General features: G+C 40.6%; 4 protein-coding genes and 4 long non-coding RNA genes across 36 annotated transcripts in view; 4 read left to right on the top strand and 4 right to left on the bottom strand.

Moving 5' to 3' along the window:
* Positions 1-27,188, bottom strand: part of LOC102151415 (transport and Golgi organization protein 1 homolog) — a 57,182-nt gene extending 29,994 nt beyond the window's left edge. For 3 of the 15 annotated variants that reach the window (XM_038540179.1, XM_038540181.1, XM_038540186.1), the window contains exons 1-2: positions 27,046-27,187; positions 25,482-25,640 (exon numbers count right to left, since the gene is read on the bottom strand). In XM_038540179.1, the coding sequence (XP_038396107.1) occupies positions 25,482-25,532 (51 nt within the window). In that variant the 5' untranslated portion in view covers positions 25,533-25,640; positions 27,046-27,187. Of the gene's footprint in view, positions 1-580; positions 1,002-5,682; positions 5,757-20,930; positions 20,997-25,441; positions 25,641-25,801; positions 26,043-27,045 lie in introns of those variants that run through there. The other 12 variants (XM_038540172.1, XM_038540177.1, XM_038540178.1 and 9 more) reach the window with 10 other exon arrangements.
* Positions 27,189-27,515: 327 nt separating this feature from the next.
* LOC119872186 lies at positions 27,516-42,885 on the bottom strand. Of its 14 annotated transcripts, XR_005360848.1 has the most exons (12): positions 41,001-42,879; positions 38,529-38,592; positions 34,885-34,984; positions 34,149-34,209; positions 34,005-34,040; positions 33,858-33,925; positions 33,521-33,742; positions 32,948-33,035; positions 32,527-32,597; positions 30,767-32,125; positions 30,121-30,203; positions 27,516-27,691 (listed from the first exon to the last, which is right to left on the bottom strand). It is a non-coding gene; the product is annotated as an uncharacterized LOC119872186 (long non-coding RNA). The 14 variants fall into 14 exon arrangements; XR_005360857.1 differs by lacking the exon at positions 38,529-38,592 and having other exon boundaries at positions 33,694-33,762; positions 41,001-42,885; XR_005360856.1 differs by lacking the exon at positions 38,529-38,592 and having other exon boundaries at positions 33,521-33,762; positions 41,001-42,882.
* On the top strand, positions 36,111-53,447 carry LOC111096497. Its single transcript, XR_005360860.1, has 3 exons — positions 36,111-36,491; positions 52,227-52,331; positions 53,338-53,447. It is a non-coding gene; the product is annotated as an uncharacterized LOC111096497 (long non-coding RNA).
* Positions 53,448-59,287: 5,840 nt separating this feature from the next.
* Positions 59,288-114,563, top strand: LOC479821 (acyl-coenzyme A synthetase ACSM4, mitochondrial). Of its 2 annotated transcripts, XM_038540168.1 has the most exons (16): positions 59,288-59,350; positions 84,334-84,457; positions 87,581-87,765; positions 91,859-92,105; positions 94,013-94,223; positions 98,216-98,423; positions 103,223-103,366; positions 104,172-104,328; positions 106,560-106,639; positions 108,597-108,720; positions 109,478-109,558; positions 109,689-109,790; positions 110,450-110,577; positions 110,675-110,774; positions 112,693-112,812; positions 114,143-114,563. In XM_038540168.1, exons 4-16 carry the CDS (start codon positions 91,908-91,910, stop codon positions 114,227-114,229), a joined length of 1,740 nt encoding a protein of 579 aa, XP_038396096.1. In that variant the 5' UTR covers positions 59,288-59,350; positions 84,334-84,457; positions 87,581-87,765; positions 91,859-91,907; the 3' UTR covers positions 114,230-114,563. The 2 variants fall into 2 exon arrangements, with proteins under 2 accessions (XP_038396096.1, XP_038396097.1); XM_038540169.1 differs by lacking the exons at positions 59,288-59,350; positions 84,334-84,457 and having other exon boundaries at positions 87,545-87,765.
* On the bottom strand, positions 63,659-64,471 carry LOC111096285. The gene is made up of 2 exons (XR_005360844.1): positions 64,208-64,471; positions 63,659-64,042 (listed from the first exon to the last, which is right to left on the bottom strand). It is a non-coding gene; the product is annotated as an uncharacterized LOC111096285 (long non-coding RNA).
* LOC608914 (non-POU domain-containing octamer-binding protein-like) lies at positions 67,553-73,467 on the top strand. Its single transcript, XM_038541719.1, is given in 4 exon segments — positions 67,553-67,580; positions 68,635-68,753; positions 72,230-72,632; positions 72,635-73,467. Coding segments are annotated over 4 exon segments (1,383 nt in total).
* Positions 114,564-115,254: 691 nt separating the features above from the next.
* THUMPD1 (THUMP domain containing 1) lies at positions 115,255-124,145 on the bottom strand. Its single transcript, XM_038540170.1, has 4 exons — positions 123,818-124,145; positions 121,533-121,707; positions 120,108-120,356; positions 115,255-118,931 (listed from the first exon to the last, which is right to left on the bottom strand). Exons 1-4 carry the CDS (start codon positions 124,046-124,048, stop codon positions 118,510-118,512), a joined length of 1,077 nt encoding a protein of 358 aa, XP_038396098.1. The 5' UTR covers positions 124,049-124,145; the 3' UTR covers positions 115,255-118,509.
* On the top strand, positions 123,747-125,981 carry LOC119872187. The gene is made up of 2 exons (XR_005360845.1): positions 123,747-124,296; positions 124,726-125,981. It is a non-coding gene; the product is annotated as an uncharacterized LOC119872187 (long non-coding RNA).
* Positions 125,982-144,179: the final 18,198 nt, after the last annotated feature.

Raw genomic sequence — 144,179 nt, 5'->3', positions numbered from 1 at the left:
TGACCAAGAAACCTGCCTGTGGTTCATGATCTTCAGAAAGAACTGAAGTTTTTCTGAAGTTCCCATCAAGGAGACTGAAAAAGCTATTTAACCACAATGCAAAAGAACCCAATAGGATGGGGCAGCCCGGGTGGCTCAGCGGTTTAGGGCCGCCTTCAGCCCAGGGCCTGATCCTGGAGACCCAGGATCGAGTCCCACATCGGGCTCCCTGCATGGAGCCTGCTTCTCCTATGTCTCTGCCTCTCTCTCTCTGTCTCATGAATAAATAAATAATCTTTAAAAAAAAAAAAAAAAAAAGAACCCAATAGGATGGAAGACACCACCAGCAGCTTCTGGGCACCTGGGCAGCTCAGGCAGCTAAGTCTTGGTTTGGATCAAGTCATGATCCCATGGTTCTGAGACTGAGGCCCTCTTTGTGTTCCCTGCACATTGTGTTTGGGATTCTCTATCTCCTTCCCCCTCTGCCCTTCCACCAGCACCTGTGCCCTTTCTCTCTCTCTCTCTCTCTCTCTCTCTCGCTCATATAAAAAAAATCTTAAAAAAAAAAGGAAGACACCACTGATGTGCCATGTTTACTCACATTTGTGTTTGGGCAACCAGGACACAGGAATAAGAAGAACCAGAAAAGCAGACTCTGCACCTCCATGTCCTAGTGCTTTCAGGGGGCACTGGGACACCAGGGAGGAGGTGGAGATAGGCAGGAGCAGGTTGGGGTGGGATGAGTGTGGAGGAGTGGGAAAGGGGACAAGGTGGTAATTAGGGATGGGGGAGGATGCGAGCAAAGGGTAAGACTGGGGAAGCTGTTTGTCAGGAGAAGAAGGTAGCAGGGACAGTGCCAGGGTTAGATTAAGTCCTGGAGGGGAGGAAGGAGGGTTCAGAAAGGATAGTAGTTCAGCAGGTCAGTAATTCACTAGGTCAGCAGGACACAAGGAGCAGGTTAAATGGACTCTCAGGAGCAGCTGAAGTGGAAGAGGATCCCTCTTCCTCCAAGCCTTCTCCTGAGTGAATGTTGCCATAGCAACCCAGAACTTTATAATCTCTCCACCAATCAGCTGCCGTTGCCCCCAGTAGATCAACATGGATACCACAGGTGAACCAATTTTTAAAAAGCCCCTTCCTACCTGCTGCTCCACAACAAAGTACAGTTACCTCCCTAGTTTCTCTAATGGAACACAGACTTGAATGGTGAAGTAAGTTGTCCAATGTCACAAACTACCCTTGGTTTCAGCCTCACCATTGAACCTGTTTCATTCTAACAGGTTGTTTTCTGGCACATGGAAAGTCAATGAGATGTTCATAGGATTCTTTTCTGATCGAAGTTGAAGACCACCTCCTCCATGTCCTATTGTATGAGTGCCTCACCTTATAAGTTTTCTGGTTAATTACTACAACTCACTCTAATGTGTTATACGTTTAAACAAGATCACATTTCTCATATTTTGAAATACTTTTTAAAATGTCAAATTGGAGATACTCTGAACTAGAAATTGCAATATCTAGTTTCCAAGAGTGCTAAGAACAGCTGAAAGAATGTGAAAAATGGCCTCTGCTTCCCTATATCCAGATTTCTGAATCACTCACTCACTCCACAAATACTGACGGAAAGCCCAGACTCTTCTAAGCAAAGTACATCATAGTTAGTGATCCAGAACACACAGCCCAGCCTCATGGGGGTTAGGAATAACGGAGCAAAAATATTTAGTCTAATAGCAATACAGCAAAAATATAGCCACAAACTGAAATAAGTGCTATGAAGGGAGGGACCTGGCTAAGATTGTGAAGATATATTGTAGAAGGAAATTGCCTATTTGAGGGGATTAAGGATATCTTCCCTAAAAAATCCCTACTTGCCCTGATGTCTGAAGGATGAATGGGACATCAGCAGGTGAGGGGGGCATCGATGTCACACAAAAGGAACACTCAGAAGGTCATGCATACACTGCAGAGAGTCCAGGGCTAGGATGCCAGGAGTCATTAGACAGGTGGGCTTGGTCCACACCTTCCAGGTTATTTAGAGCCAATATGATAATTGTCACCCAACATCCATTCTCCCTTCTCTGTCACAGATAAAAATCTGACTCTAGGAGAAGCTGCACAACTTGCCATGATCACAGATTCATTCTGAGTTGGATTTTTTAACTGAGATATTTGCACACCCTGGGATAATTCATTGAGCACTTTTATGTAGATATGTTATACCTCAATTAAAAATTTCTTAGAAAAGACAGAACGTAAAGACTGCTAACTCTGGGAAACGAACTAGGGGTGGTAGAAGGGGAGGAGGGCGGGGGGTGGGAGTGAATGGGTGACGGGCACTGGGGGTTATTCTGTATGTTAGTAAATTGAACACCAATAAAAAATAAATTAAAAAAAAAGAAAAAAAGAGACATGTGCCCACAGTGAAATATACCATTTTAGGTGTGTAATAGGAGGATTATATTCATAAGGGTGCACAACCAACATTGCTGGAAACATTTACTTTTAGCACCATGTTGGCCTATCCTCATTTTTAGAGAAATTATGTAAAAATCATATTTTTAATTGAGTTTATAAAATACACAATTTAAATGCATACATATTTTAAAACAGCTCAATGAGATATTAACATGGGCATTTGTCTGTGGGAATGACTTACCACCTCAAGATGCTAAGGACATCTCCAGGTGCCTAGCTGGCTTCCCTCTGCTATTTGGTATGCCCCCCAGAATATCCATTAACCATTCTTAAAGCTCCTTAGTAGGAAACAGAAAGGCAATAACTTAGAATGTCCAGATGCTGATCCCACAGGTTATACAGCAAAGAGGGCTGACCAGAACCTCCCTTGTTCCCTAGAACAGGTTTTCTCCTCAAAGGTGAGCAGAAAAGTCCTAAGAGGCCTCATCCATCTTGGAAGTGATGGCAGCAGCACGTGTCATGGCCCCAGTGGTGTGGGGGCTAGAAGACTTCATCATGGGCCTAAAGAACTCAGCTGGTTCAGACTGAACTGTGGGGAAGGGATCTTCGAGATTCTCATTACCCCTGGCCTCCATGGGTAGGATGACACTGAGGGTACTCCTACCAGACAATAGCACAATGATGTTTCTAATGAACTTGCCACTTGTATCACTGATCACTGTGATGGCTTTGTCATGTGTCAGCACAGCATCAGACACATTTCCTAATCTACATGTAACCTCCACATAAAGGCAATGACCAAGTCTTGCTTCCCCCGGGATCCAACTGTCCCTTGTACAACTGAAAACATACTAGAAAGGTTTGTCCTTGGGTGATGTTTTAAGTATCCTCCCTGCTTCACTCAGGTGGCTATTCCTCATGCTCTTTGCAACAGTCTCGATGCTGGCCTCTGCTGTCGATGCTCTATGAGACACATGATTTCAAGATGTTAAAAAAGCTGATGCTGGAAAGCATTACAATCACTCATAAAATGACAAAGGAGGACATCAGATAGTTAGACGAGGAACATTTGAGGAAGGGAAAATGAACAGGAGGCGTGAAGTGACAGACCCTTCAAGAAAGAAGGATAATGACAAGAATCAGCATCTTGGGAACATTGTTGAAGCCCTCAAATATTTTTCTTTAAAAGAGAACCATTTTTATGACAGTGCTGTGCACTTAGGAATGGATTTTAAAACATGACCATATTTGACATATAATTTTCTCGGGGAGTTTACATCCAAACTCCCCTCCACCAACTCTTGACTCAGTTTGTGTTTCTGCCAGGAATAAGCACAGAGTTGCAACTACAGCCTCAATGTTATTAAACACAAGGTAAGCATAAGTACATCAGATGATTACAAGGCAAATTCTCAAAGGAGTTTTGCTTTCCTCTTTCAAATCACAGTATTAAGTTTTGGACTCCAATGTTTCAAATCAAACATTAAAAGCAAAAACAAACAAGAAATCATCTTCATCCCAAGAATGAAAAGAGAAGCCACAGACTTGGAGAAAATCTTTGTAAAGGACACACCTGTAAAGGTCTGCATGAAGGAACCTGGGAAGATGACAGAGTAGCAGGGTCCTAAGCTCACCTACCTCTCATGGATGCACATGGAAAACAGTCACTTCAGTGCAACCCCAGACTGGTAGGGCAGACTTTCCACACTTAATCCTTCAGAGGAGGCTACAGTGAAAAGTGTCGAGGGGAGAGATGCAGTCTGGTTCCGAACTCCCAGGGAGACCAAACACAAACAAGAAGGACACCACAAACACAGAGAAGAGAAAGAAACAGATCCCACTCCAGGCACCCCAGACGCTGGGAACCTGCACCAGGAAGATGACTCCCTGTAATACTGGGTGTTGAAACCATGGGTCTAGGGCCTAAATTCATGAGTTGAGGCAGCCCAGGTGGCTCGGTGGTTTGGCACCACCTTCGGCCCGGGGCGTGATCCTGGAGACCTGGGATCGAGTCCCTCTTTGGGCTCCCTGCATGGAGCCTGCTTCTCCCTCTGCCTGTGTCTCTGCCTCTCTCTCTCTCTCTCTCTCTCATGAATAAATAAATAAAATATTTTTTAAATTCCATGAGTTGATATAATCAGCAGGCCTTAACTCCAAGTACTTTAAAAATCAGAGGGCTTAGCTCTTGGAGAGCTAGAGAGCCACAGGAAACTAGGTCTCCTCCCTTAAGGAGCCGCATAACAAACATACAGGCCTCGATACAGCATAGAAGTAGCACTTTGGAAATCACCTGGGGGATACTGGAAGAAGATTTACATATTAATCTCAGAACATGCCCAGCAGGAGCAAGAGTCTCTTGCAGACTTCTCCAAAAATAGAAGAACTGGTGGGTGCTGTTTCTCTGCCCTCCCAAGCCCAGATATCCAGGCACTTGCTGGAACCACCATGAACACTCTTCATCTACCTTCCTACCACCCCAAGCTCTGCCCTACATTCTCCTGGGGACTGCAGCTTCCAATCCCACCCCACTCAGCAAAAGTCCCTTCAAAGCTGCTCCCATCATGTCTCTTTCTGCAAGTAGTTCTGATAGCCTGTCCTACCATGGGGAGAGGGAGAGATAACCACATATGCCAGCAGTAGGATAGGGGCAGACATCTAATCTGAATGCCAGCCTTGTCCACTAACAAAAATCTCACAGGGCCTACACAAGGAGAAAGCCCTGTATTTGGGCTGCAACCACAGCACCAGACTAGTGGCAGACATCTGGTCTGATTTCAGGCCCTGCTGACTAATGAAAGCCTCTCAGGGTGGTGAGGGATACTCTGCAGTTAAGGGTGGCCATAGTCCCAGAAATGGACTTAGAGCAAGCATCTGGTCAACCCAACTACAAGCCCAAGGCAGTGCCAGACTGGCCCTTTCACAGTACAGGGACCAAACCCTGTAGCTGGCTGGCCAGGAAAGCCAATGACGCTCAGTCACAACCACACATTGCATGCACGACATACAGGAAACACCCTGGAAGTGCATAGTTTAGGTGAAAAAGGGACATTACAGTATAGTGCACTATAGGACCTCTTATTCATAAACCCACTGCTTTCAAGGTCAAGAGATATCACTGACTGTCATAATACACAGAAAGAAACACAGAGAATTAGGCAAAATGAGGAGACAGGATTATAGGTCCCAAATGAAAGAATAGGACACAATCAAAGCAACAGAGCTAAATGTAACAGAGATAAGCATTATGCCTTGCACAGAACTCAAACTCATGGTCATAAAGATACTCACCAGCCTTGAGAAGAGAGTGGAGGATCTCAACAACACCTTCAACAATGAGACAGTCAACAAAACTAAAAGACAACCTACAGAATGGAAGAAGATATTTGTAAATGACATATCAGATAAAGGGTTAGTATCCAAGATCTATAAAGAACTTATTAAACTCAACAGCAAAGAAACAAACAATCCAATCATGAAATGGGCAAAAGACATGAACAGAAATTTCACCAAAGAAGACATACACATGCCCAACAAGCACATGAGAAAATGCTCCGCATAATTGGCCATCAGGGAAATACAAAACAAAACCACAATGAGATACCTCCTCACAGCAGAGAGAATGGCTAAAATTAACAAGACAGGAAACAACAAATGTTGGAAAGGATGTGGAGAAAGGGGATCCCTGTTGCACTGTTGTTGGGAATGTGAACTGGTGCAGCCACTCTGGAAAACTGTGTGGAGGCACCTCAAAGAGTTAAAAATAGAGCTACCCTATGACCCAGCAATTTCACTGTTGGGGATTTACCCCAAAGATAAAATGCAGTGAAAAGCCAAAACACCTGCAACCCAATGTTTATAACAGCAATGTCCACAATAGCCAAACTCTGGAAGGAGCATTGGTGTCCATCAAAATATATATAGATATGTATATTTATATTCACCACATCTTCCTTATCTATATATGTATGTGTATGTGTACGTGTGTGTGTGTGTGTGTATATATATATATAATGGAATACTACTCAGCTATTAGAAATGATGAATACTCACCATTTGCTTCAAAGTGGAGGGAACTGGAGGGTATTATGCTGAGTGAAGTAAGTCAGTCAGAGAAGGACAATCATTATATGGTTTCACCCATACTGGGAATATAAAAAATAGTGAACAGAATTATAGGGGAAAGGAAAGAAAATGAGTGGGAAAAGTTAGAGAGTGTGACAAAACACGAGAGACTCCTAAGTCTGGGATACGAACAAGGCGTAATGGAAGGGGAGGTGGGCGGGGGGATGGGGTGACTGGATAATGGGCACTGAGGGAGACACTTGACAGAATCAACACTGGGTGTTATTCTATATGTTGGCAAATCGAACTCCTATTTATTTACTTATTTATTTATTTAATTGGAAAATAAAATGGTGGAGAGTAGATCAGCTACCTAATCTCTACAAATGGTCAAGTTGGGTCCAGGAAGGCCTCCTGTAAAGGTGGAGAATATGATCAATGAGTTAGCAGTCATCAGTGACTGGGAGAAGAAGAGTTCATTGAGAAGTTTTGAAGGGGGGGATCCCTGGGTGGTGCAGCGGTTTAGTGCGTGCCTTTGGCCCAGGCCGCGTCCTGGAGACCCGGGATCGAATCCCATGTCGGGCTCCCGGTGCAAGGAGCCTGCTTCTCCCTCTGCCTATGTCTGCCTCGCTCTCTCTCTCTGTGTGTGTGACTATCATAAATAAATAAAAATTTTTAAAAAAGTTTTGAAGAAGAGCTGATTCAGCATAAAGTGAGTTCAGTTTAAGAAATAGAGTAAAATAAAAATAAAGTTATTTTTGGCTTGAAAAAAACGAGACAGAAAACTTAAAAAAGGACCAATTCGAGATGAAAAACTCAGTAACTGAAATTAAAAATATAAATGAGGGAATCAGCAATTCATTGTAGGAAGCAGAAGAACAGATCAGTGAGCTAGAAGACAGAGAAATGTAAAGCAACCAAGCTGAACAACAAAAAGAAAGAGAAAAATCCAAAATCAGAATAGGTTAAGGGAACTCAGCAACATTATCAATCATAAAGACATTCACATTATAAGGATCCCAGAAGGAAAAGAGACAGAGAAAAGGGGCAAAAAATTTATTTGAAAAAAATAACACCTGAATTTCCTCCTATTTGGGGGAGGAAACAAATATCCAGATTAAGGAGGCAAAGAAAGGCCTTCCCAAAATCAAGCCAAGGAGGTCCATACTAAGACACGGAATAATTAAAATGACCAAAAGTAGTAATAAAGAGAGAACCGTGTGTTGTACTATGTGTTGACAAATCGAACTCCAATAAAAAAATATACAAAAAACATAAAAATTAAAAATAAAAGCAATAAGACGTAAGAAAACAGTTACACACAAGAAAACCCCATAAAGCTATCAACTGTATTCTGGAGGCCTAAAGGGAGTGGCATGATCTTTCAAAGTTCTGAAAGAAAAAACCTCCAGTCATGAATTTCCTACCCAGCAAGACTATCTCTTAGAATATAGGAGAGATGGTTTCTAGACAAACAAAACTTAAGGATTTCAGCACCTCTAAAACAGCCTTTCAACAGATGATAAAGGAAACTCTCTGAGTGGAAAGAAAAGACCATAATCAGGAATAAGAACATTAGGAAGAGAAAAAACTTCACAGGGAAATAGAAACATAATAAAAGTAGTAGATTAATCACTTATAAAACCAGTATGAAGGTTAAAACAGAAAAATAGTAAAATCATGCTTCTCCCTCTACCTATGTTTCTGCCTCTCTCTGTGTCTCTCATGAATAAATAAAATATTTTTTAAAAATGGGGGGGGTATGCCTGAGTGTCTCAGCAGTTGAGTGTCTGCCTTTGACTCAAGGCATGGTCCCAGAGTCCCAGGATGGAGTCTTATATCAGGCTGCCTCGAGGAGCTTGCTTCTCCCTCTGCCTCTCTATGTGTCTCTCATTAATAAATAAAATCTTTTTTAAAAAATAAAAGAAAAATAGTAAAATCAACTATATCTATAAACATTGATCTTCGGATTCACAAAATGAAAGGATGTAAAGTACAACATTATATACAGATGTAGTAAAAATTAGTGCTTTTACAATGTGCTGAAAGATAATGAACCATCAACTAACTATATACAGCTTTAGGTATAGATGTTATATATCAATCTAAGGGCAACCACAAATCAAAAACCTTCTATAAATATGCAAATAATAGAGAAGAGAATTCAAACATCACTAAAAAAGGCCTCAAAACACAAGAAGCAAGAGAAGAAAGGAACAGAGAACTACAAAAATAATGGCAAAACAAGTAACAGAATGGCAATAAGTACACACTTACAAATAATTACCTTGAAAGTTAACTGAATAAATGACCCAGTCAAAAGACATGGGTGATGGAATGAATAAGAAAGTAAGATTCACCTATATATTGCCTACAAGAGTGTCATTTCAGACCTAAAGTCACAGGCAGATTGAAAGTGATGGAATGGAAACACCTTCCTCATGCAAATAGAAGTGAAAAGAAAGCTGGGGTAGCAATACTTAGACAAAACAGACTTTAAAACAAAGACTGCATAGAGAGACAAAGAATGACATTAAATAATGAAGAAGGGACAATCCCACAAGAAGACAGAACAACTGTAAATATTTATGCACCCGAAAGGGGGCATCCAAATACAGAAAGCAACTATCAACAGACATAAAGGAAGAAATCAATAGTAATACAATAATAGTAGAGAATTTTCACACCCCACATGCATCAATGAATAAATCATCCAGACAGAAAATCAACAAGGAAACTGTGGCTTTGAATGACGCATTGGAAGAGATGGATCTAACAAATATATTCAGAATATTCTATCTGAAAAAAAACAGAATACACAAATTTTTTTCAAGTGCACATGGAATTTTCCCCAGAGGAGATCATGTTAGGATAGAAAATACGTCTCAATGAATTTAACAAGGCTGAAATCATATCATGCATCTTTTCTGATCACAATGGTATGAAACCAGAAATCAATCACAAAAAAAGAATCAGGAAAAAAGAAAGAATCAGGAAAAGAAGCTTAAAAAAAATAGGCTCTTAAACAATGAACGGATCAACCAATCCAACAAAGAGAAAATAAAAGGAAACATGGAGACCAAGTAAAATGGAAATGCAAGAGTCCAAAGTCTTTGGAATGCAGCAAAAGCTAAGAAGGAAGATAACAGCAATCCTGGCCTACCTCAAGAATTAAGAAAAATTGCAGATACAGAACGTGACCTGAAGTCTAAAGGAGTTATAAAAGGAAGAATTAAGCCCAAAAACAGTGGAAGGAAGGAAATAATGAAAATTAGAACATAAAGAAAGGAAATAGAAACCAAAGCAAAAAAATAGAACAGATCATGAAACAGAGCTGCTGGTTTGAAAAGATAAACAAATTGGATAAACCTTTAGCCAGAGTCATCAAAAAGAGAGAGGATAAAAAGAAATAAAATCACAAATGTAAGAGGTGAAATAACAACCAACGCCATAAGAACACAAAGGATTATGAGAGAATATTATGAAAAATGATCTTCCAACAAAGTGGGCAATCTACAAGATATGATCTATTCTTAAAAACATATAAACTTCTACAATGAAATGAAGAAGAAATAGAAAATTTGAACAGACCAACTACTAGCAATGAAATGGAATCAGTAATCATAAACCTCTCATCCAAAAGATGAGAACAAGATGGTTTCACAAATGGATTCCACCAAACAATTAAGGAACATTTAATACCTATTCTTCTCAAACTATTCCAAAATACAGAAGAGGAAGAAAAGCTTCCAAATTCATTCTACAAGGCCAGCATGACCCTGATGCTCAAATCAGATAAACATATGACAAAATAAGAAAACCACAGGCCATGTCTGTGATGCAAAAATTCTCAACAACAACAACAAAATTCTCAACAAGATTTTAGCAAGCTGAATCCAATGAGACATTAAAAAAAAAAAAAACATTCACTCCCATCAAGTAGGATTTCTTCCAGCGATGCAAGTGTGGTTCAATATATACAAATCAATGTGACAGATCACAGTAACAAGAGAAAGTGTAACCACCATGCCAATAAATGGAGAAAAAGCATTAACAAGGACAACATTCATTCATTATAAAAACACTCAACAAAGTATGAATAGAGAAATATACCTCAACATAATACCTCAAAGTTCACATATGAAAAAGCCACAGCTAACGTCACACTTGGTGAAAAACTGAGAGCTTTCACTCGAAGTTCAGGAGCAAGACAAGGATGTTCACTCTAACCACTTTTATTCAACGTAATACTATGAGTCCTAGTCATAATGATCACACAAGAAGAAGAAATAAAAAGCATGCATGTTGGTAATGAAAAAAAAAACTTTCACCATTTGCAGCTGACATGAGACTATACAGAAAAATACATAAATATTCTACCAAAAAAACTACTAGAACTAATCAATAAATTCAGTAAAGTTTCAGGATATAAAATTAAAGTACAATAATTTGTTGCATTTGAACATGCTCCTAAAGAAGTTGTAGAAGAAAATTAAGAAAAAATCTTAATGTGAGACAAGATCCCATCAAAATCCTAGAGGATAACACAGGCAACATCCTTTTTGAACTCGGCCATGGTAACTTCTTGCAAGATTCATCCATGAAGGCAAAAGAAACAAAAGCAAAAATGAACTATTGGGACTTCATCAAGATAAGAAGTTTTGCAAAGCAAAAGATACCATCAACAAAACTCAAAGACAACCTACAGAATGGGAGAAGATATTTGCAAATGACCTATCAGATAAAGGGCTAGTTTCCAAGATCTATAAGGAACTTATAAACTCAACAGCAAAGAAACAAACAATCCAGTCATGAAATGGGCAAAAGACATGAACAGAAATCTCACAGCAGAAGACATAGACATGGCCAACAAGCACATGAGAAAATATTCTGCATCACTTGCCATCAGGGAAATACAAATCAAAACCACAATGAGATACCACCGCACACCAGTGAGAATGGGGAAAATTTACAAAGCAGGAAACCACAAATGTTGGAGAGGATGTGGAGAAAGGGGAACCTTCTTGCACTATTAGTGGCAATGTGAGCTGGTGCAGCTACTCTGGGAAGCTGTGTGGAGGTTCCTCAAAGAGTTAAAAATAGAGGAGGGGCAAGATGGTGGGAGAGGAGGGTCCCCAAGTCACCTGTCCCTGCCAAATTACCTAGATAACCTTCAAGTCATCCTGAAAATCTACGAATTTGGCCTGAGATTTAAAGAGAGAAGAGCTGGAATGCTACAGTGAGGAGAGTTCATGTTTCTATCAAGGTGGGAAGACGGGGGGGAAAAAGAAATGAAACAAAAGGCCTCCAAGGGGGAGGGGCCCTGCGAGGAGCCGGGCTGAGGCCGGGGCGAGTGTCCCCAGGACAGGAGAGCCCCGTCCCGGAGACGCAGGAGCTGCACCCATCTTCCCGGGGAGAAAGGCCTCGCAGGGATTTAGAGCAGGACCCCAGGAGGGCGGGGATGCCCTCAGGCTCCCTGGGACACTAACAGACACCTGCGCCCTGGGGAGAGGGCGCCGAGCTCCCTAAGGGCTGCAGCGCGCAGGGCTGGACCCAGGAGCAGCTCGGAGGGGCTCGGGCGGAGGCTCTGCGCAGAGGGGGCTGCGCGGCCACGGGAGGAGCTCGGAGGCGGCTCCGACAGAGGAAGAGGCTCCCTGCGGAGGGGGCTGCTCGGCTCCGGGAGCAGCTCGGAGGGGCTCAGGCGGCGGCTCCGCAGAGAGGGGGCTGCCCGGCTGGGAGCGTGAATCCAACAGCACAGGCCTGGGAGCACAGGGCACCGGGACACAGCCGAGGATCCGGCTTCCCCCGGGACAGGCAGAGGCCGGGAGGGCCCAGGACCGCAGGGACAGGACTCTCCTGCCCCAAGCTGAGCAGATCAGCGGCCCCGACCCTGGAGCATCCAGGCCCCTGCAGACAGAGAGCTCCGTATTTACTGCGGGAGCTGAATTCAGGGCTCTAGAGCTGGCCGCTGCCACTGTGATTGTTCCTCCTGGGGCCTCACAGGGTAAACAACCCCCACTGAGCCTCACAAGGACCTCACCGGATAAACAGGATAAATATCACTCACTGGGCCCTGCACCAGGCAGGGAGCAGAGCAGCTCCCCCAAGTGCTAACACCTAAAAATCAGCACAACAGGCCCCTCCCCAAGAAGACCATCTAGACAGACAGGGGAAAAACAAATTATTGACCAAGCAGCACTGGAAACTTCCAGGGAAAATCAAGGGACTTACAGTATTACAGTATACAGAATCAGAGGATACCCCCCCCTTGTTTTTGTTTTTGTTTTCTTTTTTATTTCTGTTTGCTTCCCCCAACCCCTTTTTTTTCTTTCTTTTTTTTCTCTTTTGCTTCTCATTTTTTTTCTTTTTTCTTTTTTCTCTTTTCATACCTTCTTTATTTCCTCTCTTTTTCTCCTTTTCCCAATACAACTTGTTTTTGGCCACTCTGCACTGAGCAAAGTGACTAGAAGAAAAACCTCACCTCAAAAGAAAGAATCACAAACAGTGCTCTCTCCCACACAGTCACAAAATTTGGATTACAATTCAGTGTCAGCAAGCCAATTCAGAAGCACTATTATAAAGCTACTGGTGACTCTAGAAAAAAGCATAAAGGACTCAAGAGACTTCATGACTGCAGAATTTAGATCTAATCAGGCAGAAATTAAAAATCAATTGAATGAGATGCAAGCCAAATTAGAAGTCCTAACGACGAGGGTTAACGAGGTAGAAGAACGAGTGAGTGACATAGAAGACAAGTTGATGGCAAAGAGGGAAACTGAGGAAAAAGAGACAAATAATTAAAAGACCATGAGGATAGATTAAGGGAAATAAATGACAGCCTAGGGAAGAAAAACCTACGTTGAATTGGGGTTCCCGAGAGTGCTGAAAGGGACAGAGGTCCAGAATATGTATTTGAACAAATCATAGCTGAAAACTTTCCTAATCTGGGAAGGGAAACAGCTATTCAGATCCAGGAAATAGAGAGATCTCCCCTAAAATCAATAAAAAACATTCAAAACCTCGATATTTACTGGTTAAGCTTGCAAATTCCAAAGATAAAGAGAAGATCCTTAAAGCAGCAAGAGACAAGAAATCCCTGACTTTTATGGGGAGGAGTATTAGGATAACAGCAGACCTCTCCACAGAGACCTGGCAGGCCAGAAAGGGCTGGCAGGATAAATCAAGGTCTTAAATGAGAAAAACATGCAACCAAGAATACTTTATCCAGCAAGGCTCTCATTCAGAATGGAAGGAGAGATAAAGAGCTTCCAGGACAGGCAGGAACTGAAAAAATATGTGAACTCCAAACCAGCTCTGCAAGAAATTTTAAGGAGGACTCTTAAAACTCCCCTTTAAGAAGAAGTCCAATGGAACAATCCACAAAACCAGGGACTGAATAGATATCATGATGACACTAAACTCATATCTTTCAATAGTAACTCTGAACGTGAATGGGCTTAATGACCCCATCAAAAGGCACAGGGTTTCAGACTGGATAAAAGAGCAGGACCCATCTATTTGCTGTCCACAAGAGACTCATTTTAGACAGAAGGACACCTACAGCATGAAAATAAAAGGTTGGAGAACCATTTACCATTCAAAAGGTCCTCAAAAGAAAGCAGGGATAGACATCCTTATCTCAGATAAACTAAAATTTACCCTGAAGACCGTAGTGAGAGATGAAGAGAGACACTATATCATACTTAAAGGATCTATCCAACAAGAGGACTTAACAATCATCAATATATAGCCCTGAATGTGGGAGCTGCCAAATATATCAATCAATTAATAACCAAAATTAAGACATACTTAGATAATAATACACTTATACTTGGTGACTTCAATCTAGCACTTTCTACACTCGATAGATCTTCTAAACAGAACATCTCCAAAGAAACGAGAGCTTTAAATGATACACTGGACCAGATGGATTTCACAGATATCTACAGAACTTTACATCCAAACTCAACTGAATACACATTTTTCTCAAGGGCACGTGGAACTTTCTCCGGAATAGACCACATACTGGGCCACAAATCAGGTCTGAACCAAAACCAAAAGATTGGGATCATCCCCTGTGTATTCTCAGACCATAATGCCTTGAAATTAGAACTAAATCACAACAAGAAGTTTGGAAGGACTTCAAGCACGTGAAGGTTAAGGACCATCCTGCTAAAAGATGAAAGGGTCAACCAGGAAATTAAGGAAGAATTAAAAACATTCATGGAAACTAATGAGAATGAAGATACAACCATTCAAAATCTTTGGGATACAGCAAAAGCAGTCCTGAGGGGGAAATACATTGCAATACAAGCATCCATCCAAAAACTGGAAATAACTCAAATACAAAAGCTAACCTTACACCTAAAGGAGCTAGAGTAAAAACAGCAAATAGATCCTACACACAGCAGAAGAAGAGAGTTAATAAAGATTCGAACAGAACTCAATGAAATCGAGACCAGAAGAACTGTGGAACAGATCAACAAAACCAGGAGTTGGTTGTTTGAAAGAATTAATAAGATACGTAAACCATTAGCCAGCCTTATTAAAAAGAAGAGAGAGAAGACTCAAATTAATAAAATCATGAATGAGAAAGGAGAGATCACTACCAACCCCAAGGAAATACAAACGATTTTAAAAACATATTATGAACAGCTATACGCCAATAAATTAGGCAATTAGAAGAAATGGACACATTTCCGGAAAGCCACAAATTACCAAAACTGGAACAGGAAGAAATAGAAAACCATAACAGGCCAATAACCAGGGAGGAAATTGAAGCAGTCATCAAAAACCTCCCAAGATACAAAAGTCCAGGGCCAGATGGCTTCCCAGGGGAATTCTATCAAACGTTTAAAGAAGAAGCCATACCTATTCTACTAAAGCTGTTTGGAAAGATAGAAAGAGATGGAGTACTTCCAAATTCATTCTATGAGGCCAGCATCACGTTAATTCCAAAACCAGACAAAGACCCCACCAAAAAGGAGAATTATAGACCAATATCCCTGATGAACATGGATGCAAAAAGTCTCAACAAGATACTAGCCAATAGGAATCAACAATACATTAAGAAAATTATTCACCATGACCAAGTAGGATTTATTCCCGGGACTCAAGGCTGGTTCAACACTCATAAAACAATCAATGTGATTCATAATATCAGCAAGAGAAAAACCAAGAACCATATGATCCTCTCAATAGATGCAGAGAAAGCATTTGACAAAATACAGCATCCATTCCTGACCAAAACTCTTCAGAGTATAGGGATACAGGGAACATTCCTCAACATCTTAAAAGCCATCTACGAAAAACCCACAGCAAATATAATTCTCAATGGGGAAAGACTGGGAGCCTTTCCCCTAAGATCAGGAACACGACAGGGATGTCCACTCTAACCACTACTATTCAACATAGTACTAGAAGTCCAAGTCTCAGCAATTAGACAACAAAAAGACATTAAAGACATTCGAATTGGGAAAGAAGTCAAACTCTCCCACTTCACCGATGACCTGATACTCTACATAGAAAACCCAAAAGACTCCACCCCAAGATTGCTAGAACTCATACAGCAATTTGGCAGTGTGGCAGGATACAACATCAATGCCCAGAAGTCAGTGGCATTTCTATACACTAACAATGAGACTGGAGAAATAGAAATTAAGGAGTCAATCCCATTTACAATTGCACCCAAAAGCATAAGATATCTAGGAATAAACCTAACCAAAGAGGTAAAGGATCTATACCCTAAAAACTATAGAACACTTCTGAAAGAAATGAGGAAGACACAAAGAGATGGAAAAATATTCCATGCTCATGGATTGGCAGAATTAATATTGTAAAAATGTCAATGTTACCCAGGGCAATTTACACATTTAATGCAATCCCTATCAAAATACCATGGACTTTCTTTTTTTTTTTTTTTTTTTTTTTTTTTACCATGGACTTTCTTCAGAGAGTTAGAACAAATTATTTTAAGATTTGTGTGGAATCAGAAAAGACCCCGAATAGCCAGGGGAATTTTTAAAAAGAAAACCATATCTGGGGGCATCACAATGCCAAATTTCAGGTTGTACTACAAAGCTGTGGTCATCAAGGCAGTGTGGTACTGGCACAAAAACAGAACATACATCAATGGAACACAATACAGAATCCAGAAGTGGATCCTCAACTTTATGGTCAACTAATATTCGATATAGGAGGAAAGACTATCCACTGGAAGAAAGTCTCTTCAATAAATGGTGCTGGAAAATTGGACATCCACATGCAGAAGAATGAAACTAGACCACTCTCTTTCACCATACACAAAGGTAAACTCAAAATGGATGAAAGATCTAAATGTGAGACAAGATTCCATCAAAATCCTGGAGGAGAACACAGGCAACACCCTTTTTGAACCTGGCCACAGTAACTTCTTGCAAGATACATCCACGAAGGCAAAACAAACAAAAACAAAAATGAACTATTGGGACTTCATCAAGATAAGAAGCTTTTGCACAGCAAAGGATACAGTCAACAAAACTAAAAGACAACCTATAGAATGGGAGAAGATATTTGCAAATGACGTATCAGAAAAAGGGCTACTTTCCAAGATCTATAAAGAACTTATTAAACTCAACACCAAAGACACAAACAATCCTCCATGAAATGGGCAAAAGACTTGAACAGAAATCTCACAGAGGAAGACATAGACATGGCCAACATGCACATGAGAAAATGCTCTGCATCACTTGCCAGCAGGGAAATACAAATCAAAACCACAATGAGATACCACCTCACACCAGTGAGAATGGGGAAAATTAACAAGGCAGGAAACCACAGATTTTGGAGAGGATGTGGAGAAAAGGGAACCCTCTTACACCGTTGGTGGGAATGTGAACTGGTGCAGCCACTCTGGAAAACTGTGGAGGTTCCTCAAAGAGTTAAAAATAGACCTGCCCTACGACCCAGCAATTGCTCTGCTGGGGATTTACCCCAATGATACAGATGCAATGAGATGCCGGGACACCTTCACCCCGATGTTTCTAGCAGCAATGTCCACAATAGCCAAACTGTGGAAGGAGCCTCGGTATCCATCGAAAGATGAATGGATAAAGAAGATGTGGTTTATGTATACAATGGAATATTACTCAGCCATTAGAAATGACAAATACCCACCATTTCCTTAGACATGGATGGAACTGGAGGGTATTATGCTGAGTGAAATAAGTCAATCGGAGAAGGTCAAACATTATATGGTCTCATTCATTTGGGGAATATAAAAAATAGTGAAAGGGAATAAAGGGGAAAGGAGAAAAAAATGAGTGGGAAATATCAGAAAGGGAGACAGAACAAGAGAGACTCCTAACTCTGGGAAATGAAACTCTGGGAAATGGGTGGTGGAAGGGGAGGAAATGAACTAGGGGTGGTGGAAGGGGTGGAAATGAACAGAGGTGGGGGTGAATGGGCGACGGGCACTGAGGTGGGCACTGACGGGATGAGCACTGGGTGTTTTTCTATATGTTGGCAAATTGAACACCAATATAACATAAATTTATAATAAAAAAATAAAACTAAAAAAAAGAAAACAGTCCTGTTTACAGTTGCACCAAAAGGTTTAAAATACCTACCAATAAACTTAACCAAAGAGGTGAAACACCTGTACTCTGCAAGATATCAAACAATTATTGAATACTACATCTAAAACTAATGATGAACTACTATCTGTTGACTAACTGAATTTATTTTATTTTTTTTAATTTATTTTTTATTGGTGTTCAATTTACTAACATACAGAGAATAACCCCCAGTGCCCGTCACCCATTCACTCCCACCCCCCACCCTTCTCCCCTTCTACCACCCCTAGTTCGTTTCCCAGAGTTAGCAGTCTTTACGTTCTGTCTCCCTTTCTGATATTTCCCACACATTTCTTCTCCCTTCCCTTATATTCCCTTTCACTATTATTTATATTCCCCAAATGAATGAGAACATATAATGTTTGTCCTTCTCCGACTGACTTACTTCACTCAGCATAATACCCTCCAGTTCCATCCACGTTGAAGCAAATGGTGGGTATTTGTCATTTCTAATAGCTGAATTTTAAATAAAAAAAAAACCTAACCTGCTGATGAAAGAAATTGAAGATGGTAAACACATCCATGAGCAAATTCCACTGGGAGAACCAATATTAAAAAGTCCATACAACCTAAAGGAACCTACAGACTTAGTGCAATTCCTATTGAAGTACCAATAGCAGTTTTTCACTCAACTAGAACAAAGAATCCTAAAATTTGTATGGAACACAGAAGAGCTTGAATAGCCAAAGCAACCTTGAAAAAGAATAAAACTAGAGGTATCACAATTCCAAATTTCAAGATATACTACAAAGCTGTAGTAATCAAAACAATATGGTCTGGTCCAAAAATGAACACAAAGATCAATGAAACAGAATATAGAGTCCAGAAATAACTCCATTCTTGTATGGTCAATTCATCCATGACAACGGAAACAAGAATATACAATGGGGAAAAGACTTGTCTCTTCAACAAATGGTGATGGAAAAATTGGGAAGTCACACACAAAACAATGAAACTGGACCACTGCCTTAAACCATGCACAAAAATAGACTCAAAATGGATGAAAAGCCTAAATGTGAGACCTGAAACCATAAAATTCCTAAAAGAATACAGGCAATAATTTTTTTGACATCAGCCATGGAAATATTTTTCTAGATGGGCTCCTCTGGAAAGGGACACACAAGCAAAATTAATACACTGAGATTACAATTAAATATAAACTCTTGTTCAGTGAAGGAAACTATCAACAAAATAAAAAGACCACATACTAAATGAGAGGAGATGTTAGCAAATGATGTGTCTGAAAAGAAGTTAATATTCAAAATATAAAAAGAATTTACACAATGGCACAACCAAAAAAATTCCAAGTGATCCAACTGAAAAATAAGCAGAGGACATGAATAGATATTTCTCTAAAAAAGAAATACAGGGGCACCTGGGTGGCTCAGTGGTGAGCGTCTGCTTTCAGCTCAGGTTGTAATCCTGGGGTCCTGGGATCAAGTCCCACATCTGGCTCCCAGTGGGAGCTTGCTTCTCCCTCTGCCTATGTCTCTGCCTTTCTCTGTGTGTCTCTCATGAATAAATAAAATATTTTTTAAAAAATAAATAAAAATTTAAAAATACAGATGAGCAGCAGTTACATGAAAAAATACTATCACTATCATGGGAGAAATTCAAATCAAAATAATGAGATATCATGTCATAAGGGGTAGAAGAAGAAACACAAGAAATAAGTGTTGTTGAGGTTTGGAGGAAAAGGTACCCTCATGCACTGTTGGTGGGAATGCAAACTGGTGCAGCCACTGTAGAAAATGGGATGTGAGTTCCTCACAAAAGTTATAAATACCATAGGATCCAGTAATTCCATGACTGGGCATGTACCCAAAGTAAGTGAAAACATTAATTTGAGAAGAGAGCTGTACCCCTACGTCAACTTCAGCATTATTTACCACAGCCAAGATATAGAAGCAACTCAAATGTCCATCCATACATTAATGGACAAAGAAGATGTAGTATATATTCCGTAGAATATTAATCAGACATTTAAAAAAGAACAAGATCTTGCCATTTGCAACAATGTGAATGGATCTAGAAGATATGTGGCTAAGTGAAAGAAGTTAGTTACAGAAAGACAAATACCATATGATTTCACCCATATCTGGAATTTAATAAAGAAAAAAATGAATCAAGACAGACTCAAATATAAAGAACAAACTGGTTGTTGACAGAGGAGAGGTGGGGGTAGAGGAATGGATAAAAAAAGGTGAAGAGGATTAAGAGAACTCTTATGGTGATGAGCACAGAGTCACATATACAATGGTTAAATCATTATATTCACACCTGACACTAACACTGTTACTTACACACAAATAAAAAATTTAAAGAAGAATAGCAGTAAGACAACAGATTTACTGATTTTGTTATCTTGGAATGAAAAAGTGATACATTAAGTTTCTGAAAACATTAATAAATTGGGAAAATGGGTATATTATCATAAAATTGCTTATATCTAGATATATAATTGAGTAACGCTGGCAAGTCTGTGCAGTATAAGCCAATTATTTCTACCCCCAGAATTATAAAGCCCCCTCGTATCTTCTTCAGCAAATTACCTTAATTCCATACATAAAAATTCTCCAATTATGAATTCAAATGTGTAAACCTTAAAATTGTATATAAAGGAAATATACCTCTTTTCAAATTCAATTAACTAGGGGCATAGTCTCATATCTAAAATATACCTATATTCAAAAAATATATATATATATACCTATATTTACTACATACATACAAATAAAATACCAAATGAAATACACTATGATGAAATGAAATCATACTGATACAGATGCATTTCTTTTTTATATGACTTGTTAATGTGGGAAGATATTTTCAACTGTATGGGAAAAGTTAATAATAACCTACCACAACAAATCCTGAAGTTATAGAAAGCTGCACCCTCCTTAGAAAGCCAATCTTCTTTGTTACAACCTGTCACAGAAAGGAGCCTTCACAGTATGTGTGATGAACGTATATTTTAGGAATTTATATGAATATAATACGTGAATTAGAGAATAAGCAAAAGAGAAAAGTGAAGAATTTGGAAATATATGAATTGGTAAATGCAAGTATCATTTTAACATATTAAAAAATACCATTATATGTTTTTCTTCTGAAACAGATTAAAAACTCTACTTAGTACAATATTATCCATATTAGAAGTTGTCTTGATAGTTTCTTTTTTTAAGATTTAATTTCTTATTTTAGAGAGAGATACAGAGAGAGCCCAACCCAGGACAGAGGCAGAAGGACGGGGTGGGAAGACAGAGAAGCAGACTCCCCACTGAGTGGGGAGCCTGATGTGGGGCTCAATCCTACAACCCTGAGATCATGCTATGAGCTGAAATCAAGAGTTGGATGCTTAACTCACTGAGCATCCCAGGTAGCCTCCTACCCAGGATTTTGAGGACAAGTTTTCTCCTAGATTTCAAGCTCCACACCCTGTGTCTGAGTTCTCCAAGCTTTACTTGGGATCTATTGAAGGTCTTTTTTTTTTTAATCACCTCTAAGTGTGGTCCATTAGCCTTCAGGTCTGATTTGCATTCTTCCTGAAGGAACTTTGTTAGCCTTTGATCTAATTCCTGTTTGAAATGAGACTGCTCCTAATGGAACAGGGCTAGCCTTTATTTAGTCTGAGATTTTTAAATTAATTAAATTATTAATTATTAAATTAATAATAAATTAAATTAATAAAATAAAAATAAATAAAATAATTATTAATTATTAAATTATAATAAATTAAATTAAATAAATAAAATAATTAAATTATTTAGTCTGAGACTTTTAAAAGCAGACCTTCCCAGTTGGGACCGTGCCAGTTGGAATTCTGTAGGCTTTGGCCCTATTCCCTTTTGCACCTGCACTCTTCCCATTGGAACTGTGCCTGTTGGAACTGCCCTAACCTCCAGTCTCTGATCTGTTTGGGACTGGAATGTTCTCTCTGAAACTGAGCTGGCTTTTGGTCAGATACTTTTGGAAACAGGCTGTCCCTGAAACACTTCTAAGAAATGAGATCACGGTCTTCAAAATGCTCTGAGGCAACTTGCCCCTGGGACTCTGGATGGTTTTATGCTTAAAAACACTGGTATGTATATACAATGGAATATTACTCAGCCATCAAAAAATGAAATCTTACCATTTGCAATGACATGGATGGAACTAGGATGTATTATGCTAAGTTAAATAAGGTAATCATAGAATTACCCTGTGATTTCACTCATATGTGGAATTTAAGAAAACAAAACATAGGATCATAGGGGAAGGGAGGGAAAAATAAAATAAGATGAAATCAGAGAGATAGAAATCATAAGAGACTCTTAAGTGTAAGAGACAAACTGAGGGTTGCTGGATGAGGCGGGTGAGGGGATGGGGTAACTGGGTGATGGGCAATAAGGAGGGCACGTGATATAATGAGCACTGGGTGTTATATGCAAGTGATGAATCAATGAACTCTACCTCTGAAACTAATAGTACACTACATGTTCATGAATTGAACTGAAATAAAGTAAAATTACACTGAAAAATAGAAAATTAAATGAAAAAATTAAATAAATAATTAATTAATTAATAAATAAATGCAAACTATGGTCCATCTGCATGCACATTTATAAATAAGTGGACTGACTTAAACAGAAATCATTTTAGAACTTCAATGGCCATGATGGGGAACTTCCTATCATTCCAACCTTAATTTTCTCAAAGCTGAATTGGGCAAGCATGGTTTTAAAATTGACAAACCTAAACGCGGTACCTACTTCAATTAGTATTTTGAAGCTTCCAAATGCTATCAAGAATTAAAAACTGCATTTCTCCAAATACAATTTATAAACTAAATGAGGCAAGCTTATAATTAAAAGGACAAAAAAGGGTTCCGAGTCTTCTTTCCCACCTTCTTTGTCTACAGAAGGAAGGCAACTACCTAGTGCTCAGGACACACCTCTGGCACCACCCGCCCCTGCTCTTTCTGTGCCCTCTCACCTCCTCTGCTCTCTCCCTCTCATCCTTTTACCAAACCTTCCTTTTCCTCTGAAGCTCCCTTGCTCCCTCCTCTCCTAAACCTAAGCCTTTGAAATTAAGGCTTCTGTGGATCTAAACAGACCCCATATTTCTGAGTTATTTTCTCTTTCCTTTTTTTTCTTAAGTACAGTTGACACACGATATTATGTTAGTTTCAGGTGTACAACTGATTTTGCAAGTTTATACATTATGCTCTGTTCACCACAAGTATAGCTACCGGTAGTCTATCCCTTTACATCACTATTACAACATCATTGACTGTATTCCTTACACTTTGCTTTTTATTCCTGTGACATACTCCATAACTGGAGGCCTGTTCTCTCTATCTCCCCTTTACCCATGTTGCCCACACATGACAGAAAATGCTCCGTGGGCTCTCCTTTGTTACAAAATGCAGATGATTGGCATCTCTGCTCCCCTCCTCATACCTCTTCACAGGAAGACTGCATCCATGTGTGAAATCTTCTGGCCTTACAAGAGACATAAAGTCTCCAAAGAAAAACTCTAGTTTGCTCAAATTCAGGTTAGATACATAGGTCACCTGATCTCAGAACAAGGGCGACGTCTGGATCCAGGGAGACTCGAGGCATCCTCAATTTCCCACAACCTAAAACTAAGGACCAATGACCAGGCTTTCTTGGATTCCAGTTGGCTACTTTCAGACCTAGGGACCTGGTTTAGAGCCAACATATGCTTAGGGATTGTCATCTTGCTTTTGATTCTGTACTTGCTATCTCTGAATCCTTTGTAGAAAGGCTGTCCCTGATGAGGTGATGCTGGCTCACCGGCCTCAATCATAAGCAGATACAGATCTCATATGGGACACACGTGGGAATTTCTGCCTTCTAACCCTCCCTGTTCCTCAACTGTCACTTAAGTGGTTTACATCTTCTGTGCACATTGCCTCCAACATGAGACATGCCAGCCAGAAAAAGGCCTTGCTGGCACTGAAATACAATCCAACCAAATGCAAAGAACTTGACTGATGATCACAAATCCTTCCAAGGAAAGTTTTCTAAAGTTTTTAAATCAGGGCAGCCCCAGTGGCGCAGCGGTTTAGTGCTGCCTGCAGCCCAGGGCGTGATCCTGGAGACCTGGGATCGAGTCCCACATCAGGCTCCTGCATGGAGCCTGCTTCTCCCTCCTCCTGTGTCTCTGTCTCTCTATGTCTATCATAAATAAATAAATCTTTAAAAAAAATAAATAAAGTTTTTAAATCACAATTAGTTTACATACACTGGTATATTCCATTCAGGTTTACAATATAGTGATTCAAGGCTTTCATGCAACACCTGGGGCCCATCACAAGTGCAGGACTTAATCCCCATCACCTGTTGCACCTGTTTCCCTGCCCCCCCACCTCCTCTCTGATAACCATCATTTTGTTCTCTAGAGTTAAGTCTGTTTCTTGGTTGGCCTCTTTTTTTCTCTTTGCTGATTTGTTCTATTTCATAAATTCCACATATGACTGAAATCACATAGTAGCTGTCTTTCTCTGACTTAATTTGCTTATCAAGGAAAATCTTGCTCAGAAGGTGAAAAGTCTTAATGGGAAATGTCACAAAACAGAGTCAGGAGATTTTGGCAGGGGAAGCTCTCACATACAACCACTCCAAATAATCGGGGGACCCAACAGGAAGACATGGACTTGACCTGCACATTGATACTTCACTAATCCAACTAGAGGAACTCGTTTTCTCTTAAAAAAAAAAAAAAAAAAAAAGAGAGAGAGAGAGAGAGGGATTCCTGGGTGGCGCAGCGGTTTGGCACCTGCCTTTGGCCCAGGGCGCAATCCTAGAGACCCGGGATCGAATCCCACGTTGGGCTCCCGGTGCATGGAGCCTGCTTCTCCCTCTGCCTGTGTCTCTGCCCCTCTGTGTGTGTGTGTGACTATCATAAATAAATAAAAAATTTAAAAAAAGATTTTATTTATTTATTCATGAAAGACACATACAGAGAGAGAGCGAGAGGCAGAGACACAGAGGAGAAGCAGGCTCCATGCAGGGAGCCTGATGTGGGACTCGATCCTGGGACTCCAGGATCATGCCCTGGGCCAAAGGCAGATGCCAAACCATTGAGCCACCCAGGGATCCCCAGAAACTCGTTTTCTCATGTCTCTATCACCACCTCACCTCCTCCAACAAGACTCACCCGCTTTCCACAACACTCTGAACTACCAGATGCTCCAAGGACTTTCTGTTCACAACAGCCCCCAAATTAGGCCCCTTTTCTCCTGAAAACAGTGAGACTCTCCAATTCTCCCTAAAGTGCCTAAGGTTTAGTCACAGCTTCTTTGTCACGCATTCATTCTTACTTCCAAAAAATCCAATTTTTGCTGATAAATCCCTGAGAGTTTCTACCTTTTAAGGTTACAAACAGGAGGGCAGTTTGTGCTTTCACCTCAGGCTCCGGTTCCAGGAGGACACAGAAAGTGGGACCCCAGCTCCCCATTCTCGGAGGAGCTGAGAGTCAGCAGTTCCTGTATTTACGTCGCCGCTGAGTGTGGCTCCAGTTCCTCTGATTTGGGGTCAGGATTTCTCCCCAGAAACAAGCCTGCATCTGTAATAAACCAACCACAGCATCTCTGACGTGGCGTCGAGGGGCCCCCCAATCCACGGATCCCTGAGTAAAATACTTCTTGTTCAAACACCCTCAGGGAAAATGAGGACCAAACGACGGGAACAGCCCAGAAAACACAAGGGATTGTGCTGCTCACTCACTGACCAGCGTGTCCCGGGGGAAGCCCCCCAGAGGCCCCTCCTCAGCACTCGGCCCGGCAAGGCAGCCTCTGTCCCGCTCGTCCCTCAGGAGACGCCAAGTAGCTGCAAAGGCCCCAGGGTCTCCCCGGCGCGGGCGGCAGAACCTGCTGGAAACGCAGCTCTGGCTCTCTGTCCTGAGGCACCTGCAGCGCACTGGGCTGGATCCTCCTGTGGCTGCACAGGCCCTTCCCGCCCTGAGGCGCCCTGGGTCAGCGCAGCCGATGCGCGCCCTCTGCTGGCCGTGGCTGCGCACGCAGAGACCCTGCCCCTCCCTGGGGGTGGCGCGCGCGCGCCCTCTGCTGGCCGTCCTGGGAATCCCGGCAATGCTCAAGGTCCTGGCCCCTCAGCTGGAGGCAGAGAGGGCGCTCTGCTCCAGCCAAGCCATCTCTCTCTATGACAGATCCTGAGGCTGGGCCCCACAAATCCATGCAAAGGAGGTGCTCCCATCTTCCCAAGTGAAATGACCTCTGCAAAGCTCAGCCCCAGGAAGGTGGGGGCAGTGGGCTCAGGGAATCTGATGCCCAGAATTCCTGCCTCCACTGGTCCCAACACTCAGATCCCCTTCATAGACCCCTCCATCCTCGTCCATGGTTCCCCCTCTACACCCCTGGACCAGGAGCCTCCATTCCTCCTTGTAATTCCTCTTTTCTCTGCTTCTCCCTACCCTGTCTTCCTCTCTTTCTTCCTCTCACTTTCTAGGACTTGCCCCCACCACCACCTCCCCATTCACTTACTGTCTCTCTCCCTGACAGTCTCTGTCTCTCCTCAGGCCCTCAGATCTTCTGCTCTGTGTAGCCCTGTCTAGGACAACAGGGAACCACATCTCCTCTCTTTCCTGGTCTCCTGCCATGTTTCAGTCCACAGCCTGCTCCCAGGCTGCTTAGGCTGACCTTGGCTGCAGCAGTGAGGTCACCAGTCACCCCTGGACAGCATGTGGACAGACAGACCTTAACACCTTTGTGGCCCAACCATCACCCCAAAGCTGCTGGAGGATGGCTGCCTCCACAGCCTGGAAAGGAGGGCTCCGCAGGATCATGGAGCTCTGGTGCAGAATGGATTGGCCTGGAGGACCTAAAAAGATCCAGAAGCACACACCCAACTTCCCCATCTTCTCCTGCATGGTGGGGGAACAATGGGTCTCCCATCATTGACCTGTTCCCTGCCCATTACTTCATAGGAAACTGTGGGAAGATTGTGGGTCTTACCAGGAAAACTGCCACTGTCAGCTCCCTCAGAGCTCACCTAGATTTGTTCTGTTGGGCGCAGCTGGTATGGGGAAGCCAGTGCACAAAACTTGCCTTAATGCAGGGCCTCCTCACCGGGTTTCCAGGGCCACTCCTGACCCTTTGTTCAATTCTCACCATCACAATAGACCACTTGCTTGGGGACAGACACTTGTCCTGCTGATCACTTCATACCCACTAAACCAGCAGGAGACATGTGCTCAAGAGCATCTACCAACAGTAAATAAAACAACCAACAGATCTAAATACTAGATGAGTCCACCTCCCCCGAAGTTTTCCTGGGCCTTTTTCAGTAAAGATCCCACAAAGGGTAATCTTGTGGCCATCCCCCATCACCACCATTTCTGCCAGTTTGTTTACTGTGTATGCAGGATTCACATTATGCCCTCAAGGGGAGGGATGGTAGGTCCTGGTGAAAGCAGACGCTGACATGGAGAAGGAACCATGAAAGGTTTATTAGGAGGATAACAGGAGTGACAAAGCACAGGGGACAGGATTGGAAGGGGAAACACTCTGACCCTTAGGCAGATCTGACATCTTTTCTAAATATGCTCTCTGCACAGCCAGGTTGTTACTGTTCCAGGAAGTCTTCAAATCTGAAACAATCCTGTAAGGCAAAGAGGTTTGGGGTTATTTCAATGGGATCTTCTGTTTTGCTATATGCATTTTGCCTTTACAGTATATGTGAGGCCTTAAATGAACAATTGAGGGTATGGCTGCCTCTGTGAATCTATATTATAGAAAATAACTTTCATCACAGCTCTGATATAAATCTCTGAATGTACGTATTCTCATGAATACCCTTTACTACCTTCTTGGCTAGGACCTGTAAGTTAATAGAAAAAAAGAGGGTTTTTGCCTTATCTTTGAAATGAGGATTGCCAATCTCTGGGCTGAGGTGTTATACCCTTAGTGGTAGTTTCAGGGACTTAATGAACATTTTTTGATGATTATCTGCATGGATCTATTTTCATGTAAACAGTGAGAAGGGATGGTGGCCAACAGCCCAATTATTTTGCATAATCTTTTTTCTTTTTTTTTTTTTTAATAGAGAGAGGAAGGGCAAACTTGTGAGCAAACACGGGCAGAGGAAAGAGAGAGAATCCCAAGCAAGCTCCACACTCAGTGCCGAGCCCAATACGGGACTTGATCTCAGAACCTTGAGATAATGACCTGAGCAGAAATCAAGAGTTAGATGCTTGCTTAGCTGACCGACCCACCCAAGTGCAGATTCTTTATGTACCTCAACTCCTATTCCTCTAATGACCTCAGAAACCAATATGGTCTCCATTTCATAGATAACAATGCTGTGGCTCTGAGTAAGCCCCACTGAGAGCTAGTACTAGGGCCAAGACAGAGGCAGAGCCACAGGATATTGTGATGGAAATTCAGGGAGATGCAAAGCTGCAGACAGGGTGGTGACAGCCGATGCAGAGGTGCGGTGACAGGGCTCAAGCTAGTGTGGCTCCTGGTCAACCCTGAATCCCCCACTAAGGGTCTGGCTCAAGCTGAAGGCCAATCAGTCACTCAGCTGATCTAGGTCCGATCCTCACATTTTCTCCCTAGGACACACAAATTAGGGCAGATAAGACTCCCAAAAGAACCAATTCAACTTCCCAAATCTCCATGACATTCCTTCACACAGTTCATAACCTTCAGAAATCTGAGCAAACAGCAATCTTTATCAATTATAAATTAACTATGGCGACAATGACATTTTGATACAAATAATAGCATTATCCACTCTGTGTGATGGAACAGACTGGGTATGTATCTCATGATGCCTTCACACTCACTTCTCAAGATGCTGGCCTGCCAGAAAGGGCTGCTCCTCTAGCTGAAGGTGGCCAATCCACACCCCTGAGCACCTCCAATCTTCTTCTCATCCACAACCTCCTGTTTCTGTGGGATCCAGGGCGCCCTCACTTGTCCTTCAGATATGTTGCTGGTGCTTCCCTCATGTGTAACACAACATCTCTGATGTTTAATTAATGTGTACCTCCCTTCTATCAGACTCCTTAAATTCCTAAAGTTGAGAGTGGGCCTTGTCCCTCCCAGAGTACAGAATATTGTCTCTGTACAATGTGCACACCCTGACCTGCTGTGCCCAACACTCGGTAAAGAGCAGCTCTCCTTCCCCACAAAGGCACCTGCCAACCATCTCAGTGTGACTAAAAGACAAAGTCTATCACATGTATCTCCTGAGCAATTGAAAAAAGTTAGTCTTTAGCAACATTCCTATAACTCCCATAATACGTGAGGCCTGCATGGGTCCTGCTATTCCTTACAGATGATGCACCTGCATCTATATCTGAAGAACACCATAGAAAAGTCAGAAAGTCCATCCCATTGGAAGTGACTGTGCCCTCCACACCTGCCTCCTGTATGTGCCACTGTTTCTCTCTCTCACCTCTCTTGTGGGACAAGAGAGCTTTTCCACAAGTACTAACTGACTGCTGAGGAGTAGGGGGAGACCCCTACCCTAATGATTAATAAAGGGACCACAGCTCTGCTTTCAGGGGTTTATAATTAATCAAATGACAGATTAAACTCAACATGCTGAAAATGAAGTGAGAGGTGTGTTTCATCCATTCTAGAACAACAAATGTGGAGTCTGGACATGACTGTAATGAATATGTGTCTGCCATTCTGCAAGAGAGGTGGCCCATAGCCACTTCTTCCTAACAATGGCCCCACCGCACTGCTCAGTGTGTGGAAATAGCCAAGTACAACCCATGAATATCCTGAGAACTTCAGAATGTTACAATGTCCCTAACCAGGGGTCCCTTTACAGTGTGAGGCCCTCAGTACAAACTCTGCCTTTGCTCCACCAACACAACCCTAAGGTGGTGACCTGGAAACAGAGAAGCCTATAGGCTCCCACATGAGGAGTTTGCATTTGGAAAGGTAAATGACACCACACACACACACACATCCCAGCATATACCCCACAGACGCAGGGCCAGGACAGGGTGCTGCCCAGAGAGAAACAGGATTCCAGAAATGGTTACAACTGAAAACACTCCTAGTACTTACCTGATCTTTCTCTGGGACCTTCTTGGGCACGGTGTTACTCTCATCCCCTTGAGCAGCACAGGCTTCTGAATGGGACCTAAGCCCTAGAAGGGATGGAGGTGTATTCAGACTGGCATTGACCATGCAGTGTTGAAGCCAGCCCTCTACACCTGCCCCACTCTGTTCTACCCTCTCCCACTCTCAGGTCCTCTTCCAGAGGCAGGAAATTCTCACAGGTCACTGCTGACCCCTAACACAAAAGGGAGAGCCATCCCTTACCCTTCAGGAAGGGACCACCAGTCCCCCCTTGCTTCAAGCTTTTACAGATCTAAGAAAACAATGGTGATATGCTTGGGCTCAACCAGCTGACAAGTAAGTGACAAATGTGTCCCAACACTCCCAGAGCCTGAAACTTGGTCTCTGAATACTTCCTATCTACAAGACCAGAATATTGGCTGTTCCACACAATGAACATCACCTTCTCCAAAAAAGCACCTGCTCCCCCAGATAAGTATGGGGGAAAAAAACAAGCCCAACCTATACATCTGCTGACAAATTTCAAGAATGTTACAGTATCCCCAATTGGGATTCCTCTTGCAAATCCAAGCCCTCAGCACAAACTCTGCCTTTGCTCCACTGACCCAATAAGAAAGAAGAGATGGATAACCTTTGCAAGGCAGCTCATTCAGTTCACATCACCCTACCCTGTGGTGTAGGTCGGGGTGCAGGGTGAGAACCCCAAGGCCACTGGGTGGGTAGAAGGAGATGTACCCTGGGGCCCCAGCATGGTGATGAAGGGGTATCTGTGGAATATGGTAGACAGAGTGGGCCCAGGACAGGAGCTGTTCCTCTTGAATCCACAGGGTTCTTCAGAACAAAAATCAAAGGTATGTTGCTATGAAAGACAGAAGCAGAATGCCCACCAACCTGAAACCCAAAGAAGCAGGTGTCAGCACCTAGCCCTTTATTCACCCTCAGCTTCCAGGAGAGCAGAGCACCAGGGCCAAGAACCCTAGGCCTCCCGTTTGATGCAACTACATAGTTCAGGGGCAGGGAAAAAATGCCAAAGGAAAGAATTTAATATTACCACACATCACCAACCATCTCTCAGAAGGCAGGATGTCAAGGTATCTTGTCCTACCAGTTGAACAGAGGCCATGACATTCAACCCAAAAGGAGCATATTCCAGACAGACAGGAATTTGTGGCCAGGCCCACTCTGTTCCCCACATCCAGCGTGGCCACGGAGGGTTATGTATACTCAGTAAGAACAAACACAGTGAAAGGCAATGGGAAGCCCAGTGTCCACAAATAGAATCACAGCCACTCATGGGTTAAACTGCTGCTGCCAGCCCCCTCCTGACCCCACCCTGCTTCCCTCCCTGACAAGGGATCCTCTACTGCCCACAGTGCTATTCATGGCCACAGACACCTCTGAAGAGATGCAAATTTTTGGAGTCCTACAGGGGACCTGGAAAAGTGTTTTCGGAGAGGAGCACGATCCCTAAGTTACAAAGAACTACTTCTGTGGATCTGAATCACCGTCAGCCAGAATGCTCCTTAGCTTAGGCATGGAGCAAATGTAGAGTCCTTTGGTGCCGTGGACTGCTGAGGAGCTGATTCTACATCACTGGATGCAAACAAATGTGTCTGGAGAGTAGGTGTGAAACTCCAGTGGTGGGTCAGGGGAGACCCTGTCAGCCGGCACAGCCACCCAAACCACAGGAGAACCCGTTCATAGGCACACAACAGAAACCATGGGTTAGGGGTTGGCCCTGCAGGTGGTTACTGGTATTCCTTCTTCATGGCTGCTGGTCCCGTGGACATTTGCTACTACACCTGTGTCACCTGGCAGATCATCTCACCCAGGACTCACCTGAAGGTATTGTAGGTCGTGTCCTTACCCAGTGGATGGAATGCACATGAGGTAGCAAACCTTCTCTACCAACACTCAAATTTGTCCAAAGTACATAGCACAGAGTACCAGGCAGCGCATGGTTTTTCTCATTTTCCATCTGTGATGATTACTGCAGACATACCCCCAGGTTAGTCTCCTGACCCAAAACCCAACAACTCTACCACTTCCACATGAAAGCAAACAGCAAAGAGGCAGCTAGACAGGCAGACTTTAGTGCAGAGAGAGGAGTCACCATCCTCAAGTTATTACACACACACACACACACACGGTGTGTGTCCTGCCATCATTCATCTCTAAGCATCTGTGACTTTGGGAGTCAACACCTAAGGTGAGGATCTCTAATGGAGAAGCCTGTAGGCTCCTGGGTAAACAGCTTTCATTTTAAAAGGCAAACATGCCTCAGACAGATCACAAGACACACCGAACAGTCACTAGGCCAGAACAGGGTGCTTCCCAAACTGGAATAATCTTCCAGAAATGGCTACAACTGAAAACACCAACAGCATTTACCTCAGCCATCTCCAGGTCCTTCTTAGGGACGGTAGTGTTGTTCATCTCAGGAACTGGTCTAGATTCTGAATCTGACAAAAGATGGAGGCTGATTGTGGTTTGTGTACCCTCTATGCCTTCCTCCCCGATCTTGCACTCTTTCCCACACTAAGTCTCTTATCAGAATAGACGGTTTTCCACATGACTCAAGTGGCTCCTTTGCTAAGAGAGATGCCAGTCATGTGATATGAGGGAGACATTACAGGGCCCTGGGTTCCAGTGTTTCTTTAAGGAATTAGCCAGTGGTGGACAGGGCAGGGTAGAACTGGCTGGAAATCAACACTGAAATTGGGGTGCTCAGTGTATATCACAGAAAACCCCTTTCTCTTCATAGATTAAAAGTCAACGTGAGAATAGCGTTTGGCGAGTGATATCAATGTACCTTCCACACAAATGGCATGCATTCTTTCCTCGGGCCACAGGTTGATGGTTCAATCTTTCACTTTACAGATGAGATCTAGAATATGTGACTGGCCATATGTAAATATTTAAGAAAAGAAATGTACTTAGTCAATGGCATAAATGTGAGCAAAGAAAAAATAGGTGGACTGAGCAGTAAAGCTATGGCATTATACTGATAATATTACATGTTATTCATAAAAATACATGTAATTAATGTAATTACATTACATGAAATTCATACAATTACATGAATTTCAATGATGAATGTAGTACTGTAGATTTCAAATAAAAATAAAGGAATCTCCATAAAGAGTAAATAAATGCCTTTTTATTAAGTCTTTTTTTAAGTCTTCACCACTGAGTGGGTGAAGGAAGGAAGCTCAGGCCCACGACCCCTCCACGCTCATCAATTCCAGAGAGGGGTGGAAAGAATGAGGGGGTGGGAGGGTCTGCAGTCAGAGGAGGGGCAGGAACTCCAACTGTCATGGGGACAGGTGCCCTGCTGCCTGGGGGCACCTGAGGAATACACCCTCCTGTCACCCTTTCAGACAACCTGCTGTCCTTAGGTAGCTCTTGTGATTCTCTCCAGGATACACAGTGATCACCCACAGGAACTGGAAGGATGCTGTGTAGTTTCATAGCAGCAATTGGGCTGCTGCACTTCACAACGTGCCCCCTACTTCTCCCTGGAGGGTTCTGCATCTCAGGTCTTCCCGGCATCAGTACCTGCCTCCTGTGTCTCTCAGGCAGCATCTTTCCTTCCAGTATGCCCAGTCTTGAACAGATAATGGATATCTATAAGAATCACAACACCACCAACTCTCCTGACACTAAACAACATAGACGTCCTCCCACAAACACCCGTGACAACACCCATCAACCTTCCATACCTGTGTTTCAAGTAGGCTTTCTCCCTGCTTTACTGCGCTATCTCCCTCTCCCAAATCCGAGCCTTGACCTGGGGGAGAAAAACACCTCCACCTTCAGTTGTGCCAGACTGTGCACCAAACAAAGAGGATGAAAAAGCAACCACTTACCCAGTTGTCTTGAGCATTCTTCTCATGAACTGTGATCTGAAAAAGCCAGCACACCAAAAGCCCATGGTTAAGGACTCAATGAGCCACTGCTGTCCCCTGCAGGAGGTGCCAAGGGTTCAGCACAGTGGGTAGAGCTCAGGTTACCTGGTGTCTGAAGGTCAGCTCTGCCTCCAACAACTGTTCTTGCATTTGTTGGATTTATTTCCTGTGAGTTACAATAGCTTTCGTCAGATAAAGCCCATTATTGGGTAGGATTTTAAATAAGTGGCCCATGTGGCTATCCTCCTCTTATCTGTCCCCCTCATCCAATTTATCCTGACACAGGAAACACTTGTCACATGATTACAAATGTACAGTTGGATCAAAGCTATTGTTACATCCTTCCCTTACTCACTTTCCCACACCTGCAGGGTTCAGAGTTGATATAATTTCCTTACCTGTCTTCAATCATTCCCTTATTTATCCTGTGACAAGTGTCTTTTGTCATAAATCTCTTCTCTCCTTTAAGTTCTATCCTTACCATGTTTCCCAGGGTGGCAAAGACCAGGGCCATCGGATGGCACTACTGTGTTTTGGGTATGATTCAACCTACAACAAATGCTTTCCTAAAATGAGGACAATTTACACCACCCTCAGGGACACTGGTGTGGATGAATTTTCCACAGAATCAGGTCAGCACTATGGATCAGGACATTTAGTAATGTATTGTGCTATTCATTCCAAAACTTCTATTTTTTTTTTGTCTGTTAATTCTCTCTGGATAAATCTATGAATTTTTGTTTCCATTACTTGTTAACTGAGCCTAAACATTGTACAAAGGTTAAAAATAAAAAGTGGACAGGGGTTTCAGGAGCTGGTAGTATATAATAACTGAACTCACTTGTGCTTTTCTCTTTCTTCTGTGGCTACTTTTAAAAATTCCTTTGCAGCTGACAGCTGATTCTTCTTTGCCACCAATTCAGAGTGTCTTTTCCAGTTTCCTAAGATGGGAAAGGTATTTACATAGTCCAGTAGCCAAGACCCACAAGTTCTGCAGTTTTCCCTCTCAGCACTCTTGATGGCCTAGATTTGAATGTCCCTTCTTCCCTCCCCCATAAAGACACAGACTGACAACACAATCAGAGAAATTAATTGAAAGCCCCATTTAGGGTTAAAGAAAACCAAACTCTGGCTGCTGCCAAGTCCCCTGCAATCAGAGCTGTCTTTATATTCTCTACTTCAATTTATTCATCATCAAGTCTTCAAATAACATTACACTTTGTGCTCTCTTAGAGTTGGTTCTTTTGTTTGAGACGGTAAAGGCTCATTTCAGTTCAAAGTGAAAAGCCATGTCTGACCAACTATACCCTTTAGGATGAAGTGGGGGATCATCGTTAGTCCTACAACTTGGGGAGCCCTGATTCTCAGGCCAAGGATGTGCCTGGACAGACAATCAGCCCAAAAGAAAGCCTTTCAGAATATGGCTTCATCAGTATTGCAACTCACTCCCAGACATCTCTAGGGTTTAGAAGTACAATCCCTGCTTTCCTCCACTGAAGATCCCAGAAGAAAAGGCCAATCTTTGTGCCAGAAATATGTACTGATACATAAAATATGTACTGATACATATGTACTGATACATACATCATAATGATGTGAACTGTCACATAGTTAAGGTGTTAACTCCTAGAAATAGATTTCAGGTAGAAAACTATCAACTGCATGGAGTCAACCTACTTTCAGAAGACGAATTCATTGATAGTGAAGGTAGCAAAGGGCAATGCTTCTGTTAGAAAGGCTGTTTGGCTGTGTCGCCCTTACATTCTTTTGTTCATCATGTTGATTTTTAAAGAATTTCAACCTGACACTTGATTTACTCAAGAATCACATGCAAAAAGAAACTTAGAAACTGAGGCAAAACTCTAGACAGAGAAATACACATGCATTTGCGTCTGGTCCTTCAGTAGAAGTTTTCTGGAATGGCTGTAATGTAGTTACTTGGTTTAAGGTGTTGAAGAAAGGTAGTCCGAATACTGTACTTTACCCCAAAAAGAACTTACCGATAAACAAACAAACAAAAATGCCAGTGAGACAGAGCAACCCGTACCCCTGCTGTGTGAAGGAATAACACAAAGCTGAGTCTCCAGGGAAGAGAATGAATAATTTTACTTTTTAATATGAATGAAGGACTCTAAGGTCCTGATCTCCTCTGAGAAAAAAATAAAAGGAAATACTGGGCAAAAGAGGAAACTTGGGAGTGAATGCACCAAATTTCTAACTAGCACATGAAGAATAGGAGAACAAGATGAAGAAGAAGGCAGTCTTAGAGATGCCAGCCTGATAGTTGGAGCGACTCTCCGCATGGTAAGGTGTGACTGCTACCCTCATCAGTAGTTCTGTACTCATCACTGAATTCCGGAATAGGCAAGTGAACTGCAAAGAAACTGAACAACTTTATGGGCACAAGCTTAGGAGGAAACAAGTGAAGTTCAGGGTCAGCCAACAAAGGTGAGCCCTTTTTTTTTTTTTTTTTCCTTTTCTCTGGGTGAATTGTGGGGCCCTGAAGTTTGCTCTTTCTATCAAGTTGGACCCGGTGGGAGGGGGTGGGGGCAGGCATCCAACCGCCGGCGGCCCCTGCCCCGCCCTCGCATCCTTCCCAGTCTGCGGAGCCCCGGACCCTCCCTGAGCCCGGCCGCCAGGCTGGCCCCGGGTTGGAGCTGGGGATTCTCACCCACAGGGCGGGCGGCGAGGGCGGGGGGTGGGCTGTCCAGTGTCACTGGCAGGAGTTGGCGTCTACGCAGTCAGATCTGTGCCCTGTCCTGTCCTCCAGTGGCTGAGCCAGGCCCACGTTTTATACAGTGTGAGGGACAAGTCATGATGGGGGCGGTGGGCTTCAGGTCTCACAAGTGCACTCTGCCTGAGATTCACTGGGATTTGGAGTCTTCCCAGGGGGCGGGGTGGGCGGAGGGTGGGCAGCAACTTCCTTTCGGTTCTAACGAAGTACTTGGAATTACACTCAGCTCTTTGGTTACACTGCACACTTTGGTTGGGACCCAAGAGAGTGACACCTAAAAAATCAGGCGGACAGGAAATACCACAGCCTTTTTAGGGATTGAGCCTGCAATGAATGATCTCAACTGCACACTGAATGAAGGGATCCAGTACTGCGGGTGCCCCAACCTACTTTTCAGAAACAAACTCCAACAGTTTCTGCAGCAAGAGAATTCCATTTTTCTCTACACATTCTTGATCCAAGTCTTATACTGAACAACAAATTCAGGGCTGATAAGAACTTGTAATGAGACTAAAACCTAAAGGACAATGTAGACAGGCCTAGAGGGGCTCCAAGTATCAAAGGGATTAATGCCAGTACATTCCTACTCCTATCCCAAATAAATCACATAACAACATTTGACAAGCAGTTAGAAGAGAAAGGAAAAGGCAGGTTCCAGAAATCAAGGTAGGAAGGGAAGACACAATTCTACTGAATACATTTGGCAAAAATACTCTAGATCCTATTCTAAAAGGAAGACAGTTTTCTATACTGGCCACCACATAAATTCACACAACAGTATTTGTGGAAAACTGTTTGGAGATTCCTCAAAGAGTTAAAAATAGATCTGCCCTACAACCCAGCAATTGCACTGCTGGGGATTTACCCCAAAGATACAGATGCAGTGAAACGCCAAGACACCTGCACCCCGATGTTTATAGCGGCAATGTCCACAATAGCCAAACTGTGGAAGGAGCCTCAGTGTCCATCGAAAGATGAATGGATAAAGAAGATGTGGTCTATGTATACAATGGAATATTACTCAGGCATTAGAAGCAACAAATACCCACCATTTGCTTTGACGTGGATGGAACTGGAGGGTGTTATGCTGAGTGAAATAAGTCATTCGGAGAAGGACAAGCATTATATGGTCTCATTCATTTGGGGAATATAAAAAATAGTGAAAGGGAATAAAGGGGAAAGGAGAAAAAATGAGTGGGAAATATCAGAAAGGGAGACAGAACATGAGAGACTCCTAACTCTGGGAAACAAACTAGGGGTAGTAGAAAGGGAGGTGGGTGGGGGGTGGGGGGTGACTGGGTGACGGGCACTGAGGGGGGCACTTGATGGGATGAGCACTGGGTGTTATTCTATATGTTGGCAAATTGAACAGCAATAAAAAATAAATTTATTTTTTAAAAAATAGTATTTGTGACAATTAACACAGGAATATCTTACTTTTCTGCAGCCACTTTTCTCTGTTCATAGAATTCAACCAAGGTATCCACTTTCTTCCTCAGCTGTTTCAATTCTGCTTCCTTTGTTGTTTTCACAGAACTCAATGTATTGTACTTGTCTTCTAGGAAGGACCTTTTTATTGTCTGCAAAGGATGCTTTTCTTCTGTGTGTGTGTGCACATGACTTGAGAACTTGCTTGTGTTGGGGAAAGGGGAAGGGTGAGGACCTTGAGGGCAGGAAGGCATTCTTACTCTTCCTAATGCAAACTCATTAATCCCCACCACATGGGGATTTCTTCCCACAAAACAACATACCTTCCTGGTCACATTTCGTGGACCTCAAGTCTCTCAGCTCTGGTTCCTCGAATTTATCTTGCGACTTTAAGAGATATGAAAAAAGACATTCAAGCAATCGTGATCACAAAACAATGTGAGTGCACCTAATAGGACAGGATTATTCAGTACAAGAAAGAAAGACCTTGAGCCATAAATGGAACGAGGAGAAAGTAAGGAAGGTGGAAAATAGTTCAAGTCAAAGAACTCATAAATGTCTTTCATAGTGAAAGATATATATATATAAATATGTATATAAGTATGTACATATATGTAAGTATATACATATTTATATATATACATACATATGTATATGCATATTTATCTTCCCCTATTCACATTGAAAATTCTGTGTTCATCATTAAGAGAGGAAGGGTCTGTATAATTTGGCTAGCTATCGCCCTTTATCTCTCAAATATCTTGTGGGATTTTCTATATATCTTGGAGGGTAGGGCTGAATGATGTGATAATTGCCTAGCTGTGAAAATAAACCATACTTCCTAGTCCTTGAAATAGCAAAACTCATCATGGTGGTCCTAAGTGAAATTCCAGTTCAGTGTTCAGTAGGAGTTTCAGTTCCCAGATGCTCACTCTCTACAGTAGTAAACAGCTAGCAAATATGCTGTACTCACATCACCCAATGAACAAAAAGCCTCCCAAGCCACATTATGGTAAACTCAATAGTCAACTCATTTTTTAAAAAATTATTTTATTTAAATTCAATTAATTAATATATAGTGTATTATTAGTTTCAGAGGTAGAATTCAGTGATTCATTAGTTCCATATCATACCCAGTGCTCATTTACATCAGGTGCCCTCCTTAATGACCATCACATAATTACCCCAACACCCAATCCAACTCCCCTCCAGCAAGACTCAATTTGTTTCCTAGAGTTAAGAGTCTCTTATGGTTTGTTTCCCTCTCTGAGTTCATCTTTTTTTATTTTTCCCCCCCTCCCCCTTTGATCTTCTATTTTGTTCCTAAATTCCACATATTACTGAAATCATATGATAATCTAGAGCAGAGTTTGGGAGTAGGTGGTGGAAAGGTGAGAGGGTAGCAGTCACACCTTACCCAAGAGGAACAAGCATAAGGACTACATTCCACCTCTTTTCATAAACCATGCATCAAGAATGATGATATGTTTAGTGTTAAAAGAAACATCAAACTAGAAACCTGTGGCAGTGAAATAATCCTTCAAAACACACTACAGAGTAAGGAAAACTGTCAGGGATAATGACGGGCATCACTTCAATGGTAAAAGGGTCAATTCTCCAAAAAGACATAATAATTTCTAATGTGCATGCATTAACAACAGCATCAAAATACATGAGGCAGGGATCCCTGGATGGCGCAGCGGTTTGGCGCCTGCCTTTGGCCCAGGGCGCGATCCTGGAGACCCGGGATCGACTCCCACGTCGGGCTCCCAGTGCATGGAGCCTGCTTCTCCCTCTGCCTGTGTCTCTGCCTCTCTCTCTCTCTCTGTGACTATCACAAATAAATAAAAATGTAAAAAAAAAAAAAATACATGAGGCAGAAACTGAAAGAATTGCTGATGAAAATAGACAAATCTATTATTATGGCTGGAAAACTCAAAATCCTCTCTCAGTCATTGACAGATCCAGCAGATACAGCAATTCCATAAGAACACAGGTGAACTGAACAGCATCATCAATCAACTGGATCCATTAACATCTATAGAACATTTCATCCAACAACAGAATATACATTCTTCTCAAGCTAACACGGAACTTTCACTGATACAGGCTATATTCAGGGCCCTAAAATACATCTGAACAACCAAAGAAACAGAAATCACAGGAAGTATGTTCTCAGACCACAAATGACTCAAACTGGACATCGAGAACAGAAGGAGGGATGACTGGGTGGCTCAGAGGTTTGGCACCTGCCTTCGGCCCAGGGAGTGATCCTGGAGACCTAGGATCAAGTCCCACATAGGGCTCCCTGCACGGAGTCTGCTCTCTGTCTGTGTCTCAGCCTCTCTCTCTGTATCTCTCATGAATAAATAAATAAAATCCTTTTTAAAAAAAAAAGGACAAAAGTACAGGTGCAGAACAACAAAAAAGTGAATATTAAACAATACACTTCTAAAGAACACATGGGTTAGAGGGGAGATAGGTGGAGGGATGGGTGAAAGAGGTGAAGGGGATTAAGAGTACACTTATTGTAATGAGCACATGCTGAGTCACCATGTCCACCTGAAACTAATATTATACCATTTATCAATTATACTTGAACTTTAAAAACTGAATCACAGAAGGCACTTCAACAGAACTTTTTAAATATTTCAATTTAAATGATAGTGGAAAATGAACATATTAGAGGGAAGTTGGTAGTATTGAATGCATATTAAAGGTCCAGTGACTATAAAATTTTCTGCTTACTTATTATTACAAATATGTCTATCTATAAGGTATGTTATTATACTTACAGCAAGAATGGTTCTCCAGAGGTAAATTAGAAATGCACAAATTCCCAAGGAGGCAATTATAATGGTAAGGGTCCACAGAATCCGAACACCATCAGAGCCAAGAGGGAAATGGCCAGGCAAAATATGGACAAGCTGAAATAATATTTGAAATAATGAGGAATCTCAAAGACATTTACAATGTATCTGTCACAAAGAATCAACTTTACAAACCCTCAACCAGCCTCCAGAATGTAAGCATACCTCTCAAATGCCTCCTTATGGAGGAGAAGGAGCACAGATGGATTATAAAGGAACAAGGGGAAATTGTTGGGAGTGAGGAGTATGTTTGCTTTCTTACTGTGGTGATGGCTTCATTGCTGCTTACCCATGTCAAATATCAACTAATTGTATTCCTGAAAAAGATGTTGTTATCATACATAAATTATATCACACTGAAGCTGTGGAAAACATCTAATAGGCAAATCTTAAGAGATTTTATTTTGCCTACAAACACATTGCAAATATTTTTTCTATAGTGAACAGAACTTAAGAATTTATAAGCCAACTTCAAATAGACAAAATAGTAAATGCAAACTTATAGTAGATAAGAAGTCAATGACTTCTATTGTACCTTCATGAAATATCTGGATAAACTCTGTTTGAACATTTCCAAAATGACACCCAAAATTTATGGAAGAGTGAGAGAAAGCAAGAAGATGAAATGTACTAAAGATACAAATGAGAATGTTATATAGACAGATGTTTATACATAAGGACATAAATGAGAGAGATGGAAGGCTACTGTTATAACAATTTGGGATTTTTATTCCAACAAAAAATCATAATTATTATGTAATTTCTGAAAACATTGATGTTTCCTTTCAATGCTCACTTTGCTTCTGAATCACAACCCAAAAGATCAGATTTCTGAAGTACATGATAATTTGCATCATCAGGTGATCCTCTATATTTTGATGACACCTGTGAGATTTTAAGTTATTTGAACACCTATCTCCAAACAGCGAATGAAAGGAATTCATGTTCCTATTTCTTAGTATGGTACTTAAATCAGTCAATAGCAACTATGAAATTTAATTTCTAAAAGAATACAAAATTCCTAAATATGGTCACCAAAACAAAGAACACATCTCCTTTAACAAAAACTAGAGTTAAAAGTATTTGAGGAGAAAAGACACTCACAATGCAAATCATCCTAATTCACATCAAGTTTGAATTTTGTGCAGACACACCTTTCTAGAAAGTAGCCTATGAAATCTATAACATTTTCATCTTCAGCTCTCACAGCTAAGGTCACCAGAATGTATGCTGGTGGGAAACACACACTGTCTTGGAATAGCCATGGACTGAAAGAGAGCAGGAGCTGTCAGCACAATGGTTGATCATGGGAATCAAGTGCACAAAACAGAGTCCACCTTGTCACAAATGTAAAACATCCCCAGTCATAGGCACTCTTGTACATCTGGCAGCTCTCTGGATGCTGATATCAGTAGCTTACTCTTAATTAGATTACCTCCAATAGGGCCAATAACACTAGGCTCTCAGAGACCATGGCCATGAACAAGTGGAGGTGGGAAACACAAGATGAGTTAGTTTATGCAAGAGCTCAGAGATGAGGGGGAAGGGAGAACTGAACTGATCTATGAGATGCAGCCCAGGGAGACGGGAATAATTCCAATAATGCCTACCAAGGAGTTTCCTCCTTTGAAGATTCAAAAGAAACAGAATAGAGTCTGTTTTGACTGGAGGTATTCATGTGGGATGATTCTGCCTCAATACAAGGGTTGTTCCTGACTACTGGGACTTTCCAGATCCCTCTCTAAGAATCTGGTGGATGCCAATCTAAAGAATTCTACTTATTTCTATGGGTGTTCCCTATCTGGCTCTTTCTCTCTCTCCTGGAGGTACAGGTTTTGCTTTTTTTTTTAATTAAGATTTAATTTATTTATTTGATAGAGAGCGAGCAAGAAAGAGTGAGAGAGCAAAAGCAGGGCAGGGGACAGAGGAAGAGGGAGAAGCAGGCTCCCACTGAGCAGTGAGCCGGATGCTGGACTCAATTCCCAGGCCCTGAGCCAAAGGCAGACACTTAAGTGATGAGCCACTCGGGTGCTCCCAGGTTTTCCTTTTTAATGATAGAGTAAAATATTCACACTGGGAATCAGATATTTCATCATATTTGGACACTCCTAAGAACATTCAGGCCCTTTTTGCTTGGGTAAATCAACAGTCTGCACTTATGGCCAAGGGAAGGACAACAATTCATTCACTTCCTGATCATGTCAAATGATTTTCCTATGGCAAATGTCCCAGCAGGATGTGGCCACTTAGTGTCTGCTGGCTTCTCAGGGCTCTCATTGACCTGGCAGGACACAAAGTCCCTGGGGGCAGCCTCCAAGAACAGAAGGAAAGGGCTGACCCAGAAGTTGTTTGAAGTCAACAACCCAGGAAACATAGAGTACAAAGGACTTTTCACTTTTTAACACTCTAGTACCAACACCGATGCTTAAGATACCACTGTTCTCAGAGCTGCCATACTTAAGACAACATTTAAGATGATCTCTAAATCTACAAGACTTGAAGCAGGATTCTGACAGGACTTCCAGAAGTCTGTCTAATACAGTTCCTGTTACAGAAGAGTTTCTGGCAGTTTTTAAAACAATTTTAATGAGAGTGGCTTAGTCAGTTAAGCGTCTGACTCTTGATTTCAGCTCAGGTCATGATCTCAGGTTCATGAGATCGAGCCCCTGGTCAGGCTTTGCACTGAGCTGGAGTCTGCTTAAGATTCTGTCTGCTGCGTATCAGATAAAGGGCTAGTTTCCAAGATCTATAAAGAACTTATTAAACTCAACACCAAAGAAACAAACAATCCAATCATCCAAACAATCCAAATGGGCAAAAGACATGAACAGAAATCTCACAGAGGAAGACATAGACATGGCCAACACGCACATGAGAAAATACTCCGCATCACTTGCCATCAGGGAAATACAAATCAAAACCACAATGAGATACCACCTCACACCAGTGAGAAAGGGGAAAATTAACAAGGCAGGAAACCACAAATGTTGGAGAGGATGCGGAGAAAAGGGAACCCTCTTACACTGTTGGTGGAAATGTGAACTGGTGCAACCACTCTGGAAAAGTGTGTGGAGGTTCCTCAAAGAGTTAAAAATAGATCTGCCCTACAACCCAGCAATTGCACTGTTGGGGATTTACCCCAAAGATGCAGATGCAATGAGATGCCGGGACACCTGCACCCTGACATAGCAGCAATGTCCACAATAGCCAAACTGTGGAAGGAGCCTCGGTGTCCATGGAAAGATGAATGGATAAAGAAGATGTGGTTTATGTATACAATGGAATATTACTCAGCCATTAGAAATGACAAATATCCACCATTTGCTTCAACGTGGATGGAACTGGAGGGTATTATGCTGAGTGAAATAAGTCAATCGGAGAAGGACAAACATATGTTCTCATTTATTTGGGGAATATAAATAATAGTGAAAGGGAATAGAAGGGAAGGGAGAAGAAATGGGTAGGAAATATCAGAAAGAGAGACAGAACATAAAGACTCCTAACTCCGGGAAGTGAACTAGGGGTGGTGGAAGGGGAGGAGGGCGGGGGGTGGGGGTGACTGGGTGACGGGCACTGAGCGGGGCACTTGACGGGATGAGCACTGGGTGTTATTCTGTATGTTGGCAAATTGAACACCAATAAAAAATAAATTTATTATTTTAAAAAAAGGCATAGAAGGCAGTTGGAGAATCTCTTACTGCAGAGATAAAATAACTAAAATCTAGTCAAGTCAAAATTAAAAATGCTATAACCAAGATGCAGTCCCAAGTCGAAGTCATAAAAACAAGAATAGATGAAGCAGAGGAGTGAATCAGTGATACAGAAGATAAAATTACAGAAAAAGAGGGAAACAAAGGTGATGGACCACTAAGGTAGATTTAGTAGATTTAGGAAACTAAATGACTTAATAAAACGTGTAACATTTGTAACATCGGAGTCCCAGAAGATGAAAAGAGAAATAAAGGAGGAGGTTTATTCAAACAAATTAGAGCTGAAAAATTCCCTAATCTGGGGAAGGACACAGACATTAAAATCCAAGAAGCACAAAGAATTCCCAATCAATTCAACAAAAGCTGACCATCACAAAGGCACAACATAGCCAAATTCACAAAATATACAGACAAGGAAAAAATTCTGAAAGCAGCAAGGGAAAAAAGTCCTCAACCTACAAGAGAAGACAGATAAGACTCACACTGGATCTGTCCACAGAGATTCGGCAGGCCAGAAAGAAATGGGAGAAAATATTTAACTTGGGAATATTTTGGGAAAAATATATTGGGAAAAATATATTGGGGAAAAAAAGTCAGCCAAGAATTCTTTATCCAACAAGGCTGTCATCCAGAATAGAAGGAGAGATAAAGAGTTTCCTCAATAAACAAAAACTAACGGAGTGCATGACCATTAAATCAACCCTGCAAAAAATCTTAAGGGAGACTCTTTGAGGAGAGAAAAAATACCACAAGCAACAAAGACTAGAAAGGACCAGAGAACATCACCAGAAACACCACCTCTACAAATAACACAATGACACTAAATTCTTATTGTTTAATAATCACTCTGAATGTAAATGGACTAAATGCACCAATCAAAAGACATAGGTAATCAAACTGGGGAAAAGTGGGGGGAATTCCTGGGTGGCTCAGTTGTTAAGCATCTTCCTTCAGCTCAGGTCATGATCCTGGAGTCCTGAGTGTGAGCTTTGTGTCAGTCTCCCTGCTCAGCCAAGAGTCGGCTTCACCACCTGCCTCTGATCCTCCTTCCCTGCTCACACCCTCACTCTCTCCCTCTCAAAGAATAAATAACATATCTTAAAAAAAAAAAGGATGGAGGGGATCCCTGGGTGGCTCAGCGGTTTGGCGCCTGCCTTTGGCCCAGGGTGTGATCCTGGAGTCACGGGATCGAGTCCCGCATCGGGCTCCCGGCATGGAGCCTGCTTCTCCCTCCTCCTGTGTCTCTGCCTCTCTCTCTCTATGTCTATCATAAATAAATAAATCTTTAAAAAAAGGATGGATTAAAAGAAAAACAAGATCCATCTATATTCTGCCTACAAGAGACTTGTTTTAGACGAAACCTACAAACCACCAAAACTGAAACAGGAAAAAAACAAAAATTTCACAGATCCATAACCAGTAAAGAAATTGAATTAGTAATTCAAAATCTCCCAATAAATAAAAGTCCTGGGCTGGATGGCTTCCCTGGAGAATTCTAGCAGACATTTAAAGAAGATCTAATACCTATTCTCAAATTGTCCCAAAAAATAGAGATGGAAAAAAAAACTTCCAAACTCATTCTATGAAGCCAGCATTACCTTGATTTCAAAATCAGACTAAGACCCCACTAAAATAAAGAGAATTACAGGCCAATATCACCAATGAAAATGGACGCAAAAATTATCAATAAAATACTAGCAAATCGAATTAAGAGGACATTAAAAGCATTATTCACTACCATCAAGTGGCATTTATTCCTCGGTTGGTTCAATATTCACAAATCAATCAACATGATACATCATATTAATAAAAGAAAGGATAAGAAGAAGCACGTGATCCTCTCAAGAGATGCAGAAAAAGCATCTGACCAAATACAGCATCCTTTCCCCATAAAAACCCTCAATAAAGTAGGGATAGGTGAAATATACCTCAACATCATAAAGGCCATAATTGAAAGACTGACAACTAATATCATGCTTAATGGGGAAAAACTGAGATCATTTCCCTTCAGTCAGGAATAAGACAAGGATGTCCACCCTCACCATTACTATTTAACATAGTACTGAAAGTCTTATCCTCAATAATCAGACAACAAAAATAAATAGAAAGCATCCTAATTGGCAAGGAAGAAGTCACACTTTCACCATTTGCAGATGACATGATACTCTATCAGAAAACATGAAAGATTCCACCAAAAAGTTGCTAGAACTCATACATGAATTCAGCAAAGTCACAGGATATAAAATCAATGTGCAGAAATGTGTTACATTTCTATATGCCAATAACAAAGCAGCAAAACAAAAAGAGAAATCAAAGAATAGATCCCACTTGCAAATGCACAAAAACACAATGATTCCTAGGAATAAATCTAACTTAAGAGATAAAATATCTGAAAAAAAAAGAAATAAAATATCTGCACTCTGGAGAACTATTGAACATTTATGAAAGAAATTGAAGAAGACATAAAGAGATAGAAAAACATTCCACACTTATGGATTGGGAGAACAAATATTATTAAAATATATCTATACTACCCAAGGCAATCTACACGTTTAATGCTGTCCCTATCAAAATACCCAGCTTCTTTCATAGAGCTAGAACAAACAACCCTAAAATTTCTGTGCAACCACAAAACATCCCAAATAGCCAAACAACCCTGAAAAAGAAAACTAGAGGTATCACATTTCCAGATTTTAAGCTATATTAGAAAGCTGTAGTCATCAGGACAGTGTGGTACTGGCACAAAAACAGACACATAGATCAAGGGAACAGGGAACCAGAGATAGACCCACACTATATGGTAAACTAATCTTGGACAAAGCAGGAAAGAATATCCAATGGAAAATGACAGTTTGTTCAACAAATGGTGTAGGAAAACTGGACAGCAACACGCAGAAGAATGAAACCGGACTACTTCCTTACACTAGACACAAAAATAAATTCAAAATGAAGAAAGACTTCAATGTGAGACAGGAAACAATCATCCTAGAGGAAAACCAAGCAGAAATGTCTTTGACCTCAGCCACAGCAACTTCTAATTAGACATATCATCAAAAGAAGCGACACAGAAGCAAAAATGAATTACCGGGACTTCATCAAGATAAAAAGTTCATGCACAGCAAAGGAAACAATCCACAAAACTAAAAGCCAGTCAAATACCTGACAAAGGATTAGTATCTAAAATCTATAAAGAACTAATCAAACTCAACACCAGAAAAACAAATAATCCAGTTAAGAATTGGGCAGAAGATATGAATAGACACTTTCCCAAAGAAGACATCTGCATAGCTAACCCACACATGAAAAGATGCTCAAAAAAAAAAAAAAGACAAGAGTCATATGATCCTCTTAATAGATGCAGAGAAAGCACTTGACAAAATACAGCATCCATTCCTGATTAAAACTCTTCAAAGTGTAGAGATAGAGGGAACATTTCTCAATATCTTAAAAGCCATTTATGAAAAGCCCATAGTGAATATCATTCTCAATGGGGAAAAATTGAGAGCCCTTCCCCTAAGATCAGGAACACGACAGGGATGTCCACTCTCACCATTGTTATTCAACACAGTATTAGAGTCCTAGCCTCAGCAATCAGACAACAAAAAGAAAGAAAAAGTGCTCAAATTGGCAAAGAAGTCAAACTCTCCCTCTTCGCAGATGACACGATACTGTGTATAGAAAACCCAAAAGATTCCACCCCAAGATTGCTAGAACAGCGATTCAGCAATGTGGCAGGATACAAATCAATGCACAGAAATGAGTAGCATTTCTATACAGTAACAGTGAGACTGAAGAAAGAGAAAATAAAGAATCAATCTCACTTACAATTGCACCCAAAAGCATAAGATACCTAGGAATAAACCTAACTAAAGAGATAAAGGATCTATACCCTAAAAACTACAGAACAATTCTGATAAATTGAGGAAGACACAAAGAGATGGAAAAACATTCCAGGCTCATGGATTGGAAGAATAAATATTGTGAAAATTTCCATGCTACCCAGGGCAACTTACATGTTCAGTGCAATCCCTATCAAAATACCATGGACTTTGTTCAGAGAGTTAGAACAAGTAATCTTAAGATTTGTATGCAATCAGAAAAGACCCCAAATAGCCAGAGGAATATTGAAGAAGAAAACTAATGCTAGGGGCATCACTAATGCTAGGGGCATCCAAAATGTTGGATTTCAAACTGTATTATAAAGCTGTGATTATCAAGACTGTGGTACTGGCACAAAAACAGACACATAGACCAATGAAGAGAATAGAGAACTCAGATATGGGCACTCGACTCTATGGTCAACTAATATAATATTCGACAGAGCAGGAAAGACTATCCACTGGAAAAACTACAGTCTCTTCATTAAATGGTGCTGGGAAAATTGGACAGCCACGTGCAGAAGAATGAAACTAGACCATTCTCTTACACCATACATAAAGATAAACTCAAGATGGTTGAAAGATCTAAATGTGAGACAAGAATCCATCAAAATCCTAGAGGAGAACACAGGCAACAACCTTTTCAAACTTGGCCACAGTAACTTCTTGCAAGATATATCTATGAATGCAAGGGAAACAAAAGCAAAAATGAACTATTGGGACTTAATCAGGATAAAAAGTTTCTGCGCAGCAAAAGAAACAGTCAACTAAACTAAGAGACAACCTATAGAATGGGAGAAAATATTTGCAAATGACATATCAGATAAAGCTAGTATGCAAGATGTATAAAGAACTTATCAAGCTCAACATCTAATAAACAAACAATCCAATCATGAAATGGGCAGCAGACATGAACAGAATTTTCTCCAAAGAAGACATACACCTGGCAACAAGCATATGAGATAATGTTCCACATCACCTGCCATCAGGGAAATACAAATAAAAACCACAATGAAATACCAACTCATACCACTGAGTTTGGCAAAAATTAACAAGACAGGAAACAACAAATTTGAAGAAGATGTGGAGAAGGGGGAACACTCTTGCACTGTTGGTAGGAATGCAAACTGGTGCAGCCACTCTGGAAAACAGTGCAGAGGTTTCTCAAGAAGTTAAAAATAGAGCCACCCTACGACCCAGCAATTGCACTACTGGGTATTTACCCCAAAGATACTGATGTAATGAAATGACAAGACACCTGCACCCCAATGTTCATAGCAGCAATGTCGACAATAGCCAAACTGTGGAAGGAGCCTTGATGTCCTTTGACAGATGAATGGATAAAGAAGATGTGATATATGTATACAATGGAATATCACTCAGCCATTAGAAGGGAAGAATACCCACCATTTGCTTCAACATGGATGGAGGATATTATGCTGAGTGAAGTAAGTCCATCTGAGAAGACAATCATCATATGGTTTCACTCATACGTGGAATATAAGAAATAGTGAAAGGGATTATGAAGGAAAGGAGGGGAACTGAGTGGGAAAAATTAGAGAAGGAGACAAACCATGAGAGGCTTCTAACTCTAGGAAACAAAGGGTTGCAGAAGGGGAGGCGGACGGGGGGTGGTGGGATAACTGGGTGACAGGCACTGAGGAAGGTACTTAATGGGATGAGCACTGGATGCTATACTATATGTTGGCAAATTGAATTTAAATTTAAAAAGTTAAAAAAATTAATTTAAAAAGTTATAAATACTAAAAAAAAAAGAAAAGATGCTCAACATCACTCATCATCAGGGAATACAAATCAAAACTGCAATGAGATACCACTTCTCACACCTGTCAGAATAGCTAAAATTAGCAACACAAGAAAGAACAGGAATTGGCAAAGACGAGCAGAAAGGAGAACCCTCTTGCCCTGTGGTGGGAAAGCAAAAGGGTACAGCCATGTGCAAACAATATGAAAGTTCCTCAAAAAGTTAAAACTAGAATGACCCTATGAAACAGCATTTCCACTACCAGATATTTACCCAAAGGATACAAAAATACAGATTCCAAGGGATACATGCACCTCAATGTTTATATCAGCATTATCAATATAACCAAACTATAGAGAGGGCCCAGAAGTCTATCAAATGAGGAATGGATAGGGGATCCCTAGGTGGCACAGCGGTTTGGCGCCTGCCTTTGGCCCAGGGCGCGATCCTGGAGACCCCGGATCGAATCCCACGTCGAGCTCCCGGTGCATGGAGCCTGCTTCTCCCTCTACCTATGTCTCTGCCTCTCTCTCTCTCTCTCTCTCCCTCTGTGTGTGACTATCATAAGTAAATAAAAAAATGAGGAATAGATAAAGAAGATATGGTATAATTTACAATAGAAGGATGCCTGGGTGGCTCAATGGTTGAGTGTCTGCCTTCAGCCCAGGGTGTGATCCTGGGATCCTGGGATTGAGTCCTGCATTGGGCTCCCTGCATGGAGCCTGCTTCTTTCTCTGCCATGTCTCTGCCTCTCTCTGTGTGTGTCTCTCATGAATAAATGACTAATATATTTTTAAAAATACAATGTAATATTATTCAGCCATCAAAAAGAATTAAATCTCGCCATTTGGAGCAACATGGATGGAGCTAGAGTGTATTTGGCTAAGTGAAATAAGCCAGTCAGAAAAACATAAATACCATATGATCACATGCATACATGGAATTTAAGAAGGAAAGAAAACAAACATATGGAAAGTGGGAAAAGGAAAAAAGGACTGGGGGATATGAGCCATAAGGGACTCTTAATGATAGAGAAAAACTGAGGGTTGATGGAGGGAAGTGAGTGGGTGATGGGCTACATGGGTGATGGGTGTTAAAGAGGGGGCTTGTTGTGATGACCACTGGATGAATCACTGGAGCCTATTCCAGCAATCAATATCGCACTATATGTTAACCAACAAAATTTAAATTTAAAAAGGACAAACACCTCAATGGATTTTCATATCTTCACACAACCTTCCTTCTTGACATTATAAACCTAATATTTTCAGGTTTCCATCCTTGTCAATTCTACTCCATCCAGACCAGGCAGCACAGACAGGACCCAGAACTTGATGTGGACAACTGTGGCCACAAACCCGTTCAGGCTAACTGAGAAACCTGCTCTGTGGTCCTCAGTCTTCAGGAAGAATTGAAATTCTTATGAAGTTCCCATCAAGAACCCCATGAAAAAGCTATTATTTAACCACAATGTGAAAGAACTCCGTAAGAAGGGAGACACCATTGATGTGCCATGTTTACTCACATTCGGGTTTGGGTAACCAGGACATAAAAATAAGAGGAGCCAGAAGAGCAGACTCTGTACCTCCATGTCCTAGTCTCTATAAGACTAATACATTTCCCCAACTCATTCAAGCCCAAGACAGCTGAAAATCATTGCTCTAAAACTGATCACTTTTATTATTATGTAAATTTCTTATAAACAGGAATCATTCTAGCACTGCTAAATAAGAAAAAGCAATCTCTTTAACATAAACTTCAAAAATAAGGATAACAACAAGTGTTCAATTCTGTCTAGATGCTATTGCCTGCCTCAAGAGCCCCTGAGTGTGGCTGTCCTGATTATAGGAGACAACAGGGATGCCTGGGTGGCTCAGTGGTTGAGCATCTGCCTTCAGCTCAGGTATGATCCTGGGTCCTGGGACTGAGTTCTGCATCGGGTTCCCCGTGGGGAGCCTGCTTCTCCCTCTGCCTATGTCTCTGCCTCTCTTTCTGTGTCTCTCATGAATAAATAAATAAAATATTGAAAAAGGAAGAAGAGGAAGAAGAAGAAGAAGAAGAAGAAGAAGAAGAAGAAGAAGAAGAAGAAGAAGAAGAAGAAGACAACACCAGCTACAGAAGGGGTGGAGTCTAGCCCAAAAGTGAATGGGAGAGAGGCCCAGTCTATAAGGGGAACTAGGGCATTCCAGGAAGGATGTCCAGGGTCACCCTAATTATAACTGGAGCAGGGACAGGGAAAGAAATAGCAGTGAACAGAGTTTGGGGCCCCCAAACAGGTGAGATTGCTCATGGGTGTGAGAAGTGTCCCCAAAGCCAGAGTCAGCCTCCTCTCTAGGGAACACCTCATGGCCCCTGGAGACAGGACCAGGAGCCTAGTGTTTGAGATCCAGCTGTGCTGCTTACAGCTGTGTGACCCTGGGCTGGTTTCCTTCTGTAAAATGGGAGTGTCCATACCTATGTCATAGGCAACTGTGCTGAGGACAAGAGGAAGCCACATGCTGAGCACCTATGGACAATAGCATCATCATCTCCATGGCACAAGTGTCTTCCCAGATCCGGTGCCTTAAAAGTGTCACAGCTGTTAATGACAACACTGGTGACAAGCCAGGTCACTCCTGTTTCAGGCCTATGCTAAGCGCTGCCCTTTGTAGAAATCATCTCTTAGGCTCCAGATGGCAGGAGGAGGTCATAAGGTGTGGGGAGGGCTCTGGGCCCCTGGCAAGGCTGAGGCATTCCTGGGCCCAGGGAAGGGTGAGTGAGTGAAGGCCCCTAGGGAGTGCTGGGGAATGGAGCTCCTGGGCTCCTTGGAAGGAATGGGGGATTGGGCATCCCTGGAAAGGGATGGAGAAGTCTTGCAGGATTCCTGGGTCCCCAAAGGGCAGATCCCTCCCACACCTATGCTGGTGCAGGCTGGGACCTGGAAGCAGCAGCAGCAGTAGCAGCAACAGCAGCATTCAGAGGCAGCAGAGGCAGCAAATCCGTGGGGCAGTGGATGGAGCAGTGAAGAATGCTCTGGCAGGCAAGTGGTATCACCAGGCTGGGCTGCCCTTGGCCCCTTCCCCCTTCCCCAGCCACCTCACTAGCTCTGGCCCTGACCTCACCCTCCAGCAGGGCATGAGAAAGCCAGGCAGAGGTGGACCCCTGGGGCCAAGGAAGGGTCCCTCCCCAGACCTCTGTGTCCTGGTGGTTGAATGGGCCCCTGGAATCAGGAGACAGACTCTGGACCCAGAGTCCTATCTGATGGGGCTTAGGGAGAATCATGGAGGGACAGCACATAGCACCAGTTCATTCACAGAATAAAAGCACAACACAAGGTCCCCTTGGATGCTGATGTCAGTTTGTTACCCCAGCCACATTCTGAGCACTCCTCAGGGACATGGAAGCAGGAGTGTAGCTGACATTAATTTGAAAAAACAAAGATGCTGGAATATGGGCACTCCTGATGCTCTTACAAATCAACGTCCAACACTGCCCTCCTCACCCTTCTCAGAGTGGGGAAATTGAGGCAGTCAGGGATTTGGCCAGGATGACACAGTGGTTTCTGAGGGTTTTGCTGATTACATCTGACCATATCCCTTTTTTCTGAAGTTTACTTCTTTTAATCTTGCAGCTCTGGGACAAATTCCACCTGGTGAGGATAAAGCAAACCCTTCCTGACTTAGTCCTACTGTCATTTCCTACCGATGCCCCATGCCCCTCCTCTGCCCCTGTGCAGTTCCACAGATGGGCTGGAACCATGTGGTAGCCTCAGTAGGCTCCACCAAGCATGTCAGGGTGTCCTCTGACGAGGGAAGTTGGATGCAGCCCTATGATGCGCTCTGACCGGTGAAATGTGAGTGCGAGTGAGGTGTGCCACCTGGAACAGAACAATGGAGTCTGGCCACCTCCTTTGGCCATCTCTCCCAGCTCCTGGAAGTTACCTATGGTGGGTTCTCTTTTATCCTGGTCCCGGGAAGACCATGTAGACATGTGGCAGGACAAGAAAGATACCTCCCTTATTAGAAGCTCCTAGGACGTGGGACTACTGGGTACTCACTGTAACATCTAGTCCATCCTAACTGGTATGCATCCTCTGTTCTGCTCTCTATGAGGCAGCACAGCCTAACATTTGAGCGTGAACTCTGTTGTCAGATACACATGGGTTTGAGTTCTAGCCCTGCCCTTTGATTCGCTCTAACTTCAGGCAATTTGGTTTGAGTCTTTGAGCCTCCATTTCCACTCTGTAAAATAGATGGTTGTACGATCTCAGGTTGGGAGGGGATTAAATGAAACAACAATACATGAAAATCTTTGAGTCCAGAGCCTGGAACACACACTAAATGTTCAATAAATATTAGCTGTATACCTTTATGTCTGGACTGTAAGCATTCAGAAAATGCAACAATGTATTATTACAAAAGAAGGACATGTTACTTTTTGGCCTGTGTATCTCCTCAAATTTTGTTTTCAATAAATAGGATAATATATGTATATTCATTCATAGCCTTTTTTCTTAATAAGATACTGTGCTATTTTTATGTTACAAATAAAGATTTGCATATCTTTTTAAATTATACAGTATCAAATACCATGAATAATTTAATCATTTCTCTATTGTTGGTCATTTTCATAGGTTGCATATGGTATTGAAAATAAGTGAAGTAGAATAAAAACTATACTAATGCATTGTAGGTTAGAATAAATGTTTTTTTAAAGATCGTATTTATTTGTTCATGAGACACAGAAAGAGAGAGGCAGACATAGGCAGAGGGAGAAGCAGGCTCCATGCAGGGAACCCAATGTGGAACTTGATTCCAGGGATCAAGCCCTGAGCCAAAGGCAGACCTTCAACCTGTCAGCGACTCAAATGTCCCTAGGCTAGAATAAATACTATTTTGTTGACTTTCGTTGATTATGTATATATATATATATATATATATATATATATTGGGTTGCAATTTAGAATGTATTCCTTACTAGGGCTAATGTTTGAAAAACCTGTGGTAATTGTTGACTTGAATTTTTTTTTTCAAATTTTGAAAGAAGACAAATAGCCTTCAGGGGCACCTAGAAGTTTATAGAGTCTTGAGTAGAAGGGAAGGCTCTGCCTTGGTTAGAATCTTAGCTCCTTCACTCATTAGCTGTGTGCCTGTCTCTGAGCCTCAACATGCTCAACTCCAAAATGGGGATGGTGATGAGATTTTGTACTGTGGGGCACTATTGCCTGAGGACAGAATGATTGATAAAGATCTCTGAAGCACACCTGACATAAAGCACTCCATAAACAAGATATCCTATCTTTTCTGACATTTTTTAGTTACTGCCTTTACATCTGGAATATCTTTCAGGGCAAAGCCTAACCGTCGACTGTGTCTCCTGATCTCCACCCTCCCCAAAAATATGCTGGTGCTCTTTCCAGTGCCGGCAAAAGCCTGGAGTTCATAATGTGTTGAGTTCAATTACTTCTTTGTTATAGATCAATATCCAGGCAATCCAGGACTCCAGAGTAGGGCGTATTACCTCTTGCAGTCCCAGGACTTAAATCAAAGCACAGAAGGACCTTCATTCATCCTCATATCCCCTCCTACTAATCAGAGGGGATCAGGAGAGATGGAGGACCCAAGGAACCCCTGACACCAGAAGGGTGAGAGTCTGGAGTCAAGACAGATCTTGGGGAATCCCGGGGAGCAGAAAAGGAGGAAGAGACACAGAAAGTGGGAACAGGGGAATGGGGGTTGGATGAGGGTGAGACTAGGACTGGAGATGAAGGACTGGTGGGCATATAGTCAAGAATAAAACAGGAGTCAAAGAAAAACTTTCAAAGGATAGGACATGATATTTGAGCTCAATAATAGTGCTACTGATAATGATCCTACAACAAATGTCTCCTTCCAGAATGAGCATCCCATTTTGTGGGACAAGCTTGTAGAATCTCACTATTATCTATGTCACTCTACTACTTTGTATGCGTAGTTTTTAAATTTTGCACACAAATGGTGGGGGGGAAGTAACTTGATGCTCATGACTAATCTTGGGATCTCCCAAGAATGTGTGTATTTTAAAAGGTAGATTCTCTCCTGGGGCACAGAGGGACAACACCCATAACTCTTAGGAGTGGTGGGAGTTATGAGCGGTTGGATCCCTCAGAAAGTGACTCTGGACAAGGATGTGAGTATAAGTAGTGTCTCTGGAAGGGTCTTCAGGAAGCAATTATAAGAGCTAAGGATGTGAAGAAGGAAGGAGCCAACAAACAATACAGGATGTTAGTGAAGAGGTTACTGCTGTGGGCAATTCTGTCTCCATCCACTGGGAACATCCAGAAGACTGTGCAGAACAGCCTTGCATCATCATACTCAAGTGTGCAAAGACCTGCATGGGATGAGTGCTTCCTTCATGGACATTAGTTACCTGGCAGAAGTGCTCACTCTCATGGCCAAAGAAGCCAAGGACAATCAACCCTCAGGCAAAGAGCAGCAGGCAATTGCAGGAGGCAGCCACTGTGTGTACAAGATGGGGAGTGCCAGGGAAGACAGCAGGGCACTAACCCTTTCATCACATGTTTGTATTCAATATTATGACCCATGAGATCTGAAACACTAAGAAATTAGTGTAGGACCCCACATCATAAGTAAAATGATTATCATGGTTCCTTAAATTTATTATCATTTATACTTTCAACACTGACACCTCTTTAACAAATAACTTCTGTCCCATGAATAACCCCAACCCCACCATTTCAGTCTTAGAAGTCTCAAGTCAAGCACACTTTCTTATAAGCACTCTTCAAAACTTGCCAAAGACAAAAGCATAGTTCAAGGGATAGAGTGCTACCTAGGGTGTATACTTTGCACGTAGAACAGTGAACACTTTATTCCTCCACGAAAAATTTTCCCATTCCTTGGCATTTCAGAAGGCATGGGATCTGAAGTTTAGACTGCTCCCTATCCTTGAAATCAGTGTTACAGAGTATAGTTTTCCAAGCTTAACAGCAACTGATAATATGCTGCACTAGTGACAAAATAAATATCTACTCACATTCTCTTCCTATAAATATTAACAATTAACTGTGTGTCTTTAAATCAAATATATATATTATATATAAGTATATATATATTTATATGTGTGTGTTTATATCATATACACATAAAAACATATATATATATTGAGAGCAAGAGACAGGAGGGTGTCAGTTGTGGGGAGGGCCAGAGAGAGAGGGAGACTCTTAAGCAGGCTCCATGCTAAGTGTGGAGCCCGATTGGGGGCTCAATCTCATGACCCTGAAATCATGACCTGAGCCAAATGAATAGTCAGATGCTTAGTTGATCAATCCACCCAGGCACCCTCAAATCAAGTATCTTTTAGTTCCTCTAATAATCTCTGTATAGCATTTGTTGGTGTTATTCTATTATGATAATCATGATTTTTCTCTCCATGAATATTAATTAGCCACTAGAATGGTAGGCAACAACTTTATAGAACACCAAATGATAACACATCCATCGTAGTTCAGAAAACTACATTATCATATAATACATAATGTTATATATGTGTGTGTGTGTTATCTTAATGTAAACTATGTAAAACAGATCTTTCTGTGATTTCTATATAATTGTGTATTATTCAATTACTGTAACACAAATGCTATTATTTAAATAAAACAACAGAACAGAGTATGTGTCAATGACTACTAGGACTAATTATGCAGCAATATGTGTTCACAAATAAAACAATGGCTACTAATAAATTTTCCATTTTATAATAGGTTTAGTTACCAATAGATCAAATAGGAAAAACAGTACAGAGCATTTCCATGTACCTAATGCTCAGTTTGCCAACTGTTTTTCTTTTATTTTAATTCCAGTATAGTTATTAACATAGAGCATTACATTAGTTTTAGGTATACAATATAGTGATTCAACATTTCCATGCACTATCCAGTGCTCATCACCCATGCTCCCAACCATGGTTTCCCTCTGGAAATCATCACTTTGTTCTCTATGGCTAAGAGTCTGTTTCTCTGTTTGTCTCTCTCTTTCTCTTCTTCCCTTTACAACAGCCACATTATGGAAGTCCCCAAGTGTCCATCAATAGATGAATGGATAAGAAAATGTGGTATACACTATACAATGGAATATTACCCAACCATAAAAAGGAATGAAATCTTGCCATTTAGAATGACATGGACAGAGCTAGAGAGTAGAATGCTAAGCAAAATAGGTCAGATAAAGACAAATACCAGATTATTTCATTCATGTGGAATTTAAGGAACAAAACAAATGAGCAGTCTGCCGAATATTCACATTGTATCAATCGGTGCATCTTCATAACTAATACCCAAAATTGATAGAGTATTATTAACTAAAATCAATAGTTTTACTCAGATTTGATTAGGTAGTAACTTTTCTGTTCTAGGCTTATCCCAGCTGGCACACTACATTCAGTCATGTTATCTCCTTAGGCTCCCATTGGCCATGACAATTCTCAGACTTTCCATATTTTTCACCACCTGGAAAATTTTGAGGCGTACGCTTCATGTAATTTGTGGAATGATCCTCAGTTTGTGTCTAATGTTTTTTCTCAAATGATTAGACTGCATTTCTTGTTTGGGAGTAGGAGGGAGATCACAGTGACGAAACATCCTTATCACTTCACATCAAGTATATTTACTCTCAAGATGATGTTTATCTTTGATCACCTGGCCAAGGCTGTGTTGCCAGATTTCTTCTCTGTCCAAAAGATATAAGGTATGTTTCCTTTCTTTTTTTTTAAGATTTTTTACTTATTTATTCATGAGAGACACGGAGAGAGAGGAAGAGACAGGCAGAAGGAGAATCAGACTCACTGTGGGGAGTCTGATGCAGGGCTCGACCCCTGGACCCTGGGATCACAACCTGAGCCAAAGGCAGATGCTCAACCACTGAACCATCCAGGTGGTCCTTTCAGGTACGTTTCCTCTGGAGAAATCACTATACACACATCTCAAAGAGTGGGAAGTTATGTATCGCCTCTTTAAGACCTACGTATCTAAATAATGCAAATACTTTCTGCATAGAAAATATTGCTTGATTTACCAAAAAAAAATGCTCATTTTTTCGGTAAATCTAAGCCTATTTTGAATTAAAAGTGTATTAACAATAACTATTTTATTTTTTCTAACACATAATTGCATAATTAGTTCTACTAGGATTACTAATAATTGACCATTATTGTTCTACAATTGTTTTATTTAAATAATAACATGCATGTCAGAGAAAACTGAATACACCATAATATATAAATCACAGAGATCTGTACCACATATTTTATGTTAAGACAATAACACATATATAACATTATGTAAACACGTAGTTTTGTCATCATGAAGGAGTGTCATTGATTAGCTCTGTATAAGGCCGGTCATCTTAGATAATGGGAAATATTTGGATTTACAGCATGTGATATTTCACACCATGGCTGAACCTGTTAAAAAAAATGTACAAATGGGGCAGCCCTGGTGGCCCAGTGGTTTGGTGCCACCTTCGGCCTGGGGTGTGATCCTGGAGACCCGGGATTGAGTCCCACGTCGGGCTCCCTGCACGGAGCCTGCTTCTCCTTCTGCCTGTGTCTCTGCCTCTCTCTCTCTCTCTCTCTCTCTCTCTCTTTCTCTCTCTCTCATAACTAATTTTTTTAAAATCTTTTTTAAAAATGTACAAATGGCCAGGTGATTCATTGTGGCTGGCTCACTTGTTCTAGGGAATCTTGTTTTTATCTTCTTCCCATTCATCATTTTTAGCAATAATAGAACAAGCAAATTCACAAATTTAAAAAGACATTCAAAGACTGACAGAATGTATAGTAAGTTCAATGAGTTTCAAGGTAAAGGAAAAAGATGTGACCATGGAGTGGCAATAACATGCAACAACCACTTTCTTTGGGCCACTGACAGGTTTCCAAGAGGGGAAGTCCATCACCGTATTAATTTTTCCAATACTGGGGACATTGAATTTTTCTAATACTGGGGCTGCTTATGTGTCTGAGTGATGTCTTTCTGTAGCCTGGTTGGGGATTCTCTGGATCAGAGACTTAGAAGGCCAGCAGTAGTTTAGGGTCTTTTAGAGCTGAAGAGTTGATCTTGATTGATTGATTGATTGATCTTACTTATGATTAGGAAATGTTTCACAGGATGTGAATATAAGGCAGGCAGTTAATGCCTAAAAAAATCTACTCTTCAGGAGTATGTTTTTAAAAATTTGATGTGTAAACACTAATTCTGAGTTTGGCACCAGCAGCAAACTTGTGAGCTAATGGTACCAGCCTACCGATACACAGGGGCCATCTTTGGCTCATTGATATTACAGAATGGAAACAGAATTGGTTACAATGAAGATATAATATTTCATCATGATGTTCTTTAAAACAAAGGGGTTCAAAAATTACTCAAACTCATAATTTATTGCAGTACACTTTGCAGCAAGTGAGAAAAAGATTTAAAAATGAAAGAATATTTTGGGAATGATTTAGATGTTAAGCTTTGTGCAATAAACCATTTACATCTTAGAGGATCACAAGGAAATATTGAAAGCCCAAACATGAGAAAGATTCTGAATTTATTTTATTTTTTTTAAAGATTTTATTTATTTATTCATGAGAGACACAGAGAGAGAGAGAGGAATAGACACAGGCAGAGGGAGAAGCAGGCTCCATGCAGGGACCCTGACGTGGTATTTGATCCCAGGTGTCCAGGACCACACCCTCAGCTGAAAGCAGCACTAAACCGCTGAGCTACCTGGGCTGCCCCAGATTCTGAATTTAGAGTATTACAGACTATTATAATGTCTATACACCTAATCATATAGGTATTAATAGATGAGATCTGGTCTCATTTATGTAATAAAATTCAAAAAGAATTTGTCATACTACTACAAAATTATGTTAGACCCGAAACACTATTGTGAATATTCAAAGAAAAATGCTTCCCCTTGGTTATTGATGGTAAAACAGATGTAGGGATGCCTGGGTGACTCAGTGGTTACGCATCTGTCTGCCTTCCGCTCAGGGAGTGATCCCGGAATCCCGAGATCGAGTCTCACATCAGGCTCCCTGCCTGGAGCCTGCTTCTCCCTCTGCCTAAGTCTCTGCCTCTCTCTCTCTGTTTCTCATGAATAAATAAATAAAATATTTTAAATAAATAAATAAATAAATAAATAAATAAATAAATAAATAAATAAATAAAACCTTTAAAAAGAAAGAACTGTGTCATAAGAACAAATGATAGGCTTCTTGATTTTCTTATGGAGAAGAAAAAGTGATGTTTAGTTCATGAAATTAATAAATTGGAGGGCAGCTCGGGTGGCTTGGCAGTTTAGCACCTGCCTTCAGCCCAGGGCGTCCTGGGATCGAGTCCCACATCGGGCTCCCTGCATGGAGCCTGCTTCTCCCTCTGCCTGTGTCTCTGCCTCTCTCTCTCTCTCTGTCTCTCGTGAATCAATAAATAAAATCTTTAAAAATAAATAAATAAATAAAGATAAATTGGAAAAACAAGATACTGTCATAAGTGTGGTCATATCCACACACTGCATGTAAACTAAGTAGAATTTTTTTTAAGATTTTATTTATTTATTCATGAGAATACACAGAGAGGAGAGAGAGAGGCAGAGACACAGGCAGAGGGAGAAGCAGGCTCCATGCAGGGAGCCTGACGTGGGACTCTATCTTGGGTCTCCAGGATCACACCCTGAGCTGTAGGTGGCGCTAAACCGCTGAGCCACCGGGGCTGCCCCAAACTAAGTAGAATTTAAATAAAAATTTGAAAAGAAAAAATAATTGCTAATATCCAGATATATAATAATGGAGCAACTGTAGCATGTTTGTAAAAGAATAGAAAACATTGGGGATCCCTGAGTGGCGCAGTGGTTTAGCGCCTGCCTTTGGCCCAGGGCAGGATCCTGGAGACCCCGGATCGAATCCCACGTCGGGCTCCTGGTGCATGGAGCCTGCTTCTCCCTCTGCCTATGTCTTTGCCTCTCTCTCTCTCTGTGTATGTGACTATCATAAATAAATTTTAAAAAATTAAAAAAAAGAATAGAAAACATTATTTCATCCCCCAAAATGATTATGTCCACGTGCATCTTTCTCAGCAAATATCCTTAAAAGGCAAATAATCTCCATTTCTGAATTCAAATATGCTAACCTTTAAAATTTCATACTTAGGGTGTGGGTGTGTCGGGTGGCTCAGTCAGTTAAGCATCTCCCTTCACCTCAGGTCATGATCCTAGGGTATGGGTATCAAATCCCATGTCCAGGGCTCCCTGCTCAGTGGGGAATCTGCTTCTCCCTCTGCTATTTCCCCTGCTAGTGCTCTCTCATTCTCATGCTCTCTCTCAAGTAAGTAAATAACTAAAATCTAAAAGAATTCATACTTAGGATATATGCTTTTTTTCAAAATCAATGAACTTTGGAGATATTTTCATGTTTTAAAACATGTTTCATGTTTTAGATATATACATAAAATATCAAATGAAATACACTGTCATGAAATGAAATCATATTGATGCAATACATTACATGGTTTATAACTTGTCCAAGTGGGGTGATATTTTTGAATGGGTGTGAAAAAGTTAATAAAGAGCTACAACAACAAGTCCTGAAGTTATACAAAGCTGCATGCTCATCATAAGGTCTGTCTTCTTTCTTACAAGTGACAGAAAGGAATCTAGAAAGTACACTGATGAATGTAAACTCAGGAAGATATATGAATATATCTGAATTAGAAATAAGCAACCAAGGAAAAGTTTTTAAAAGTTGGCAGTGCATGAATCAGTGGACATAAGCATGAATTCTAATATATTTTAAAATGCTGCTTTTTCTTCAAACAGGGATTCACAAATCATGCTTAGTACAATCTCCTACAAATTTATAAGTACTCTTGCACAGAAGGAGTCACAGCAAGATTCTGGGAATGAACTTTTTGTAAACTGCAACCAATTTAAAACTATTAAAGACTGTCAAGAGTCCATGAGAAATTATAAAACATGGCAAATCTCAATTGGAAAGGAGATAACCTGGGGCACCTAGGGTGGCTCAGTCGGTTAAGCACCTGCCTCAGGTCATGATCTCGGGGTCTTGGAATGGAGACCCTTGAGGGGTGTCCTTGCTCAGCAGGGAGGCTGCCCTCCTGTCCCTCTGACCCTCCCCCCTTCTCATGCTCACTCTGTTTCTCAAATAATTAAATAAAATCTTTTTTAAAAAAAGAAAGAGGAGATAAGGTGAAGATTACATTTTAAAGATATTATTGATGAGTGTATGATGAAGACACAAAAGGGTAATTATAACAAATTCTCTTTCAGGTGTAAATATTTAACTGTTAAATAATGCAAGGTTTATGACACCAGGTACCTGTCAGGTTTTCAGTTGTTCCGAGTACTACAACATTGAAAAAAACAAACAATGAAAAAGTAATACAAGCATGTTTAAGTGGACAGCAGTTTGTGCTTTCACCTCAGGCTCCGGTTCCAGGAGGACACAGAAAGTGGGACCCCAGCTCCCCATTCTCGGAGGAGCTGAGAGTCAGCAGTTCCTGTATTTACGTCGCCGCTGAGTGTGGCTCCAGTTCCTCTGATTTGGGGTCAGGATTTCTCCCCAGAAACAAGCCTGCATCTGTAATAAACCAACCACAGCATCTCTGACGTGGCGTCGAGGGGCCCCCCAATCCACGGATCCCTGAGTAAAATACTTCTTGTTCAAACACCCTCAGGGAAAATGAGGACCAAACGACGGGAACAGCCCAGAAAACACAAGGGATTGTGCTGCTCACTCACTGACCAGCGTGTCCCGGGGGAAGCCCCCCAGAGGCCCCTCCTCAGCACTCGGCCCGGCAAGGCAGCCTCTGTCCCGCTCGTCCCTCAGGAGACGCCAAGTAGCTGCAAAGGCCCCAGGGTCTCCCCGGCGCGGGCGGCAGAACCTGCTGGAAACGCAGCTCTGGCTCTCTGTCCTGAGGCACCTGCAGCGCACTGGGCTGGATCCTCCTGTGGCTGCACAGGCCCTTCCCGCCCTGAGGCGCCCTGGGTCAGCGCAGCCGATGCGCGCCCTCTGCTGGCCGTGGCTGCGCACGCAGAGACCCTGCCCCTCCCTGGGGGTGGCGCGCGCGCGCCCTCTGCTGGCCGTCCTGGGAATCCCGGCAATGCTCAAGGTCCTGGCCCCTCAGCTGGAGGCAGAGAGGGCGCTCTGCTCCAGCCAAGCCATCTCTCTCTATGACAGATCCTGAGGCTGGGCCCCACAAATCCATGCAAAGGAGGTGCTCCCATCTTCCCAAGTGAAATGACCTCTGCAAAGCTCAGCCCCAGGAAGGTGGGGGCAGTGGGCTCAGGGAATCTGATGCCCAGAATTCCTGCCTCCACTGGTCCCAACACTCAGATCCCCTTCATAGACCCCTCCATCCTCGTCCATGGTTCCCCCTCTACACCCCTGGACCAGGAGCCTCCATTCCTCCTTGTAATTCCTCCTTACCTCTTCTTCTCCCTACCCCATCTCCTTCTCTTTCTTCCTCCCACTTTCTAGAATTTGCCCCATCCCCCCACCACTCTCTCAGTGTCTCTCTCCCTGACAGTCTCTTTCTATGTCTCTCCCCACGCCCTCAGGCTTTCTGCTCTGTGCAGCCCTGTCCAAGACCATAGAGTCCCAAATGAGTGTGCATCTGTATGTGAGCTCATTTAGAGCAGATTTTCTTTTCCTAAAGCCCTCTGGTTCTTCAGGGAGTAAGCCCTACTTTTTATAAAGCCAGATGCTTCAGAGGCTCTTCTTTCTAGAATATATTCCAAGATTTGGGGTACCTGATGTGGTTCATAAACCCCTCATTCTTCAGGGACATCCTCTGTATTGAGATCCTCCTGACTGTAGCTCACCACATCCATGGTAGAGTTTCTTGTGAGACCATGTCCCTGCTTATCTGACCTATCTCCATGTGATTCTTTTATCCTTTGTTGTGAAGACACTGTTCAGCTAGTTTTCAGGTTCTTTTCAGAGGAACGATGTATGGAACATACATTGTATGGAACATATATTGTTCCATTTGTAGCTATAGAATTATTGTAGCTGTGTGAGGAGGTAAGTTCAGGACCCTTCCATGCTGCCATCTTAACCCCAGCTCCATAGTTCATAGTCTTAACCACATGTAAAATAATACATTTTAAAAATATTTTATTTATTTATTTGAGAGAGAGCGAGAGAGCACACATGAACGAGTGGAAGGGAGGGGCAGAGAGAGAGGCAGACCCTCCACTGAGTAGGGAGTGTGACTTGAAGCTCAATCTCATGTGCTGAGCTGATGGCAGACGTTTAACTGACTGAGGCACCCAGGTGCCCCGTAAAATAATACATTTTTTAAACCACTATTTGGGCAAATAGCAATGATATGTTGTTTGGGAGGTTTTTTTAGAGAGAGAGAGAGAGAGCAAGTGAGAGAGTATGAGTCATAGGGGAGGGGGCAGATGAAGAAGGAGAGAGAGAATCTTAAGCAGGCTCCATGCCCCAACACAGAGCTCAATCTCACAACCCTGAGATCATGACTTGAGTCAAAATTGAGTTGGGCACATAACTGACTGAGCCACCCAGGCACCCCTGATATGTTTCTTCTTAACATTTATTCAGAAATGTCATCAAAAGTCTAGAGAATGAAAATCACTGACCTAGATGCTGGTGTTATAAAGGTGAATGAAACAATATTCTTACCCTCAGAGAGGCTGAAACACGCCTAAGGGAGATGAGATCAATGAAAGAGCAATTTAATGCAATCAGGAAAGTCCTAGATAAATTGCTAAGGAGTTCAGAAGGAAAAGAAACTCCTTTCGCCTAGAGAATCAGGAAAGAATTCTATAAGAAGGTAGGTCAACATTTACACTTCCACTGCAAATAAGCCATCCTGAGGGACTATAGCTTTGTTTTAACAGTATTGTCTCTGCTTAAAAATATTTTAGGATAATTCTTTAGGAAAGGGTCACCAAAAAAAGCAGCCTCGTTCCTTTAAAGCTTATTTTTGTATTCAAAAATATATTCCCCCATTGGAGATTTCTATGTCCCACTTTTAATCATCAATAGAATTCCTAGACAAAAGATAAACAAGGAAATAGATAAACTATGTTGACATAAAACATATGAAAAGTTGACAATTTATTTTATCAACTAGAATGAAGAGACCTATAGAACACTCTATCCCACAACAGCAGAACACGCATTTTCCACAAGTGCACAAAAAAAAAAAAAAAAAAAAAAAAAAACCACTCTCCAAGACAGACCATATGTTAGGCTAGGAAGCAACTCTCAATAAATTTGAAAAGATTGAAATAATAAAAAGCATATTCTCTAATCACAATGGAATAAAACTAGAAATCCACAGCATAAAGAAATTTGAAAAATTTACAAATATGGAAAATCATCATGAACACACACTACTAAATGGTCAATGGGTTGAAGAAGAAATTACAAGAGAAATTTGAAAATACCTTGAGATGAATGAAAACAAAATACAATATGCCAAAACTTATGGTACAACACGAAAGCAGTGCTGAGAGAGAAAATCATGGTTGTAAATGCCTCCATTCAAAAAACCATGAAAGATCTCATATCAATAGCCTAAACTTTCATTTTTTAAAAAATGGGGAGAAAAGAACAAACTAAACCCAAAGCAAGCATAAGGAAGGAAATTATAAAATTCACAGTAGGAAATAAATGTAATAGAAAATGAAAAAAATAAGGAATATCAACTAGAGTACAAAGGGAGAAAAAAGGGACATCTGGGTGGCTCAGCAGTTGAGTGTCTGCCTTCAGCCCAGGGCGTGATCCTGGAATCGAGTCCTGGGATCGAGTCCTGCATTGGACTCCCTACAGGGAGCCTGCTTCTCTCTCTGCCTATGTCTCTGCCTCTCTCTCTCTCTCTCTCTGTGACTCTCTCATGAATAAATGAGTAAAACCTTCAAAAAAAAAAAAAAGCAGGGGAGAGGAGAATAAAAGAAAAAAAATCAACTGAACAAAAGTTATTTCCTGAAAAGATTAACAAAGTTGACTAAATTTTAAATAGGATGACTCAAATTATTAGAGTCAGGAATAAAATGCAGGTCATTACTGACCACATAGAGAAACAAAACAGATTATAGGGAAATACCATGAACAACCATGTATCAAAACTGTATCAAAAAGTTAGGTAACCTAGATGAAATAGACAAATTCTTAGTAAAACACAACTTCCAACAGAGACTCAAGATGTAATTAAAAATCTGAGACTGACATCCAATAAAGAGATATACTGGAAATCAGAAAACCTACCACAAAGAAAAGCCCAAGCCTAGAAGGCTTCTCTGGCAAATTCTACCCACTGTTTAAAGAAGAATTAACATCAGACTTTCACAAACTCTTCCAGAACACCTGAGACAAGGATTTTTGAGGACTGGCCTCAAAATAAAGCCATAGAATGAAGTCATCGTCTGAGGCAAGATTAACCTGATACCAACAACCAAAGACATCACAAGAGAAGAAAACGACAAACTGTATAAAAAGATGTCAGAAGTCTCAACAAAATACTAGCAAACCTAACCAGCAACATGTAAGTGGATTGTACACTGTGACCAAATGAAATTATTCTGCCAATACAAGGTTGGTTCAACATATGAAAATTAATCACAATAATATACCTTCTAGTAGAATAAAGGGAGAAAAAAAATCACATGATTATCTCAGTAGACACAGAAGAAGCATTTGATAAAATCCAACACTTGATGGGAAAAACCATTAACAACCTTGGAATATAAGGGAACGTCCCCAACCTGATAAAAGGCATCTACCAAAAACCCACGGCTGACATCACACTTCATAATGGAAGACTGAAAGTTTCCCCCTAAGATCAGCACTCAGAAAGATGTTTGCTCTTGCCATTTTTATTTAACACAGAGGTTTTATCTAGTAATTTAGTGAAAAAAATACATCAAAAGCATCCAAATTAGAAAGGAAGGAGGAAAACTATGTCTATGCACAGATGACATGATCTTGTATATAGAACCCACCCCCCCACACACACACCTTTAGAACTAATAAATCAATTCACCAAAATCTATATACAATCTATTTCTATATATTAGCAATGAACAATCCAAAAATGAAACAGACAGATACGTTCGTTAGATTACTCCTTTCTGCCCCTGGACGCCGCCGAGTAAGCATCGTTAAAGTCTCCCCTCCCACCGCCGTCATGTCTAAGTCAGAGTCTCCCAAAGAGCCCGAGCAGCTGCGGAAGCTCTTCATCGGAGGTTTGAGCTTCGAAACGACCGATGAGAGTCTGAGGAGCCATTTTGAGCAATGGGGGACGCTTACGGACTGTGTGGTAATGAGAGACCCCAACACCAAGCGCTCCAGAGGCTTTGGGTTGGTCACGTAGGCCCCCGTGGAGGAGGTGGACGCGGCCACGAACGCCCGGCCGCACAAGGTGGACGGAAGAGTCGTGGAACCAGAGGGCTGTCTCCCGAGAAGATTCTCAAAGACCCGGTGCCCACTTAACTGTGAAAAAGATTTTTGTCGGTGGCATTAAAGAAGACACTGAAGAACATCATCTAAGAGATTATTTTGAACAGTATGGGAAAATCGAAGTGATTGAGATCATGACTGACCGAGGCAGTGGCAAAAAGAGAGGTTTCGCTTTTGTGACCTTTGATGACCACGACTCTGTAGACAAGATTGTCATTCAAAAATCCCATCCTGTGAATGGCCACAACTGGGAAGTAAGGAAAGCCCTATCGAAGCAAGAGATGGCTAGTGCTTCGTCCAGCCAAAGAGGCCGAAGTGGTTCTGGAAACTTTGGTGGTGGTCGTGGAGGTGGTTTTGGTGGGAATGACAACTTTGGTCGTGGAGGGAACTTCAGTGGTCGAGGTGGCTTCGGTGGCAGTCGAGGTGGTGGTGGATATGGTGGCAGTGGGGATGGCTATAACGGATTTGGTAATGACGGAAGCAACTTTGGAGGTGGCGGAAGCTATAACGATTTTGGCAATTACAACAATCAATCCTCAAATTTTGGACCCATGAAAGGAGGAAATTTTGGAGGCAGAAGCTCTGGCCCCTATGGTGGTGGAGGCCAATACTTTGCCAAACCACGAAACCAAGGTGGCTATGGCGGTTCCAGCAGCAGCAGCAGCTATGGCAGTGGCAGAAGGTTTTAATTACTGCCAGGAAACAAAGCTTAGCAGGAGAGGAGAGCCAGAGAAGTGACAGGGAAGCTACAGGTTACAACAGATTTGTGAACTCAGCCAAGCACAGTGGTGGCAGGGCCTAGCTGCTACAAAGAAGACATGTTTTAGACAATACTCATGTGTATGGGCAAAAAACTCGAGGACTGTATTTGTGACTAATTGTATAACAGGTTATTTTAGTTTCTGTTCTGTGGAAAGTGTAAAGCATTCCAACAAAGGGTTTTAATGTAGATTTTTTTTTTTGCACCCATGCTGTTGATTGCTAAATGTAATAGTCTGATCATGACGCTGAATAAATGTGTCTTTTTAAAAAAAAACAAAACAAAACAAAACAAAACAAAAAAACAAAACAAAAAATGAAACAGAAAATAATTCCACTTACAATAGAATCTTATTTAAAAAATATATTCTCTATTCATCTAATTTATTAGATTTGCCTCCTTTTTTTTCCTCCAAAAATAAAAGTTTGCTTTCAAGGGATGAAGATTTACTACTTGTGAAGGAAGACTTTCTGGCCATTAGGGCTGGTGGTTCCTACAAAAAAAAATTCCAAAATACACTACAAGGATAATAAATCTAGAATAAGTATGAAGACAGCTTTCCAAGGTAATAACTTGGAATTGGTTGTGTCTCTAACCATTTATTCTAAAATGTAACCAAAACATGAGAGAGCCAAGACTCAGCGTACTTTTTAACTTCTGTCACATTGCTTCATGGTCATGCCTTTGTTTAGGTCAATAATGAAGCCACTCAGCTTAAAAGCAAACAAATAAACAAAAAAAACTCTGTTTTCATTCCATTTCTATTCTAGTTCTATTTACTCCTAACATGCCCTCTAATCCTTACTAGGAAAATACACCACTACCTCCCACACTGCCAAAAACTGCCAAATCTCTGCTGTAAAGCTTTCTTTACATTCTTTTGTAATACATTGGATGGATAATTAGGTATCCTGGTTTGAAAGGCTTTCCCTGGAAGCCCTCGATTTCTTATGCTTTGGACTAGCAGGCATATCTCATCCTCATTTCATCCTCCAAACAAAGCTATGTAGTAGGCACTTTTACAACCAGGTCTTAAGGTCTGAAAATGGCACAGAATGAAGATTCAAACCCAGGTCCTTCCAACTGTGGCACCCTCTCACTGACCACTGCACCACGAGGCCTCTTAGACTATTCAGGCTCTAGGTACACCAACCAAGCAGTTTCCTGAAACCATGAATGGGAGTAATAAGCCTTGAGTTTACATCTTGTGGTGTTTTCAGAGCAGCACAAATTGTTTATAGGAAAAATTTCCTTAATATTTATCCAATTTTAGATTGTAAATGAAATCTCAAATATCCTGCCTCTAGGGGGAGAAGGAAATACTGCAATCTGTATAAAATTCAACCAACCTGCCTCTGCCTACTGTCCACACATGGTAAGGGAAATTTCCCCTATTTTTAAAGAACTTTCATTGTTACTATTTTTAAGTTAATTTATTTATTCATGAGAGACACACAGAGAGAGGTAGAGACATAGGCAGAGAGAGAAGCAGGCTTCCTAGGGTGAGCCTGATGCAGGACTCAATCCCAGGACCCTGGGATCATGACCTGAGCCAAAGGCAAGTTGCTCAGCCACCCAGGTGCCCCTAAAGAATTTTCATTGTTACTATTAATAATGATGTCATAATTATACCCTATGACTTTCCTAGTACTTTTGTCTCAACTTTTAATTTTGTAAAATCAAATCTAAAAAAAGGCTAAAATACACAATAAACCTGCATACCTTCCACCTATATTAACTTAATATCAACACCTTGGCTCATTTACTTTGTACTTGTACATTTGTGATGAGTCATTTGTGATTTGTACATTTCTGATGAGACACTTTCTCCTTAAATATTTCAGCACATCACCCCTAAGAATAAGGACTCTTTAATCATCAGTGTCATTACATTACAAATAAAATTAAAAATAATTCTTTAGGGGGTAACTGAGTGGCTCAGTCAGTTAATCATCTGGCTTTGGCTCAGGTCATTATCTCAGGGTCCTGGGATCACGCCCGTCACTGGGGATCTCTGCTCAGCAGAGAGTCTGCTTTCTCCCTCCCCCCAACTTGGGCTTTCTCTCTTATTCTCTCTCTCAAATAAATAAATAAAATATTTAAATAATAATAATTCTTTAATATTATCTAATATCTAGTCCATATTTGTATTTTTCTCTTTCTACTCAAAATGTGTTAGCTTATCGGGGCACCTGGGTGGCTCAGTAGTTAAGTGTCTGCCTTGGCTCAGGTTGTGATCCCAGGGTCCTGGGACTAAGTCCTGCATCAGGCTCCCTGATGGGAGCCTGCTTTTTCCTCTGCCTGTGTCTCTGCCTCTCTCTCTCTGTATGTCTCATGAATAAATAAATATTTTTAAAAATTTTTGTTAGCTTTTCTAAATCCAAAATTCAATCAAGATTTGCGCATTTAGGGGACGGTAGAGGCCGTGTAGCGTCGCCGTTACTCTGAGGAAAGAATAGTAGGTAGCAGGGTGCAAAAATGCAGAGCAATTAAACCTTTAACTTGAGAAGCAAAACCATACTCCAAGGAAGCATCATCAGCATCACCACCAGCAGCACCACCAGCAGCAACAGTAGCAGCCACCACCGCCACCAATACCTGCAAATGGGCAACAAGCCAGCAGCCAAAATGAAGGCTTGACTATTGACCTGAAGAATTTTAGGAAACCAGGAGAGAAGACCTTCACCCAATGTAGCCGGCTCTTTGTGGGCAATCTTCCTCCTGATATCACTGAAGAGGAGATGAAGAAACTATTTGAGAAATACGGGAAACCAGGTGAAGTCTTCATTCATAAGGATAAGGGCTTTGGCTTTATCCTCTTGGAAACACGAACCTTAGCGGAGATTGCCAAAGTAGAATTGGACAACATGCCACTTCGTGGAAAGCAGCTGCGTGTGCGTTTTGCCTGCCATAGTACATCCCTTAAAGTCCGAAACCTTCCTCAGTATGTTTCCAATGAACTGCTGGAGGAAGCTTTTCCGTGTTTGGCCAGGTGGAGAGGGCTGTAGTCATCGTGGATGATCGAGGAAGGCCCTCAGGAAAAGGCATTGTTGAATTCTCAGGGAAGCCAGCTGCTCGGAAAGCTCTGGACAGGTGCAGTGAAGGCTCTTTCCTGCTAACCACATTTCCTCAGCCTGTGACTGTGGAGCCCATGGACCAGTTGGATGATGAAGAGGGACTTCCAGAGAAACTGGTTATAAAGAATCAGCAATTTCACAAGGAGCGAGAGCAGCCACCCAGATTTGCACAGCCTGGCTCCTTTGAGTATGAGTATGCCATGCGCTGGAAGGCACTGATTGAGATGGAGAAGCAGCAGCAGGACCAAGTGGACGGCAACATCAAGGAAGCTCGTGAGAAGCTGGAGATGGAGATGGAGGCTGCTCGCCATGAGCACCAGGTCATGCTAATGAGACAGGATTTGATGAGGAGTCAAGAAGAACTTAGGAAGATGGAAGAGCTGCATAACCAAGAAGTGCAAAAACGAAAGCAACTGGAGCTCAGGCAAGAGGAGGAGCGCAGGCGCCGAGAGGAAGAGATGCGGCGGCAACAGGAAGAAATGATGCGGCGACAGCAGGAATGATTCAAGGGAACATTCCCTGATGCGAGAGAACAGGAGATACGGATGGGGCAGATGGCTATGGGAGGTGCTATGGGCATAAACAATAGAGGTGCCATGCCCCCTGCTCCAGTGCCAGCTGGTACCCCAGCTCCTCCAGGACCTGCCACTATGATGCCAGATGGAACCTTGGGATTGACCCCACCAACAACTGAACGCTTTGGCCAGGCTGCTACAATGGAAGGAATTGGGGCTTAATCTTACAATAAAGACTTCCTTCAACTTGTATATCAATACAGAGAAAGTCTGATCTGCCTAGAAATGTCTGTCTCAGGAAAGTCAGTAACTCTTAACTGCAATTGAAATGTGGGAGCAGGTGACTTTTTCCTTTGATTTCACAACCTCTCGAGGTAAATAGATTATTATTTCCTTCTCTTCTGTAAGCTAAAGGATCTGGAACTCTATGGTGTCTTCTACCTCTACTTCCTTCAACACCAACTAATCCAAGAGAAAACTGTGCAATGAGAGAGCATGAACAGCTTCCTAAAACATGAAAATAAAATGCATACATTTTATACAATATTTTAGAAGAGTAGGATGGTTCAGTAGAAGAGATCAGAATTTAGCTTCAGAAGACTGAAGACTTCACCAGTGTGATACTAATTTAGTAGTGTGGCCTTGGACAGCTTATACCTTAACTTCTAAGTTATAATAAGTTATAACTAAGGCTATATAAGGTTAGATAACTTCTAAATGGCCAGGCTAAGAGTGGACAAACTTACTCCTCACTCGAAACACAATTTCCACCCTCAGAAGCAAAGGGCAAGATCTAAGACAGCTGAATGTTCTCTTTAGTAAACAGGTATCTATAACCACCTAGGTAATGTGGCAGGTACAAAGGGAAAGAAGGAGGTGACTACCAGGCTCTGAAACTATAAGGATGTTTTCACAAAGGTTTCAGGTATATTTTGTTACTCACTCTGCACAACTCCTATGTGCATTGTGATTAGCCTTATTTTAGAGATAAGAAAGTTGAGCCTGAGTGAGATGAAGTAGAAGGCAAAGAGTATCTGCACTTGCTTGACTAAGAGGGAGATTCTTACAGAACTACCTGTATAAAAGCAGTGACATTATTTCATTATTTCATCAGAATCCCAACCATTCATTTATTCAGGTGATTTGTCTCAAAAAGCCTCAGTCATTTCTAAGTCAGTGCAGTGATCATATACTGGGAACCATGAGGAAGCAAGAATGACACTTTAAGGGAATTGAGAAACAGAGGAGTCTGGTAATGGCAGGCAAAGGAGCTACCAGTTTCCCAAGAAGGGCAGAAATACAATGAACATGGTTGCCCCAGTAAGAGGCTTGGCTAGAGTATGTTTATGGCCCAGAGGAGGGAAGGATGGACGTAGGGAGACTGAGAAGGAGGTCCCTTCTCCCATTCTTATACAATAGCAAGAAGAACAGAAAGAAAATGGCAAATCTAAGTGGCATTTGAGTGGTAAATACTTTTTAAATGTATTTGCTCAATTGCCACAAAATACAAGGTAATTTTACCTACAGCTTCTCATTTTTAAAAAGATTTTATCTATTTTTTTAAGATTTTATTTATTCATTTGAGAGAGAAAGAGAACACACGCATAAGCAGGGAGGAGAAGCAGAGGGAGAGGGAGAAGTAGACTCCCCACACTCAGCAGGAAGCCTGACATGGGGCTCCATCCCAGGACTCGGAGATCATGACCTGAGCCAAAGGCAGATGCTTAACCATCTGAACCACCCAGGCGCCCCTAGATCTTATCTATTTATTTGAGAGAGAGAGAGAGCAGGAGCAGGGGGAGGGGCAGAGGAAAAGGGAGAAGCAGATTCCCTGCTAAGCAGGGAGCCCAACACTGGGCTCAATCCCAGAACCCTGAGATCATGAGCCAAAAAAAGACACTTAACCCGCTGAGCCAACCAGGTACCCCTCTCAATTTATTTTTACAGGGTTTTGTTTTTTTTTTTTTTTAAGATATGAGCTATTAGTGTCCTGACTTCATTAATAGGCTCAAGGAGGTTAAGTGGTTTTCCCTGATGAGCTGCTGAGACAGAATTCAAACTCAAATCTCCGACTTCAAATCCCATACATTTTCTTCTTCTTAATTATCACCAGAGAGAGGAGTTTAAGGAGAAGAAACCTCAATGCTTTCCAGCCCAAGAAACCTTCAGAATAATGGTAACCCATAAGAGAAAAGAAGTAGAGGCAAAGGGAAACTAGATAGGGCAAAGGCCATAGTGTATGATGATCACAGTAACAATGGTTATTTATCCAGTGGTTCTTCTCCTTTCTCCCTATAACAAATTGTTAAACAATATGAATTGTGTAAAGAGACATGAGACATACAGAAGCTGCAAGTCTTGCTTATAAGGAAATGACTGTTTTTGTGAATATATCATAAGAAATGATTGTTAAAATGATGTCATACAATGATGTCAGTGAATGGCAGACAATAATAATTTATTCAACAAATCTTTAGGTAAGTACCGTAGAACAAATACTGTTCTAAGCCCTGAGTATATAATAGTGAATAAATTAGATAAAGGCTCTACCTTTGTAGATCTCATATAATAGTGAGGAAATAGGCATTGAACAAGCAAATAAATTAGCAATAGCTCAGGCAGCCTGGGTGGCTCAGCAGTTTAGAGCCGCCTTTGGTCCAGGGTGTGACCCTGGAGACCTGGGATCAAGTCCCACGTCGGGCATAGGGAGAAGCATGGAGTCTGCTTCTCCCTATGCCTCTTTCTCTGTGTCTTTCATGAATTAATAAATAAAATCTTTTTAAAAAATTAGCAAAAGCTCAAATTCCAGGAAGGAAAATAAAGGCATGTGACACTCTGAAAATGTGACATGTGAGTTGATCCCTGATGAACAAGAATTGGTTATATGAAAATTTGAGTTGCTGCATTCCAAGTTAAGGGAACAGTGAATGCAAAGGCCCTGAGTAGAACAACTTTATACGTTCAGTGAACAAAACGGACGGCTGGAGCATGGTGGGCAAGGGAGAGAAAAGTGGTAGTAGGTGAGGCTGGAGAGGTGGGCAAGAGCAAGGATATGAGGAGCAGTGGTTCTCAATCCTCTCTGCTCATTAGACTCACTAGAGATCCTTTCTAAAAACATAAATGACTGGGTCCACTCTCTCAAAGAAACCGATTTAATTGGTCTGAGGTGGAACTCAGACATAGGTGCTTTGAAAAAAACACCCTGGAGATTCTGATAGATATCCAAAGTTCAGACTTTAAAATATTAAGACTTTCAGAGAGTCTGAAATAAGGATAATATGTGTCAAACAGTGTGGGTGAACAAAGAAAATTAGTGATATTTAAACAGAAAGCTGGAGAATCATTTCAAAGAACATTCTCCACAGAGAAATGTGAGCAATCTTAATTGCCTGACCTCTTGAGAACATAAAAGCATTGTCTGCCAAGAAAACTTAGCCCAAGAGGCACCAAGTCATAAAATATCAAGACATTCCAGGGGTGCCCCTGGCTGGTTCAGATGGTTAAGCATCTGCCTTGGACTCAGGTCATGCTCCAGGGTCCTGGGATTGAGCCCCTCATTGGACTCCCTGCTCAGTGGGGAGCTTGCCTCTCTCTCTCTCTCTGCCATCCCTCCCCTGCTCATGCTCCCTCTCACTCTCTATTTCAAATAGATAAATAAATAAAATCTTTAATAAAAAGTATCAAGACATTCCATCTTTCAAGCTAGCTAACATGTACTGAATCTGAAGATGTGTCAGACATTGTGTGCTCAGCACTTCTGTACAGAATTTCATTTTATCTTCAGAATAATTTCATCATATCTATTAAGTATTTTTGAGATGATAATACTAATTTGGAGAGATTTAGTGTTTTACATAACACCACACAGCCACTAAGTGGCAGAGCTGAAATCTGAACTCAGTTCTCTCTGATTCCAAAAAGTCTATGATTGTTACCACTCTTCTGTATGTGAATTCCAGTTTGCTAAGGTTACAAAATGATCAGTCTTCTTTTTTTAATTAGAGTACTGCTCCTCTAGGAAAGTTCTCTTGAATTATATTATGAAAGACTTCCAGAAATAGAATGAATCTAACATATTCTGGTAAAAGGACAACTATGTTAGTCATTATCCAGCTACCCACCCCCCAAGTAATGAGAGAATATGCACTCTGGCCAAGTGACAAGTTCTGGCCAATGAATGGGAATGATGTCTATCATTTCTTAACTAGAACAAATAATTGCTCGTTTTCCACACCTACTGGCAACCCTTCAAATAATGGTTGTTCCATCAGCCAGGTCACAAAAGACCCATGATAGGCAAGTAGCAAGAGCAAAAAATTAGCAAACCTTTGTTCTATACACCACTGAGATCTGGGTGATTATTTGATATACAGCATAGCATAGTTTTGGTCTCAACTCGATCCTCTCTGAGTTTTACTAGAGAGGATAAATTACTAGTTTTACTAGGGAGGACAATTCATTTGTTCTTCTTATGTAAGATACATGCCTACAAAGAGCATATGTATGTGTGTATACATGTGTGTATATGTGTATGTATGTGCATGTTGCTAATAAGTATATTGAAAATTAAAAACTCGGGATCCCTGGGTGGCGCAGCGGTTTAGCGTTTGCCTTTGGCCTAGGGCGTGATTCTGGAGACCCGGGCCCACATCGGGTTCCCGGTGCATGGAGCCTGCTTCTCCCTCTGCCTATGTCTCTGCCTCTCTCTCTCTCTCTCTCTCTCTGTGTGTGTGTGACTATCATAAATAAATAAATAAAATTATTTAAAAAAAAGAAAATTAAAAACTCCAAGTCCATTAGTGGAAAACATTCTTCAAATATGTTTTCAGTATAATCAGTTATTCAAACTGACAAAGCAGTTGGTAAATGGAAGATCAAAAAACAGCCACATTCAGACCACAAACACTCTCTTGGAAGGAAAATGTGTATGTGAGCCAAGCAAGGACAAAAAGAAAGTCTCCCCCCCCCCCAGAAAAAAAAAGTCTCCCAAAAAAGAGCCTACCCACATTAATGTTTCTGTGGTAGAAATATATGAATTCAGTCAACAAATACTGGGAAAGCTACTGTGTGCCAAGCATTATACAAGTGCTAGAGATAGAATAGTGAACAGAACAGCCCCAAATCCCTTCTTTCATGAAGCTTATATTCCAATGGGGTAAGGGGGAATAATGGCATGGCTCCAAAGGCACTTACTTAATTGTGCTGGTATTCTCTTCTTATTTCTCATGATCTGAGCATCCATCTGAATAAAGGGGAAAAACAGCAAGCCAAAAATCTCCCTATTGCTTCAACATTTAGGGTAAAGTGTGAAGCAATATGTGTAATAATGTAACCTACACTGTCTGAGGCCCTGAAATGCAGGTCATTAATTTGGCTTAACTCTTAAATACTGGTTTTCATTTCCCTTCATAGGAAACAATAGCTCTTTCTTCTTCTGGCTGCACCTGGTGCCCAGCCCTCTGGACTAGAGAAAGAAACGAAAAAAAAAAAAAAAAAAAAAAGAGAAAGAAACGGAGTCAATATTTTGATCATTACATCTGGCATCTAAGGTTCCTTTCATCCCCTTAGGAACCCCTGAAGAAATTACTCTCCCTAGGGCAATTATCCACTCAGGCCAGAAGGCTCCAGAGTTTAAAGTAAATGGTAACACCATTTTTTACTTTAACTGGTATCTTTGCATAGAAAATACTGCAGCTCAAGATCAGCTATGGTTTAATGTATGTGCCATCTCATCCAAGGGTGACAAAGGCAATAACAATCCCAATTCATTTCTTTTATTCTAATAATTAGGAGCTGTGTGAATCTGTAAGTTGTGTATGCCCAAGACCCTGCACAGAGTCTGGTACAAAATATATTAATGAGTAAATATTTGAGGAATAAATGTGTCCTAAATAATCATAAGGGTGTGTATGTGTGTGTGTGTATAAATATATATAATTATATATTTCAGTTTATAATCTTACATTAAAAATTTATTAGTCAAAAAATTCATTAGTCATCATTACAGGTTATAAGAGCACCAACTCATTGTGCTGACAATTGATGACAATAACAAAGAAAAAGAATCAAGCATTAAAATACATGGCCTGAGGCAACTCAGAGTTTTGGTTTCCTCATTTATAAAGTAGTACTAGTAGAGCCTACTTCATGGGATTTTTGTGAGGATTACCTGAAATAATAGCATATGAGATCCCAGGAAAATTATAAAGTGCTGTAAACATATAAAGGATAGCTGTTATTACCATGTGAACAGTTTCCATGCAAAACAGATCTCTGAGGATTTTTAGACTCCTAACGTGTGGATTGTTGTGCTTCTACAACCGTAAGGAGTGATTCAACATTCCCAGCCTCTGTTCCAAGCAGTTTACCAAAAGGGTTAAGTGTAGATTATCTATTCTGATATAATTTGCAATTTCCCCCTTAAAACCTATCCTGGATTATAATTACCATCTCACTTGCCCTGGATGAAGTACGTTCCCTAAAGGCACAGCTAATGGTCCAAACTGTGTGTCCATAGAGTCCCTGAGGTCTTTTGCATAACAAGGTCCCTGGCGATTGTCATCACTGGAAGAAATTTTAGCCTTTCTAAAGGAACCATTAGACAGCTAGTGGCAATTTAACTGTGGTGGGTTGTTATCTTGCCTTCCTAGCTTAAGTTAAAGGCCCTGGTAGGACACTTGTGTAACCAAGTAAGAAAGCATAAAATACCCCCTTGTGGAGGGGAGAATCCCAAGTACTATGGCTGGATGACTGTGCCTCAAATTTTGGATGAAAGCACTAAGGAGAGAGAAAATATCTGCAAAGTGGAATTCAGGAGTTTATTGTCCGAGAATTAGTGGTTGTTTTTCTTTTTTTATATAAATTTATTTTTTATTGGTGTTCAATTTGCCAACATATGACATAACACCCAGTGCTCATCCCGTCAAGTGCCCCCCTCAGTGCCCGTCACCCAGTCACCCCCCACCCCCCCCGCATTTCACTCAGCATAATACCCTCCAGTTCCATCCATGTCGAAGCAAATGGTGGGTATTTGTCGTTTCTAATGGCTGAGTAATATTCCATTGTATACATAGACCACATCTTTTTGTTGTTGTTGTTCATAATTTTTTTTAATAATAAATGTATTTTTTATTGGTGTTCAATTTGCCAACATACAGAATAACACCCAGTGCTCATCCCGTCAAGTGCCCCCCTCAGTGCCCGTCACCCAGTCACCCCCACCCCCCGCCCTCCTCCCCTTCCACCACCCCTAGTTCGTTTCCCAGAGTTAGGAGTCTTCATGTTCTGTCTCCCTTTCTGATATTTCCTACCCATTTCTTCTCCCTTCCCTTCTATTCCCTTTCACTATTATTTATATTCCCCAAATGAATGAGACCATATAATGTTTGTCCTTCTCCGATTGACTTATTTCACTCAGCATAATACCCTCCGGTTCCATCCACTTCGAAGCAAATGGTGGGTATTTGTCATTTCTAATGGCTGAGTAATATTCCATTGTATACATAAACCACATCTTCTTTATCCATTCATCTTTCGATGGACACCGAGGCTCCTTCCACAGTTTGGCTATAGTGAACATTGCTGCTAGAAACATCGGGGTGCAGGTATCCCGGCATTTCATTGCATCTGTATCTTTGGGGTAAATCCCCAGCAGTGCAATTGTTGGGTCGTAGGGCAGATCTATTTTTAACTCTTTGAGGAACCTCCACACAGTTTTCCAGAGTGGCTGTACCAGTTCACATTCCCACCAACAGTGCAGGAGTGTTAGCCTTTTTCCACATCTTCTCCAACATTTGTGGTTTCCTGCCTTGTTAATTTTCCCCATTCTCACTGGTGTGAGGTGGTTTTGATTTGTATTTCCCTGTGTTTTTCATGACATCCTTGGGAGAGAATATTGAGTACTGTCTCACATCCCCAGATCCTGCTTGTATAACAATTGGTTGTATAGCAACCAATTTCTGGGAATAGCCTATCTCCTCAACTATAAGACTATCATGACAGTGCTCATATGTAGAAACCTGGAAAACACTACCTCAGCCAGGTGATCAAGGTTAACATTATCAGTGGTAAGTGAAGTTAATAGCATGCACCCTTGGGGATCCCTGGGTGGCTCAGTGGTTTAGCACTTGCCTTTGGCCCAGGGCATGGTCCTGGAGTCCCGGGATCGAGTCCTGCGTCAGGCTCCCTGCATGGAGCCTGCTTCTCCTTCTGCCTATGTTTCTGCCTCTCTTTCTGTGTCTCTCATGAGTAAATAAATAAAATCTTAAAAAAAAAATAGCATGCACCCTTGATAAGGTGCAATGAGAATGACACTTCACTGTTGTGACCTTCTTCCACAACACCAGTAACCCCAATCTAACCATGGGAAAAAATATTCCCCCTGGAACTCTCTGTACTGCCTTGCATTTGCAAATTTTCTGTAAATTAAAACTATTTTAAAGTAAAAATTATTATTAAAATTTTACTCAGGGGAATAAAGAGTGGATTCAATCTCTTTTTTTTTTTAATAGATTTTATTTATTTATTCATGAGAAACGGAGAGACAGAGGGAGAAGCATGCAGGGAGCCTGATGTGGGACTCGACCCCAGGTCTCCAGGATCATGTCCTGGGCCAAAGACAGCGCTAAACCGCTGAGCCACCCAGGCTGCCCTCAATCTCTTTTTTAAAAAACTGTATGAAGGGCAGTCTGGGTGGTTCAGCGGTTTAGCTCCGCCTTCAGCCCAGGGCGTGATCCTGGAAACCTGGGATCGAGTCCCACATCAGGCTCCCTGCATGGACCCTGCTTCTCCCTCTGCCTGTGTCTCTGCCTCACTCTCTCTCTGTGTCTCTCATGAATAAATAAATAAAATATTTTTTTAAATTGTATTAAAATCATTGTGGAAAGGGAAATGATGGTGGCTATTGCCAAAATGATTGATGCCAAGATTTGAGGAAGTTGTGCATTGCCTAAAAGGTAGATATTCCAAAAAAAAAAAAAAAAGGTAGATACTCCCATCAGGAAATAATTGTGGTTATTGAAATATGGAATAAAATATTTTTCTTTAAAAAAGAAGCTGAGGAAATGAAGATAAATACAAAGTTAGGGTAGAAAAGCATGATCAAAACTAGAGTAAGATGAGGACATAAAACACATGCCACAAAGACCTTTCCATTTGCTAGAAGTGTGCCAGAAATTTGCTAGAGCTTTCCTCCATTTGGCTAAAAGAAGGAAGCATGATTGATAACATGTAGTGTCCACAAAACAAATACATACCAGTACTGTGGAAGGAGCCTCGGTTTCCATAGAAAGATGAATGGATAAAGAAGATGTGGTTTATGTATACAATGGAATATTATTCAGCCATTAGAAATGACAAATACCCACCATTTGCTTCAACGTGGATGGAACTGGAGGGTATTATGCTGAGTGAAATAAGTCAATCGGAGAAGGACAAACATTATATGGTCTCATTCATTTGGGGAATATAAATAATAGTGAAAGGGAATAGAAGGGAAGGGAGAAGAAATGGGTAGGAAATATCAGAAAGGGAGACAGAACATGAAGACTCCTAACTCTGGGAAACGAACTAGGGGTGGTGGAAGGGGAGGAGGGCAGGGGGTGGGGGTGACTGGGTGACGGGCACTGAGGGGGGCACTTGACGGGATGAGCACTGGGTGTTATTCTGTATGTTGGCAAATTGAACACCAATAAAAAATACATTTATTATTAAAAAAATACATACCAGTTGTCTAGATATTTAGGCTAAAGAGAAAGTTTTCTCCTCTATCTTACTGTGAATATCATCTTCAATGTCATTCCCACGCTAAATTCAGCAATGAATTTATCTTTGGTTCATTTCTATACTCAAGGCAATTCAGCATTTCAGCAATATAGAATTTAAAAAAAAAGAAAATTCTATGAAGGTTTAGGAGCAGAGATATAATTGGACCATAACCATGAAGTCCAGATAGTCTGCTGAGGTGGAAGTTGGATTGACATCCTCTTCAGAAAGTCAAGGAGACTGATAAGGACCATATCAACTCTACACAGAGACAGGCTAAGGGGCACAAATAATCACTGGACACTACAATATTTCAGGCTATGCACTAGGAACAGAAGTGTCACAGATGAATAAGACATGGTGTCTGTCCTGGAGGGCATTACAGTCTAAGGAAGAGATAGGTAAAAAAGTTAGTCTCCAAAGTTTTGCATGTGGCATGTGAATGGGCATAAAGAGGGAGTAGTTGATTACAGCCTGGCGGTGGTAAGGAAGGCAATGTGTGAACCAGGAAATGTTTTTTCAAAGAAGAGGTATTTAGGATGGTTACTCTGGTAATGTAGTAGATACATAGGAAGTGAAGATTCCAGGACACACAGAAGTTGGGAGGTGTTCCAGAAGTGAAATAAAAAGATTGGTTGGCTTCTATTTCTAGCCCACATGAAACTGAAAGGAATCTATATTTTACTGGTCAATTACTTTTTGGTTCCAAGTAGCAAAATCCCAATCTATACAGCTTGAGGGGAGAAAAGGATTTACTGGCTTGGTGAATCAAGAATGTATTGCTAGAGGAGTACCTGGGTGGCATAGTCAGTTAACATCTAACGCTTAGTTTTGGCTCCGGTCTTGATCTCAGAGTCATGGAATTGAGCCCCTCATCCGGCTCACATTCAGCACGAAGTCTACTTGAGCTTCTCTCTCCCTCTCCCTTTGCCCTCCCCCCTTGTGCTCTCTCTCTCTCAATAAATAAATCTTTTTTAAAAAAGAATATATTGTTATAACTCATACATGAATTCAGCAAAGTCACAGGATATAAAATCAATGTGGAGAAATCTTTTGCATTTCCATATACCAATAATGAAGCAGCAGAAAAAGAAATCAAGGAATTTATCCCATTTGCAATTGCACCAAAAACAATAAGATACCTAGGAATAAACCTAACTAAAGAGGTAAAAGATCTGTACTCTGAGAACTATGGAACACTTATGAAATAAATTGAAGAGGACACAAAGAAATGGAAAAGCATTCTATGCTCATGGGTTGGAAGAACAAAAATTGTTAAAATGTCTATACTACCCAAAGCAATCTACACATTTAATGTTATTCCAGTATTTTCACAGGGCTGGAACAAATGATCCTAAAATTTGTATGTAACCACCAGAGACCCCAAATAGCCAAAGCAATCCTGAAAAAGAAAAACAAAACTGGAGGCATCACAATTCCAGATTTCAAGGTATGTTACAAAACTATAATCATTAAGACAGTATGGCACTGGTATAAAAACAGACACATAGATCAAGAGAACATAGTAGAGAACCCAAAAATGGGTCCATAATTAATGGGGGTCAATTATGGTCAATTAATCTTCAGCAAAGCAGGAAAGAATATCCAATAGAAAAAAAAAACAGTCTCTTCAACAAATGGTGTTGGGAAAACTAGACAACATCATATAGGAAATGAAACTGGACTACTTTCTTACACCATACACAAAAATAAATTAAAAATGGATGAGGCAGCCCCGGTGGCTTAGCGGTTTAGCGCTGTCTTCAGCCCAGGGTGTGATCCTGGAGACCCGGGATCGAGTCCCACATCGGGCTCCCTGCATGGAGCCTGCTTCTCCCTCTGCCTGTGTCTCTGCCTCTCTCTCTCTCTCTCTCTCTCTCTCTCTCTCACTCTCTCTCTGTATGTGTGTGTCTCATGAATAAATATATAAAATCTTAAAAATAAAAAAATAAAAATGGATGAAAGACCTCAACGTGAGACAGGAAACCATCAAAATCCTAGAGGAAAACAGGTGGAAAAATCCTTTACCTTGGCCGCAGCAACTTCTAATTAGACACATTGCCGGAAGCAAGGGAAACAAAAGCAAAAAAGAACTATTGAGACTTCATCAAGAGAAAAATCTTCTGCACAGTGAAGGAAAGAGTCAACAGAACTAAAAGGCAACCTATGGAATGGGAGAAGATATTTGTAAATGACATATCCGATAAAGGATTAGTATTGAAAATTTGTAAAGAACTTACCAAACTCAACACCCAAAACACAATCCAGTTTAAAAATGAGCAGAAAACATGGATAATTTTCCAAGGAAGACATCCAGATGGCTGACAGACACATGAAAAGATGTGCAACATCACTCATCATCAGGAAAATACAAATCAAAACCAGGATGAGATACCACCTCATACCTGTCAGAATGGGTAAAATTAACAACACATGGAACAACAGGTGTTAGCAAGGATTTGGAGAAAGGGGAACCCTCTTGCACTCTTGGTGGGAATGCAAACTCCAGTGTGGCCGCTCCAGAGAACATTTTGGAGCTTCCTCAAGAAGTTAAAAATAGAAGAACCTTACGATCCAGCAGTTGCACTACTAGGTATTTACCCAAAGGATATAAAGATACAGAATTGAAGGGGTACATGCAATTGAAGGGGTACATGCACTTACTTAGATGCTTAGAGCAGCATTATCCACAATAGCCAAACTATGGAGAGAGCCTAACTGTTCACCAACTGATGAATGAATAAAGAAAATGCAGATAAAGAAGATGAAATACTACTCAGCCATGAAAAAATGAAACCTTGCCATTTGCAAAGACATGGATGAAGCTAGAGTGTATTATGCTAGGTGAAATAAGTCAGTCAGAAAAAGATAAATACAATAGATCTCATTCATACGTGGAATCTAAGAAAGAAAACAGATGAACTATAGGAAGAGGGGAAAAGAAAAGAAGGAGAGAAGAAACAAGCCATAAAAGACTGTAAACAGGAATGCCTGGGTGGCTCAGCGGTTGAGCATCTGCCTTCAGCTCAGGGCATGATCCTGGAGTCCTGGGATCAAGTCCCACATCAGGCTCCCTGCATGGAGCCTGCTTTTCTCTCTGCTTATATCACTGCCTCTCTCTCTCTCTCTCTCTCTCTCTCTCTGTTTGTGTGTGTGTGTGATGAATAAATAAATGGAATCTTTAAAAAAAAAGACTCTAAACAATAAGAATAAACTGAGGGTTGATGGAGGGAGTTGGGGGGGTAGGTGGGCTAGATGAATGATGGGTATTAGAGACGGCACTTGTGATGAGCACTGGGTGTTGTAAGTAAGGGATGAAATACGGAATTCTGCTCCAGAAACCAATATTGCACTCTATATTAACTAAAATTTAAATTTAAAAAAAGAGGGAAAAAAAGAATATATTGATCAGCCAAATCATAGGAAGATCCATATGTAGCTGTGCCTTCTCCATGTTGTGGTCCCTATCTGAGATGCCTATTAGCTCTCCTTTCCAACTACTCATAGTCTTGCCATCTTCTAAAGCCCAATTCAAATTGCATCTCCTCCAGGAACCTCTCTGCACCCAATCCCCCCCACCCCACACACACACCAGCTAAGCCTGTGTTAAGTTCTATGGTTTCCTAAAGAAATAGGGGAATGGAATGCACAAGGGAGCAGGATGCCACCTTCTAATGAACACTATTATTAGTTGAGCCTGTGCTATTGGCCAGGTGCTATCTTCCTCTTATGATTACATCAGACCCACCCAGATAATCTCAAGGTCCTTAACTTAATCATGTATGCAAAGTCCTTTTTTGCTGTATAAGGTAACATTCACAGTTTCTGGAGGTTAGGACATGGATATTTTTGGAGAGCCTTTTTTCAGTCAACCACACTGGGCTTAGCCTTGGAACTTCATTCATTAGAGGACCAAGGAGACCTATTGATGTCTGAGCCCATGAGAGATACTCTCTTCTGCATATCACGTGGGGTACCAATGAACTCTGAAGGTGAAAAATGTCACTGGTCTGATCTCTGTCATCAATAAGCAGCAAGCAACATGTAAGCACAGACTTCACTAAACCCAATTCCTGTTGCCAGCAACTGCCATTCACAAAGACACAAACTGGCAAAGTTTGTGTTCAAACCAGTCAGCAACATCATCTCAAAATTATTTCCAAATGAGTTCATGTCAAGACAGACACCTTGTAGTGACTAGCACATAGTCAATGCTCAGTAAAAGCCATGAGTTTGAAGGATTTCTCATAATTTAATCAACGAGTTGAAACTTCAGATACGATTCCCTTAGCTGTCCTTGCTAGGATGCCAAGCTATATCCAGCTATGATGCCATAAGAGTCCAGCTATGCCATAAGAGTCAAGCATGCCAATATCCCAGGCTCCTTGAAAGTCATGAGAGGTCTGATAATGGGCTATGGAGCAGTATGGATCTTGATATCATCAGCTCCATGGACAAGAAGAGTCCACTAATGTGCTGGGGCTTAGCACTGAACCATAAGAGGAAGTTGCTCCTGCATTTCTTCTTTCCCCTCCCAGCTTTGTCTTATAGGTTGCTGTCGCTTTAACCACAGGGTGTCCAGAGAAACGACTCTCCTCCCAAGGGACTATGATCCTTCCAACTGTGCACCAGAGACTTGGGACTATAATAGCATAGATCCCACCACAAGAAAAGAAGGAAGGAACCAATTTTTTGGCAGATACGGAGCTGAATCTTGTGAAGGAGTGGAAGGACTTTCTGGATTAATACCATTTTCTGGTAAGGAAAAAAATGCATGCAGTAACATGGTAGTGACTCCAGTAATTGAGAAATTCTGAAAGTGTATTATTTAAATGTAGAGAACAGCAGTAAGAGTCATGTCACCTTGCCATAATTGGGTAACTGCTGATCCAACTCTAGATAAATGTCCCTTTGACAGGAAAATGGACTGTTCTACTTTATGAAAGTTGTTAGAAATATAGCAGAAATCTGTGATAGCATTTTCTTGCATTGGCTTTGGAATTTGTGCTGCTTGCTCCATGAATGGCTTTTGTTAATTACTCACAATTCAGGGCCTCAGTCACTTCATATGTAAAACAAAATGCTTAGGGAACTTTGGTGGCTCAGTCTGTTAAGCGTCTGGACTTTTGATTTCCACTCAGGCCATGATTGCAGGGTTAAGATCTCAGGATCAGGAGATCAATGTCCGTGCCTAGTCTGGAGCCTGCTTAGAATTCTCTATTCCTTCTGCTCCCCACTCGAGTCCACTTGCACTCTTTCTCTATTTTAGTATATGTGCTGCCGAAGTGAGCACGCACTCTTTCTCTAAAAAAAATTAAAAAATAAAAATTAGACAAAAGTCCTTCTCTGAAGGGTGTTGAGAGAATTAAGCAAGATATTACATAAAAAAAAACAAACAAACAGTGCTGAGTACACACCAACTGCTCAAACATCTTTCCACTGGCAAAGTTTCCCTCAACACACTGGAAATCACTAAGACTTTAGAAATCACCTACTTAAATTCTCTTACTTTTATAGATACCTTCCGGAAATGTTTTGCTAAACACATGTATATACAATTTCTACCTAAAAGAGTCAGTGATTCTCAGATTTGATCCTGGAATCATGTGAACTTCCCGCAGGATCCAAAGTCAGGAAATGGCTGTGCTGAATGCAAAATGACGGCTCTTCAGTTTCATGATCTTCCTAACGGCCTATCCCTACAAATCTACCCAGAAAATCAATAGCAGACCGAAGAGATAGAAAGAAGAAATGTTACTGGCAAAAAAATTTTTACAGTTTAAATGAAAAATCCTCCTCTGAGATATCTTGATTTGCATTTTATTAGTAATGATTGTGTGTATATGCAAGACCTATTTCACTGATGATGCACATAATGCAGGTAATGCTGAAGTGTATATTCAGATCAGATCTATTTTATGATATTTAGTTTTAGACTTGTTGGTATGTTAATTTGATGATATGGCAAATTTATCTATGGAGGTATGGGTAATCAGAACAATTCATCAAATTGATTAAAAAAAATTCATCATTTCTTAATTTGGAGAAGAGAAAGATTTGCATTAAAAACTATGTGCTCTGTTATCTGCACTATTCTCCTTAGGAAGCAAGAATTTTTCAGGTGTCCCATGTCTTGATAATCTTTCCAATTCATCATTAAACTGGGTCAAAATGATGGAAGTGAAGACTAGAATGCCTCAGACTGATGGGGCTGAGTTCAGCCTGGAGCACAGTAACAGGGCATTTTTTAAGGCAAAAATAAGCTACCAAAATGTTGGTGGCTCCAATCCAATAGCTTTTCTAGTTCTTTTCTGGTTTTTTTTATCGTTGTTGTTGTTGTTGTTGTTGTTGTTTATATCAAACAGTGAAAGCCTTCTGCAATAAACAGTTTTGAAGTTTGATTTTTAACATGCAGGGTTTACTGAGTCCTAGCTACCCACCAGGCACAGTGCGAAGGCACACTTAAAACCCACAACTACCAATGAAGAAGGTACTACCATTATTTTCATTGCACAGATGAAATGAAACTTGAAGATATTAAGAATCTTGTCGAAAGGCATCCAGAGAGACAAGTGTGGCTGCAAGTATGTATGTGGTCTATGTGCTTGCGTGTGTGTGTGGATGTGTATACGTGTGTGTGTGTGTGTGTTTAGGAGAGAAGTGGGGTCTCACTTTCAGCAAAATGATAAATCATAAGCATAGCCCCACTACTTTCCTTTTCCCCACCCTTCTCTATTCTTGCTACATCCACCACACTTGCCCAGGTGGTTCTTTTTCTTTCTTCCTTGTGGATTCTTGACATAATGGAGATTAATGATGTTGCCAGAAATAGCTCTTCCTATGCTATAGTAAGTTGCATTTGCACCAAATGGGGCTCTTGCTTCTCCAGACATCACCCTGAGCAGCAAAGAAGGCTTGACAACAACAATGAGGGGATGGTACACTTTACATCCTTTGTTCTGAGGCAGACTCAGACACCCTTTGCACCTGAAGATTTTTCCATTCCATACAAGGCAACTAAGTTGGAGGACCAAAAGGCAAAAAGATAAGGGTATTCATTTGCAGCAAGAAACCTTTATTAAAGAAGGCAACACAAGGAGGCTAAATAGCAGAGAGGTTTAGTACACAAGCTCTGAAGTCAGATCATACAGGTTGAAACCTGGTGTCTGCCACTATGAGATGAATGACCTTAGGCAAGTTACTTAAGCCTACATAGGTCTCAGGTTCCCCATCTGTAAAATAGAGATAATAATGGCACCAACTTCACAATATTGTCATGAATACTAAATAATATCAGAAATGCAAAATGCCTGGTCTACAGCAAGCACTTAATAAATAAATACTGGCTTCTATTATTGAAGACAGCCCTGTAAATCATGTGAAGTGCTAAGGATAAAATACATAGTCTCTACCCACACCATCTAGGTAGGTTAGGGAGACAAGGTATATATATTGAAAACAACAATTAATAATTTTAGGCAAAAAACTGTCACGTGAGGAACATTTTTAAAAAATATTTTACTTGTTTATTCATAAGAGACACAGAGAGAGAGGCAGAAACATAGGCAGAGGGAGAAGCAGGCTCCTTGCAGGGAGCCTGATGCTGGACTGGATCCCCAGACCTGGGATCACGCCATGAGCTGAAGGCAGACGCTCAACTGCTGAGCCACCCAGGCAGGCATCCCTCATGCGGGGAATATTGATGCATATTATGGAAATTCAAAGGAAGAAATAACAGTATTATGAAAATAATGTTAAATTACAGATGGCAGTAGGAAGGTGACTTACCAAGGTCACATAAAGCTAGTTTTGAAAGAGTCCAGAGTAAAGTCCAGGTATCCTGATGTATAAAGTAAAACTATTTCATGAACTTATGCCACCATAGTACTAATGAAAATAATCTCTTTTTTTTAAGATTAAAAAAAATTTATTCATGAGAGACACAGAGAGAGAGGCAGAGACATGGGCAAAGGGAGAAATAGGCTCCCTGCAGAGAGGCCTGATGTGGGACTGGATCCCAGGACCTTGGATCATGACCTGAGCCAAAGACAGATGCTCAACCACTGAGCCACCCAGGCACCCTGAAAATAATCTTAACAAAAGCATTAGTTAAAACTTTGAATGTACTGTCTACATGCTGGGCATTTTTACACACATTATCTGATTAAATCTTCATTATAACCCTAGGAGAGAGGTATTATATTCCTCCCCTCCCCCATATTACAGGTGAGAAAATTGAGGTGCAGGAAAGGTAAGTGATTTCCCCAAGGTCCTACCTTCAGAAAGTTGCTGAGCCAGGACTTAAATCAAGGTTTGTAACCAATTGTAATGAAGGACTGAGGGGAAAGGAAGGCAGGAAAGCCAAAAGGAAGCAGAATGACAAACTAAATCTTAGGGCTAGAAATGGACATTCATGAAAAGTGAATGGACTTCTTTTACTGGAAGAGGAAATTCAAGGAGAGGAGTTAGAGAATAGTTAGAATCGAGTATGAGACAGAAGCAGGGTTTGAATGTCCACTGTGGCAACAAATATTCTGTTTGTTTATTGTTTGGTTGGAGAAGAGGATAGGGACAGAAGGTGGGAGCTTGACAAATCTATAGTCATCAATTTTGTTTTGTTTTGTTTTTAAGAATAATCTGATCATAGACAGAATGAAGAGAGAGAGGCCAGTGGTGGGGAGACTGAGCAGCGGCTGACTGCCACAACTCTGAAGACGTATGGGTCTTTTTCAGGTGTTCTCCAGCTTCCAGCGGGTGTGGGAGGGGTGGCACACAGCTACAATCCACTCCCCAATTTCACCACAGAGCATTTGGAGAGAGACTAACCCTCTCCACTTATCTCTCCCCACAGGCTGCTGAATTTCCATATTCACATCAGTTGACAAAGCCCTTTGGGAATCATGCTGTTTTTCCGCTACCAGTCATTCAGATTCATCTGGCTTGCCAAGCCAACAGGCCGGTACCTTCACAAAGATCACCAGCTCTGTGCCTCTCTGACTCTTGCTGACTTTGAAGCCATAAATCGCTGTGAGAAGTCATTGCCTAAGAAATTTAACTTTGCTAGGGATGTGCTGGACCAGTGGTCCCAAAAAGAGAAGGTATGACATGACAGGCTTCCTTTAGATGCTTGGTATTCACATACGTCTTAGGCTCCCATTTCCTTGTTCTGTGGTCCATTTCCACCCAGTTCTTTCAACCTTTTTGCTTTCCTTTGTTTTCCCCTTACCCTTCTCTCTCCCAAGGGAAGATCTCCCCCCCCCCCCCCCACCCAAGGGAAGATCTTTGAAACGAAACTCCACATGCTGTCTTTCTCTGGAGCCTCCTCAGTCCAGCTCATGGTGGTCACTTATAGAGTCCTGCCTCTTTTTCCTTCATTTTCTTCAAGTCCCATGCAGCAGCTCTTTGCTCTGTATTCATTTGTTTGAGCTGGCCATAGGCTTATCCAAAAAGCAGTCATTTGAACTTTGATTTTCTAATGACAGTCATTTGAACTTTGATTTTATAATGACAGTGATTAGGAGAAAATCAGATGTTGAAAAGAATAAAGCAAAAAGCCTTGAATGTTTGCAGTGTAGCCTCAGGTCAAGTCCCTGCTTCCTGACCCCACCCCACCCCAGGCCCTGAGCTAGACACTTACCCACCAGTGATTACCAAAATTCACTGCAAGGAGTTGTGCCTCAGCAAATGCAGGCACAAGATATACAAGACATCAAATAATGTTGAATCAATCTTTCTTATTAAATTGAGGGGAAAATCTTCCTTTAAATCCATTTACATCTTTAACAGCCTCTCTTATTCTTGCTAAACTCTTTTTTGAACAGAAAGAGCAGGTAGTAGTTGAAAATCTCTGGACAAAATTTAAGGGCATACTTTGTTTTTAATGTACTTATTTTTCAGTAACCTATTTTTCACAAGTAGTAGCTGGTTCTCCAGTTATGGTGATGAATAAAAGCATTTTCCTTCTTAAGTAAATGTACATAAGAAAAATGAGCAGATGTAAAGAAAAATACAAAGAACAATAGCACAGGTGTGGACAGATCTGGCAAAAAATAGTGATACTCCAATGACTAAAGATTGAGAAATACCGGCCTATATTATTTCATCTAATCCCCATTACCACCCTGGGGGGTTGCAGATAAAGAAATTAACCTCATAGAAGTTAAGCTTCTTATCCAAGGTCACCAGTCTCAAAGGTACAGGAACCAACTCCTGATTTTAGGGAGCTTATACCCATAGGGCAGGGCCTATATCATAGTGTCATGGAGTCATCTAGCATTTGAGCAAAATGTTGCAGGAATACAGCACAGCTGAAAGAAGAAGAGGAGGTTAAGAAAAGCTTCACAGAGGAAATAAAATGGAAATTGAGTTTTGAAATGTTTTCCAACCGGGGACAGTAAAAGCAACGTTCCAGATATTCCAGATAGGGGAAGAAAGGAGGAATAATTTTTTTTCCAGGTAACACATAAAACAAAGAGGTATTGCAGCATGGACAGTGTACTTTGTAGAATCATATGAAAAGTTTCCTCCAGGAATCAATCTCTTGGTGAGCCTCCCCCGAAAAGCCCACCATCTTATTCCTTGTTACCTATGAAATCCATACTTTAGCCTTTTGGGTTAAAAAAAAAAAAAGATGTTAAGTTCCTAATCAACCTTAGTACAAGTGGGGTTATTTGGATGGAACAGACTGTTAACTTGAGCAAGAAAAAAATTTATTGGACATGGGAGTGCTCACAAAACTGGGTTGCAAGCCATACAGTCTCAGCAAGACCAGGAACCAGGACAGCTCCCTGGGGATATGTAAGCACCAAAAGCCCAATGAATAATTACCCTGACGGGTTGTCTCATCTAGGCTGTATTCAATAGGAGAGTTCCCCCAAAGACAAACTGGGGTGCTGTGACTGGAATCTACCAGCACAAATGCTGAGGGGAAGTAATGGCAGATGTCCCATCTATTTGGTAGACCAGTCATGTAAGCCTTCTTTCTTTCCCATGTGCCCCTTGCCAGACAGGAGAGAGACCAAGCAACCCAGCCCTGTGGTGGGTGAATGGCAAAGGGGATGAAGTCAAATGGAGCTTTGAAGAACTAGGCTCCTTTTCCCGAAAGGCTGCCAACGTGCTCACCAAGCCCTGTGGCCTAAAGAGAGGAGACCGAGTGGCCGTGATTCTGCCCCGTATCCCAGAGTGGTGGCTTGTAAACGTGGCTTGTATGCGAACAGGTCAGTGCCAATATTTAACATTTATTTTTATTTTCTTAAGATTTTATTTATTCATGAGAGACACACAGAGAGGTAGAGACATAGGCAGAGGGCGAAGCAGGCTTCCTGGAGGGAGCCCGATGTGGGTCTCGATCCCAGGACCCAGGATCCTGACCCAAGCTAAAGGCAGATGCTCAGCCACAAGCCACCCAGGTGCCCCAACATTTCTTTTTTCAAAAAGAGAGAGAGAGAATGAGAGTGCACAAGCAAGGCAGGAGGGAAGGGCAGAGGGAGAGAATCTCAAGGCGATGTGGCACTGAGCACAAGCCAGACATAGGGCTCCACCTCATGACCCTGAGATCATGACCCAAGTAGAAACCAAGAGTCAGATGCTCAACTGACTATGCCACCCAGGTGGCCCGATATTTAACATTTTTAAATTATGCAGAAACAGAAAGAAAATGAAATTTGAGTTTTTTCTGAATTGTTCTGACTGAAGCTATGCTTAAAAAGAACAAAAAAATAAGAGTTGAGATGAAGAGCAACCATGATGGAATAATAAGAACAACTATTATTATTAATAGGTGGGTATTGCAAAAAGAAAAAAAAAAAGAAGTTTGCAAGGAGGAAATTGAGGTTCAGAGATATTAAGAAGTTTATCCAAAGTTGCACAGCTAGAAAGTTTTGAAATTGGGATTTATTTATTTGTTTATTTTTAGAGATTTTATGTATTTGTTTTTTAAGAGTGAGACAGGACTAGATGGGGCAGAGGAAGAGAGAATTTCAAGCAGATTCCACACTGAACATGGAGCCCAGTGGGGAGCTCAGTTGCACAACCATGAGATCATGATCTGAGTTGAAATGAAGAGTCAGATACTTAACCAACTGAGCTACCCAGGCACTCTGCATTTGGGATTTAAACAGAGAATTCTATCAAAGCAAATGTGGATAATAATGCCTCTTGGCATAGCTGGTTATGATACATTTATCTAGATTATCAAGAATTTACTTTCTTAAATATATTTGGATTCTCCCTGATAAGAAAATACTAATGAAATAAAAAGCATTTTAGAATGTAAGGACATTTAAGAATATGACTGTGGATCCCAGTTGGAAAACCTCGGCCTCTTTTCAGGCAAAAAGATTAATGTATACATTTTCTACCAAAGTAGTAATTTTAATGTACCCCAAATAAAAATTATATAGTATTGTTTTCCCCTCTAGGACAGAAGTTGACAAAAACCATGGCCTACTATTTTCATAAACAAAGTTTTAAAGTTTTAATGGAATACAGCCATGCTTGCACATTTACATATTGTCTATATAGTTCTTTTTGCTCTGCAACAGCAGAATTCCTAATTGAGACAGAGCTGGAATGGCCCACAAAACCTAAGATATTTACTATCTGATATTTACTATCTTTACTCAAAAAGTTTGCCAATCCCTACTCCAAAGCATGGTATGTTTATAAATCAAAAATAAATAAGAATACCAAAGGAAAAACTACTGTAGAGAACACAAAAATGTTTCTTACAATATCATTAATAAGATAAAAAATTCAAAACAACTATATAGAAATGATTAAATAAATTATGACTTAGCTAACAAAGATTTAAAGAGGTATGTTCATTGTTAGATGAAATTATGATACCTCAAGTTGACATGATATCATTAAAAAGACAATTATAAGGATTTCATAATAGGGTTGAAAAATGCTCTTATTGACAATATTAATTTTTTAAAAAAAGCAATAGATAAAATTCTTTTTGCATTCAAGATAAAAAGGAACTTGGAAATGTGAAACCAATTGTGGGTTGGAAGGAGATTAAAGGTGGTTTGTCATTAAAAATGTAATCAATATTACTTAACATAATTTAAGCAATTTGCGAAATGCCAAGATTAAAAACAAACCCACAAGCTGAATAGTCAAAACATTCAGTTACTTAAATATTAAGCAAGCAGCTGAGGATTGTTTTCTAATTCAGAATTATTAAATCTCTTGAGTAAATATTGAGATGCTTGTATTGTACATGGCAAAATATTTTGCTTTTACTATAAAGTGTGTACAGCCTGAAATCCACCAGAAGAGAACTTTTCCTTAATCCTCACACTATCCACTGAACACATTGATGTCACAAATCTACCAAGAATATTAATAATTTCCAAGCCTTTAAGAACAAGTGTTTGCAAAATAAATAATCTTATATTTTTATATAGAGTGTACTATCTGAGATCCTATAAGGTATTTTCTTAATTAACTTCCTTAATGTCATATATTTATTCATTTTCTCAAGAGGTGATGACATATGAGAGTTTTAAAATATATTCAATTAGGGTGCCCCAGTCGGTTTGTTAAGTGTCTGCCTTTGGCTCAGGTCATGATCTCAGGGTCCTGGGATGGAGCCCTGGATTGGGCTCCCCACTCAGCAGGGAGTCTGCTTCTCCCTCTCTCTCTGCTGCTCCTCCTACTTGTTCTTTCTCTCTCTCTTGTCAAATAAACAAATAGATAAAATCTTTAAAATATATTTTTTATTGAATATATATGCATTCAATGTATATTGTCTCCTTTCTAGGAATTCAAATCCACATCTCCCATTTCACCAGGAAATTCTCCAAGAAATAAGTAGTCTGCTATATAGCACAGGTCTTGGGAGCCTAGGAAAGGTGTCTTTGAAACCTGGTTCTACCTCTTACTGACTTTGGGACCCTTGGGCCAGTTGTCATGTCTCTGTCCTGGGATTGATTTTACATGAGATAGCAGACACATAATAAGTGCTTAATAAATGGTAGTGGCTATTCGTAACACTTTATATACATTTCACTTTTCCTTGCTGATTCACGTTAAAAAGTGCAAACCACCTTCTCTCTGTCTTTCATCTAATTCTCCCATATGATTTTCTCATAAGGAACAGGTATTTTAAAAGCAGGGCCATCTCAGGCCAGTGTTTAGAATGGAGTGAAAAGTGAGATATACTAAGCATTGAGAAAGGAGTATAGGTAAACTTTGACAACTCCAGACCACTGGGAAGACCCAGGTTTGAAAGTTGACTCTGCCACTCACTGGCTGTGACTCAATATCATATCCCAACTGCATGGACCAACATGGCTGCTTGTAACAGTGGCCTCTAGGCTCTTCTGATTGCAAAATCTATCAAGAAAATATTTGGGATACACATCATCCCATCTGGATATAATTATTTTTATTGTTCTGTACAATATAGCATGCATGCTATAAAATATACACAAGATGAGATAAAAATATAAAGAATACTAATATCTCAATAAAAGTTTTTTTAATTCTAATTTCTTGGGACACCTGGGTGGCTCAGCGGTTGAGCATCTGCCTCTGGCTCAGGGCGTGATCCCAGGATCCAGGATCAAATCCCACATCGGGCTCCCAGCGAGGAGCCTGCTCCTCCCACAGCCTGTCTCGGCCTCTCTCTCTGTGTGTCTCTCATGAACAAATAAATAAATCATAAAAAAAAATAAATTTATTATAATTTTTCTTCTCATCTTCAGTGGATTACCTTGCAGAACTCACTTTGAGGACCATTGGTTCAGAAGATTGAATAATGTTCCTGAAAATGTGTTATGAGCTATAAAGTGCTATTTAAGTATGACATAATAATGATTCAAATATTCCACAAAAATGTTACATAATGATAGCGCACCATTATAATGCCTATTATATGCCAGACACTTACTATTATGTTCCCCATTTTACAGATAAGGAAAGGAAGGCACAGAGAGATCAAGTAACATGTTCAAGGTCACAAAGCTAGTAAGTCACAAGGACAGAATTAGACTCATAGACTGTCAAACTCTGAAGCCACTGCTCTAAGAGATCTCCCTCTCTAAGGCCCTGTAGAATATCCCTGGGGACCAAGACAGGAGTAACCAAAGGCTGTATTTCATAGCTCCTCCCCACCCAAGCACAAAGCCCATTTCCATAGTCCACAATGTTACCTAATGGACAAGATTGCTATCTCAGCTCAGGGCTCTCTCTTTCCCAGGGCTGGTCTTCATGCCAGGAACAACCCAGCTGACAGCTAAAGACATTCTCTATCGGCTGCAAGCATCCAAGGCCAAATGTGTTGTGGTCAGTGAGGACGTGGTCCCAGCTGTGGAGTCCATCATGTCAGAGTGTCCCAACTTGAAGACCAAACTCCTGGTGTCCTCACACAGCCAGGATGGGTGGCTCAACTTCCAGGAATTATTTCAGTGAGTATTTTCCCCACCTCATCTGCAGTACCAGCAATAACACCAATCACAACTGTATCTCAGTGTCACCTAGCCTCCAAGGACTTAACAATAGTGTCAGTTGATTTAGACTCCTTCCCATAAAAGAATCACCTAATAGGAGATTTTTAAGGACAGAGGAAAGGATGTAGCTCTGCCTCCATTTCCCTACCTCCTACCATGGCTTGTGATGAATATCCTGCATGGTTTGGCCCTAGCCTAATTCTAGACCACATCTCCCACTACACTCACAGCCTTGACTCCCTCTGGCTACCTTTTTATTCCTCAAACATGCCCCACCCCAGGGGCTTTGCACCTGTTGTTTCTTCTGCCTGGAATGCTTTTCCCTAGTCCTCTTCAAGGACTAGGTAAAGTTGATTCCTTCCAACAGACTCTAGCTCAAATGTTTTATTCTCAGTGAAGCTGTCTCTGACCATCCTATCTACAGTAGAATTCCAAGCCACTCTATCATATCACCCTGTTTTTTTTCTTTTTTTTTTACCTTGTTTTCTTCATGCACTCATCACTATCTGAATATCACATCCAGTCATCTGTTCCCTTATTTACTGTGTTTTTCTCCTCTATAATAAAGGTTGCCAAAATAGAGCCCATGGGCCAATTCAGGCTCAGCACCTGTTTTTGTAAATAGGGTTTTATTGGAACATAGCCACACCCATGTGGCTGCTTCCATCTTATAAGAATAGAGTAGTTGCAGCAGGGACCATATAGCCCACAAAGTCTAAGACATTTGTTATATGGCTCTTTATAGAAGAGCCAACGTCTGATCCAAACTGTAAGCTCCAAGAAGGAAGAGGCACTGTTTATCTGTTTAGTTGATCACTCTACCATATAGTTGGTATATTTGGTACTTAAGAAATATTGCTGAATAATTGAATGAACAAAACAGATCACTTAACCTTAAGTTTCCTCATATGTAAAATAGGGATAATTATGCTGCACATATCTCAAGTGTTGTTTTAAGGATAAAATAAGCTAAAATAAGCTATGTGGGAAAGTGCTCCTAAACTGTAAAAAAAAGGGGGGGGGGAACTAAAATGTCAATGAATGTTATTATCTTTCAATAGTTTCTTTTTAATAAACTATTTCAGATAAGTTTAAAGAAAGAGGGCTCCCTGTGAGGAGCCTGTTTCTCCCTCTGCCTGTGTCTCTGACTCTCTCTGTGTGTCTCTCATGAATAAATAAATAAATCTTAAAAAAAAAAAAGTTTAAAGAAAGAGATCGTGAATGTAATAGGGCAGGCAGGGTTTTTTGTTTCTTTCTTTCTTTCTTTTTTTTTTTTTTTTTTTGGTTTTGTGCTGAAATGAAATGTTATACTACTAATTAATATAAACCAAATTCTAATGGTCAGTCCCAAAATTCTCTCCCAGAGAATGGTTATGACAGATAATCCTATTACTGTCTTTTATAAGCTGTTAGATAGATAGATAGATAGATAGATAGATAGATAGATAGATAGATAGATGTGTAACTTTGGATAAGCCAAGTATCATCTCTGAAACTGTATCTTATCCACAGAATGGGGATAAAAATAGTATATACTTCACTGGGTTGTAGAAGAATTAAATGTGATGATGCATGTGAAGTGCTTAGCATGACACCTGGCACAGAGTAATCACTCCATAAATACTACAGTAATTATAATTACTCTTATTATTTTCAAGTTAATAAAGTCATTCAGAAGTGCAGTGATTCCCTAAGGTAATGGTATCCAGATTATTTGAATATGGATCTCCAATAATAAAATATTTTTAACACACTTCCCCAATACATGTATTATAAGTTATATACGTATACTTTTGTGGATGAATAGAATACATATCATTTGAAGTCCTAGTTTCTTTCTCATCCTAGGTGTCTTATATACCCCTGGGCAGCAAGCACCCCTACTTTAGAGGCCCCTGCCCTCAACAACTCTATAACATGCCATCGCGTGCCTATGAAACCTTAAAGGTGCCACAAAACTCAGAGGAAAAAAGACTTCTAACTCACATGAATTTCAAATTGAAATTTGTACGTTTGAGGGACAGTTTTCAAGATGAAGGGAATCCCTATTTCAAGCAACTTTGGAACATCATAACTCCAAAAATGCTATAGATGGTTTCTCAAAAACTAGGGAAAAGAGAGCTATTATTGCCAATATTTAGTCTTTCAGAAAACACCATGCAGCAAAACTAGGCAAATATCATCATTGTTAGTCGGTTTTCTACTCAAAGGGTCATTTGTTCTCCTTCTAGCTCCCAAGGATAGAAGTCCATGAACATTTCCTAAAATGTTCACATTAGGATAAAGAAAAGGTCAAAATTATGGGCCAGACTGATGTTTCTCTTTTCCTATCCTAGTAAAAAGAGCCTCCCTGTGGGTCTAAGACCCTGGATTCTGGTCCTGAGGGGACTGAAACAGTGTTTCAGGCAAGGGAACAATGAACAAAGATATGGAGGCAAAAATAATCCTGAGGTGTTCAGTTTAGGCTGGAGGACAAAATATGAAGTCAGAAGGGAATCCAGAAGGACAAGCAGAAGCCAGATTATGGCCTCTCCTATAAAGATCTCATATGCCATGCTAAAATCTTTAACGTGACCTACAAACAAGGGAAGCCAGCCTGACAAGTTTTAAGAAATGAAGTAGGGTCAGTTTAGGGTTTTAATGCAATTTCTCTGGCAGCTGTAGAGAGGATGAATTTGAGAAGAATCGAATTGGAATTAGAGAGGCCACTCTGGGACAAATCTAGTGGGGGAGAAGATGTGGGTCTGAATCCGTGCTCTGGTGAATGGGATAAGGGAAGAAGGCAAAGTAAAGAAGTAGCAGGACTTGAAGATTGATTGGACTTAGAGAATAAAGGAAAGAACCAAGGTTGATCTGCTTTTTAAGGTAGGTGACTAGATGGTTAGGTAGTATCAGCTGGAGAAAGAGTTGAAAGTTGGACATACGAATATTGAGGGGTCCGTGAACACCCAAATGTCCAGCAGGAGGTAGATACAGGAGTCTTAGACTCAAGGAGCTTAAAATACAAATGTGGAAGTCATCAACATATAATCAGTTCTGGAAAATCCAGAAAAATAAAACTCAGGTGTCCAACGAGAGTCAGACAATGAAATCACTAATTGAAAATCTCCTTGTCAGAGGTAGAATTCAGTGATTTATCAGTCTTTTTAAAAAATTTTACTTACTTATTCATGAGAGACACACAGATAGAGGCAGAGACATAGGCAGAGGGAGAAGCAGGCTCCCTGTGGGGAGCTGGATGTAGGGCTCAATGCCAGGACCCCTGAGCTGAAGGCAGATGCTCAACCACTAAGCCACCCAGGTGTCCCAGTGATTCATCAGTCTTATATAATATCTAGAGCTCATTACATCACCCAGTTACCCCATCCCGAGAACCCCCTCCCCTCCAGTAACTCAGTTTGTTTCCTATGATTAAGGGTCTCTTATGGTTTGTCTCCCTTTCTGATTTCATCTTATTTTATTTTTCCCTCCCTTCCCCCATGATCCTATATTGTTTCTTAAATTCTACATATGAGTGAGATCATATGATAATTGTCTTTCTCTGATTGACTTATTTCACTTAGCATAACACCCTCTAGTTCCATTCATGTCATTGCAAATGGCAAGATTTCATTTTTTGATGGCTGAGTACTATTCCATTGCATATATATACCACATCTTCTCTACCCATTCATCTGTTGGTGGATTTCTGGGCTCTTACCATAGTTTGGCTATCTTGGACATTACTGCTATAACATTGGGATGCAGATGGCCCTTAAGATCACTACATTTGTATCTTTGGGGTAAATACCTAGTAGTGCAATTGCTGGGCCATAGGGTAGCTCTATTTTCAACTTTTTGAGAAAACTTCATACTGTTTTCCAGAGTGGCAGAACCAACTTGCATTCCCATCAGCAATGTAAGAGGATTCCCCTTTCTCCCCATCCTCACCACAGTTTTCTGATTTGTTAATGTTATCCATTCTGACAGGTGTGAGCTGGTATTTCATTGTGGTTTTGATTTGTATTAAGGAAACTTTTTCCATAAAGCCTTTAAATTTCATTGACCATAACTGTACCATGTGCCCATTCCTAAATCAGTCTCTGGTATAAGAATTACCACAATTGGCTTAGGATAATCAAGATTCACTCCCTGGAGCTATATAAGGAACAGTCTCCCCTGAAGCATATGACTGCCTGATACCAGAACAAAATGAGAGTTTTATCAGTGCAAGGAAGAAGAATGGGATGCTATATGGTAGCACATGACTGTGTCTGCCAGTGATGTTGAAGATGCTGAATAATAAGTATTAAAAAGTTTGATTCAAATCCTCTTTTAGAGAAGATCTAAAAGATCTTCCTTTAAGTATAAAAACTCCTGAAATGTTAATAAACAATTCATAAAGATTCATTATTGATTTTTTAAAATGTAGATTAAAAAAACCTTAGAAAAAATGCTTAAGTAAATAAAAAACACATCCTTTTGTCATTGATATTGAAAGTCATCTTGGCTGTCAACGTGGCCTATACAGAGGTGGTGCTTAAAAAGAGAGAGCAATGAATTATTAAAGCTTAGCAAAGATCTACAAAATCCCTTTAGGATTTATTGAGAAATTCCTATCAAGGAGGTTTTGGATTAAGTTTTGTTCTATTAACTGCTTTCTGGTATCAAAGGGGCATAAGTAGCAGAGAGAAAAAAAATATATATGTATATTTATAATCTCAGAGTTAAACTTGTCTGCCATCTTTAGCTATCATATTGGGACCCATATTTTACAGATCCGCCTCTTCAGAGCACAATTGTGTGGAGACAGGAAGTCAAGAACCAATGGCCATTTATTTCACGAGTGGGACCACAGGCTCTCCCAAGATGGCCCTACACTCTCAGAGCAGCCTCGGAATTGGGTACACCATCTGTGGAAGGTAGGGAGGGAAACTGTTTTTGCTAAACTCTCCCCTGAGCTGCCAATATGTATATCCAACTGCCTAGCTGACACTTCCACTTGGATGACTATTAGATTTCTCCAGTGTAACATCTACAAAACAGAACCCTTTATGCCCCTGCCCAGCCTAATTAGGTTCAGTAAATGACACCATCTCACCAACTGATCAAGCAAGAATTTATGGGTTAAATAGGTGATGTGGATTAAGGAGTTCACTTGTCACAATGAGTACAGGGTGATGTACAGGAATCAACCTTGACCCCATGTCCACAACGGCATGTCTGGTTCCTTCTCACTGCCAGGTAAACTCACCCACCCAGAAAGGCCTTCCTAGGTATCCTAAAACTATCACATTTTCCTATTTTCATCAGAGCACTTATCACTACTTGAAATTATGATACTGATTTATATTCTTATTTTATTGTGTGTTTATCTACTATATGTCTTCCTAAAGTAAAAGCAAATATCTGATGGTATATCTCACTCACTACTCTGCCTAGCATATATTTGCACAATAAATATTTGTTGCATCAATGAACAAACTCAGAATATCATGTCAAACCCAGCCTCCCTCTCTACTTTGATTACCTAGGATTCTGAAAAAGTCCTCTAACAAAAGTAGGAGTTAGAATCGCTCATCCTGCCTTCAGGCTTCTTTTGGCCCTTCTCTGTAGCCATTGAGGTTCTGGCCAGTTTTTGAAGATATGAGTTTGTTTGCTTTCCTGCTTTTAAAATTTTGTTTCGGGTTTTTTTGGTCTGTCTTGTTGCTTCCCCATATCATTTAGGTATTGGCTAAACCTGAAGTCCTCAGATATTATATGGAATGTGTCTGACACTGGCTGGATCAAGGCTGCCATTGGCAGTGTGTTTTCATCCTGGCTTCAGGGAGCCTGTGTCTTTGTACATCGGATGGCACAGCTTGACACTGACGCCTTACTGGATGTAAGTCATGGCTACTAGCTACTACATCTTTCCCTTCGTTTCCCTGCCAAAACCACAAAGAAATGATTCTTCAGAATATAGTTTCCTAGGTTTCTGGAAATCATTCCTTTTTAGGAAATGAAGTATCTGGGGATTTGGCTTTTGAATGTATTTAATAGAGAAGGAACACCTACAACACTCTCCTGCTTCAAACTATTCAGGATTTGCTCACATCCCACCTAAGAGGTTCTAAATAACAGATTATGAGTCTCAAGTCTAAACAAATCTTTGGTTTCCGATTCAGTGAAACAAAAACAATAGGTGAAAAATCCAAAACCTGTATAGAGAAGATTGAAGGTAGAATTGCCTTTCTCCCAGAGAGGCTCCTTCCCATTTTCCCCTCACCCTGTGCTTCTCAGTTTGTGAATTCTCAGAACCCAATATTTGTCTTGAAATCAGGCATGCTTCTTCTCCGCCAGATACAGCTAGACTAAGGTATCAGATTGCTCTGATTTCTTTAGCCTTTAGAAAGATGTGATTCAGGCCAATTATCAACCATGAAAAACCAATTATGTTTAATGAAATACATATTATTAAACACCACACCTGTGTGTGAATAAAAGCTGTACTCACCCTGTTATTTTGCTAACTGGTCTGATAAGATGGCTGCAGGGTCTTAACAGAAATGGTGGCTAACATAAGAACTGGGACCTCTGCATCAGGTTTTACAAAGTGCCCTGAGTAGATAAACTAACTTTGCAGTTACAAAACCTGCATTTTAAGAAATAAGAATTTTAAAATAAAATACTAAATATTATATAATATATAAGTAAAATATATAATATATTCTTATTGTAATAATCTTATTTAATATATTAAATAAGGCATATTGACAATATAATAATATGTGGTATTGATATTAACTAAGTCTATTGAAATAAGAATATTCTTAGTTAAAAAAAGGAATATTCTGGGATCCCTGGGTGTCGCAGCGGTTTGGCGCCTGCCTTTGACTCAGGGCGCGATCCTGGAGACCCGGGATCGAATCCCACGTCGGGCTCCCGGTGCATGGAGCCTGCTTCTCTCTCTGCCTGTGTCTCTGCCTCTCTCTCTCTCTCTCTCTCTCTCTGTGTGTGTGACTATCGTAAATAAATAAATTTAAAAAAAATGTTTTAAAAAAGGAATATTCTTAGTTTACAAAGATAGTGTATTTTAAGTGCTCTAAAAACTTTATTCTTAGTTACATGCATTTACACTTATGAAGAACAGTTGGAATCCAGGGAGCAAGTACAGACAGTAGAAATGCTCACTTACAGATCAAAAGTTTTTCTTGATCTTTGACAATCCAGATAGCCTAGAAATACATCTTGAAAGGATTCTCTCAAATGCTTAAATTAAATACAAACTGTCAATTTATTATTTGATATACTGGAATCTCTCTAGAAATAGGGCATCTAGAACATGAGTATCTCTAGATTCAACATGTGTAGGTTATTATTTTTCTTCAAGGAGCTGGAGGTAAAATGAGTGGGGCAAATCTTAAAGTTAGGGAAAGACCTGAAAAACGCCTTACTAATGCATTTAATTCACGCAAAACGACTGTCTTTTTTTTTTTTTTTTTTTTTTTTAATTTTAGAGAGAGAGCACACATGCGCAAGCAGGGAGAGGAGCAGAGGGAAGGGGAGAGGGAGAAGGAAAGAATCCCAAGGAGACTCTACCTTGAAGGTGGAGCCTGCACAGGGCTCAATCTCGCAGCGTTGAGATCTTGACCTGAGGAGGTACCAAGAGTTGGAGGCTTAATCTAAGACTGAACCACCCATGTGCCCCAGGACTGATCTTTTTATAGAAAGAGTGTTGGAAGGTTTTGGTAGGTTAGTTTACATTCAGAGTGAGTACTGTGTAGGAATATATGGGCAGGAGGTTTCAAAATCCCATCGTGAAAGGTAATTTGCAGCCCTGAGGTAGAATAAACCAGTTCATACTTTGGAGTTGGTCTCAAATTCAACAATTTACTTTCAGTTGAAGTTGATTGTGTATGTCTATTACTGTAACATACACATTTTCTTTCCAATAATTGTAAATTCCCAACAGACATACAGCCACTAGTGACAACTAATAAATACTTGCTTTCTGATTCTTAGTAATGTCATATAATGGAAATGTCATGAAAGAGGATGAGGGGGTGCAGACAGCAGCTCTAGTTGTGGCCTCTAATTAACCATTTCTGACAATTGTCTTTCTCCATCATCCAGACACTCACGACTTATCCCATCACAACCCTGTGCGCTGCTCCCACTGTGTACCGGATGCTTGTGCAGAAAGATCTGAAAAGGTACTTGAGTGGAAACCTCCATTTGAAGCATAAACAAAAGCTGCAGTCCAGCATCACAGATCTCCCCCATTTCCGTGCAAGTTTCCTCAGTCTTGCCACTGTTCACATTTTTGGACCGAGTAATTCTGTATTGTTGGGGGCTGTCCTGTGTACTGCAGGATGTTGAGCAGCATACTACCCAGCCTCCACCTACTAGATGCCAGTAGAACCTCCCTGGTGACCATTAAATATGTCTGCAGATATTGCCCAAATTGCCTCTCAGCTTCCCCTAGAAATAGCCTCTAAGGGGCAAATAAATGTTTTTTCAGGGAAAATCAGAACCCTACAGTCCAAGAACTAACCTCCCTCTACCCCAAAATATAACTGCATTTATACTGCCTTGAAGAGAAGTTAATGTAAGTCTTATGACTTGAGGATTGTAATCAATTTATCCAAATCACCTGAACCCCTAGTGAACTTGCAATGTATATATACTTAACCAATATGAATTGACTGCATGAAAGAGAAAGGAAGAGAGAAACAATTTAAGTAGTGCAGCCTCACCTGTCCTCAGTCCCCCCAAGTATGGACACCCAGGAGAGAGAGTGCTGTGAAACAAAATAAAGCAGATCTGAAACCTCTCTTATCCTAGTCAGGGTCAACTCTTTTGTGGGCCTCAGTATGTGAGCATCTTTGTTTTCTTTAAGATTTATTTATTTATTTATTTATTTATTTATTTATTTGAGAGAGAGAGAGAGAGAGAGAGAGAAGGAGCATGTGGTGGAGGGAACAGAGGGAGAAGGAGAGAGAAACTCAAGCAGACTCTGCCCCCAGAGCATGGCATTTAACACAGGGCTCAATCTCACAACCCCAAGATCCTGAGACCACAACCCTGAGTTCACAACCCTGAGATTACAACCTGAGCCAAAACTAAGAGTCAGATGCTCAACTAACTGTGCCACCTAGGCATCCCTCAAAATGTGAACATCTTGCTCACATCTCAAGAGTAGTTTGAGGGCTTTCAAGGGTTACTTTGAATAGGCACAATTCCTGTCCTGCCCCTTGGAGACCTCAATGCATCAGAGCCCAGTGGTTTCAGATTTTCTCACTTGAGAAAGTGGGCAGCAGAGTAGTAAGGCCAGTAGTGAAAAGCTTAATCTCCAAAGTTAAACAAATGGGGCTCTACTGCTTACTACTAGTGAGACCTCAAACACTCAAGATGATCTAAGTAAGTATCCCTTAATTCTATCCATGAGAGAGGATTAAGAGCTGCCTCATGGGTTTCTGGTGAGAATTCAATGTACGTGGCCCACTTGGGGAGACACTACACAAATATTAAGTGCAGAGTAGTCAACTCAGCCCTTCATGAGGCCTCTGGCAATTTCTTTAAGTTCTCCCAGCCTCAATGTCCTCATCTGTAAAATACGGACATGAGGATTATGAGAGTGCTCCTAAAGCCCTCACAGCACAGTAAATGCTCAATTAATGTTAGCTGTTTTTATCACTTGGTTCATAATAACTGCTTAAGATTATTATCAGCATTTTCTCCTACTTTCTCCCCTCCTTTAACAGCCTGCTAAAATGCAAACTCTGTATAGAAATTTTTTTTTTAAGATTGTATTATTTATTCATGAGAGACATACAGAGAGAGGCAGAGAGGGAAGCAGGCTTCCCCCAGGGAGCCTGATGCAGGACTCCATCCCAGAACTCCAGGATCACGACCTGAGCCGAAGGCAGACACTCAACCACTGAGCCACCCAGGCGTCCCTGGAAATTTTACTTTAATCACTAACATGCCCCACATAATCTACAACCATGTCTGGCAAGATAGTAGGTGCTCAAAAATATTTGCTGAATGAACCTTCCTAACACTTGCCTTCTCTAACTCAGTTGCTTGTTAGAATTTCCTAATAATTTTTTAATGAAGGCTACTCAGACTTCTTCCCCCCAAAGACTCCATGAGACTCTGTGTCTGCAGATATAAATTCAAGAAACTACAGCACTGCTTGACCGGAGGGGAGCCACTGAACCCAGAGGTGCTGGAACAGTGGAAGGTACAAACTGGGCTGGAGCTGTATGAAGGCTATGGACAGACAGAAGTGGTATGTTTAATGGGAAATGTTGAAATTTTAGCATATTGGGAGACTTTCAACTCCAGAATGAGCCCCTGAAGAGCCCTGTTGGTGCTCTAAATTTTTATGGAGTTTCCTAGAATACTTTACCTTGCCATTAACTACCAGAACCTCTGAATTGCCCAATTAGGCTTGGCTAGAGGGGAATTAGGATTATTCCCTGCAGTCTTTCTGTTTTCTCCCCATTCAGAAGTCTTAAAAGCTAGGTTGGAGAGAGTCAGAATCATGTGGCTCATCTTCTCAGCGGTACTGAGGACATCAGAGAAGCCCCAGTGGGGAATTTATCCCAAGATGGCACCACTAAATGGCACCCTTAGTCTAAAAGAGCAGTTTTTCAAAGTATGGTCCAAAATCCAGCAGCATCAGCAGCATGTGGAAATTCGGTAGTAGCACAAATTCTCAGACATCCCACCCCACACTAGCTGGAACTACTGAATCAGAAACTCTGGGATGGAGCCTGGCAATCTGTGCTTGAAAAATGAATGTTCCAGATGATTCTGACATATACTCACATTTGAGAAGCACTGTTCTAAAATAATATGTGTGTGTATATGTGTGTGTGTATATATATATATATATATATATATATATATATATATATATGACAAGCATGCATGCCGAGAAAATCAGTCCAGTCAAAACTGACTCTTATGTTGTATTGTCATGATATAAATAGCTACAGAAAATGAATTTTTATATTCTTATATAAAACATGTTCTCTCAATAGGGAATAATTTGTGCCAATCAGAAAGGACAAGAAATTAAACCAGGCTCTATGGGGAAAGGAGTACTACCCTATGATGTCCAGGTGGGTAATATCTGACTGTTTCAACAAAGAATGTTTTACAGTTCTCTGCTATTCAGTGTACAACTATTCATAACCTGTTTTCATTTTGTAAAAAGAAAATTTTAGGAATCTAAATTTTCTTTCATTCTAGATTATAGATGAAAATGGCAACGTCTTACCACCTGGCAAAGAAGGGGAAATTGCCCTCAGACTGAAGTCCACAAGGCCCTTCTGTTTCTTCTCTGAATATGTGGTACAAGAATGGAGAATGTGCTACTCATAAGTTAATAGAAAGGTGGTATTTAGACTTGGGTACAAATTTCATATCCACCATGTGTTGCTGTGTAACCTTGGGCAAGTCACAAAATCCAAGTCTACTTCATCAACTGTAAAATGGGGAGAATATCACCAATCTCCTATGGGTTGTAAAGATTAAATTCTATGTATAAGAAACCAGTTGTCATGCTCGTCCCCAGAAAAGACAACTAGGCAAGCTGCAGAGAGCAGGGAGGGGGTGATATGGGACAGAAGAGGTGGAAGTGGGGTTTCCTTTTCATTATACTCTTGAACCTTTAGTATTCTACAGTAGGAACCACCTTTTAAATTTCTTTTTCTTTTTTAAGAATTTATTCATTTAACAGAGAGAGAGAGAGAACACAAGCAGGGGGAGTGGCAGGCAGAGGGAGAGGGAGAAGCAGGCTCTCCTATGAGCAGAGAGCCCATGGGGCTTGATCCCAGGATCCTGAGATATGAGCCAAAGGCAGATGCTTAATGACTGAGCCACCCAGGTGCCCTAAAAAAAATTATATTCTTTTGGAAATAGTATGTGCAATGTACTAGTCACTGCATGGGTGCCATATCCCTTTTTCTATCCTAACCAAATTCACCCCCAAAGTCATCTTTGATTCCTAGGACAATCCAGAGAAAACTGCTGCCACAATAAGAGGAGATTTTTATGTCACTGGAGACAGAGGCATCATGGACAGTGATGGGTATTTCTGGTTTGTCAGCAGAGCTGATGATGTCATCATATCTTCTGGGTTTGTATACTTGCCACTCTTACAGAGTAACAGATTGCCAGGGGGAGATCTCCTACTTGAGTGATATAGTGATCAAGGGCTTCTTTTCCTCTTCTAGGTACCGTATTGGGCCATTTGAAGTAGAAAGTGCGCTAATTGAACACCCAGCAGTGGTTGAATCAGCTGTGGTCAGTAGTCCAGATCCAATCAGAGGAGAGGTAGAGTAAATGTCATTAAAGTAGCAATTTCATATTTTCCAATTCTATCCATTTGACCACTCTGGAGAGTGAATCAGGAGTAGTCATGTAATTCTTGTTTTGAAGCACATGTGACAAAAATGTATACTAGGCACTCAACTTTACAAATGAGCTGTGTCCCAAGGGGGATGTATTAAGATTCTTTTAGTAGTGACAGAAACTCAACTCAAACTGACTTAAGTTTTAAAAAAAAAGGAATCTATTGGCTCACATGTAAGTGAGGTTTTCAGGTACAGCTACATCCAAGGATTCATGTCAAGTTAGCAAAACTCTGTCTTTCTTCATCTTCCTGGCTGTTGTTCTTTAGGTTGGCTCCATTCAGGTAGGTTCTTCCTACTTGGTAGCAACCGACTCCAAATGTACACAGCATAACAACCAGTAAAGGAGACAGCTCCTTTTCTAACAGTTTCAAGCAATTCCCAGAATAACATTTGCCTATCTTAGATCACATATCTAACCAATGTGGTCCAGGGAATGGTATATGCTCACTAGCCAGACCTGGATCATATACTGGTCATTGGAGGTAGAAGTTAGTGCCAACACCTCCAGAGAGAGAAGTTAGGGTAATACTCCATAGGAAAATCAGTGTACTATTACTAAAAGGGGCCATTAGGTGCTGCATAAGAAAAAGCAGATTTTACTGTGTGTATGACTGTCATGGAAATCAAACTACATTTTTTCACAGAAACAATGAAAATAGAAGGTGGTTGCTAGGTTCCCAAACAAGTCCCACAAGCCTACTTAGGACCTAATGAAAGGGAACTTGGGGGATGACAAGACTTAGTTTTAGGAGGAAGCCATGTAGTATGGAAGGTAGACATTTCCTTTCCTCAAGGAAGTTTCTTACAGACTCAGCAAAATTTCAAAAACAGCTTGTGTATCAGCATCCTTTCACATCTCCTTCTCTGATGCCATTTTTTTTTTTTTGTTAAGACTTTACTTATTTGACAGAGAGAGAGAGAGAGAGAGAGAGCACAAGCAGAGGAGTGGCAGGCAGAGGGAGAGGGAGCAGGAGTCTCCCCACTGAGCATGGAGGCCAGTGTGAGGCTCTATCCCAAGACCCCAGGATCATGACCTGAGCCAAAGACAGAGGTTTAACCAACTGAGCTACCCATGCACCCTCTACAATGTCTTTTACATATCAGTGAGCCTCTGCAGTGACTCTATCGATCCCATACTCAAACCTCCTGTACCACCTCCACACTCAATGGATTCCATTCTTCAAAGCATTTTTTCCTGCCACCATATTCTCATTCTCTCAATATATTTGATTTCATCTGAACATTAGAAGTAAATACCAACTGGAATCAGTGTATGAATAATTGATAATTTAAATTATACTTAACTAATCTCAGTAATTATCTAATTGGTGGGTTTTGAATAGTATTCAGAAGAGAAGCAAAAAATATTTAGCAGAAAAGACTTTTCAGAGGTAGATGAATCCCTCCTGAGAGTTCATCTTGCAGCATACAAATCCCTCCACCAAACCTCCCCAAATCCCTTTCAAGCCATATTCTCTGGAACCATTTGTCTCCCTATTACATGCTTCTAACAGTGTAGGTTTGAAGTGGTCATCTGTAAATCAAGAACTGCCTGTATAATATTAGGACCCCGACTGAAATGTTAAATATATGTGTGACATGTAAATAAAACTCAACTTTTAGCTTTATCGAAACACTGTTCTCCTCACACTCAAACCATTTATCTGGAATTAGATCTCAAAACCTGACTTGTATCCAAGCTCTTTTCAGAGGAGATCTCTGGATTTGCATCAAGCTGCTATTAACAAATAATTTTAAGTACCTGTGTTCAGCCTTGGTTCCAACTCTTGATGTGTCTGAAAAACAAACATCAATATAAATGGACTTTTCTTCTGCAGGTAGTGAAAGCCTTTGTTGTCTTATCTGCACCCTTTAAATCATCCAACCCAGAGAAATTAACTCTTGAACTTCAGGATCATGTGAAAAAAACAACTGCACCTTACAAATATCCAAGAAAGGTAAGTATTTTTTGCCCAGAAGTGAAGAGTGTTATCAAACAAGCTCTAAGCTATTAAGTACATAGATTTTATTAGCTTTTAACTTTAGGGTAGCTCATTATGTAAGTTGAAGACACCTATTTTAACTTGTTTAGCCCTAATAATTTTGCTTTAGAAAATTTATTTTAGAACACTTAATGTTTGATAAACTAGTTTTGATCAACTCTGCAACACTGAGTATCTACTTTATAAAGAAACTCATCAGTTTATAAGACTAATCAGTCCCATTCCATGAGAAAAAAAAGTGGTGGAAAATTTTTAAAGACCATACCTGATTCAGCTATCATATGACCCTCAAGCCAGAATACTCTTCCAAATTCAAAGCACAAGCCTTTAAGTATCAAGTGACCAAACTTAGGTTCAGAAAAAAGATATTATCCAAAGAAACTGTAAAATCTCTTCCGAAACCTTCAAGGAAGGTTTTGAGAATAATTTTACATAAAAACATAGAGATGGCGGGCAGCCCCGGTGGTGCAGTGGTTTAGCGCCGCCTGCAGCCCGGGGTGTGATCCTGGAGACCCGGGATCGAGTCCCACGTCGGGCTCCCTGCATGGAGCCTGCTTCTCCCTCTGCCTGTGTCTCTGCCTCTCTCTCTCTCTCTCTCTGAATAAATAAATCTTTAAAAAAAAAAAAAAGTTTTAAAAACATAGAGATGGCATTGCAATTTCCTTTCTTCTCATCCTGGAATCTTGTTGATACTGATATGAGCATTCCATTTCAATTGGTATTTCAACCAAAAGGGTCATTAACTTCAGCCGAAGAACTAGCTACATTTTCTCCATTAAATTTACTAAATCAGTCACCAGTTGATTTTCAGAATGTTGAGAAAATTTTTAAATAGTGACATCTCGAGGGAGGGAAAACAGATTTTACCATGAGCATGAAGGGAAAATTGTACTCAAAATTATCTCTCAAAGTCTCCTTCAGAAACTGTTGGACACAGGTCTTAAAAGCCCAAAACCCATGAATTAACTGGTTTCTCTGTGCATTTAGGTGTGGCCTCTGTTTCCCTGGGGTAGTAAAGGCCTAGGTCTAGTTGGAACTGGAAGGGAAGCAATAGAGTAAAGGTATTATTATATTCTTCTGACAAAGCATATAGCCTTTGCACTAAAAACTCATGATGTAGCTCCAATGTCAACTGGACTGTATAAACACAAGAATTTTAATGAGCTTAAGCTAAAACAACCCCCAGACTCAAACTCGCCAGTTACACAAATGCTCTCCCTATTGTACTGACAACTGGGATTGTCAAATGGAATTGTGTCTCATAGTATGTTTCTCTGTTAATCAGGTGGAATTTGTTCCAGAACTCCCAAAGACAGTCACTGGGAAAATCAAACGCCACGTTTTGAGAGACCACGAATGGGGTCGGACATAGCCTGATAAGAAAGTATGGCATTATGTAGTCATAGGCTTGCTTTCTTTTATTCCTTGTTTTCTGATAATTTAGTGACTACTCTATTACAATGCTGAAGATTTTTTCTAGTTGAAAAACCCTATACTTTGTTCTGTACTTAATCAAAAATTAAATCAAAAAAGATCTAAAAATATTTGGGAAGAAAACAGTTATAATGACCAAAGTGACAGAGGCAATGATTTTAATGACTTCCAGGGTTTAAAATAGAAAATGATTACTTAGAAAAGCACAGTGGACAATGAATGTATCTTGTGCCTAAGTCAAAATAAAGATTAGAACAATTATTCTAAGAAAAGTGTTCAAGATAGAATTTCTTCTGCTTAAAAAAAAAATTCTTCTGCTTAACATCTTATATTACTAGTTCTTCAAAGTGAATTAAAAGGGTGCCTAGGTGGCTCAGTTGGTTAGGCACCTGACTCCTGATCTTGGCTTGAGTCTTAATCTGAGGATGGTGGGTTCCAGCCCCACTTTGGGCTCTATAAGCATGGAGCCTACTTAAAAAAAAAAAAGTGAATTAAAATATTAATTTTAAAATAAGGAATATAAGTAATTCAAAAGCCAGTAAGTAAATTTAATTAAATACTGTATTACTGTATCTTTTAAGGATGTTTATTTTAGAGAGGGGGAGGGGCAGAAGGAGAGGGAGAAAGAATCCCAAGCAGACTCCCCACTGAGCAGAGAGCCCAACTAGGGGCTAGAGCTAATAACCCAGGCTGAAATCAAGAGTTGGACACTTAACCAGCTGAGCCACTCAGGTGCCCTATACCTCCCTTTTGAAGCAAGTTGACTGGAAAATATCTGAAGTTTGGATTACTTACAAATAATTAATCAAGAGCAATTACTAAAAGTTTTATATCATGTATATCATCAATGAACATAACTTTTGATATATAATTTGACATATAAGGATCAGTTATGAGATATTTATTATAAAGCAAGAGCTTTACTAAGAGGCAGGAAGAAAGAAAGAGCACAGAGCACCAATCTTCAGGGAACAAATTTATTTTGATTTTTCTGAAAATATCAGGAACTATGAAAAACAAGCGAAATATTTGGCCATACCAAAAGCAAAGTACAAGTAAAACAACATTTGGAAATGATAATCTTAAACAAACATGTTTCAAAATACCAAGTTTAACACTCTTTCCTCCAGAGCAAATCCGCTTTACTAAATCACAACACTAGAGTTTTTTAAATTGACATAACTTAAAAAATAAAAAATTAAAAGAAAGAAACCACTCCATTCCCACCCTGGAATCTTGTCATTTATAAAACATGCTTAACTGTCAATGACAATAAAGATGAGAAGCCTGAAAATACATCAATGAATGAATTCAGATTCCAACAGAACACAGTGCTTTACAGCTAGGGAAGAACACTTGTACTCAGGTCTTACCAAATACAAATAAATACAAGATTAAATACAAACTACTAAATCTTTCTGTAGAGTAGCAGCTTTCACAAAGTAAGGAATCCAGTTCCATAGAGTTGGATGTTCTATAAGCTTATGGCCGATTTTATTCCCACAGTCCCAGAGTCTTGAACTATCAAAATAAAATTATCTTTGTCTTGGAGCAAGTCTGATGAAGGCACCAAAGTCCTATCCTCCGTGTTCATGCAAATGACACTACAATGCTCTTAACATCCTTTCAAGGTGACTTCAACCTATTAAGAGTATCTAAGTATCTAAAAAGATGTAGAAGGAAGTTAGAGCCTCATCTGCATTACCAAGGTCCAGTCTCTAGTCTTTGCCCCTCCCCAATCCTTCCAGTCTGGACCACTAGTTTAGGAGGATAAAAATACATTCCCATATTCCCTAACCATTAAAAAAACACAGATATTGGTGCAGGAAGACTCAACATTTATAATACTTCTGAACTTTTTAAAACTTAATAAACCCATCTCTCAAAGTAAATTTCACAGCCTCTTAATATTTATTCTCAATCTGGACTTAGTATGCAGCTCTCTTTGGTGTCCATCTTTTCCAACATTTTTCAGAAGTTTACCTTGGAGGAAATCTTGAAAAAAACTTCCAAATTAAGGGAACTCTCATGGCATGCAAGTGTGAGCACTAAGTTAAGGATACTCTTATTTCACAGAAACCCAGAACTATCAGACTATGACTTACAGAGTTCTTTCTATTCTCCCAGAGAAAATCTTAAACTGAGATTCAGAGAAGAGGTTCCTCACCCAGTCATAAACCAGTTTTAGGAAAAGGAGGGGTAATGCTATTTAATTTGGTTTTGTAGTTCTTCGTGGAGAGTTTTAGTTAAGACTGCAGACTTATTGCTATCTTTTCTTCATTCTCAAGCCCAAGTGGCTATGGAAACATTTCAAGAGTTCCTTTGGCAAAGTGATAGTTCCAAAGAAGTCTGTGTCTTTTTAATCTGAGAACCTTATTACTTTCAAAACAATTTTCTCCAGAACCTTGAAGAAACTGGTCTCATTGGTTCATGTGATGAAAAATGTCTACTAAATAGACTAGTTTTTGTAGCCATCTTTCATCTCCAAAGCACTCAGCAAAATCTGGCCAGTATTTCCTTGTGTGTACTCTGGCAATTCACCTTTCAACTCAAATATCCTGTTGAGAACTCATCCTCTGACAAGCCACTGAATTTCTGTATGATGATTTATGTGCTCCTTGTTCAGACTTTAGTTTTGTTTTCAAACATTCTTGCATACATGGGTCTTTAATAAAGTTAACAATTTCTACAGCATTATCCAGAACTTTCTTCACTTCATCTCCTTTTATATATCAGCACCTCTCTGTGAAGAAAGTAGTGTGCTGTAACATCAACATCAGGATTTTCTTTTACCAAAATAAGGCAAAACTTGTCATGGAGGCAACCATGAGCACCAGGACTATTCATGACAGACCTTCAGTCCTCAGATATGAAAACCCATGAAATTTATATTGCCTTTTGTTTTGAGAGGCTCCTCACAGAAAAAGCCTTCTTGAATTTTAATCTTACCAAGGCTACAGTATGGCAAATATTCATGAAATCTGCTGACTCATCAACCCAGATTGAGAAGCTGCTGCTTTTCAGGTTCTTGTACAGCTTCCTGCTCTAGCATTTAATGTTGGTATTAGTCTCACCAACTATGTGAGTTTTTCTTTTCGTAGTGTAATTGCTGCTACTAAATAATTTGCTTCCTAAACCTTTAACTGAATGTGATTTTTTTGTTTAAGATTTTATTTTTAAGTAATCTCTACACCCCATATGGGGCTTAGACCTACAACCCCAAGATCAACAGTCTCATGCTGTACAGACTGAGCAAACCAGGTGCCCCTGAGTGTGATTTTTTTAAACAAAAGTTATTATTTTGATATTACATGATGTCATTTTAAATAATGAACATCTTTATCATCAAATGGTTATGATTTATAGTTCCAATTGCTGGAGCAAATACTAGGTTTATAAGTTCCATTCCACAGACAATGTATAATGCAAGAGAATAGCTTGGATTTCAAAAGTATCTTTCACTATAAAGAATTTGTCTCTCTTGTTGCACTGGCATCCTGAAGAAACACAGAAGACTCTTTATCACTAACCTTATCAGAAATGCCTGTAGTTCTATGCCTAGAATGGTCCTCTTCTACCTCACCCATGCCTTCAAAAATTGCAGCACTAAATCATCAGAGATGTTTGTGACATGTTAATAAAACATAAAAACTGGCATAGTAACAAAGTAAGAGAATCACACACACAAAAAGAAAAACTTCACAAAAACAGTTCACTTCTAAACCTCTAAGACCTTTGTTTTTGCTATGTTTATAACAAAGTGGGAGGGGACAGCTGAACTGCAACACATAAAAATTCCTTCCTTGGAATGAAAATTCCCCATGAAACTCTCTTTTACAGAGTTAGTTTGTTCCCATAAGTCAGGTGGCAGCGCAGCAGGGGAGGCTGGGGAGGTTAATCAAGAGGGAGAGGCCAACATTATCTTCCTTCCACTCTCCCCCTCCATGCAAGTGTTCATCATTTATCCACAGCTTCTCCCAGCGCAACCAAGTGTACATCGGCCTAATTGCACACTGGCATATGGGGGTGAAAAGATCTCCAACAGAATTATTAACGGAATTGCTAAATCACTGTTCACTACTGTGAGCTCAGCATTATATAGTGCACAAAGGTAAAAAAAAAAAAAAAACGATATACTGTCAGTCACAATTTTATATGGAATCCTAGCAATATCTCACCAAACGCCATCTGAGAAACCCACCTGCAACATCAAATGAATTATTTTTCCTCTGAGAGGTCATTTTCATTTGACTCCGATCTTTCTGTGACTTGACTTTCAAGTTCAGGTTTAGCTCCTCCCTCATTCACCACCTGTATCTCAGATCTTGGTTTTGTCTGCCCCAGGTCCTCATTATTTTCGGGTACCACTTGCTGGTTTTTTCCTTCTGCTGGGTCATTTGATTTGTCACCAGGTTCCAATTTAGCTTCTTTCCCATTTCCTGCTTGTGCTGGCTGCTTTGGGTTAAGTTGTGATGGGTCCTTAGCACTCTTCACCACCTCCTGGAGATTATACTTTCTGAACAACATATAATCTTTCACAACACTCAGGCAACAGACAGCTTTAATGATTTCTACTACCACCGTGTATTGTGGATTGGAAAGATCCACTTTATTTTCCGAATTGAGGCTGCCTACTATTCCTGTAACAAAGAGTAAGAAAACATTTAGAGGGAGAAGTATATCATAAGTTCAACAGATACAAACAGAGTCCTTCATCTTTTCATTTGGGACTTGTTAACCCAGTATATATACTCGTCTACTCTTCTACATGGACTTCAATCAAATTCTGTGAACTCTGGGGCACTTGGGTGGCTTAATCATTTAAGTGTCTGCCATCAGCTCAGGTCATGATCTCAGGGTCCTAGCATGGAGCCCCATGTCAGGCTCCCTGCTCAATGGGGAATCTGCTTGTCTCCTTCTCCACCCACCTCACCCACTCATGTGCACTTTCTATCTCCCAAATAAATACATCTTAAAACAAAACAAAACAAAACAAAACTCTGTGAACTCTTTCAATAAATAAATACAAATGAAATCCTGAGACATTTATTTATTTATAAATTTATTTTTTTATTGGTGTTCAATTTGCCAACATATAGAATAACACCCAGTGCTCATCCTGTCAAGTGCCCACCTCAGTGCCCATCACCCAGTCACCCCCACCCTCCGCCCACCTCTCCTTCCACCACCCATAGTTCGTTTCCCAGAGTTAGGAGTCCTGAGACATTTAATCAGAGTACTTTTTTCCCAAAAAATTCAATCTTGACTTGGAAGATTTCATTTCTACCTACCCTAGAGTCTCATATCTAACATACTGAAATCTGTTAGGTTTGATATTATTTTAAGGACTTTTTTTTTTTTTTTTTAAATAATCTCTGCCCCCAACATGGGCTTGAACTCACAATGAGATCAAGAGTCACATGCTCTATTGGATAAGCCAGCCAAGCACCTCTATTTTGAGGACATTTTAATATACTTCTTTTTTTTAATTTTTATTTATTTATGATAGTCAGAGAGAGAGAGAGAGAGAGAGAGAGAGAGAGAGGCAGAGACACAGGCAGAGGGAGAAGCAGGCTCCATGCACCGGGAGCCCGACGTGGGATTCGATCCCGGGTCTCCAGGATCGTGCCCTGGGCCAAAGGCAGGCGCCAAACCGTTGTGCCACCCAGGGATCCCTAATATACTTCTTTTATACCCAAAAATATAAGCCTTAAATTGTAAAAAAAAAAAAAAAAAAAAGAAAAGAAAAGAAAAAAGAAACATAAACTCAAGAATTTAGAATTGCATACTAATATAAATCACTAAGAGAAACATACCTGCCAATTCTTTGATAACTTCTTCTCTATTCATGTGACTATTATTTCGAGATTTATATACAATCTGAAATGTCCCTTTGTTTGGAGCTTTAAACCAGGGTTCCAAAAATGTTTCTGCATATTTTTTCATATCTTCTAAGAAAGCCTTGCACGTGCCTGAAATGGGTAACATACGTAGAATAACTCGAGTCTTCTTCTTCTTGGTTTGGTACATATCCTGGAGAATATGATGTACCAATTTCTCAGGTTCTAAAGGAAAAAAGAAAAAAATTCAGCAACAAGTAAATTAAGCAAACAAGTAAATTAAAAATATAAATTCTCGGACGGTTTAGAACCTCCTCAAACTCTTTAAAATGAATTTTAATTGGCAGTGACCTACGTATAGTAGAAATCAGCATAATAAATGTTAGTAAGTCTAATCCAACTTTTTTCAACTTTCTTCACTGCCTGTAATGAATATTACTATATCTAATATGGTCACTCTTCAGCATTATTACTGCTTTCACTAAAAACAATTTTTCATGAAGACACTGGAGTTAGCATTTTTGTGATGTCTCATTTGTCCAACACCACCATACTATTTTCCTACAAAAACAGCAACTACAAACATAATATTAAACAGTACACTTTTTTTTACAAAAAAAAAAAAAAACAAATTTGCAAGTCACTTTAAAAGATTTAATTCATCCATCAGTTAAGTTTGCATAAAAATCTAGATCCCAGAACTCAGAGGAGCCCTAAAACCATGATCATGATGTGGTCCTTAGGCCATCCTCACTATCTACAAGTCTGTTTGGAGCTACTCAGTATTTTCAATATTTTTAAGCTAGTTAACTGGGGATGCCTGGATGGCTTAGCAGTTGAGCATCTGCCTTTGGCTCAGGATGTGATCCCAGAGTCCCAAGATCAAGTCCCACATCAGGTTTCCTGCATGGAGCCTGCGTCTCTCTCTGCCTATGTCTCTCTGCCTCTCTGTCTGCGTGTCTTTCATAAATAAATAAAATATTTTTAAAATAAATAAATTAATTAACTGTATTAAAAAATCTAGGAGCTTCTCCAGATTTCCCACTTCTTTTGAAAAATCAGGAGATCTGGCCCTATAGGACTACATTCCAGATGGCTGGAGCCATTCCAAATTGGCTGGCACTGAAGAGCAGCTGTTCCTCTTAGACAGAATATGTACTCTTCACCTAAAGAAACATACAAAGAAAGAGGCAAAGCCAGGTTTCCACTCCTAAGCCAATGTGATGTTCACCACCCCATTCTACCTTTCCATATGCCTAGTGCTAGAACAGTGTGGAAAAGATCAATCAAATGATTAACTGAGCCATAACCATGAAGCCATTTTGTAGGCAGTGTTCTGCAGCAAGGAGAGGTCCAGATATTATAGGCTCAATAATCTTAAGGCTTATTATTCAGACACACCTATCCCAAGTGTCCTGATGAAGACTACATTATTTGCTCCACTCTCCACTGACTGGAATCTTCTTAGCTTCATCTCTGTAGAGGCTTTAATGTCACCAACTTCTTTCCTCAAAGCAGCCTCCACATCATCATCTTCTCCCTCACTTCCAGAGGGCTGTTGATCTTTGTCCATAAACTGCATGAAACAAATGAGCAGAAATGCAAAAACAGCTCATATTAAAAGCTATAATTAACGATGTGAAATGTCCAGTAGCAGATGGATCAATACTGAACATAGGCTTTTTATTAAAAAACTGATATATGGCTCCCTACAAAATGTGGAGGAAAAAGGGAGTTCCCTCAGACTGGGGCACATAAAACTTGAAAATGCTTTCAAAAGTACCTTAACATTCTAGAACACTGGGTAATGTGCTCAACCAGATGAATTAATTCAAGATAGACCTTAATCCCATCAGAGATATCTTTGTGCCTAATAAGGCAGTCTTCTTTTGGTGAGATTATGATGAAGGAGCAGAGGGCGAGGTGAGGACAAAGCCCAAGCTGACTCCCCACAACCACCCCCTACAGGTGGGATATGTAGGACATTCCTCAGGCACTCTGGCTGCCCTAAAGTTAAGGGAAGGAAAAACAAATGGCTAATAGAGATCAGAGTTCTGCAAGACAAGAGTTTCCCTCAGTTTACAAATGTCTTCGTTAATTCGGGGGGGTGGGGGGGAGCATTCTTATCAATAATCTAACTTCCAGAAGGAAACTCCCAACCAACATACTATTATTGCTGTACTAGAGGGGAAAACAACCCTAACTTGACAATGACAAGGTCTCTATCTATCTTGAAGGTCTTCTTTAGCATAAAAAAATTCTTTTGAAAACCTCTCTTTTCCTTTACCTCCCCCAACTTCCAATTTATATAGTCAGTCACCCCTCATAACTATGGTGCAGCAGCTGTTTCTGCCAGTGGGCCCTGTCTTCGTGCTTTAATAAAACCACCTTTTTGCACCAAAGTCTCAAGAATTCTTCCTTCTCCCTCAGCTTGGATCTTGCCTACATTCAAATACTACATCAATTAGACCAAACAGTTATGGCATTAAAAAACAACAACAACCCTTACTTCTATTTTACTAAGGAACAGGGAACAGAAATAGTCGAGAATTTGCTCAAGGTACCAGTGTGGACAGGACACTGGTCGCCCAGTTCTCTGCCCCACCATTATTAGTATGCCAGTCAGGTGCTAATAATAATTATACATATTTAAGGACCTTTATTATATACCAGGCTGTATTTTATTTGCATAAGCCACTGTTTTTAGTCAACATTCTAAGATACACTTTCATTTTTCCTTTTTATTTAGCTCAGCATAATTAAATAATATGCCCGGGGCCCAAGCCTTAGAACTAGTAAATAAATACATTTTGAATCCAAATCCCCAAATCATCCTTCCCCTTTTAATTCGTTGAGGTGTTTGTGTATGTATTAGTCCAGATCCTAAGCCAAGAATAAAATGATTTCCAAAGTGTGTTGCTAAAATTTGTATGCGTACAAAACTTTTTACTTTTTTTTTTTTTAAGATTTTATTTATGTATTCATGAGAGAGAGAGAGAGGCAGAGACACAGGCAGAGGGAGAAGCAGGCTCCATGCAGGGAGCCCGACGTGGGACTCGATCCTGGGTCTCCAGGATCACGCCCTGGGCTGAAGGCAGGAGCTAAACCCCTGAGCCACCCAGTGATCCCCCCAAAAACTTTACTTTTTAATTGCATTTACACACGCATTTGAAAAAATAACTAACACTGGTACTAAACTCACGATTTCAGAGACAAGGCTTAGGAGAAACATATGATAACCGTGGCGTAAAAGTCGTGGTAAGATATGCAAAAACTAGGAGGACAAATTAAGTTCCCCGTATGAATGTGGACCGTTTACTTAACTTGCTTGAGCTTCAGTGTCCTCGTGAACATTAATTACTTCACAAGTGTACTGGAAGCAGTAAACGTTTGAGAGCTTCAGAAACACAACACGCGGACTGCGGAAGCAATCTATAAATAGGAGCCACTATGACTACTAATGGGGAGGGAAAAAAAAAAAAACAAAAAACCCCAAAGGTGTAGGCTTTTCAAACCCACGACCCGGCAGGGGTCTGCAACCCAGACAAGGCAAAGAGGCGGCAACGCAGACGAGGCCACGCCCTTGGCTAGCTCCCCCACAAAACTCGCGCACGCGCACCGGGCAGCCGGCCTTTCGAGCATCGCCTCGTCCCTCCAAGGCCGCTTGCACGCTACGGGGCCCGTACCTTTTCGGGCCCATACATGTCGTCGCCGTATTCATTGAGCAGGCTGTAGGCCTCCTCCACGCACTTGCGCTCGTTCATGTTGCAGGTAATGAGAATGCCCTGTAGCCCGGGTTCCAGCTGCCGGGGCCCGCCGCCGTCGCAGCGCCGAGCCCGCTTGGCCTGCACATACTGAGCTTTGCCTTTGCGCTTTCCGCCGCTAGACTGAGGAGGCTGCTGGACGGGGGTCGCCATGGCGCGCGAGCCGAGGCTAGCGAGAAACGTGTTTCTCCTCAGCTCCGGGCTTCCTCACTTCTGCGGGCGCGGGCTGGTTACGTCGTGTGCGCGCCACGGCCTCCCGTAGCCCCGCCCCCAAGCTTCTTTCGGTGCTGCGCCGGGTCCCAGCGCCGGTCGGAGGCAGGCTGTGGAGAAGAAGTAGTCCTACTGCTCACCGGCGCAAGGATGCTCGGACTTCCTGGGAAAGCCGCTTTCCGCAAGAGCTGGTCTGTAAACTTACACGATGGCTTCCAACTGGATGTAGACCGTCCTTGCGAAGAACCGTTTCATTTACCATTCATATTCATTGATTTATTCAGTTAATATGTATTAAGTACCTGAATGCTAGTGATGGACCTGAGTACTGAGGTTGGCAAAGCAAGACACACTTCACATACATCTTGCCCTTATAGGCCAAGGTCTCGTAGAAGTCACTGGGGCCTTCCAAACCATCCTACTTATTTTTTGGTCCTGGTGAAATGTGCGTAATCAAGAGACTTTATACTCCTGTTGAGGAACCCTCAGAGGTACATAGAACACAGACTATACAGAAATCATAAGTCTCAGAGACTTGATTATCAGCATGAGAAATATAAAGTACAAGGAAACCTGAACACCCTTTTTTAAAAAAAATATTTTATTTGTTTGACAAATAGCACACACAGGCATGAGGAGTGGCAGGCAGAGGAAGAGGGAGAAGCCGACTGGGAGCTGGAGGTGGGGCTGGATCCCACGGTCCTGGGATCATGACCTGAGCTGAAGACAGATGCTTCACTACTTAACCACCACCCAAGGGCCTCTTGGACATACTTCTTAGCATTAAATTGTCACTATGGGAACATTTTAATTTGTAACGTATTTTTATATTCATACTCAAGATATTGTCCCTTTCCATTTCTTTCCACACTTTTGATGCTGATGTCCTAACAAGTGACATTTTGCTGAATTATTGTTTCAGGTGCACTTGGTTTGGATAGGAAATCACATCCTCACTTCTTGAACAAAATCGTGGAGAGCCAAAAAAGGGTTTGTCCTTTTTGGCTCCAGGAAGAATCAGCTAATCCAGTGACCCAAAAATGTGGAGTGGATGGTAGTAGAAAGTCAGGAATAAAAAAAAACCTCTTAGTTATTGTAAGGCCTGCATCTCTCAGATTGACATTCTTGTGACTCCCATGACAAAGTCATGCTGATATGAAATAGTAGTCTAGAAATCCATATACATATAAAAGAATTTTTGCTGATAGGAAAGGATTCTTCTTTTCTTCAATGAAATATCCCTTGCTATTTTCTTCATGTCTGGCCCCCAAATGTTTAAGAATGCAGTCATTAGATAGGTAAGCAATCCCTTCATAGTTAACATCATAATATTCCACATACCCTAAAGTTCAGAATCCAACTCCTTATATAAGTTCAAGTAATTAAAAGTCAACTTGAACTTTATGAATCCCTTGTGTTGGTGTTCCACCTTTGACGGTGTATTACTTTGGTGAGCAAATGCAGGAGTGCTGTGCATTTTATTGATGGAGATATTTCAATCTCACATTTGGAGATTTAATTATTTTTTTTTAATAAATTTTTTATTTATTTATGATAGTCACAGAGAGAGAGAGAGAGGCAGAGACACAGGCAGAGGGAGAAGCAGGCTCCATGCACCGGGAGCCCGACGTGGGACTCGATCCCGGGTCTCCAGGATCGCGCCCTGGGCCAAAGGCAGGCGCTAAACCGCTGCGCCACCCAGGGATCCCTGGAGATTTAATTATTATGTATGAAACAACAAAATACTAAGAAGAGGAAAAGTAATTAGCCTGATGTTGAACTTCATGGTTAATTGGGTTTTTTTCTTCACTATATGTATGTGTAAATACATATGTATGTGTATGTGTATAGTTGTATATATATACATGTATGTATATATGTGTCTTGTGTATATATATTCCTCACATAACCTTATCTTCCCTTAGGTTCTTTTGCTTAAATTACTAATATTAATACTAGCATTCCTGATTAGAACTAGGTATTAACTGTCCTATTCCACACTGCAGTGTAGGACAAATGGAAAATATTAATTTCCCTTTCGGGGTGCCTCCTTCTGGCCAAATATGGAAGTGATTTCATAAGAAATGGAATCCTTGAGGAAGTATTTTCCACTATGTCTTTATTTACTACTATTATTCTAGGGGATGGAGGCAGAGAAATAATGAGATTCTATCACCAAGAGGGGAAGACTGGGGTAGAACATATACAATGACTACCTATGATTACTTCCTCTTTAGTTTTTGTCTACATATGGTTGACATTTATTGTTTTTGTTTGCTCAATAAGTGAACCTCCTTTTTTGGGGAGGAGGTGGAATCCATCATTGGATGAGTCTGAGTAGAAGCAGGTCCCACCTTGCATTGTGGAAGCTTGAAATGTCAGGTATCCCTTCTTCCCACCCTATAATGTGAGCACATCACCTCAACTTCATCAACTGGATGCTTCTGTCTGGGACTGATAATTGGAAGCAAATGTGTAAAAGGGCAGTGCCTATTTAGAATTCATCCCACCAATGGCAGCGGCATCGCAAATCCAGTATCAGTAGCATTGCAGCCACTCCAGAAGTGGTGGCAGTGCCAGACTTTCCAGAACATTGGTCTAGTTCCAGCCTCCTAGCTCCCCTAGCTATCCTTGGCACCTGTTCCTTTGGCCTTCCCTATAATCCTGTCAGCTTCCCAAAGCCTTCTTTTTTTTTTTTTAATAATTTTTTTTAATTTATTTATGATAGGCACACAGTGAGAGAGAGAGAGGCAGAGACACAGGCAGAGGGAGAAGCAGGCTCCATACACCGGGAGCCCGACGTGGGATTCGATCCCGGGTCTCCAGGATCGCGCCCTGGGCCAAAGGCAGGCGCCAAACCGCTGCGCCACCCAGGGATCCCTTCCCAAAGCCTTCTATTAAGTACTTTTTGAGCCTAAGTTTGCCAGAATATGTTTCAATATTCTTAAAACCAAGAATGTTGGCTTCCGTATTTCACACTGCTTTCTCTGAGGTCTTTTTATCTGTAAATCCAGTGACTGCTCCCCATACTCACCCCCAACTACTCCTCAGGCACAGAGTTGCTGCCAGATTTGAGTTTGTACAAATCATAAAAGAGGTAATCTGATACTGCACAAGGGGCACTGAAATAATAGTCATTAATCCTTGTTCTAATCCCGGATCTACCACTATTTCCAAAAATTTTGTCATCATCTTATTTTTTGCTTCCACCTATATAATTAGCACAGCCTTTACTTTTCAGAATCGAGATTGAATAGCATAGATTTCTGGAGGTCCTCAGTTGGTTATGAAGAACAGTTTTATTATGCTGTCACTGCTGGTTGTATCTAGAGACACAGAGCTGAATGAAACTCATTTTTATTTTTCTTTTCATCTTCAGCGCCTAGCATAGCTCCTCAGACCATAGTAGATACTCAAAAAAATGCTACTGAATATTTGAACTCAACCCCAAAAAATGTTCAATAAAGGAAAAAGGTTAAGACTTGTGCTATTAAGAAGGAAAGTATACTAAATCCAGATCCCATTAAGCCCCACCAGAGGAGCTAGAAAAGAACCTAGGAATTAAGAGAGATCTCCCCGGCAATGCTGGAAACACATTTGTGTAAAGTTTCTATTCATGTGAACTTTCACTTCTTTAGGTTACCAGTCATGGTCAGTAGTCTGGTGTCTATCATTGGGCGCCAAGGGTTCTATGATGTGGCTTATAAAACTCCCTTCTGGCTCCTATATACCAAATGTTGTTGTTGTTTTAAGAAAAGGAATTTTGGCATTAGAGAAAGATCCCTTGACACCCTGTGCAGGAGATGATGTGGATGTGGAATACTCTGGGAAATTTGCCTTTGATTCTAATTAACCTGTCTGCTCCACATTTTCATGTGGTCTTCAGCCCAGCAAGGTAGGAATGGTGTAAGACATTTTTTAAAAAAGATTTTATTTATTTGACAGAGAGAGAGCACAAGCAGGGGGAGCAGAAGAAGGAGAGGGAGAAGCAGGCTCTCTGCTGAGCAGGGAGCCCAATGCGGGGCTCCATCCCAGGACATTGGGATCTGAAGGCAGATGCTTAACCGACTGAGCCACTCAGGCACTCAAAGACATTCTAAATTCTCTTTCCCTTTCTCTTTCTAAACTTCAAAGTTACTGCCATATAGCTTCTACTTGTTTGTTGAGGACAGAATCCATCCTGGACCCAAACACAGAAAGCACTAATAGATTTTGCTCCTGTTCTGACTACACTATCCATCTAGCATATCCTGCTTTATTCTTTTGATAACCCGCATTTTCAGGAGATAGATGTCTTGACACTGAACCCCGGTCACCTGCTGACATGATTTCTCTACACCTCCCACCTTCAGAGTTGGTACATGTGTATGATCAAGAGCTCAAATTCTAAAGCCAAACCAGGTTCAAAGCCCAGTTCTGCCATGTTCTGGCTGTGGGACTTCAAGCAAGTTATAAGCCAAATTTCCTCATTAGTTAAAAATTTAAAAACATTTTTAATAAAAATTTTTAATTTTTAATTATTAAAAATAATTTATTTTTTATGTGTTTATTCCAAAGAGAGGGAGAGAGAGAGAGAGGAGGGGTAGAGGGAGAGAATCTCCATCAGACCCACTCCATGCTGACTGTGGAGTCTGACATGGGGCTCCATCTCATGAGCCTGAGATCATGACCTGAGCCAAAACCAAGAATCAGATGCTAAACCAACAGAGCCACCCAGATACCTCCCCCCCCCCCCACAAAAAAACCTTTTTAAATGGAGATAAATAATAAAATAGCCATTTTCTGGGTTACTGGGAGAACTCCTTAAGATCATGCATGACAGTTTCAGTCAATATGGACTTAAAAACAGCTGGTTTAGGGCTCAGTTGTGACTTCATTGAAGTCTAGTATTTTTGGTATTAGTATCCATTCTCCCACTCAATCCCCTGATTTGTCCCCTTACATCAATGTGTCACTTATGGAAAGCTAAATTTAATCATTTTAGGAAGGAGGCCAGAAGGGAAATAAATTTTAAAAATAATATAATTTGAAGTCAAACAGGATAAAATACATAACACCTGCCTGCCCTTACCTCTGCCAACTGGTTCCTCCCTCCCATTTAATGGGATGACATTCCACACCTTTCCCTGGCTCTGTGCCCACAGACCTTGAGTCACACATGTGCTTTCATCACATCCACAAGTTGCACAGAAAATATGCCCAATAGCCTGAGCCCCAGATTGGAGCCTGACTTTGAAGCCACATGAACTTGGGTCTATCCCTGGGGAAGCCACATTTGATCTGGCTCTTTGTTCCTACCTGCATCTTTGCTTAGCCCTGCTCAGCATCCTAAACTCCTGATCCCAGCCTCCCTCAATGTGCTTCATCCCACCACTGCTGGAGTCTAATTTTCACAGCTTCTCTAAGGACAACTCAGCATTTTATGGACATGCGTTCTTGAGGGCAAAAGTGAATAAATCTCTTTCCCTCCAATCTGCTTCTCTAAATTTATACTCAACACATACATGAGTCTTCCTCCTTAAAACTTTTCCTGAGGTTTCATGGGAACCTCCTTCCTACTTCTCTGAGATTTGGTTAAATAGTCTATGCTTAAATTTAATTGCCTTACTATTTAGTTCTACTTTGACCACTTCTAGATCCTCCTCCTGCTCCTCTTACTTCTACTTTAGTCAGTGCTCCTAAGGATGAATCCCTAATGATGGAATCTCAGACTGTTCAATAAATTAAAAATACATCCATTTGAAATTGAAATCATCTATGAACTGCATACTCCATCATGACATAACAAATAGCACGGGATAAACTACTAATGAAGAAGTATAAATTTCAGAGTAGGTACAGTACATGTTTAAGAGTCCAGGATGACGGAGGTTTAAGGGATCTTTCAACACAGATGAGGCCTAAATAAGAATCTACATGAGTAGTCAGGTTGAATAATTTATATTTAAATTAAAAATTGGAGAGAAGTCAATGAGAATACAGCATTCAATGTACAGATGAACAGAGAAACAAATTGATTAAGAACATACATTGAGGGACACTGGGTGGCTCAGTGATTGAGCATCTGCCTTCTGCTCAGGAAGGATCCCTGGGATCCTGGGATCGAGTGCCACATCAGGTTCCCTTCAGGGAGTCTGCTTCTCCCTTTGCCTGTGTCTCTGCCTCTTTCTGTGTGTCTCTCATGAATAAATGAATAAAATCCTTAAAAGACAAAAAAAAGAACATACATCAAGAGTCAGACAATCTGGTTTTTTTTTTTTTTTTTTTTTTTGAGAGAGAGAGAGAGAGACAAAGAGAGGATGAGTAGGGGAAAGGGGAAGAGGGAGAAGCAGACACCTTAGATCCTAGGACCCTGAGATCATGACTTGAGCTAAAGATAGACATTTAAACCAACTGAGCCATGCAGGTGCCCGAAGAGTCAGTCTCGTGTTTAAATACTGTGTTTAAATACTACCACTTCCCTAGCTCTATGACCGTGGGCAAATTAACTGCTCTAACCTCATGTTCCTCATCTGTAAAATGGGAATAGCTACAATATATGCCTTATAGGTCACTGTGAGTATTGAACAAGATAATTCATACTAATCACACATAGAAATATTCAATAAATGTTAGCTACTACTGTTTCTGCTGTTTTGTTGTGGCTATTGCTAATTGGAAGGTTTGGTGAGGTTAATTTATAATCAAATAAGAGTTGAGGTGAAGACCCAGGCTTTTAGTGTTGACCAGTTGGCTTTGAAGTGTTCTTAACCACTCCTTACTGATTTCTGCTACCCAAAAGAAGCCTCATTTTATCTAAATGTGTTAATTTGGAAAGATCTACAAGATACACGAGAAAATGAAAAAAAAAGTGAGGTATGTGTACTATAAGCTGATTCATGTTTTAAAAGGGAATATATATGTGCATATATATATACACACACACGTGAGTATAAACACATAACATATACACTAACATATAAATGTTTTAATCTTACATGTATATAAAAATGATGCTTAGTAAAACTTCAGACATTTCTTCACATTTCTCAACTAAAGCCCAAAGCTAAGGATTAAGAGAAAGCTAAGGATTAAGAGGTGTTAAGTCACTGCCCTTTCCATTCTAAAGAGAACTGTCAAAAAAGACTAAGGTAACTCTCTCTGGTTTGTGAAAAAGTGAGTCAGCTGGTCCTGCTACCCTGATACCACTCTGCTTTTGGGGCTACATCAGAAGCCTGGGGACAAGGGAGAAGAGATTACTTTTACACTCTTTGCTGAGAGGGACACTAAGGGAATCCCTCATAAAGGTTAGAAGTGCCTAGAAGAAGAGACTTGGCATCACATTCCTGGGATGATGCCCCCTTCTGCCGGGCCAAGTGTGGAAATGAGCCAGGGAGAGAAGAAAGAGACATAGAAGAGGGCACAGAAAGTGAGATGGGTAGAGAGACAACAGAGGAGAGGCCTGCAGCCTGAGACGAGGTGTTCTAAAGATATGTATCTTGTGTGTCAAGTAGATTCCCAGAAGGTACCTGGGCTTGAACAGGTAGACCCAACAGACAGAGGATTAAAGTCACACAACATGATAAACCCTCTTGCCCCAATTTTTTTTCCTTGCCCCAACAACAGAGTATCTAGAGCTTAGAAATGGGAAAGGGAAAGGTGTCTGGGAGACAGACAAGCCACTTGTCTCTAATCTAGGTGACAGAATGGAAGGAGTGCAAAAAAGTAGCCAGTCCTCTTGTCCACTGCTGGTCTCCAGGAGCACAGAGCAAATCTATGCTGGGGAGAGGGGAACATGTGCAATGTACATTGAGTTTGTGATTAACATTTTTAAGTGGACAAACTTTTATAACTTAAAGTAATTCTGAGTTGTGGGATCATCCAAAGAAGTCACTAAGGGATATTGTATATAGCAGGGGAAAAGCAGAAATTGGGAGAAAAAATAAAGTTTTGATTTAAGACTTGTTTGAAAAACTAGTTGTAGTATATTCCACCCACTTCCCTACACACACACACACACCCCTTGTTTTGCAATACATTTGGTAACTACTATTATATCATTCTGTATCTTTTATTTTTATCCACATGTGTGTATTATTTTTATATTAAAATAAACTGTTGCTTTCTTCATGTAGATGCTCCCAAAGTATTTCTCTTCCTGCTAGGTCCAGGGTTAGGCTAATTTCTCAGCTCCCTAGAAAGGAAGGTGGAGCTACCAGAATGTGGGCAGAAGTGATACATACTTCTAAGCCTAAAATCATATGAGATCCTCCACAACTGTCTCTCTAAGCTCTTTGCTCTGGCTCTTGCTCTCCTGTTTGTCGACTGGCTGATTTCAGAGGATCCAGCACAAGGATCTTAGGAGGCCTGAGAGAGAGTGGAGTCTATGAACATAAGGGTCCTGAGTCACTTTGTGGAGGAGAGCTAGCCAGGAAAACCCATCAACACAGAACTTTTGCATTAGGCTTCAGCCTCTGAGCTTTGGGTTAGTTTGTTTCTACAGCATAACCTAGCACCCATTTGTTGTTGTTTTTTTTTTTTTTTTGACAATTTTTTAAAATTTCATTTATTTATTCGTGAGAGATACAGAGAGAGAGAGAGAGAGAGGTAGAGACACAGGCAGAGGGAGAAGTGGGCTCCATGCAGGGAGCCCGACATGGGACTTGATCCTGGGTCTCCAGGACCACGACCTGGGATGAAGCCAGCGCTAAACCACTGAGCCATCCAGGCTGCCCCCAGCACCCATTTGAATAATACATTGGAAATCCAGAGTTTGTTCAGAATGCCTTTATTCTTCTTGTTAAAGTCTTATTGTCCATAGAGATTATGAACACTGTCCTTCAGATAAATTAATAAAACAGCTCACAACAAAGTAAAGAGAATATGGGTTTTGTCATTGTTGTTGTTGTTGTTGTTGTTTGAGAATATGGGTTTTGAAGTAAGACCCGATTAGAAAGCCCAGTTCTGTTATTTTCTTTTAGACTCAGAGGGAAATCCTGGACCAGTGGCCAGGTTTCTGTCTTCTTGCCAGGACACCATGAAATGCCCCTTATTCCCTCCTTACAAAATATATATGAAACAGAATTAAAATTCTTCTGGGATGCCTGAGTTGCTCACTGGTTGAGTGTCTGCCTTCAGCTCAGGGTGTGGTCCCGGAGACCCAAGATTGAATCCCATATCGGGCTCTCCTTGAGGAGTCTGTGTCTTCCTCTGTCTATGTCTCTGCCTCTCTTTCTATGTCTCTCATGAATAAATAAATAAAATCTCTAAAAAGAGAGAGAAAAAGAATTAAAATTCTTCTGTCTGTAAATAGTTGACAAAATAGTTGAAACAGTTCTATAAAACTGCCCTTTTTCTGTAGGAGTTTTTGAAAATGTTTTATTTTTGAAGGGGATTACATTTCAGTTGAGTACTAGAAAAGAAAACCTGATTCCTTCCAGAGAAAATAGGAATCTCCATGAAATAATGGATATAGGAAATGATTGTCCAAAGCTGCATCAGGTGAAAAGCTGATGGAACCTTATAATGGATGGATCAGGCTGATACCTAAAAATCACAAAAGATACTCCAATTTGACATTTTTTCCCCAGATGTCTTGCAATAGTAATTACACAATACTATTTATGCAATCATTTTGCTAAATATTGATATGGCCGCTAGATATATCAGTTTACAGAAAGTACAGAGACAGAAAAATAGGTTAAATTCAGCTACAGGGTCAAATTAGCTAAATTAACTAAATGATACGATTTTTAGATTTGTTTCCAAGTAATGCAAGGAGGGGGTAGGTGGGTGGGTGGGGGTATAAATGAAACAAAATTGGCCATGTGTTGACAATTGTTGGAGCAGAGTGATGGATACATATGGATTCTTATACTATTCTAGCTTTTAGTATATATGGTTGAAATGTTTCCACAAGGAGGGAGAGAGAGAATAAAGAAGGAAAGACTACAAGTTGGATAACTATTTTGAGAATTTTGCTATAAAGGAGAAGAGGAATGAAGAATTGGAAGAGGACAAACAGCTCAAGATATTTTAATAAAGGAGATATTACCATGTGCTTGTGGCTGACTGTCTCTTTACTACAACTCCTAGTCCAAACAAAAGGAAGAAATGGATGGTATGGAAGAGAGGTTACTGAAGGAGTAATGTTCTTGAGTAGAAGAGAGTAGATGATGTCAAGGACGCAGTGGAGAGGGTGGCCCAAGCTAGGAACTTGATGATATTCATTGTCACTGAAAGGAATGCAGAGGGTATGGGCAGAGTTTTAGGAGTATGGGTTGAGTAGGCGCTGGTGGGGGAACACAGGACTAGCTGAGGGAAAGGCACGAGCCCAGGGCAGCACATTGACAAGTCCTCAAAATAGGCAAAGGGATATTCCTCTATGGACTCAACTGCCTCCATGTTCATACTTTGCTAAGGGCAAAAGGCAATCTTAGCCCAACCCCCAGGAGCCTGTAAGTCTACTTTAACATATAAAAACTCCTTTAGAAATTTCCCTTTAGGGGATCCCTGGGTGGCGCAGCGGTTTGGCGCCTGCCTTTGGCCCAGGGCGCGATCTTGGAGACCAGGGATCGAATCCCACGGGCTCCCGGTGCATGGAGCCTGCTTCTCCCTCTGTCTGTGTCTCTGCCTCTCTCTCTCTCTCTCTCTGTGTGACTATCATAAATAAATAAAAAAATTAAAAAAAAAAAAAAGAAATTTCCCTTTATCTCTAAACCCCCAAGATACGTGTTGGCAATCATCCTCCAAGCACATGGCCCACTGATATACATCTAAAGAGTCTCATCTTTGGTCAAAGGTGGATTTATTAAAGCACGGGGACAGAACAGGTGGGCACAAAGAGCTGCACTGGGGTTGTGAGGAGCAATTGATTATATACTTTGGGGTTAAGGGAAATAAAGATAGGAGAAGTTTGAAAAGGATTTTCTTATGCTAAAGAAGACTCACAGAAAATCCAAAACCTTGCTATTGTCAATGTGAGGTTGTTTTTCCCTCTAGCAAGGCATTAACATTAAGACAGTTGGGACTTTCCTGGAGGAACATTATACTCTACCTGCCCCAAGTATTTTGTCATGGGCTGCAGGTTATAAGGACATTTAATTTTATCTATATTTCCTTCTAGAAGTTAGGTTATTGATAAGAGTGCTCTTTTCTTGTAAATTAGTAAGACATTTGTAAACTGAGGGGAACTCAATGTTTTGCAGGGACTATAATCTATAAATAAACCACTTGTTTGTCCTTCCCCTCAGCTTTTAGGGCAGCTAGAAGTGCCTAAGGAATGTCACACATATCCCACCTGGGTGTGGGGTGTTAGCTTGCCTTCTGCTCCCTCATCACTTAGATGTCACTCCTTTCCCCTCATTAGTTCTTTAAAAACTTTCCCAGTAGGGACGCCTGGGTGGCTCAGTGATTGAGCATCTGCCTTTGGCTCAGGGCTTAATCCCGGGATCAAGTCCTGCATCAGGCTTCCGTTATGGAGCCTGCTTCTCCCTCTGTGTCTTTGCTGCTCTCTCTCTCTCTCTCTCTCTCTCTGTCTCTCATGAATAAATAAATAAAATAAAAATCTTTAAAAACAAAAACTAAAAACTTTCTCGGTCTTTGTTCTCAGACCCAGCATGAAAGACCTTCTCTTTTGTAGTGTCTCCCTTGTGCTAGAGCATAAGCCCCAAAAAGAGCCTTTCCTGGAAATTCCCATTTGGCCCCAATTGATTTCTATTGCTTGGAGAGCCCAAGGACCCAACTCAGTAACTTTATCAAGAATGATGGAGAAATTATAATAGCATAGCATAACAAAACTAGCATAGCAGAGAAAGAATCTGCAGAATAATAGAACACATTTTGTTCCAGGTAAGATCTGATATAGGACTAAGCCAGAACATCTCTGGCTGAAGTTAATTATTTATGATTAAGGAAAAAAATTACATAAGCACCCAGGCAGAGTAAGTGAGGCTCTACAATACTATTCTTGAATTCAGTTCTGACACTAACTGGGATTAACATCAGACCCCACAGCTTTAAAGGTACAATCCCCTCAAGACTTTCCTCACTTTATATGTTAACTGCAAGTTCTGGGGTCCCCCAGGCCACCCAAACCTCTGACCAACTGGCTATAAAATCAGGGGGTCCCACAACTCCCGTATGTTCCTTAAGCCACTAGAACACAGAACTCAAGTGCTATACTTAGTTTTATTACAAATGACATAGATCAGAACCAGCCACATAAAGAGAAACATAAAGCAAAGTCTGGGAGGGTCTTCCATGCTCCCTCCCTGTGGAATCAGGGAATGTCACCCTCCCAGCACATCCAATGTATTCACTAACCAGGAAGCTTCACCAAGTTTTTATCAGGGAATCATTAGCCAAGTGACTGCAGTCAATCTCCAGCTCTCCTTCTCTTCCAGAGGTTGGGATAGCTTTGAAGTTCCAACCATGTAATCACATAGTTGACCCTTCAGGTGACCAGACCTTTCCTCCTGAGTCACTTTGCTAGCATAAACTCAGGTGTAATTTAAGGGGTTCATGAATAACAAAGATACTCCTACTACTCAGGAATTCTAAGGGTTTAGAGTCTCCAAGGGCTTAGGAACCAAGGACAAAGGTCAGTTACATTTTTTATTATGCAACAGACACATAGCAATAGAAAAGAACTTGGTTGACATTGGGTTTCTTCAAAGTAATATTTAATGCCAAATAACAGTGGAACAAAGTCCACAATTTTCTGAGGGAAAGAAAATTTAACTCAGGAAACTCATACTCACCCAAGTTATTCTCCATATAAAGTCAGTAGACAGACATTATCAACTAAGCAAGGGAATATAGTAATTATAAGCCCTTCTGAAGAGAAAAAAATCTACTAGATGTTAAAATCAGCTAACAACAACAACATTAAAGAATACAAGGAAAGAAGCTATGTGAAAAGGACTATTGGTGAGTTTTGAACCCCACTTAGACATTAAATCAGGGTTTCTTAGTCATAGCACTTAGGTTTGGGGCTGGATAATTAATTCTTTGTTGTAGAGGCTGTGCATTGTTAGATATTTAGCAGCATTCCTGGTCTCCACCCACTAGATGCCAATAGCACTCCCCACAGGTTTGACAACCCAAAATGTTTCCAGACATTGCCCTATATTCCCCTAGGGCACAACCGCCCCCAGTTGGGAATCAGTGACATAAACTAATGCTTCATAATTGAGGAAGTTATGGTTACAGAAGAGAATGTACAGGTCTCAAAACCTGACAATAATATAACAAAAACCAATTCAAGGCACTAGGTGAAGGGAGATAAAAGAAAGAGAATGTATCAATTGATTAATTTCTTAAAGTAGATATTGATTGATAAGCTTAAATAGAAAAAGGTAGTTTAAAAAATTACTCCAATCACTAGGTTTTCCTTAACTTTGGTGGGATCTTTTAGGAACTAATGACATGTCTAGTTAAGAAACACCTACCTGGGGGGTGTCTGGGTGGCTCAGTCAGTTCAGCATCTGACTCTTGATCTCAGCAGCTCAGGTCTCAATCTCAAGGTCGTGAGTTCAAGCCCCACATTGGGCTCCACACTGGGCATGTAGCCTACTTAAAAACAAAACAAAACGAAAGAAAGAAATACCTATCTGGTATTTGACTATTCTTCAGTTTCACTTCAATTGTTTTTCTGTGGATTAAAGTTCAGTATCATTTTACTTAAAATATTATGCATACCCCAGATCCATTTTTTTATCAGTTCATCTACCTACTTCCATCTGTAAATATGCCTAGAGTAATATGTAAAATGATGTGTGCTCAGAGCTGTTAACAGTTGCTTCTTGTGGTGAAATTTGAAATGGTCTTTTACTATATTCTTTGTATTTTTCTATGTTGCTAGAATTTTAAAATGAATGTTAATTGCTTACATATGAAAACATTTATTCTCCATTGCTTTCCTGTTTGTTTTTTTTTTAAGTAAATCATTTTTGTAGATATGGCTTCTTTACTCAAATATTTGCTGAATGCCTGTAGTGTGTTGGGCTCTGTTCCACCTTTCTGGAATTCAATGATGAGCAAAATAGTTAAAGTACCTGCATTCTTGTTGGCCTGGAATGGGCTGACAAGAACCTTTGGTATAATATTAATATTAATCAGGCATGGTAACTACAGCCTTATTCCTGATTGAATGGAATGCCTCTAACATTTCATCATGAAGTGTTCCTAACATTTCAATATAAAATTAAGTTGTTGATGTCCATTACTTATCATATTACAGAAATTCCCTTCTATTTGTATTTACTTTTGGGGACAATGAAGGTTGTCATGAATTAATGCTAAAATTTGTCAATGACCTTTACTGTATACATTGAAATGCTCATATTGTTTTTTTTTTCTCCTTTTACCTTTTCTTAGGATAAATTAAGTCAGAGTTTGATATACAATCAGTCAAATTGGTCATAATGGATGTTTGATTTTTGTACATTGCTGAGTTTAGTTTGTTAATGATGTATTTTTTACTTTTTATTTGTGTTCGTAGTTTTTCAGTTTGCCTGTGAGTTTCTCTTTAGCAGTGTTTTTATCTAAAAATGCTACCAATGCTATTCTAATCTCAAAAAATGAGATGGGGGTGCCTGGGTAGCTCAGTTAGTTAAGTGTCTGCCTTCAGCTCAGGTCATGATCTCAGGGTCCTGGGATTGAGCCCCATATTGGGCTCCCTGTTCAGAGGGGAGTCTGCTCAAGTCTCTCTCTCCTTCTTCCTTAAAAGAAGACAGACAAAGACAGATATACACACACAGAAAGGTATGTGATCAGACAGGCAGAGATTATAACAATATATCTAAAAAGCCAACTCCAATGATTACTGAAAATACTAGAAGCTAAGAGAAAGGCATAGAACAGATTCTCCCTTATAACCTTCAGAGACAGCATGGCCCCTACTGCTACTGACATTTTAATCTCAGATTTCTAGTCAGAACTGTTACAGAAGAAATCTCTGTCACTTGAAACTACCTAGTTTGTGGCACTTAAATGTAAATGATTTAGTTAATTATTGTAGAAAGTAATATGAAACTTGGTGTTTTGCTGCCCCGAAAACACCAGCTCAGTATTCCTTGTGTATTTTGAACCATCTAATTACTTATAATAACATTTTGACTACCTGACTGCTTCATTGTTAGACTAGATTCTTTTCTATCTGATACATGTTTTATTATGTATTGATTTTATACATTCTCTCAATGGCTAGGCATTTTATCTCTATGTATTTTTTTTAAGATTTTATTTATTCATTCATGAGAGAACAGAGAGAGAGGCAGAGACGCAGGCAGAGGGAGAAGCAGGCTCCCTGCCGGGAGCCCAATACAGCACTCAATCCTGGGACCCCAGGATCATGACCTGAGCCAAAGGCAAAAGCTCAACCACTGAGCCACCAGGGCACCCCTCTATACAGTTTTTAGCACAAAAAGACAGATTTTTTTTTTTTTTTAAGTTTGTAGGATCAGGAACAGGAGATGCCTTCTTCCCTTTCTGAATATATTTTAGTAAACTTTTCTCTCTATGATATATATTGTAAGTGGAGCTTTGTTTCACTCAGAACATAGTAGTCAAAAATGCATGTATAATTATCTTAAAATTAGAAATCAGTGGATAGAAAGAAATAAAACAGTAGAGAAAACAAAAATCAATGCCTAGAAGGTTAGACATATAACTTAAGAAATATATATATAATAGGATAATACTCTTTAGGCATTCCTGCCTCATACCAGAATAAATTCCAAGTGACTAAAGATTTAAATTTAAAAACTGAAACCATCTTAGTATGTGGGACCTGTTATCTTGTAGCATCCTCTCCCCAAAACCAAAAAAATACGTACCCATAAACAAACCCAGAAAAAGCATTCCAAAGCTCAGCAATAACAATGAGCAAACAGGAAATACTAGGTACTAGGCTCTGCTGAATGCTAGAGACACAAAGACAAATATGACAAAGCCATTCCTGGACTGCTGTTGCACACTCCATTAGAAGACAACCAAGTGTTATATGAAAACCTCTACACTCTAGTCAACATTAATGAACCAATTCTTCATAATGACCAAGGGTAATGAAAGCAAGTAGAGGAAGGAGGAGAGAGGACCAACAGGACATACACACACTAAAAGATGGATGAACCTTGAAAACATTTGTATATATGTGTGTATGTATCTCCTATTGGTTCTGTTTCTCTGAAGAACCCAGACTAATATACCCTGTAAGTACTGACTGAAACCCCTATTTGGTTCAACCATGACTGGGTTCACTGCATACCCCCTCCCCAAACAAAAGTAAGGTCTCTCCCTATTGGCTACAAGGTACCAAGTTTCATGGTATGAAAGGCACCCTGGCTTGTAATGCCTCTTAAAGCATTTCTCCTTGATAATCTCCTAGGGCTTTTCTCCATCAGTAGCACAGTGAATTAAAGAACATTAGACCATAAAGTTTTTGAGGGCAGGCACTCTTTAGTATTTGTGACAGTATCTAGTTTGTGCATAATAGGAACAAGATATAGAAAATAAATAGCAGGGGCACCTGGGTGACTTAGTCAGTTAAGCATCTGCTCAGGTTATGGTCCCAGGGTCCTGGGACCAAGCTTCACATAGCGTTGAGCTCCCTGCTCAGCACAGTCTGCTTTTCTCTCTGCCTCTGCCCCTCCCCACCACTCATGCACTCTCCTTCTCTTTCAAATAAATAAATAAAGCCTTTAAAAAAAATCAATCAGTGTAATCTACCTTACTGATAGGCTAACAAAAATCACATGATTATATTAATTGATGCAGGAAAGGTATTTGCCAAAATTCAAGGCTTATTCATGATAAAGATTTTCAGAAAAACAGGAATACAGGAGAACTTCCTCAGCTTGATAAACATCATCTACAAAAAAAGGTACAGTTCACATTACTCTCAAGCATGAAAGACTAAATGCTTTCCCCCTGATATCAGGGAAAATGCAAGCATACTTGCTCTTACCATTCTTATTCAACATAATGTTGTAATTCTAACTGATGCAATAAGGCAAGAAAAGGAAATAAAAGGCACATAATCTGAAAAAAAAGAAGTAGGGGGAGGAGTTAAGATGGTGGAGGAATAGGGGACCTTAATTTTGTCTGGTCCCTGAAAATCAGCTAGATAGTTATCAAATCATTCTGAACACCTATGAAATCAACCAGAGATCTAATAAAATTTGTAGAATTGCTACAATTCTACAAATAGAAAAGCGATAACTTTTTGCAAGGTAGGAGGTGTGGAGACATGAACCAAAGGCGATATATCGGAAGATAACCTACAGGAGGAGGGAGCCTCCATAAGCTAGCAACCGAAAGTGTTATAAACAGCAAAGTGCAAAATCAGAACTTTTAGAAGTCTGTCTAAAAGGTGCTTAGTGGTGAAGCAGGGTAAAATCCCAGGTGGTCTCAGGATGCCCAGGGTCACATAAAGAATTGGGGTGCCCAAGTGTGGCAGAGTTCCTCCGGGGAGGAGTGGTAGGGGTGTGTGCCATGTGAGTCCATAACGTTTGGAGACTCAAAATGGGGTCATGTGCCTGAAATTAAAAAAGCTCCATTACAGGCTGAGTGAATCCAGAGTTGAGACAAAACAGGGAGACAAGAGTGATTAATTTTCTAGGAGGGCTCATTGAAAAGTGGAGGGCATAAACTTGTAGCTCTGGGACTAGAGATCAGGGCACTGCCATTTTTATCCCCCACATCAGCTCAGGAGCCACTTGCACTGAGCCCAGCCCCCTGGCAAAGGTGGTACAATTCTGCCTGGGCACAGACACCTGAGAATCAGGGTAACAGGCCCCTACACCAGAAGACTACCAGGAACTTCTAGCTAATACCAAGTTTACCAATCAAAGAGAACTGCAAAACTCCAGCTCTTAAGGAAAGCAGTATATAGCATTCATGCTTTTTTCTTATTATTCCTTAGTCTCAGTTTTATATGTTTTTCCTTTTCAGCTATATTCTTATTTTATCAATTATTTTTAAAAATATTTTTTAATTTTCATTTTTACATTTATATTTTATGTATATTTTTTATTTTTGGCTTTCTTTCATTGTATTCAATTTCATTTTTTGTATAAATGTAAGTTTTTCTTTCTCTCCTATTTTGGTATCTGATTTCTTCTAATAAACAGACCAAAATACACCCAGGATCTAGTTTATTGTTCTGTTCAACATCTGTTTGATTTTATTCTTTTTGGGGGGAGAAGTGGTTCTGTTTTCTTCTGATTTGCTTATTGTATATTTTTCTGGTGTCGCTGTTGCTGTTTTTGTGCTTTCTCTCTCTTTCATTTACTCTTTTCTGGACAGAATGAGAAGATGCAAGAACTTGCCCCAAAAGAGAGAACAAGAGGTAGTACTCACTGCCAGGGATTTAATCAATATGGATATAAGTAAGATGTCAGAACTAGAATTCAAACAATGATTATAAAGATACTAGCTAGGCTTCAAAAAAGCATGGAAGACACTAAACAATCCCTTATTGGAGAAATAAAAGAATTAAAATCTAATCAAGTTGAAATAAAAAAGGCTATTACTGAGATGTTATCAAAAACAGAGGCTCCAACTGGTAGGATAAATGAGGCAGAGGAGAGAATCAGTGATATAGAAGACAAAATGATGGAGAATAAGGAAGCTGAGAAAGAGAGATAAACAACTACTAGATCACAAGGGGATGATTCGAGAGATCAGTGATACTATAAAGTAAAACAATATTATAATAATTGAGGTCCCAGAGGAAGAGGAAAGAGAGAAGGGCAGAAGGTTTATTTGAACCAATGATAGCTGAGAACTTCCCTCATCTGGGGAGGGAAACAGGCATTCAATTCTATGAGGCACAGAGAACTTACCTCAAAATCAGTAAAAATAGGTCAACACTGGGAAACCTGGGTGGCTCAGTCAGTAAATGTCTGACTTTGGCTTAGATCGTGATCTCAGGGTCCTGGGATCAAGCCCTCCATCAGGCTCCCTGCTCAGTGGCGAGTCTGCTTCTTCTTCTTCCTCTGCCCCTCTCTCTATATGTGTTCTCTCTCTCAAATAAATAAATGAAATCTTTAAGAAAAACAGGTCAATACCTCAACGTTTAATAGTGGAGCTTGCAAATTTCAGTGATAAAGAAAAATCCTGAAAGCAGCTGGGGACAAGAGGTCCTGAACCCATAAGGGAAGAAACATAAGGCTGGCAACAGATACGTCCACAGAAACCTGGCAGGCCAGGAAAGACTGGCATGAAATATTCTCAGTGCTAAATGATAAAAACATGCAGCAAATAATACTTTATCCAGCAAGGATGTTATTCAGAATAGAATGAGAAATAAAGAACTTCTAGGACAAACAGAAACTAAAAGAATTTGTGATCACTAAACCAGCCCTGCAGGAAATATTAAAGGAGATCCTTTAAGCAAACAAAGAGCCCAAAAGTAACAAAGACCAGAAAGAAACAGAGATAATATACATAAATAGTGACTTTACAAGTAATACAATGGCACTAAATTCCTATCTTTCAATAATTACTCCAAATGTGAATGGCCTAAACTCCAATCAAAAGACAGAGAGTAACAGATTAGATTTAAAAAAAAAAAAAAGACCCATTGATATGGTACTTCCAAGAGACTCATTTTAGATCCAAAGACACCTCCAGATTGAAAGTGAGGGAGTGGAGAATCATTTATCATGCTAATGGACATCAAAAGAAAGCTGGGGTAGCAATCCTTATATCAGACAAATTAGATTATAAACTAAAGACTGTAATAAGAGATGAAGAAGGAAACTCTATCATAATAAAAGGGTCTATCCAACAAGAAGATCTAACAATTTCCCCTAACTTGGTAGCAGCCAAATAAATAAACCAATTAATAACAAAATTAAAGAAACATTGATAATAATACAATAATGGTAGGGGACTTTAACACCCTGTTCACAGCAATAGACAGATCACGTAAGAAGCAGAAGATCAACAAGGAAACAAGGGCTTTCTTTGAATGATAAACTGAACCAAATGAACTTCACAGATATATTCAGAGCATTTCACCCTAAAGCAGCAGAATACACATTCTTTTTGAGTGCACATGGGACATTCTCCAGAAGAGATCATATAG

Source organism: Canis lupus, chromosome 6 (genome assembly GCF_011100685.1).
Source record: "Canis lupus familiaris isolate Mischka breed German Shepherd chromosome 6, alternate assembly UU_Cfam_GSD_1.0, whole genome shotgun sequence".
NCBI classification, from domain to species: domain Eukaryota; kingdom Metazoa; phylum Chordata; class Mammalia; order Carnivora; family Canidae; genus Canis; species Canis lupus.
The sequence above is the reverse complement of the archived record's forward strand: the minus strand, read 5'-3'. Positions and strand labels throughout refer to the sequence as shown.

Bases quoted from the DNA above. Each gene is read 5' to 3' on its own strand.
- LOC479821 (XM_038540168.1), top strand. From the start codon at position 91,908: ATGCTGTTTTTCCGCTACCAGTCATTCAGATTCATCTGGCTTGCCAAG. The intron at 92,106-94,012 runs GTATGACATGAC...GCCCCTTGCCAG, and splicing joins AGTGGTCCCAAAAAGAGAAG to ACAGGAGAGAGACCAAGCAA. The intron at 103,367-104,171 runs GTAGGGAGGGAA...CATATCATTTAG, and splicing joins GGGTACACCATCTGTGGAAG to GTATTGGCTAAACCTGAAGT.
- THUMPD1 (XM_038540170.1), bottom strand. From the start codon at position 124,048: ATGGCGACCCCCGTCCAGCAGCCTCCTCAGTCTAGCGGCGGAAAGCGC. The intron at 120,357-121,532 runs GTGTGTCTGAAT...TTTTTCCTTTAG, and splicing joins CATCAGGACACTTGGGATAG to AACCTGAGAAATTGGTACAT. The intron at 118,932-120,107 runs GTATGTTTCTCT...TCTTTGTTACAG, and splicing joins AGTTATCAAAGAATTGGCAG to GAATAGTAGGCAGCCTCAAT.